This window comes from Phocoena phocoena, chromosome 2 (assembly GCF_963924675.1).
Source record: "Phocoena phocoena chromosome 2, mPhoPho1.1, whole genome shotgun sequence".
Lineage (NCBI taxonomy): Eukaryota > Metazoa > Chordata > Mammalia > Artiodactyla > Phocoenidae > Phocoena > Phocoena phocoena.
Genome location: NC_089220.1, coordinates 119667603 through 119784074, shown reverse-complemented (window position 1 = coordinate 119784074; position 116472 = coordinate 119667603). Strand labels below are relative to the sequence as shown.

At 47.4% G+C, this 116472-nt stretch overlaps 2 protein-coding genes and 1 pseudogene across 3 annotated transcripts; 2 read left to right on the top strand and 1 right to left on the bottom strand.

The window, feature by feature from the left end:
• The first annotated feature begins 13658 nt into the window (after window positions 1–13658).
• Window positions 13659–32165, top strand: IDH3A (isocitrate dehydrogenase (NAD(+)) 3 catalytic subunit alpha). 2 transcript variants are annotated; one of them, XM_065872689.1, is made up of 12 exons: window positions 13659–13720; window positions 18725–18787; window positions 19866–19942; window positions 21129–21212; window positions 22894–23008; window positions 25541–25728; window positions 26221–26354; window positions 27218–27320; window positions 27423–27487; window positions 28481–28565; window positions 28993–29145; window positions 31412–31926. In XM_065872689.1, exons 4-12 carry the CDS (start codon window positions 21189–21191, stop codon window positions 31493–31495), a joined length of 951 nt encoding a protein of 316 aa, XP_065728761.1. In that variant the 5' UTR covers window positions 13659–13720; window positions 18725–18787; window positions 19866–19942; window positions 21129–21188; the 3' UTR covers window positions 31496–31926. The 2 variants fall into 2 exon arrangements, with proteins under 2 accessions (XP_065728761.1, XP_065728760.1); XM_065872688.1 differs by lacking the exon at window positions 19866–19942 and having other exon boundaries at window positions 13663–13720; window positions 31412–32165.
• LOC136119035 (tropomyosin beta chain pseudogene) lies at window positions 24317–25126 on the top strand (annotated as a pseudogene).
• Window positions 32166–34148: 1983 nt separating the features above from the next.
• ACSBG1 (acyl-CoA synthetase bubblegum family member 1) lies at window positions 34149–82764 on the bottom strand. Its single transcript, XM_065872687.1, has 14 exons — window positions 82628–82764; window positions 59664–59764; window positions 46980–47200; window positions 46432–46520; window positions 46010–46130; window positions 40986–41066; window positions 40745–40894; window positions 40216–40392; window positions 39249–39430; window positions 38046–38276; window positions 37135–37352; window positions 36293–36432; window positions 35465–35711; window positions 34149–34234 (listed from the first exon to the last, which is right to left on the bottom strand). Exons 1-14 carry the CDS (start codon window positions 82705–82707, stop codon window positions 34149–34151), a joined length of 2124 nt encoding a protein of 707 aa, XP_065728759.1. The 5' UTR covers window positions 82708–82764.
• Between the last annotated feature and the right edge of the window lie 33708 nt (window positions 82765–116472).

The following is a 116472-nucleotide window of genomic DNA, read 5'->3' as shown; positions in this document are numbered from 1 at the left end:
CTGGGCGGGAATATCTACAGTAAATCTTCCCTCTAGCAGCCCCATGTGCCCAGTGAGTCACTCTCTTGTCCTACACTCAAATCTTTTGCTAACCTACCTCTAACTTTATATCAGCTTCACGCCACCTCCTAGTAGGACCTGCTAGCTATCTTGGCTCATCTGAGTCTTCTCTATCTTAGGGGCAATTTAAACCTCATTCCTCCTGAAGTCTTATCTTTGCTTAGAGAGCACTTATCTTGGCCGCTCCCCTGATATAGCTGCTGTTTATGTTCTGTGAGCTGTTCCTTGGTCAACCTCATCGCATACACACAAGACACCTCACAACCCCTTTTTTAAATCTGGCCTATATTCTAGCGCTGAACAGCTTGTCTTGTAACTTTCCTGTATCTCCAGCACTTTACATATAGTAGAGTCTTCATGAATATTTGGTGGATGAATGAATACATAGCCTGGGGCTATCTTTTTTGAAGGAGGGAAATTATTTCCTCTTGAATACTAAGATTCAGGAGGGCTGGCACCACGTTTTAATTGGTTCTATCCCCAGGCTCTAGGACAAGGTCTTAGTAAATATTGAATCAACATTCTTTAAAAGAATACATTTTCTGGACCTGTTTACACATTGATTCAAGTAGCTCCCCAAATGTTCTGACTTGGAATAGATTTTCCTCCTGGAGGACTGAGTGACCAAGCCCTTTCTTTTTTTTTTTTTTTTTTGTGGCCGCATTGCACGGCATGCAGGATCTTAGTTCCTGGACCAGGGATTGAACCTGTTACCCCCTTCAGTGGAAGCACAGAGTCCTAACCACTGGACCACCAGGGAATTTCTGACCAAGCCCTTTCATACAGAGCAAACAGAATGAACCCACCTTCTCCCTTCATGAACCACCTCTTTTGACCTGTTCTAGACCTTTCCCCAGAAGCTACTCTGGATGTGGGAAGTTCCCAGATGGCCTAGAATGAGACCCCAACCTGATGGTGACTGTCCTGTTGAGGGGGGGAGGGGTCAGTCTCCCCCACAAACCTGTTTCTCCTGCAGGCTGCCCCATCCATCCTTTCAAGTGCCTTTAAAATCCTTGGAGGCATCCTCGATTCCTCTCTTTTCCTCACACTCCACACTTGGTTCATTAGCACAGCCTGTTATGTCTAGAATCCAACCACTCTGTAGCACTCTATCACTATCTTGTGGTCCAAGTCCCCCTCACCTCTCTCCTGGATTACTGTGGTAGATTACATCATGACACGACTAAGCCAGTTCATCGCAACTGGGTTCAGTGTTGCCGTAGATCTCAGTAATCTCCAGTCATGAGTGGTAGATGAGCGTACCTTGCTACTAGCAGGGGGCGCTGAGGCAATGCAAGCCAGTTTTAGCCTGAATTCTGTGCCACGGACCATCACTGATTAGCAAGCAGGTCCTCGAGTTATATGACCTCCTCTGTGAGCTCAATGAAGACCCAGATATATGTCCTGGGTGTTCCAAAAAGCTTCCTTCTTGAAAAGATTAAGTCCAAGGCAGAAGCAACAATATTTGAGGAACAAGCTTCAATTCAGGGTCAGGCGATGGCATCTTCACTCAGCAGCTTGAACCCCAGACCAGACGGATTCCTAAGACCTAGAGCCCATTGGAGCTCACTAGATTCTTATGCCTTGCGGTGCAAGAGCAGAGGCACATGGACAGCACATCGCACATCTGGAACACTGCCTGTTTGACTGATGGACAATTATTTTGGCCATCAGGTTGCTAATGAACAGACCCTCTGCTGAAATGGCATTAAGACAATTGAAGCACTTGCAGAAGTGCCTCTGGAGTGTGGCTTCCGGGTAAAGTCCCTGCTGCCTCCACGGGAACAGCTCTCAAAGTGTGGTCCCTGGGACCTTTTCAGAGGGTCTGTGAGATCAGCACTATTATTATTTCCATAATAATACTAGGACATTATTTTCGTTTTTCACTCTCATTTTCTCCCAAGCACAGAGGGGAGTTTTCCAGAAGTTACATGTGTAGTATTGCCACAGGTTGAAGGAAGAATCAGATATGAGAATGCAGCTGTCTTCTATTAAGCCAGACTTTTTAAAAAAATACTTACAAGTAACTTTTCTTTTTTTTAAAATTAATTAATTTATTTTTTGGCTGCATTGGGTCTTCGTTGCTGCGCACGGGCTCTCTCCAGTTGCAGGGAGCGGGGGATACTCTTCGTTGCGGTGCGCAGGCTTCTCATTGAGGCAGCTTCTCTTGTTGCGGAGCACAGGCTCTAGGCGCGTGGGCTTCAGTAGTTGTGGCACATGGGCTCAGTAGTTGTGACTCACGGGCTCTAGAGCACAGGCTCAGTAGTTGTGGCGCATAGGCTTAGTTGCTCTGTGGCATGTGGGATCTTCCCGGAGCGGGGCTCAAACCCATGTGCCCTGCATTGGCAGGCGGATTCTTAACCACTGCACCACCAGGGAAGTCCAAGCCAGACTTTAAAGATATTTACAAACATGTACAGTGGTTTCTCAGGATTGTGGAAGATTGCTTCCAGGACCTGCCCTCATACCAAAATCTGAGTCCCATAGTCGGCCCTCCATATCCACGGGTTCCGCAGAGGAGGGCTGACTGTAAAACAATGCCACTCTTCTCACTAAATATTTTTTGTTTTCAAATATATCATTTTTCAGGACTTGTCCCTGTTGCATCTACTCACCTCTGCTGTGAAAGCATCCATACACACAAATGAGCCTGGAAGTGTTCCAGTAAAACTTTACTTATGGACACTGAAATTTGAATTTCATATGATTTTCATGTCTCACAAAGTATTATTCTTCTGATTTTAAAAAAATGTAAAAGCAATTCTTAGTTCACAGGCTGTCCAAAAATAGATGGTGGGCCAGATTTGACCCCCGGGTTGCAATTTGCCAACCCCTCCCTGTTCTAGGGGGTTCAAACCAATAACACACACATATACATCATGTTAGTTCAACTGAAATGTTCAGACAATATAACGGCTTTCTCGTTGTTTCTGCAAATGATCCCTGAAGGCTATTCTCAACACAGCAGCCACACTGATCCCTCTTTGCTCTAAAGCCACCAGTGACTTATCTTATTCAGCAGAGAAGCCAAAGTCCTTCCCATGGCTTGGAAGACCCTACATGATCTGCTGCCCCATCCCTCTGACTCAACTCCTTCTTCTCTCCCTCTCATTCTGCTCTAGCCCGTTCCTTGAAAAAGCCTGCTCTTTCCTCAGGGCCTTTGCACTTGCTGTTTCCTCTGCCTGGAATGTCCTTCCCGCAAATAGCCAATTAATTCACTCAAATGTCTGCTCAAATATCACTTCTCAGTGAAGTCTTTGTTTTCTTTTTTTTAATAACAGTTTTATTAATATAATTCATATGCCATGCGATTCACCCATTACAATTCAGTGTACAATTCAGTGTACAATTCAGTGGGTTTTAGCGTATTTACAGAGTTGTGCAACCTTCACCATGATCAGTTACAGAACATTTTTCATCACTCCAAGCAGAAACCCCAGACCTATTAGCAGGCACTCCCCATTTCTCCCCAGTTTGCTCAACCCTCCCACCAATCTACTTTCTGTCTCCGTGTATTTGCTTATTATGGACATTTCAAGGAATTAGAATTCCATTAAATGGAATCAGACATATGCTCTATTGTGATTGAATTCCTTCACTAAGCTTAATGTTTTCAAGATTCATCCATGTCGTAGCATGTTTCTGTACCTCATTCCTTTTTAGGGTTGAATAATATTCCATGGTATGGAGATACTACAATTTATTTATCCACTCATCAATTAGTGGACACTTGGGCTGTTTCACTTTTTGGTTATTAGGAATAATGCTCCTATGAACATGCATGTACAAGTTTTTGTGTGGACATATGTTTTCATTTCTCTTGGGTAGATACCTAGGAGGGAATTGCTGGGTCATATGGTAACTCTGTTGAACCTTCTGAGAAAATGCCAGACTGTTTTCCAAAGTGGCTGCACCATTTTACATTCCCACCAGCAGTGTTATCGGGATTCCAATTTCCCACATCTTCTCCAACCCTTGTTGTTACCTGTCTTTGTGATTACAGACATCCTAGAGGGGGGTGATGAAGTGGTATCTCATGGTTTTGATTTGCATTTTCCTGAAGGCTAATGTAAATAAAGGCTTTCTTGATCATCTTATTTTAAATGTCAAGCCCTCCTCCCTTCTCTACCCCCTCCCCCACTTCCCTGCTTTATTTTTCTATAGCACTTATTTCACTTATTTATTTGTTGTCTCTCTCCTCCCTCAGGGGATAAACTCCAGGAGGGCATGATTTTTGTCTGTTCTGTGCTCTGCTATATCCTCAATGCCTGTAGAAGCTCTGTCCAATGGAAATAGAGTGCGATCCATGTACGTAATGTTAAACTTTCTAGTAGCCAAAAAAGGTGAAAAAAGAAGGAGGAAACAGATGAAGTTCATTTTAATAATATTTTTATTTAACCAGATATATCTAAGACATTGTTATTTCAACAAGTAATCAATATAACAAATTACTAAGGAGATACTTTACATTCTTTTGTTCAGTCTAAGCCTTTGGAATCAGGTGTGCATTTCACACCCTTCTCAGTTTGAACTTGCCACATTTCAAGTGCTTAATAGCCACACATGGTCAGTGGCTTCAGCACTGAACGTGGGACTAGAACATTCATTTTGTGAGTGTATGAACAACTCCCTCTTAGAGACGGTTTGACTAGTCACTGCCCTGGGGAGGAGGACTTTCATAAACATATTTACGTGAGGTCTTGCATGTAAGTGGTAAGCCTGGGCTTGGGTTTCCAATCCCTGCTTGCTCACTGTGACCTTGGGCAAGTCATTGTCCCTCTCCGAGCATCAATTTCTTCAGCTGTGAAATAAACTTATGGTCCCTTCCAAGCTTTCAGCATCAGAGAGGGAGGCGAGGGTGTTGCCTGTGGGGTAAAAATGATGCTCAAATGCCTTAGATTCCATACTTTTTGAAGTCAGGTGGCTTTCACCGTCACTGGGAAGAGTGCTAAATCACACAGAAAGATGGTTCTGGAAGACCTCTTGGAGAGCCCTGGTGAGCTGGGGGGTTTTGTGACCCGTAAAGAGGCCCTGGGATCATGATTTACACAAAAAGAACAAAGGAATCTGTCTGGGAACAGCTCACCCCCCGCCAAGCCCCATCACCCTAACACAAACTGTCTCCTAGAACTATCTGTATAGCTCCCCAGCTGCGTGTGCATTCCTCAAAGGCAGGCCCTGAATTATTGAATATTCATTTCTGTGTTTGGAGGATTATTTTGAAGTCTGTGTAGGGAGGATTCTGATTTAGTTCATTTCCCTGCATCTTTTTGATTAATCCAGAAAAATGGGGGATTCAACAGGTGTTTTGCCAATATGTTAGCTTCTGCTTCCTCCAGCATTTTTTAAGATGTTATAAGGTGTCATATTAATCATAAAATCTTCAGAACCCTCTGTGGGGTGAGACTGGGGACCAGGTTTGCCTGGGGATCGTTCCTTTCAGCTCCTCTGTCCACCGTGGGGACTGTGGGAATTGGCTTTCAAAAGCCCATGCCATTAACCATGCAGCCCACAGGCTGGATTTCTCTAGGGGAAGGGCTGTGCTGGGAGTCATGATCTGCTTTCAGGGAAGGCTTGTCACTGTTTATGTAGCTTCTCTGAACTTAACCTATAGACTTGGGCAGATCGAGCAAAGCCAGGCCCCACCGTGTAAGCAAATAGGAATAGATCAGGTCAATTTGATTCAATCAACATCCCTGGTTTGCATTTCCAGGTTTTACTTCTGGAGAAGTAAGATACTACTCCCAAAACAGGCCTCAGGGGACAAATCTTTTGAGCAGAGTCCCTTAAAAAAATAATGCACTTACGAGTAAATGCATCGTATGTGAGATGGCTCCCCATTACCTCCCAGGACAGAGTCCATGCTGCTTCCTGTGATAGGCGTGGGAGGGTCTCCAGCCTCTCACCACCTGGCCCTTTGGGCTCTAACCCTTGCCTTTCCTACATACCTCATGGATTGTCATTCATCTCCAGGCCTTGGCTTATGGTGTCCCTTCTGCCTGGCACCCCTTTGCCTTCCCTTCTTTCTGTCTGCAAAATTGGCCTCCCTTAGGTCTTGTCTGCTTATAGTGATCTGTCCACTTTGAACCCCCAGTTCCTGAGATACCCCAGGTTTGGAGCACCCACAGACTCTGGAATCTGTATTGCCGCACATGTTACACTGGGTTGGGATCAACAGTTTGAATATTGACCCTCTAGACCAATGTTCTTCATGGAAGGGATAATGCTTCCCAAGGAATGCTTTGAACTGTATGGGATATTTCAGTGGATGCAGTGACAGGAGGGTGCTATTTCCATGTGGCGGACAGGGGGCTGGGGATGCGGGCTGTCCTGCAATGTAGCGACAGTCCTGCCCAGCGGAGAATGTTTCTTGTCCCACGGGACTTTAAGAAGTCCAACCAAATGCTCCTGTAGGTAACACACCCTGTAATTAAGCGAGCTTGGAAACTAGTAATTTTACAAATAAACTCAATTTTTTTTTTGGCATGGTTTTAACATATGCTGACTTTTCCAGGAACGCAACTACTGTGTAAATCAAGGGAAGACCAAGTTTTGCTTTGCTCAAGAGCTTTAGCAAGGACTTATCACCATTTTGGAAAATCACACCTGTGATGGCAACATGACTCATGATAGAGAAAGAAGAAATTCACCCAGATACCTGCTGGCAAATCTAATTGTTTGAGGATTTTGCTTGACCACGGGATGAGTCCCCATACGACACACCTGGATCCATCTGCATTTGCTGATGTTGCGGTCGCCATGTTTCATGGTAGATAAAACTCTACTTTTTTTTTTTTTTTTTTTTTTTTCGGTACGCGGGCCTCTCACTGCTGTGGCCTCTCCCGTTGCGGAGCACAGGCTCCGGACGCGCAGGCTCAGCGGCCATGGCTCACGGGCCTAGCCGCTTCCCGGACCGGGGCACGAACCCGTGTCCGCTGCATCGGCAAGCGGACTCTCAACCACTGCGCCACCAGGGAAGCCCAAAACTCTACTTTTGAAGCTCTTACTTTCAAATGCCAAAAATAAAGTATTGCCTGAATATCGTCTTACATCTCTTAAATCCAGATTTCTTTGTCCTAAGTAGGTGCGAGCACGTGACTGCTTTATTACGTCTCTGGTGTATTAGGCCTAAGCATTTACAGATTGAAACACATTTTATTCTAATGCTCCTTTTATTTCCCTTTTATAGTCATTATATTATATTGATTTTGTCTTTTCATTACATGTATAAGTAGGTTATAATATCCATGAATTTAAAGCGGAGGATATTCAAAATATTTATTAAAGGGCGCGGGGGGATCCTAGCTGACAGTGTTGAGAACCACGCTGAAGCCTTAGAGGGCAGGGACTTCACCTCCCCTGTGTCACCGCTTCCTCCCTTGTGCCTAGCACAGGCCTGGAATACAGTAGCTGCACAGACAATCTTTTCCGAATGATGAAGGGGTTGAGGGTGACCCCTTGGCTGAGATGGGGAACAGAGGAGGGAGGGAAGTTTAATGGGGAGAGTGATGAGTTCAGTTTTCAATGTACAAGCTTGGCAAGCCCTGGAACTTCGAGGGGCAGTGGCTGTGCAGAATTGCTCTCCAAATGCCACTGAAGAGTGGGAAGTACAGTCAGCGTGTCAGTCAGTTCATCTGTTTGGTCAGTAAGCATTGTGAGTGGCTCTGTGTGGGATGGACAGATCAGCAGGGGCTGAGAGGCTCACAGTACAGGTGTGTGTCTCCTCTTGTGGAGGAGACACACACCTGTACTTTCTATTTCCTAGATGGGATTTCCTAGATGGGATGCTGCCTGATTCATGAGTCATTGAATAGAGTCAATTAGATTTTCAAATTTCCCCAGTTGAATTTTGTATTTTGGCACCATGATTAGAGATTGGAATTTTCAGCCCTGCTCCCCATTCTCTCGGGAAGAGAGAAGGGCTGGAAATGGAATTAATGATCCATCATGCCTATGTAAGGACGCCTCCATACAAATCCTGAAAGTGTGGGGTTCACAGAGTTTCCAGGTTGGTGAACACATCTGTGTACTGGGAGGATGATGCACCCCAAATCCACAGGGACAGAAGCTCCTGTGCTCGGGACCCTCCCAGACCTCACCCTATGTGTCTCTTCATCTGGCTGTTCATCTGTACCCTTTATCATATCCTTTAATAAACTAGTAGATGCATGTAAATATATTCCAGAGTTCTGTGAAGCCACTCCAGCAAATTAATCAAACCTGAGGAGAAGGTCATAGTAGCTTCACATTTAAAGCCCATGGGTCAGAAGCACAGGTGACAACCTGGACTTGCGACTGTCATCTGAAGTGGGGTGGGAGCAATCTTGTAGGACTGAGCCCTTAACTTGTGGGATCTGACACTGTCTCAAGGTATATAGTGTCAGAATTGAGTTAAATTGTAGGACACCCAGCTGGTGTCACAGAGAATTGCTTGGTGGGGAACACCCTCCCACACACATTTGGTGACTGGAAGTGTCAGAAGTGTTGTGAGTGTGGCAGTAGTGTAAGAGTTAGGAAAGACACAGGAGGAAAAGAACCAAGGTTTTTCCAATACACATGGATAAATCTTGAAAACATTATTTAATTTCTAAGTGAAAGAAGCCAATCACAAGAGAGCACAAATTGTATGATTCCATTTATATGAAATGCCCAGTGTAGGCAAAGACATAGAGACATAAAGTAGATTGGTGGTTGCCAGGGTCTGGGGTGGTAGGGGGATGAGGAGTAGCCAAGGGAGCAAGCCATGAGGAAGAGCATTCCAGGCACTGGGAACAGCAAGTGCAAAGGCCCTGAGCTGGGACAAAGTGTGGTCTGATCAAAGAACAGCAAGGAGGCACGTATCTAAAAGAGAGTGATGAAGGGGAAAGTGGTGGGAGATGAGAAAAGAGAGGGGGCAGTGAAACTGAGCAGGACCCTGTGGGGCTCCTGGGCACGGAAGACTTTCTGCGTCCCCCGTTGCTTGTCTGTAGGGAACAGACTCCAGCCTCCATGACCTTCCCTGAGTTCCAAAGGGCAGATTCAGACAGTTGCTAATCAGGGAAGGAAGGGGATGCAGTGACAAGGGAGGAGGAGCCAAGAAACAATAGTGCAGCCTTGGGGCAGGTCCTGGTTCTGCCTCAAGGGATATACATAACAACATGTTTGAGCTCTTCATAGAACTAAAACACAACAAATGGAAGATGTCAGCATTCTTCATACCGGAGAAGACCACCTGAGTCCAGAGTAAAGGAACCAGAGAAACTCATCAAAAGATTACCTGAGGGACTTCTCTGGTGGTCCAGTGGTTAAGACTCCAGGTTTCTACTGCAGGGGGCGTGGGGTTGATCCCTGGTTGGGGAACTAAGATCCTGCATGCTGCATGGCCAAGAAAAAAAAAATTACCTGAGACCAGATTAAAGGAATGCAGGCCTTGCACACACCCTAATCTTATCAGCAACCCCACCCTTGAACCATTGCTTATAAAACTCCTCACCAAATCTTCCCAGGTTGGGACACAGTTTTCAAGGGCAGGAACATGCTGTGTTGCCCTTTGCCTGGCAAACCAATAAAGATATTCTTTTCTACTTCACCCAAAACTCTGTCTCTGAGATTCGACTTGGCACCAGTGAACAGAGGCTGAGTTGTTGGCATCAGTAGTAAGACCAGACTGTGTAGGGCCTTGTGGGCCACTGTCAGAGTGTCGGCTTTTACTTGGATGGAGACGAGATAACACTGGCTATTTTGAGCCAGTGGAGGATGTATTTGTCTTATGTTTTAACAGAATCCCTAAGGCAGGAGATGGACTGTAAGAAGGCAAGGGTGGAAGCAGGGAGATGGGTTTGGAGGCTACTGCGTTGATTCAGGCAAGAGATGATTTTGGCTTGGACCAGGATGGGAGCAGTGGAGGTGGGAAGAAGTGTCCAATTCTGGATCTATCTGGAAAATAGAGCTCACCTTCAAGTCTTGTGGTCTGAGCAACTGGGAGATTGCAGCTGGATTTTATCGAGCGAGGGAAGACTGTGGGAGGAAGTAGTTTCCCTGCTAGTCTCTGCTCACGTATAGCAAGAAGTTATAGCAGAGCAAACATTTTAAATTTGATATTTTTTTTCCTGAACACTAAACCATAGACACCGAGACCCTAAAGAGTGTTCATAATGATCACTTTTGAGGGCTGTGTGGTGTTCCATTCAATTCATTTACCCTAAATTACATAACCATTTCCTTGTAATTACCTAGACTGTTTCTGATTTAATTTTAAAAATTATAGATAATCCTATAATGAATATCTTTGTGCTGATGGCTTTGTCTTTGTGGATCTTTCTTAGGAGATTTCTCAAGGGATTGATTCTCAGGAATGGATTTACTAAGTGAAAGAGTAAAAACACTTAATAGCTCTTGAGGCACATTGCTAAACTGTTTTCCACAGAGACTGTGGCAGTTTATAAGGCCAGCCAAAACTTAGAGTGTGGAAGTTTCACCATAAATTAGACAGTAGAGGACATTAGCATTTTATTTACACTTTCTAATAAAAGGGGTAAAAGCTTCAAATTTAAAATATTTTTGCATGTACTTGATTATGGTTAAGGTTGGACATTTAAAAAGTTTATTTGTGTTTCTTTGACTGTGAACTGATTATTCAGGTCTTTTGCCCATTTATTTACTAAAGTCTTAATAGTTAGGAAAATAAACGAGGGAAATTCTGTGTAAATAAATTTGTGTTCCTTTTGTAAAAAATTTTTTAAAAGCCTTTGGTATGTGAATAATTATATTCCTATTTTGCTGACTGATTGATTTAAAAATTGCACGTTGATTACAAAAACATTTCTTAGAGTGAAGCACACCTGGATTGTGTAGTGCTGTAGTCACAAATAAGGGCACACCTTCTAGATCCTTCTCTTGAGTGGCAAAGTTTTCCCACCGTCTAGTTCAAACATACCTCGCTGATGGGATCTCTGGCACTACAAAGTGCAAGGGACAGGACAAAGGGGCTTGTCCAGAGGAGAGTGACCTGCATGTTGGAGGAACTCTGGAACATGTATGAGGAGTAGCGGCTGGCAGTTCTGGACTCAGGGAACAGGTCCCAGCTGAGGGGGAGGTAGCTTCTGTCTTCCCGGCGTCCCTCCAGCTGCTCCAGAGTCAGGAAGCTTGTTATGGGAGTTAGACTGGGAAACCTCTGAGGTCCTTTCAGTCCTGAGAACCCGAGCTTCTGAGAATTTGACACTTTTCTGCCTCAAAGTCTTTGCTGGCCTCGGTCCCTCCTTATCACCCCGTCTTAGGCTGCTGACCACTTTGACTTGTTCAAGGACTGATTCAAATGCCTTCTCCATAGTAGAATCTTCCCTAATCAACACCCCTCTCCTGCCCAGCCCTCCCACCCCCAAACCGTTAGAGCACCTGTCACTGGCTGAATTTCTTCTGTGTTTCTCCCTCACTAGAATCCGAGGGCAGGGCTGGGGCTTATTCATTTCCTTGTCCTCACAGTGCACCTGAGAGGGACTCCGCTTAGGAAGCCCTTGTTGAGTTGAATGACCCCCCTCCCCAGGGGAAGCTTAGCAGTTAGGAGAACTGCCTTAGTAATTAGGAGGCATCCTAGTACAATGTCGACATCATCACTTACTAGCTGTACCTCAGTTTCCCCATGGAGCTGTTGTGAATTAAATGGACCTCTTGGAGAAAGTCATTTCACATTTGTTTTGTAATCACTGACATAACAGATGGTCTCTGGGCTTGAGGAGGATCTCAGTGGTACACAGCAGGGTAGAATGTGATAAGGTTCCTGGGAGAGGTGGGAACCAAGTGCTAGGGGGCTCTGAGTAGGGAGAAGGAACACGTGGGCGAGTCTGGGGGGGCTTCCCAAAGGAACCAATATCTGAGCTGAGTCTTGACAAGTGGCTGGAATTTCAACAGGTGGAAATGGTGCAAAAGGGCATTCTGGCAGAGGGAATGGCATGAGCATAGGGTGGGTAAAATATGGGAAGCATTTGGGGGCTGGCCAGGAGCCCTCCTTGGCTGGCACTCCGGGACTTTGGGGCTGGAAGGAGTGACAGGAAATATGGCTGAAAAAGACAGTGGTGAGAGATGAATGCAAGAGAGAGCCAGGAGGTTTTAGGGCCCGGATGGGCCCTGGTCAGAGCTGTGAGTGAAGAAGAGGATTGTGTGGAGAAAGGACTGGGTTGTCTGGGCATCAGATGGTCAGTCCTGCAGGAAGGCAGGGGTGGCAGTGGGGATGGAGTGGAGGGGGACTGGGGAGAACACCCCTGGGTGGGACTGCCAGGGCCTGATGAGAGGAAAGGCCAAGGAGAAGAGATTGATGAGATCCCTGTATCCTGATGAGGCCACAGACTTAGCTGTACTTTATTATCTTATGAAAGTCACTGGCATCACTTCTGCACCTAATTCACCACCTTTCTGGGTAGATGGGTAGCTCTTCTCTGGAAACAACCTCTTCCAGGGTGGGGTGGGGGGAGACTTAGTCTAAATCACCCCGGCACCCAACTAGGGGACCCGTGATCAGTAGAGCTTCAGGACTCTGGTTGCTGAGGAGAGGATGAGGAGCAAGGGGAGTATGGGTGTTATTTCCTCAGAAAGGCCTTCTCTGGCCTCTCTGTTAGATTTGAATCAGGTCCCCTGATTTTACCTTCTCATGCTCCTTGCACTTTCCCTTCCTGACACTTATCACAGTTTTAATTTACATATTTGTGTGATACTTGATTGGTGCCTGTCTTTTCTACTGGATTGTAAAACCCAGCACTTAGAACAGTGTCTGGTATCTAGTTGGCACTCAGAAATATTTGTAGAGCTTTAAAGACAGAAAGCAGATCAGTAGCTGCTGGGACCTGGGATTGGAGCTGGGATTGACTGCAAATGGGCACAAGGAGTATTTCCGTAGATTCGAAAACTGGATTGTGGTGATGGCTGTGCGAACTGTTTATATTTAATGAAAATCATCGCGAAATTACAGTGAGTGAATTTTTTTTTTTTTGCGCTACGCGGGCCTCTCACTGTTGTGGCCTCTCCTGTTGCGGAGCACAGGCTCCGGACGCGCAGGCTCAGCGGCCATGGCTCACGGGCCTAGCCGCTCCGCGGTATGTGGGATCTTCGCGGACTGGGGCACGAACCCGTGTCCCCTGCATCGGCAGGCGGACTCTCAACCACTGCGCCACCAGGGAAGCGCCACAGTGAGTGAATTTTAAGGTATATAAGTTACACCTCAATAAAGCTGTTAAAAAATAAAAATTTGTGTAACGAGTAAATGATCTTTCTCCCTCTCTGAGGCTGTAAACTCCGTAAGAGAAACTAAATCCCCCAAATCTAGAAGGGTGACTGGCATCTAGCAGGCGCGGAACAAACATCCCATCTGAACAGTGAATCTATGAATGAATGAGGAGAGGAAGGACTCTTACCGGAGATCACTGACTGCAGCTTCCGGGTCGCTGCTCCGCACGTCGCCGCGAGACTAGCCCGGCGATTGGCCAGCGGAGCCGGGTTGTCCAGGACCGGGACCAGGAGCGTGCTCGGAGAATCTCCTAGGCGGGTCCGTGGGGGCGGGGCTTCCAGGGAGCGGGGCTTCCAGGGGCGGGCTCCCGGCGCGGGCTGCCGGGCTGCGCGGCTGCGCAGTATTGCCGCCGCTGTCGCCGTGGTGAGAGTGGAAACGATGGCCGGGCCCGCGTGGATATCCAAGGTGAGCGCCTGGCAGACCGGCTTGTGACTGGCGGGCGGGCCGCGTGCTGGGCGGGGGCAGGCGCGCGGACCCCGATGGGGAGGCGGCGGCGCGCGGCCGGCTGGGGACAGTTAGGAAGCCTGTCCTGGCCGCCTGTGCGCCTCGCTCCGTGGCCCGCGTGCGATGTGTAGGCAGCCTCGCTCTCGGAAGGTAGCGTCTGGGGCGGGGACGGTATCAAGGTCAAGGCAGGGGGCGCAGTTCCTGCCCCGGACAGCATCCCGGTTCCACCTCCGGCATCTGCCCCGTCCGGAGCCCAGGCCGCGCGCGGAGCCCGGGAAGGTCACCGGAGCCGCCGCCCCGGCTCCGCCATTCCGGCGGTTTCCGAGGCTGCGGCCTTGCAGCCTGCTGATCGCGCGGAGAGTCCACTCCAGCACGGCCCAGGCCTCCCCCAGGTGTCTGCTCCGGCCTGGGCCGGGTAACCTCCCAGGTGAGGGAATCCCGAAGTCATTTTCCTGCCAGACTTTTTCTCCCTTAGAGCTCTTACCAATCTGATCGTATAGCTATTTCCCCTTCAAAGGACACAGGGTACCTTGCACCTTGGAATTGCTATCTGAACACTGGGAGACTGAGAGAGGGAGACCAGCAACACCTTTCTTTCACCTTTTATTTGTGAATATCCTGCGTTCTCACCTTGACAGCTCAGATGCCTGCCTCAGCTGGATAGGGTTTCCGACCATCTCTGCAATTCTTTGGTTCCTCAGTGGAACTAACTGTGCCTGAAAACGTAATTGCTCAAGATCACACAGAAAGTCCGTGTCAGAACTGGAAGAGGAACCCAGATGTCTCGGGATTCCCAGTTCTAAGTCCCATTCTGCCTACTCTGTGGCCAAGGTCACACAACGAATTATAGGCAGAGGGAAAAATGGGCCCTCAGGTCTCCTGTTGCTCTTAAGAATGATCCCCTAGAAACCTACCATAAGCAATTTAATTTTTTTCTAAAAAATTTGATACTGCATTTCTCCTTTGTTTTAAGTTTAAAGCGAGGTCTGCATGCACTGTTATTTAGTGAAAAAAAGTCTACACTGGAGTTTAGGAATCTTAGGTTTGAGTATTGTTAGTACCATTGATTGGCTGCGTGACCCTGAGCAAATTACTTAACATCTCTGAGCCTTAATAAGCCATCTGTAAAATATTTGTACTTGCTTCACAGAGTTGTTTGAGGACTGAAAAAAATAATGTGAGAGCACCTGATACATGCAGAAGGAACACAAAAACCTGAAGCTTTCCTAGCTGTCAATATACTTATCTTACAGTCTTCAAGCAGACAATTGGGCATCAGTAGCTAGGTTTTATTTAGTAACTGGGTTCTGCTTTCTTACCCTCTTCAGACCTGGATTTGTGTATGATGGTAATTTATTTCACATTGGCTCCTGAAGGTAAAGCAACTTCTGTGTCATTGTCTAAACAGAAGTCAATCGTTTAATCACTGAGCTTACATTTAATATCCAATCATCTTTGGTAGGTACATTAAGCTTCAGAATGAGGGACTAAATAAAAGAGCTAGTAAATTTGTTTTGCCCTTAGCGTGGTCTGCAAGAAAAAAGCCACATAGTAGGAATTCAGAAAGTGTCAGAGGATGAGGTTCTCCTCTGACATGGAATGGACTCCCCTTGTGACCTTTGGCAGTCATTTGACCTCTGTGGGCCAGTTTCTTCCTTTAGGGACTGGAATATACAGTGTCTCGGAAGCTGATGTCCCAGAATTATGAGAAAGCTGAGCTGGATGTGAGTTTCAATCAGAACAAGTCCTCTATTAGCGTTCCATTTAAGGTTTTATTTGAAAAAAAGAGATCTGCAGCTTAAATTATTTTTTTCTAAAAAAGCTTTATTTAGAAAAAATAGTGAGTTTCTAAAGACCTTTCTGGCTCTAAAATACTATAATTATAATGAGGCAGTTCCCCCATCAGGAAGCTTTTATTGAGTGAGTACCTGCCATACATTCTACACTGTATTTATATGTTTTTAAGTTGGAGGATGAAGGTAAAAAAGGAAATGAGGTGCTATGGATGAAGATGGCCCAGGAAGTCAGAAGTTCAGTCCATATTCTGTGAGCCTGGTCTTAGTCTCCTTATCGGAAAAGGGCTACTAATACAATCTCTCCAGGTTTTATTAAAATAAAATGATGTAGTATATGTACAAGTATACTATAAAGTAGAAGTCAGCCTGTGCTTTAAAAAATCTTGTCTTAAAAGTTCCGGGTCATTCTAATGATTTAGATGCAATACTACCTTATTCTAAGATCACGAAGGAGAGATGACAAAGGTGAAGAAGACTGGTTGTTAGAGAAAATCATTGCAAGTATTAAAGCTATTTGCTGGAGTGGGAACTCATCAAATAGAGAGATGCTTAAGGCTGGACTCAGTTTTTCCAAAAGTATTCTGAGTACCTACTGTGAGCTAGGCACTGTTCTAGGTACTAGAGATAGAACAGTGAACACAACATGAAAATCTTTGCCTAGTGGATTTACATTTTAAATCAGTTATTTGGGTTGGGTCTTTTATCACAAAGACATGGGCCGTTTTTTTTTTTTTTAATTTTTATTGGAATGTAGTTGATTTACAGTGTTGTGTTAGTTTCAGGTGTACAGCAAAGTGAATCAGTTATACATATACATATAACCCCCCCTTTTTGTTGTAGATTCTTTTCCCATGTAGGCCATTACAGAGTATTGAGTAGGGTTCCCTGTGCTATACAGCAGGTTCTTATTAGTTATCTGTTTTATATATAGTAGTGTATATATGTCAGTCCCAATCTCGACATGGGCCTGTTTTTTTTTTTTAATTAATTAATTTATTTTGGCTGCACCAGGTCTTAGTTGCAGCACACGGGATCTTCGTTGGGGCACGCGGACTTCTTAGTTGTGGCATGCAGACTCTTAGTTGTGGCATGCATGCATTATCTAGTTCCTGACCAGGGATCGAACCCAGGCCCCTTGCGTTGGGAGCGCAGAGTCTTACTGGACCACCAGGGAAGTCCTGACATGGGCCTGTTTTTTTTTTTTTTTTTTTTTTTTTTTTTGCGATACGTGGGCCTCTCGCTGTTGTGGCCTCTCCCGTTGCGGAGCACAGGCTCCGGAGGCGCAGGCCCAGTGGCCATAGCTCATGGGCCCAGCCGCTCCGCAGCATGTGGGATCTTCCTGGACCAGGGCACAAACCCGTGTCCCCTGCAGCGGCAGGCGGACTCTCAATCACTGTGCCACCAGGGAAGCCCATGGGCCTGTTTTGAGTGAATGTTTTTTCTCTCTTTCTGGGGGGTGGGGAGAAGGACTCATGCAAATTTTATAACGTAGCCTTTAAATGGTCTCCCAATAGCCCATTTGCTGGTGGATGAATCATGTCCTAGGATTAAGTTTTTGGCCAGTGGTTTTGGCATAGCATATTCTTTTGGGTCTCACCCTGTCTTTTATTGTGAGTCCGGAGAGATAACTGTAGATGCCAGGTTAGAGGATACAATTCGTTCACAGCTCCTTGGCTCTTGGTTGGTGTCTCTTTAGTGGATGCTGTTATTACAGCAAAGGTTCCGGACTTACAAGAACTGTCCCCCAAAAGGAAGACTAAGGATATAACAGATGTATCTTTGCTCATGTATCTAGCATGAATAAAAGTTAACATTTAAAATTTTTAATGAATTATTATTTATTAAATAATTTTATTTATTTTTGGTTGTGTTGGGTCTTCATTGCTGCGTGTGGGCTTTCTCTAGTTGTGGCGAGTGGGGGCTACTCTTACTTGCAGTGCGTGGGCTTCTCATTACGGTGGGCTTCTTGTTGAGGAGCATGGGCTCTAGGCGTGCGGGCTTCAGTAGTTGTGGCACGCAGGCTCTAGAGCGCAGGCTCAGTAGTTGTGGTGCATGGGCTTAGTTGCTCTGCAGCATGTGGGATCTTTCCGGACCAGGGATCGAACCTGTGCCCCTGCATTGGCAGGTGGATTCTTATCCACTGCACCACCAGGGAAGTCACTAAAACTTTTAATGAATTTTAATACCTTTGGTTTTTGTACCCAATTTCTTTGATTATATTCTGTTTATTATAATGTAATATGACTTTGTACCAGTTTTCAAGGACTGAATTATTAAAGTTCAAAATAACCTTTCAAAATTTATATTTCTGGTGTGTCATAGTGTTAAGTGGAAAAAAAATGTACCGGTGGTAACATCTTGGGGTAGTGGGATTAGTAGGTCACATTTCTTTTCTTTTTTTGTATCTTTCCCCTCTCCCAGCAATTAACAATAAATGACCATGTCACTTATATTACCAGAAGAAGTAGATAATTTATTTAAAATATTCACTCTGTATGACACAGTTATCAAAATAGTATTAGATAAACTTTGTTAGATTTTTATTATACAGTGTAATTTCTTAATATTCATGGGAGAAGAATAGGCATAATGTATAATTGGAGGAGCCCTGAACTAAGAGTCAGGAGACCCAGATTGTGGTCTCTTTGTGGTCACTCTGTGACCTTAGGCAAATCCCTACTCTTTGGACCCACTGTCTCCACTGTATAATGAGTGAGTTGGGCTCTGGGATTTATAAGAACCCTGCTGGCTCTTAAAATTAGTGATAGTTTTCTTAGAGTGTGTGTTACCCCCAGATTGACCCAGTGGTCAAGAATGTTGACATTAAACCATCCAGATCATCTGAGAAAAATCCAGTGTTTGAGCAAAGAAAGTAGAGTTTCATTCTAGCTTCAATGTCTTTTGACAACTTTTCATAAAATTGACTTTAAAAGTACATATATCGTACTTACATTCTCAAAGCAAAGGTAAACTGAATATTTCAGTTTTCAAATCCAAAAGAGCTTGCTACATTGAGCTAATACGTGAGAAAAATAATCCTCGGAAATTCCTGAATATATCTGTGCAAAGTTGCAGCATTATCAGCTGTCAGAGATGGTTCCATCTCTACCTTTTAACTATATGTGGTTTAATTCTGTATGTAACATTTCTTTGTTGATATTAAATGTAGGTCTATCGGCTGCTGGGGGCATTCCACAACCAAAAACAGGTGACCAGAGGTTTTGCTGGTGGTGTGAGTATAATTACGTCTTTTATTTTTTCCTTTTAGAAGTTTCTCAAGAAAGATGCTTAGACACGTTATGTAGCATTTAATCTTCACTTATTTAAAATTAGGGAAAATTGGCCATACTCATACTGTATATTTAAATTATTGGTGAACATGCATAAATCTATTAGGTCACTTGCACATTAAAAAAAATAGTATTGGGCTTCCCTGGTGGCGCAGTGGTTGAGAGTCCGCCTGCCGATGCAGGGGATGCGGGTTCGTGCCCCGGTCCGGGAGGATCCCACGTGCCGCGGAGCGGCTGGGCCCGTGAGCCATGGCCGCTGAGCCTGCGCGTCTGGAGCCTGTGTTCCGCAACGGGAGAGGCCGCAGCAGTGAGAGGCCTGCATACCGCAAAAAAAAAAAAAAAAAAAATAGTATTATAGCTGGTGCTGTAAGCCTATCACATTAATATCTTGAAGGAGGCTTGTTTAAAATAGTTATAAAATAGATTATAAAATAACAGATATTATCTAAAGATAGCAACTACCCTTGAGCCTGTTACTTTATTTCACAATCTCATTTGGATAAGACAGTTTTTTTCCAAACTAGTACCGGTTGAGACAAAATTGTTGAGAAGCTTCAAAACCTGCTTTGCATTTTTATTTTGTGAGCTTCCCTGAAAACAGTAGCTTGATTGCCAATCAGGAATACCTCAAACATCTATAAGCCCTGTAGGCTTATATGTATCAATACTTTGCTTACGTAGTCTTCATCGGCTCTTGTGTTAGCGGATCATCTATTTCTCATTAAACCTGCTGCTTTTGGAATTCCCAGCGTTAGAGTTCTGTGCTTTAAAAGCTGATACCACATTTTTAGAGCATTCTAGGACTGTGGGTCAGTGACTTCCGGTATGTTTTTATTTTGCCTCCTTCTTACAGAATCTGATTTGGATTTCATAATTCCTATACTCCCGTATAACATCTTACCCTGTGAGGGATTTATAAGACCATAGTATATCTTTTTTCGTTTACTTTCTGAACTGTGGAAGTAAAGTAGTTTTTTCTGGTGGCCTGATGACGTTTGTTATTACATGTTGGGAGAACAGGAAGAAGAAGCCAAAGGGGTTCTTTCGGCTCTGCTTTTGCTGCAAAAGATGCAGAATGAGGCTTGCGCTTTAGCTAAGCTAGCATTTAGCTAGCTAGCATTTCAAACGCATTCTGAAAGCTGATGAGATGATCATTGCTCTCTGCTATTATTTAATTTCCAGGCTGTCCATTAAAAAATATATATTGGCCTGGTGGGGAGGGGGTTATATTTGAAAGAAATAAAAGAAACTAATTTTTAAAAAAGATTTCTTCAGTTGTACAGAAAAATTCAGAAATAATTAGTCCACCTGCTTTGGGAGCATCACTGAAAGGTAAAAGACCAGGGAAATGTAAATCAGTGATTTTTAAAAAATGTAGCACAGGCAGCTGGCACTGAAAAAGGCCAGGGACCGTTGTCTGAACCAAACTTCTAGGTAGGGGAAATACCCAAATAATGACATATATAGTTTCCAAATGGTAATCCTCGTTTAAATCCTCTCATCACTTCCCTTTACACATTTTTTTCCTGTGTTTGAAATGCTGGCTGTATTTTTTTGAAGCCTTTGAACTAAATCGTTGCTGTTACATTACAAATACACTTGGCATTCTAAGTGTAATTCAGACATTGCAGGTATGATCACGTACCCTATTGTTGGTTCCAAGTAAACTTTGCTGAGCTCATTTGGATTACTTTTGTCATTAGGAGCCAACTTTATAAAGGAAATCAGGAAAATGGAGACCCTCTCTTGATGTGAAGTCTGATTTTCCGAGTGCCAAAACAGGCCTCAGTGGTACTCTGGAAGTGTCTGAGAGTGTTTTGTAAGACTGAACAAGTTGCATGAGAAACCGAACTTTCTAGGCTCCCGGTGGAGAGGAAAGCCCTTGCCTTCCTGGGAAGCCCTCTAAATTTTACTGAGAGAACATTGTTGAAATGTCTTGCTCTCCTTGGTTTTACAGACTTGAATTAATTGGTCTCTTTGTAGTTTGTCTGAAACGAAACATCAATTGGGAAGTTTACCAGGTAATTTATTTTTGTTTTATCTGGAGAGCATCACTTTAGTTCTTTTTAAAACCTCTGGGCTCAGCTATAGGGAGTAGAGTTGTGGAGTCTCTTGATTCTTGACTCCACTTTGATAAGCCGTTGGAAGGTAGGTCTGTTTTCTTAAAGGCATTTCTTATGAGTTAAGAAAACCCATAAACTGGATTTATTTGTCAATGATGTTCCTTTTTAAACCTTCAAAAATCAATTCTGACTGTCTTCTTTGATGATTTCTTATATTCAGGTTAAGACGGTAACTTTAATTCCAGGAGATGGAATTGGCCCAGAAATTTCAGCCGCAGTTATGAAGATTTTTGATGCTGCCAAAGTAAGTGGTCTTAAAAAATACTTTTGATAATAATTTGTAGAAAAGTTTTCTTAGCCAGTTGGAGACCGTGAACTCTTAGGATGAATTGTTCACGTGTGTATGAAGTTGGTGAGGTCTGTTAAATTTCACAGATTCTGACTTTAAGAGTGTTGTTTGCTGCCGTCATTGTCAATAGTTTAAGCTATTGCGTTGGCATCAGTTATATATAAAGTAATCCAGGTAGTACTGTAATTTTTGTGGACTTCTGAACACTGCCTGTGTCTAAAGTCTCTAAGCCCCTCCAAGTCACCTGTCTACCTCATTTTTCCTTCCTGCCAAAAAAAAGAGAATAGAATTGATATTTCAGAAAACTATATAGGGCATTTTGAAAGATTCTTTTTTTTTTTTTCCTGGTGTGGAAATATCAAGTATGAGGTATTATTATCCAACAGCCTAGCCTTCAATGCAGGTAGATATTTAAAAATCTAGAGAACTTAGGAAACTTGGACTTTGTTTGACCTGATGCTTTATTCTTGCTATTTATAGCTGCTAGGCGAAATAATGTGTAAGATTAAATCAGGGTTGTTATGATACCAACAGCTATACGTCAAGGAATTCAATTTATTTATACTAAACATACATTGTTTTTCTATATGAGTTTTTAATTAAAACTCCTACAGAGGAAATGATGCTTATACAATAGCATTCCCCAAGGGAACTGAAATAGGATGGCTCTCAGCTGTAAGCTCCATGTGAACAAGGAGCACAAGTCTTGCTCTGTGTTCCTATTCCTAGTGCGTGCCCACTTGGCTGTCAGATGTGTGTGTACACATTGAAGGGTGTGGGTGAAGAGAAAGGATAATGCTGGTTTATTCCTTAAAACTTCTTTCATAGGTTATATAATATGTCTTTTTTTTTTTTTTCTTAACAGCTTTTTTGAGATTTAATCCATATATTGTTCAATTCATCATGTAAAGTATACAGTTCATTCATGGGGTTGTGCAACCATCGCCGTAGTCTAATTTTAGAACATTTTCGTCACCCAGAAAGAAACCCCATACTCATCAGCAGTCACTCCCCATCAGCCTTATCTCTCCCACCCTGCCCCCTCCCATCACCAGCCCTAGGCGACCACTAATCTACTTTCTCTCTCTGTAGATTTGCCTATTCTGGACATTTCATATAAGTAGAGTCTTAAAATTACATGGTTTTTGTGTGATGAATTGGGAGATTGGGATTGACATATATATACTAATATGTATAAAATAGATAACTAATAAGAACCTGCTATATAAAAAATAAATAAAATTCAGAACTTCAAAAAAAATTACATGGTTTTTGTGATTGGCTCTTAGCATAATATTTTCAAGATTCATCTATGTATCAGTACTATGTGATATTTCTGTGAATCATGTTTCTCTGCTCCTTACGATAATTATAGCCACGTTAACAGTGATTGTGAAAAAAAGAGGTAGGCAAGTGGCAGCTAGGAGTGATGACTGGACAAGGGTAATGTGGAGAATCCATCTGGACATGCTAGAGAATGACATCTCTTCTTGCATGCCAGGAACTTTCCGGGCCTTTATTGTATGTGTTTTCACCAGTTGCATCCAAAGTGAGGAAGTTTGTTTATAAATGTAGTGTGAATGTCAGTCACATGTAGGTCTTTCCAGTTCACTGTGCTCTGTGGTGTGGCATCTAGGCACCTATTCAGTGGGAGGAGCGGAATGTCACCGCCATTCAAGGACCAGGAGGAAAGTGGATGATCCCTCCAGAAGCCAAAGAGTCCATGGATAAGAACAAGATGGGCTTGAAAGGTAGCACTGAAGTGAATATGATGCTTATTATTGATTTCTGCTACAGGTGTTATATTTATCTTTACCTAGATTTATCTTTTGTATAATTTTTACATTTTTATTTTAATTCATACATGCTTAAGGTCATGATTCAAAATATTAGCATGTGACAGATTGGAATTCAGCATAGGCTTTAAATCCAGACAGATCCACTATGAATCTCATCCCTGCTGCTTACTGGCTGGGAGGCTTGGGCAAATTTCTTACTCTTTTTTTCCTCTTTACCTTTAAATGACAGCAATAGGGAATTCCCTGGCAGTCCAGTGGTTAGGACTCAGCGCTTTCACTGCCTAGGGCCCGGACTCGATCCCTGATCAGGGAACTAAGATCCCGAAGACCAGCACAGTGCAGTCAAAAAAAAAAAAAAAAATGACAGCAATAGAGTTGATACCTCATAGGGAGGTGGTGTCATAGGATTAGCTAATGTCCAGGACCTGATACCGTGCTTGGTCCTCAGTCAGTAGATGCTCAGTGCAGTTGATATTCCAGAAAGCTTCATTGAGGAAATTTCTTCCTTCATCTGAATCTGAGGGAGAGGGTAAAGTTAGAGGCAGAACATATTTTACAAGGTAGCCCAGGTGGGTCTGTAGATGACACAGGGAGTAGGCACTGAATGTTGCCTGAGAGTGACCAGCCATGGATGGACTCATTTACGATGAAGAGAACATCAGACTCAGAAACAGAGCACCTGTCTGCCCTTTTAAATGATGCTTGTAGAGGCTTCCCTGGTGGCGCAGTGGTTGGGGGTACGCCTGCCAATGCGGGGGACGCGGGTTCGTGCCCCGGTCCGGGAGGATCCCGTGTGCCGCGGAGCGGCTGGGCCCATGAGCTGTGGCCGCTGGGCCTACGCGTCCAGAGCCTGTGCTCTGCAACGGGAGAGGCCACGGCAGTGAGAGGCCTGCGTACCGCAAAAAAAAAAAAAAATGACGCTTACTTTGTTGCAAAAGTGTCCCTTGATTCATGAAGCGTGCATGTTAGATGTGTCACAAAGCTACTTCATGTCCAAAGAAAGGATCCTAAATACATCTCTGATGGAATACTGGAAAAAATAAAAATTGGAATTTCAAATACAGTTGGCCCTCCATATCTACATGTGCATCCGTGGATTTGCAATCATGTATGGAAAATATTAAAAAAAAAAATTCTGGGCTGGGACATCCCAGTCCCGGTTGGTCCTCCTTGCCCACCACCGGTGCCACCAGTCCATGTAGCCAGCCCAGTTAGCCCGGTCTGCACTGCCCACCGGCCAGCTGGTCTCCCACCACAACCATGGATGCCATCAAGAAGTTGCAGATGCTAAAGCTGGACAAGGAGAATGCCACCGACTGCACTGAGCTGAGGACCGCAGCAAGCAGCTGGAGGAGGTGCAGCAGGCCCTCCAGAAGAAGCTAAAAGGGACGGAGGACGAGGTGGAAAAGTATTCTGAATCAGTGAAGGATGCCCAGGAGAAACTGGAGCAGGCTGAGAAGAGAGCCACCAATGCCAGGGCAGATGTGGCCTCTCTGAACCGCTGCATTCAGCTGGTAGAGGAGGAGGTGGACCAGGCGCAGGAGCGCCTGGCTACAGCCCTGCAAGAGCCGGAGGAGGCTGACGAGGCAGCTGATGAGAGTGAGAGAGAAATGAAGGTCATGGAAAGCCGAGCTATGAAGGATGAGGAAAAGATGGAGATGCAGCTGAAGGAGGCCAAGCACAGTGCTGAGGATTCAGACCGCAGATATGAGGAGGTGGCCAGGAAGCTAGTGATCCTGGAAGGAGAGCTGGAGCACTCAGAAGAGACAGCTGAGGTGGCTGAGAGCCGGGAGGAGGATCTTCGGACTGGGGACCAGGCCCTCAGGTCCCTGATGGCCTCAGAGGAGGAGTATTCCACCAAAGAAGATAAATATATATGAAGAGGAGATCAAACTGCTAGAGGAGAAGCTAAAGGAGGCTGAGACCCGAGCAGAGTTTGCCAAAAGGTCGGTGGCAAAGTTGGAGAAAACCATTGATGACCTGGAAGAGACCTTGGCCAGCGCCAAGGAGGAGAACATGGAGATTCACTAGGCCCTCAACCAGACCCTGCTGGAGCTCAACCACCTGTGAGGGCTGGCCCTGCCCCCAGCCAGGCTATAGTTGACACCCCAACGAATAAAACTGGTGTTACCAGCAAAAAAAAAAAAAAATCCACAAAGTTCCAAAAAGCAAAACTTGAATTTTTTCACTGGCAACTATTTACATCGTGTTTATATTATATTAGGTATCATAAGTAGTCTAGAGATGATTTAGTTTACAGGAGGATGTGTGTAGGTTATATGCAAATACTATGTCATTTTATAATAAGGGGCTTGAACATCCATGGATTTTGGTATCTGCTGGGTTGCTGGGTCCTGGATCAATCCCTCCCCCCAAACCCCCATGCCGAGGGACAAGTGTCAACACTATGTACTTGTGTTTATAAAGGAAAAGAAAAGACCAGACTGTATCCTCTTGTCATCTGGGTATTCTTCTTTATTACAGGCCCTTTAAAAACCCCCATAGCCGCGGGTCACCCATCCATGAATTTATTGCTGCGTAAAACATTTGACCTTTATGCAAATGTCCGACCATGTGTCTCAATCGAAGGCTATAAGACCCCTTACAGTGATGTAAATATTGTCACCATTCGAGAGAACACGGAAGGAGAATACAGTGGAATTGAGCATGTGGTATGTTCATTTGGATACTTTTTCATTCTTAGTTGGGTTGCTTTCTGTGCACTTGGGACCTTTGTTCAAATTCCCCGTTGAAAATATTTCCCAAAGACAGTTCTCTTGCATTCTGTGAGGAGTTGTGGGTGTTTGTCTTGTCCTGGGTCTCTGGCTGAGAGTACTCAAATGGATGCCTGGGCGAGGGGTTGTGGTGCTTCAGGGTATGGGCTTGGGAACTTGTCCTCTGTTTGAAGTTTGAATCCTCAACTTCATACGTAACCATCTCTGCACCTTGGTTTTCCTCATCTGTGCCGTGAGGCTTATAATACCTGGCTCCTAGGACTGGAGTGAACATGATTAACCTCACTGACATACCATATGCATGATGCTTGCCTTGGCAGCTGGTGCCATGCAAGCCTGCCACAGATGGTGTTGTCTGCACACTGCCAGCAGTCCAGGACTGGGTTGTTGCCATGCCCTTTCAGTGAGGCAGGACTTCCTCTGTTTCAGATTGTGGATGGAGTTGTGCAGAGTATAAAGCTCATTACTGAGGGGGCGAGCAAGCGCATCGCGGAGTTTGCCTTTGAGTATGCGCGGAACAATCTCCGGAGCAACGTCACGGCCGTGCACAAAGCCAACATCATGTGAGTCCCTGTGGGCGGCGCTCCGTCTGGCTTTGTGGGCGAGGAGCAGTGACAGGGCTTTCCTTTCCTCTCTCCAGCTTGCTCATTGACTCCTGACAGCTCTGGAAAATGGCCTTGTAGCCAGTCAGAGGGTCAGGCATTTCTCTTGTGTCAGAGTATCCTATTTAATGTGCTTCTTTGGGTGGATGACTGGAGCAGGTTTGGAGGGAGCAAGGATTCAGGTCCCGGGAGTTTAAGGAGGGCCTGAGAACCATCGGGGAAGGAAGCCGGAGAGTCTGGATCCCCAGGTGCAGTGGGCAGTTAGCTAAAGCCACGTCTGCAAAAGGGCAATCGTTTCTGTGTTAGGAGGGAATAGCAGGAATGTTTCTGAGATGGCCCCCCGCTCAGGGGCTTAAAATATTTCTCGTAGTGCTAATACTATCTGATGTATTATTCTAGCAGTTTGAATTCTTCTCAGCCCTAGTGTATTAAAGCCCAACTCAGTGTATTAGGAAGCAGGTTTCCTAACCTAAGGAAAGTGTTGAGTATGTAAAATAGGAAAACCATTTAAATAATTGAATAAGGTAACCTTTTAAGGCAATTTTAATGTTTTCTTACTAATAGATATTGCTGGATAACACTATAAAAATATAGTCTTCTTTATTATGATCAAACTATATTATATTTTTTACCCTTTTGTGCTTCCAGAAGTATCCTAAAATATTGAAATTTGCATTTTACTGATTGCCAAAAAAAATAATTTTACTGTAATTGAAATCAGATATCTGCAACTTAAATTTCTTGAACTTACTTTACTTCTCTGATTTGATCTTTTTCTCTCTGCAAGTCTTTGCTTTCAACAATTTTTATTTGATTAAATACAGGCGAATGTCAGATGGGCTTTTTCTGAAAAAATGCAGGGAAGTTGCAGAAAACTGTAAAGATATTAAATTTAATGAGATGTACCTTGATACAGTATGTTTGAATGTAAGTATATATTCACACTTACCTGCCACTTTTTGTGGTGTATAGTGTGTCCATGTGGTGCACAGTTTTTGATTGCTAAACGCACCAATGCATTTTTTGTAGATGGTCCAGGATCCGTCCCAGTTTGATGTCCTTGTTATGCCAAATTTGTATGGAGACATCCTTAGGTGAGTCTGGCTGTACCTTTTAGCCTACAGTTTATTTATAAATGTCATAAAATAAATTGTGGCTTACAAATTTTAATCAAATATTATAAAATACAGCATTTGTTACAAGCTGCGAGTTGAATTCTGACAATTCAGGTGGTGATATCAATGGTGATATGCTGGATGGGTTATTCATTCATTTGCCAAATCAGCTCTGGGCTCTTGCTCCCTGACCATTAGTTCCCGCTTCCCATTTTACAGATATTTTATTGGTTGGTTGATTGATTGATTTCAGTGTTTTATCATGTATAGCTAGGTAGGTGGGTGTTCATTTTTATAAAGGTTTTGTATCTTTTGGCATCATTTCAGACTTACAGAGAAGTTGCAAGAATGGTACAAAGAATTCCTGTGTACTCAGCACCCACATTCACCAAATGTTAACATTTTACCAGACTTACTTTATTACTCCCTCTCTCTCTCTCTCTCTTCTCTCCTTTTCCCTCCCTTCATCCTCCTCCTCCTTCTTCTTTGTTCTCTCTTTGTCTCTACACACATAAACGTGATGGTGGTCAAATGGTGCTTTTGTAAGTCCATCATTCCTTCTACACGTATCAGTTGGCATTCTACTGTAAGGATAAGCTTTTCCTTCTCTCTTATTTATTTGTTTACTTATTTACCTATATCAATTTGGACTCCTGGTTTCTATTTTATTTAGTGGTTATATCCATCACTATCATCTTTTATATTGATGCATATGTTGTGCAGACTTGGCCAGTGGGAATCCCTTTGAACTGTCTCTGTGTCCTTTTGACACAGCCCATCATTTGCTTTCTGGCACAATAAGGTGCTTCAGGGTCATCCTATATTTTCCTAACTGTAGTTCTGGAATCAGTCATTTCTCTAAGTAGCCCAGGTTCCTTTTAGTGGAGAATGGTATTTAAAGCTGAAAGTCTGGGTGCTAGGTGAGACATTTTATTTTTCAAAATATCCTTTGAAATGCTTTTCTGCCCCCAGTGACCTGTGTGCAGGACTGATTGGAGGTCTTGGTGTGACACCAAGTGGCAACATTGGAGCCAATGGAGTTGCAATCTTCGAGTCGGTAAGGACCCTGGTGACACCTGAAGCAGAATTCAAGTCAGAATGACATGAGAACCCAGGAGGGCTTATCTGCATAAATATATTTTAACTCTTGAGTTTTTCCAATTGTCAGAAGAAAATGAAGCTTGGTTTCTTCATTCGTTTTCCTCTTATTTCTTTTTCATCCTTAGTATTTATTATGTATCCTTCCTCAGTTAAAATATTTTACTGAAAGTTGGACTGGATAAGATTGTTAGTCCATATTTTTGCACTTAAAAATGAATTTCTTTAGCTCTTTATTTTTCTGAGGTTTTATTTCTAAGACATATGTCTGAGCAGCTATTTTTCATCGGTGAGGAGAGCTGATTAAGAGCCCAGCTTCCCTGGAAGAGGGCTGTTTGCTCCTGTCTCCCTCCTGACTGCACTCTTTTCCCCCGCTACCCGGGCAGGTTCACGGGACCGCCCCAGACATCGCAGGCAAGGACATGGCCAACCCCACGGCCCTCCTGCTCAGTGCCGTGATGATGCTGCGCCACATGGGGCTTTTTGACCACGCTGCAAAGATTGAGACAGCATGTTTTGCTACAATTAAGGATGGGAAGGTATTGGTAATCTTGCCACACTTCTGCTGGGTAAAATGCATTTCCTCTTTGGGTTTTTTTGTTTGTTTGTTTTTTTTGTGGTATGCAGGCCTCTCACTGTTGTGGCCTCTCCCATCGCGGAGCACAGGCTCCGGACACGCAGGCTCAGCGGCCATGGCTCACGGGCCTAGCCGCTCCACAGCATGTGAGATCTTCCCGGACCGGGGCACGAACCCGTGTCCCCTGCATTGGCAGGCGGACTCCCAACCACTGCGCCACCAGGGAAACCCCCTCCTTGGGTTTTATGTGCGTGAAGGACCGATGATGGTTCTTCTCAAGAGGGCCAAAGGATTGGATGTCGAACAGGCATTCTTAATGTGGGCTCCCTGAGTGAACTCGGGCAGTCTGCACACTTGTGTGCATTTTCTGAAGAGAGGATTAACGTATTTCATCAGGGAAGGGCTGAGAAGCACTGTGGTAGGGGCACCAGGGTGCAATGGAAAGAGCAGTGGTGTGGGCGTCAGAGCAGTGCAGGCCCAGTTACCCGGTTGTCCCCTGTGGGATCTTGGCCAAGTCCATTAATTTTTCTTGGCAGCTTTTTCCTCTTCCCAGCAAACATCTATGCGTACATGATAAGGTATGGAGAATATAATAAAATGAGGAATAAGGTATGGTCTCAGGCCTCAAGGAGCTTGGAATCTAGCAGTAGTACAGATGCAGATGTGTCTGTAATACAGTGGAGCTATATGTTATACTATGTGCATCTGTGATATAAAAGTAATGTAGAAGTTTTATAGAAGTAATAATGGCTGATATTAATTGAATACTTTCGTGATTTTATATTCATTATATATATCTCAGCAAATCTCTACTCCTATGTGACATAGATACTGTAATTAAGCCCATTTTTTGGATGAGGAAACCGAGCCACAGAGAGATTAAGTTTGTCCAAGGTCTCACAGCTCCTAACTGGCAAAGTTGGGGTTCACACCCAGTCTGGCTCTTACCCAACAAGCTTCACTGTTTCCATAACCAGTTGTGACTCATAGGAGGGTTGTGATCAATTATTCTGAAAGTGGGAGGAGAACAGAGGAGGTCATGGCTTTACAAGGCTGGGCCTGAAAGGCTGATCCCTAGTCTGAGGTCTCTTCCTTTTTTTAAAAAACTAACATTTTAAAAAAGGATAAAATATACATAGTATAAAATCGACCATTTTAATAATTTTTGAGGCACACAGTCTATTGGTATTAAATATTAATACTTTTCATATTGTGCGACCTTCACCACCATCCATCTCCAGACTTCTTCATTTTCCTAAACTGAAACTGTCCCAATTAAACAGTAATTTACCTAGTTTCTGCCATTCCCCCAGCCCCTGGCAACCACCATCTACTTTCTGTCTCTGTGAATTTGACTACTCTAGGTGCCTCATGTAAGTGGAATCATACACTGTTTGTAACATTGTGACCGGCTTATTTCACTTAGCATAATATCTTCAAGGTTTGCTTCTTCTTTTTAAAAAATTCTATAATTTGAAATTCTTACGGCCAAAATATAAGAAACCCAAGCTTGTTTTTAACAGCCTGATATAGTCATATTGAAGGGCATGTGATTATATATATTTTTTATTCTGACGCTGTATTTGAGAAGCTATTCATAGAGCCCAGCAGAGAGATGCCTAAGTTACACAGTAGGCCCTTTAAATTGTTTAGGATGCGATGGGACAAGAGAATTAAATGTATTGAGTTCCGTCTGGGAGTAAAGAGAGTATAAGCTGGTAGAAAACAGAGAATATGGGAGGATTTCTTTCTTAAAGAGGGGAATTTAAGAGTTAAGTGATTTAAATATTTCCTTAGTATTTGTTTCTTAGCCTCCAAAAATAGGTCAAAATGTGTCTTTAAAAAAAAAATTTTTTAAATCCTCAAGGAATTTATGCAACCTCTTGTTTTAGATTTGCTGTCATTTAAGTGTCCGTAATCAAATGCTTCCTTAGGGTCTATCGTATGGACAAAGGGAAAATTTTTGGAAAGCCTCCCTGCTTCCCTTTGTAGTGAGAGCATCTTGTTCTTCCAGAGTGTTTCTGTGTGCACTATCGAATTAGCTTTTCTAAGTCCTGGGGTAGGTGGATGGCGGTGGAGTGGGTCTCACTTTGAAATGAGGAACTAAATGAAAGAGTAGTCAGGTAACTCACTCATCTGGTATCTCACTGAGAGCTTTAAATAAAAACATCCTTGCTTTGGTTTAATGTGTGGATACATTTTTTATCTTTGCTTTTTCCTTTTCTCAGAGCTTAACAAAAGATTTGGGAGGCAATGCAAAATGCTCAGACTTCACAGAAGAAATCTGTCGCCGAGTAAAGGATTTAGATTAAGGCTTCTACAAATGCTTTTGCCTCAGTCACTCCTAACGGACTCCATGTCAGCCTATATTAGAATACCTCCCATTATGTATGCATTTGTTGCTTGTTTCTTGACAGAGTACATTTTTAGACCTGGCCTTTTCTTAACAAAGTCTGTACAGAGGATGCAGGTGATGTCCCTGGGCCTGCTTTCAAAGGACTTTATCCAAGTGCTTGTTTTATTTATTAAATGTCTATCTGGTACACATTTTTTGAAAACTCTAAGTGGACTGTACTGTATCATTTGCCATTGTTAACCATTTTACGCTTCAGTTACAACAGTTTTTCTTTAACTGTAAATATCGTGATACAGAATTAATACGAGAAAACATATAACTTTTTCAAGAAAAACAATGATTTCCTTGGTTTATGAAAAATATAATGAAAATAAAATAGAATGTTGACTAGCACAAGATGATATTCTTATAAAACTAAATGGGCACAAGAGAAATTTCCTGGGAAAGTTTACATCAAAAACAGTGAATATGGTATATTTCTTAGTGATATGGAAAGTAAAGACTGATTTGTGCTTTACATGAATTACTGAGTATGAATAAAGACTTCAGATCCGAGAAATATGTAATGAGAGATGTAGATTTTGTTAATAAGATATGGGTAATATATCGGGTACAAAGACACAAAAGCACTGTGTGTTCAGTTATTTTTATCTTGAGATGATTGACTATTCCTGGCGAGAGCTTTTAATGAAGGAGTGATCCTTCCTTTTCATTGGACATACATCAAGCATCGTGTGTAACGCAACCCTTGATCCCCCCTGCAGACCCTGAGTCAGACATGGGAGCCGACCATTGTGTGCGGTCACTCTTCCCCAGCATGTCTGTCTCTGTCTGGAAGTGGACCACACTCCCACTGATACTGCTAAAAGGCCCGACCATATAAAATTTGACTGCAGTGGAGGACCCTGGGGTGCTGGCTACTAACTTTATATTTCAGTGGCTACCCCTTCCCCCAAACACCAAATTACCACCCTGTGCTTCAGCACCACCACTTGCAGACTCAGCCTGAGATGAGTCACAAAATCGTGCCACCCTGGGGCTGGCCCTAGCTTTCGACCTTCAGGCACTTCCCCATCCCTCCTCCATTCCCCATCCTTAGCATGATTTTTCTTTAATCTTCAGACACTCACTATTTTCATGAACCCTTTGGTCCCACACCAAAGGCAACTCATGTCCTTCTTGGCCCTTGCGTAACATTGCAAACCTGTGGCTTTGCATTGTGTACCCTGGTCACAAGGGGATTTCTTTTTGTTTTTTTTTTTTTTTTTTTTTTGCCATACGCGGGCCTCTCACTGTTGTGGCCTCTCCCGTGGCGGAGCACAGGCTCCGGACGCACAGGCTCAGCGGCCATGGCTCACGGGCCTAGCCGCTCCACAGCATGTGAGATCTTCCCGGACCGGGGCACGAACCCGTGTCCCCTGCATTGGCAGGCGGACTCTCAACCACTGCGCCACCAGGGGAACCCACAAGGGGATTTCTTAACAACAACAAATAACCCTGTCTGGGTCCTTTTTTAGGCTGGTAACCAGACTTACAACCTTATATGTATTTTACTTTGTTTAAACTGCTGCTTCTGTTTTATTGAATTGTGCTAATTATCAGTGATCCTTGGGTTTACACTAATAAAGAATTCCCAAACGAATTGAGGTGTATGCTTTCTCTACCGATTCCCCATTTAGATGCCTTAGGTCATTTTGGCTCAGTTTGCTACTAAGAATGGCTGCTTCAAGTATTCAGAGTAGGCAGGGTGAGGGGACACGGTTCGATCTCTGGTTGGGGAACTAAGATTCCACAAGCTGTATGGCTCAGCCAAAACAAACAAACAACAGAGTGGGCAGGGTGGCAGGGTGGTGACAGACTAGCCCCTAATTGACTGCTTTCACTAGAATGCTCCACTTGACCTCCTCCCACACCTTTGCTTATTCCAGGGCACTAGAGGTCATTGGTATACCTATTGCACAGTGTCCTATGGGTTAAATAACCACTACTCTGGACTGGTCTGCTGCTCTATTGACAAAAAAATCAGGTACTTGTTGACAGTTCTGTTAAAAAGTTTAATTTCAAATTACACATTAAATACAACCAAATAGGCAGCAGCAGTTTTATTAAGCATCAAAGTCAGTGGGTGTGTGTATGGTGGAGTGCCGGGTAATGGGATGATGGAGTCGGCAATGTCCAACAAGATTCCAGAGTAAGTCAGGTGTTAGGTGAGTTACAACTGAGCACTTTCCCTGCGGCACACTGGTTAGCCGAGCCATCTTCCCCCTCCATCCTCCCGCAACACCCAGCCTCCTGGTAAGTGAGCTAGCAGCCTGTTAAATCTACCTGGAACTAAGGCCAAAAATTCAGCCCTTTAGTTCTGGAAAGAGAGTTGATTTCACTTGTCACCCAAACAAAAAGCAATACTTTTAAAACTATGCACACATGAAGCCTCTCGGCATAAGACCTGGCAAATGTAGATGCCAGGACCGTAACTGACCCAGAGAACCTAACAGACTTGCCAGAAGTCCATGTGCCCAGACTGAAGAGGACCTGGGGTCGGGGGGTGGGGGTCAGGAAAATACTCAGCCTGCCACCTTCAGGAGAAACCCGGGAAGGACGACCCCTGATTACTTTTTTTGCTCTTGGTAAAAGGAATCAATGATATCTTTGTACTTCTCTAGGACTGTGAGCCGTTTCAGCTTCATTGTGGGACCTAAAAGAGAAATTGGAAGAAATGAGTGCAGGCTGGGCTCTGAGATGTCTGAGAAGGTGTGTGGTAAACATCTAGACTCAGTGAGTCTCAGAACTCTGGAATTAAGCCAGACCAACAAGTAGCCATCCTCCAAGGTGGCCAATGGTGATCCCTGCTCTGTGGTCACACTGTTGTGTGGCTCCTTCCCACACTGTACCAGGGTTGGTCTAAGTGGCCGGTAGCATACAGAGGAAGTGGGGTAATTTACATGACAATAACTGATAGGCAAATCATCTCTGCATTTCAGTGAAAGTTCATACGATGTTGGATGTAATGCTTTGATTGCTTGTGATGGGGTAGGGGAAAGCCCTGGCCAGGGAGGGCCTCTGGCATGGTCTTTATGAGATGTCTTCCTCATATCACTTTTCTTGGCCTTGGTTCTCTCCTCTAATGCAAGGTCAAAAGGGCTCTGATTTGGGTAGCTTCAACTCCATTTTGTGCTAACTCATACTTGGCTGTGTAACTGGAGACTTCAAAATCAAAGCCATTTATATAAACTGCTTAGAGAGGACACCTATCTGGTTGACCTTGCATTCAATTTGCTGGCACAAGACAACCAGATAAGCTCAGGGTCTCTGATAGCAGCTCAGCATGACTGTGGATAGTTGCATCTGGGTTCAGCCTTGATGGGTCAGAGGGAATCTCATTGAAGGGGCCATTTGCATACCTACCCCGCCATGCCACAAACACCCCAAGATGCTATAACCAAGAGCGACTTCATCATCCAACTGAGGCCACACCAGAGGCCTTTTCTGGTTCTGTGGACCATGGCCCAGAAGGGCTGCCACCCTTTACCTGTTGCATGAGCTGACTTTACAAAAGACTATGGTGGTCTCACTCCCTAGAGCCAGATGACTCCAGCCCAAACACTAACAGGAGCTTGGTGTCTGCTTGGTGGTCCCATTGCGATTTCAGGGGAAAATGGTTCCTTAGTCAAAACAAAGTTAAATGTTATAGGTTCACATCAGTGAATTCCAGCACATATCTTATATACTGAACAGGCCCTACCTAACCACAAGCCCAGGCACTGAGCAATCAATGTCCTCCCACAGGAAGGAGGTGGGTGTCATCCAAAGTGCCGTCAGGGACCTTCTGTTTGCCACGGCTGCTTCCTAGTGGGCACCTCCCAGGCTCTGCCATGGCCTCTGCCCTCCTGCACAGCCCCTGCAATAGTGTAAGGAAAACACCTACCCAACTCTCCACCCGAAATGGAGAAGTCCCTCTCAAGAACGGCCCACTTCTGGATGTGGTAGGGTCGGGCAGCTGCATTCATGTTGACTCTCTGGATCCCCTCTTCAATAGCCTGATACACGGCCTCATCCTTCTTCCCCACGACCTCCGATACCGTGGCGGCTTTGCTGCCCACCCTCTGGCAGAACTCCACAGCTTGCTCGGTCAGATTATCAGTTGGGTCAGAGGTATCAGGATCCAGAGTGCACTGAAAAGCCAGAGATAGATCAAAACCAAGCCTCACTCCACAAGACGTGTGCCCTGGTCTTGGAGGAGGTCGCACTGCTGATCGTCAAGGACGTGGATCACCGTGAGCTCTGTTTCGAAGAGACGGTTCTAGAATGAGTAGCATGCCACTCGGACTGCGTTGAGCCCCGTGGTGGGGTGGAAGGAAGGGAGGCCTGAGATTGAGATGACCTCAGCCAGTGAGACCATCTTTTAAAACAGGGACCATAATTCTGGCCCCATCCGGTACCCTGGTATCAGATACCAGATTGGTTATCTGCTGAGGGGACTGAGGGCAGCAGCGCTGTGTAAACTGGGCTGTACTGGAACACAGAAGATCATCGGGGCAGCATGCTATTAAGTCTATTACCAGGGGCAGAAGGGATTTCCATGTGCTACGGCTGCCCCTTAGGGCAGGCAGCACTGACTAGTTATTCCAGAATACAGTCATGAGATCCAGACGTGTCCTGGCTGAACATGGCTTCTCTGCTGGGGCCAGACCCATAGACCACCCACTGGCTGCTCCTCCAGAGCCAGACCCCAACCCCCCCACCCCCGACACACCTTCAAGGTGAGCAGCATGGACAGGAACTTCCTCTGGTCCCCGATCAGCACGGCATTGCTGATGATGGGTAGCTCTGTCTTCACGGCCTCCTCAATGGGCACAGGGGGCACATTCTCCCCGCCAGCTGTGATGATCAATTCTGGAGAGGCAAGGCCAGGCCCCCGGCACAGGCTTTAGTGCAGGTGCTCAGACCAAGCACACCCAGACTCTGCCTGGAGAGCCGACCCTCTAAGAAGGACCCAGGCTCGATCACACATCCGCCTGCGTGATTTCCAGAAAGGTGTTTACCCATTCACTGAGCTTCAGTTTCCCCTGGGAAATTGGGGCACGGGATTCCCACAGGGATGCTGAGGGCACTGTATCCACTTGGGCAAAGTAAGCAAAGCACCTCTTCCACGGAGGTGTCCCCAACTTACTTCCCTGGGAGAGCCAAGCTGTTCATGGGAAATTTCTTTGAAATCTCATGCTCTATTTTAAATTTTATGTCCAATTTGTGTTCTACTCTGCCTCATATCCATGTTTGCATATAAAAATACATATTTATGTCCTCAAATTTTCTGGAAAGACTTGCCTTGTTTATCTAGGGACTTTGAATCTCAGCTCTGTCATTTACTAGCTGGGTGACCTTGGGCAAGTTACTTAACCTCTCTGGTTGTCCTCATTAATAAGTCGAGGTAATGATAGCATCTTTCCCATGAGAGACAATAGTAAGTAAAATGATGTCATTCAAGGTGTGTGGCACTTAATAAGGGCTCAACACTTGTAGTGGGTACAAATTGTGGTGGCAGTATAATTCCTCCGACGTCCCAGCACAGCCTCGAACCCAGCCAGAGGCGCTCACCTTTGAGACGCCCAGTGATGTAGAGGAAGCCGTCGGCGTCCAGGTGGCCTGAGTCGCCTGTGTGCAGCCAGCCGTCGGCATCAATGGCCTCACACGTCTTGTCCTCCATGTTCAGGTAGCCCATGAAGATCGTGCGGCCCCACAGGCAGATCTCTCCGATGCCCTCTGCATCCTCATTCACCAGCTTCACCCGGCAGCCCGGCACCACCTTGCCGGAGCTGGGGGGATGGAGGGGCCGGGAGGCATGGTCAGAGGGAGCAGTTTCCTCCAAGCCCTGGGTCAGCCCCTAGTCTGATCCATCTAGTCTTCACCGATGGCTAGAATGTCCTTTCCCAGGATTTTTGTAATTTAATAGGGTCCTCAGAGCTGAGACGTAGGGCCAGTTAAAGGTTTTTAGGTGAGTGAATGAATCAGTGGGGGAAATCCTAATGGGACAACTTTAAGCACTGTGATGGGCAAGCAGGGAGGGGAGGTATTTAAGCACAACAGAGAATCCTTCAACTCACTCCCTAGAGCTGATTGCCCCCTACCCCACACCAGAGGACCGGCCCAGTCCCCCCAGCTCCCATCCCAGATGAAACCAGGGCTACCAGCAATGCTGGGACACCCTCTAACACACCCCACCCTACTGGAGGGAGAGGCCAAAGGGAAATTCCTCCATCAGAGCCCTGCTCAGGGAGCCCCTGGGCTGCAAGGCTGTTTGCAACCACAGACCCAAGTGACACTGTCACAGAGACCATCCCCGCGAGACTCGGGCCTGGCCAAGGGACTTGGCCCAAGATAGAGCTGTTGGCACTCAGGGACCCATAGTCCAGTGGCCTGGGCTCAGGGACCTAATCAGCAGGGGGCGGCACTGAAGGGTGCCAGCCAGGACGTGCAGGCTGGCATATGTGCTGAAACCTGGGCCACACCTGTAGAGCCGGTAGTTGTAGGGGCTGGACATGAAGTGAGGGCCTGAGGTCTCGCTGAGACCATAGCCCGCATACAAGCGGATGTTGAGGCCCAGGAAGAAGTGCTGTGTCTCCGCGGTCATGGGGGCTCCTCCGTAGAAGTTTTTCTGACACTTGGCAAAGCCCAGTGCCTGGCGGACTTTGGCTAGCACCAGGTAATCTGCCAGTCGGGTTGTGAAGGGCTTCAGATCGCTGGTGGGAGAGGGAGAATGGCTCACAGAAGACAACACACACACACACACACTTGCATTAAAAGGGTGGGTGTTCAGTGGGTACCCGGAATGGCCGTTCCAATGATCTATTCTGATTGGTTAGTGGCGACGCTGAATCCACCGCTAAATATTTGTAATATTGGCCCTGCCTGTGAACATGCATGCGCGCCTAGGTGTGTACATGTAGTTATGTGCAAACACGTCTTGAGCTGGGAAGTTAGAAAACCAGATTCAGCTGTGTATGCTTGCACAGACAACACAGATGCACGCAAGTTCGCACACACAGTAATACACACTTGCAGAGACTTGAAGTATATATGCACAGACACAAACGTGTCTGATCCCGTTTGAAGCTCTTGAATGGGTCATTCATGCATATTCACTGTTCATGTCTGTGCAAATGAAGCCCTAAGTGCACAGACACGTGTACATGTCTCTTGAGACATGAGACCGTTTCACAGACACACTAGTAATGGAAAATATTTCTAAATTGGAACAGGCCAGATTTATGCCATTGATCCTCCCACAGCACTGGTTGGGAATTTTAAAGCAATCGAAAGGCTGTGGGCGAGAGATGAGTGGTCACTTTGGATTATGGGAAGGCTGGAAAACCCCCATCACTGTGGCCCCTTCTCTATAGCCACCTACGGAAGTCAGGAGGAGACCCCTCAGGAGGCTGCCAGGAGCTGCTCCCAGGGAGGTAAGTGCCACCCCAGAGGGAGCAAGTCAGTCCTTGCAGTCAGACCCAAAGATGGGGTGATGGTCTCCTGTGGGATCTGGCAAGAGAACAGGGCTCAAGCCCAGCCACTGATGGGGCCTCTGTGCAGGGGTCTGGACAAGCCTGGCCAATGGGGCGTGGACAAACCTGGCCTATCAGATCCTAGGTTGTGTCCTGGGGTTATGACCCAGCCCTGCTGCCTCCCCAGGCCTCCTGCCCCCTGGCCCTCTCTACCTGCTTGGGCAGGTGAGGTTCTGCTCCAAGGTCACCGACATGGCCCACAGCAGCATCTTGCGCCGGATGAAGCCAGACTGAGCCGCCACCTCCTGGATCCGCTCCATGATCTTCTCCCACACCCGCGGCACCCCCATGTGGGACGTGGGCTCCACTTCCCTCAGCGTGTTCACCAGGCTCCCCTGTTCGCAGCCAGCGAGAGACAGGGCTGTGGTTCAGAGCCGGCCGGGAGCCAGGAGGCCCGTGTCACCAGAGTCAGCGTGCACACACGCAGGCATCCTGTATACAGTAGCTCACACAGGTGTACACACACACCGCATGCAACTCATGTCACATGCTGTCGGCTACCACTCAACAGCCATCTACTCGCTGCCCTTCTTTGCTAAAAGAACCTTGATGTAGCTCAGGTACCAGGGTGGCCAGATGCTTCAGAAGTACCTCAGTCCCCTCCCAGTCCTGGGGGCAGTGACTTTTTATTAATCTAACTCCAACATGGTAATCCCATTCCCTTAAGCAGTGACTGGTTGATGAATGGACATGGGACAACATGTGGGCCAATGTAGGGGAGGGGGAAGTTTGCTAGGGGGCTCTGGGGACGTTCTCCTCATGGTTACAAGAAGGATCCCAAGCACAGGTGTAGTTTATGAGGCTGGGATGCAGGGCAGGGCCGTGGCCATCTGTGACCATCCTGTGATCTTACTCTGAGGGTGGCCCGTCCTAGATGGCGCTGTGGACCCACACACCACTCTGACTCAACTTTCCTTTATGTAATATCATCAGTTTCCCTTCTCGTTTGATCATCTGAGTCAGGCTGTGCTAACTGCAGTTGAAAGAATTCTGACTGATAAACACATGGGGAACCGGCATGCTTATGATGCACACACAGGGCCCACAGACACAAGCACACACTCGGGCAGGCCCTTGCACACACACTTGGACACCCACTTAGGCAGAGAGGCAGACTGACCTTCAGGGCATCAGTCTCAGCAAAGCAGACCTGGGCCCCCCACTGGATGCCTGTCCACAGGTCATAGATCTGGGCAGCAATGTGGCTGAGGGGCAGGTAGCTGACCACCACCTCCTGTTGGACTTCTGCGGGTTGGATGTCACCGGCCTGGCTGCCGTAATGTGCTGTCCATGTGATCTGGCGGACAGGCAGATGGGTCCTGGCAGTGTCTACAAAGCCAGCCCTGGAAGTGTTCACATCTGTGGCCACCCTGTGGGCTTGGGCTATTTCTTTGGAGTGTTCTTTGAACACCCTAGAGGTTGTTCACCCTCCTGGGCATCTCTGCAGGAAACACCCTGGGACAGGCCTCCCCCTCCCAATCCCCACCATTTTGCTGGGCTCAGTCTGTACCACAGACTTAAGGGTTGTCCTACTTATCCCAGCTCCCTGAGCTGAGGGACTGAAGGAAACTCCCTGGGAGTTGTTAGGGCAGGGCCACTGCCCAGATCCACCCATAGCCCACCCCCACCCATCTGGGCATCTGTCCTACATTGTCTTGACTCAGCATCACGCCCTTGGGGTTCCCAGTGGTGCCTGACGTGTAGACCAACACGCAGCACTGGTTAGGCTGCTGGGCATTGATGATGGTGTCCAGGGCCTCCTCAGTCACCTCATTCCCCAGATCCATGAACTCCTCCATCTGCGGCCAGGTGGGAGAGTGCAGACAGGCCAGGTGAGCTGGGCAGGCTCACACAGACCCCACCTGCCCCACACGAGCCCTTTACCCATACCGTGTACACATTGGCCATCTTTGTCGGAGGAGATTCTTGAAATATCACTACTGCCTTCAGGTGTGGCAGGTTTTTCCAGATCTGTATTGACAGGAAAAATAAATGGGGTTTCATTTTAAAAAGTCACCTCTTGAGAAGAGCCCCATCTCCAGGTGTTAGTCAGCCTGGCAGGCACCTTGTGGCAAAGGTTGTTGGTCCCAACTCTGACCTTTCACTCAGCAGGACACTTGCCACCCTTCATGCATGGTTCCCCATCATGAGAACTTTGGAGCAGCAAAGGTGGGATGAGCAGGGGGCAAGGAATGACTTCTATTAAAGGAAAACCAGACAACCTGGGGCCTGGCTGAGTGCCACAGGGGACTGCGTGACTGCAGAAGAGAGAAGAGAGGAAAGGGTAGAGGGAAACCAGAACTCAGTTATCTCACTGAGTTGAGGTGTCAGAGGTCAGAGTTCAGGAAAGCCGGGGTGCCTAGAATTTGTGGGACAGAATACCAGACAGGAGAGAACTATGCAGAGAAAGAGTTCTAGAAATTTCTTTAGGGGTCATCTTGATTCTTTGGCGGATTATCAACCTGCACAGGCATAGGTGAAACTCCATGAAACTAGATGAAGAATAAATGCTGGAGGAAGATCAAGGACTAGGGCTAGAAGACAAACAAAAGCATGTACGGGGCCAGAACTGTTTGTGTCTCCATCAGCCAGAGTGGAGGGACCTCTGGAAATAGAGACCCCAGAAGGGTCAGGTCATAGGTCTGGGGCTAAATTAGCCTTAGAGGAAAGGCTATCTAAACCTGCTCTGAAAGGCTTAATTAAACACAAGTCTCAAAATGAAATTGAAAGAGAGAAAAAAATAATGGAAAAAATTAACCTGCAGGAGAAAACTAAAAAGCCTAACATATGTGTAACTGGAGTCCCAGGAAATATTTTTTTTAATTGAAAAAAGTCTGAGAAATTTCCAAATTTGATTAAAACTATAAATCCATCAATTCAAGACTCCCGGTGAACCCCAAGCAGGATAATCACAAAGAAAAACCACACCAAGACACAACATAATCCAACTGTTGTAAACCAGTGACAAGGGAAAAAATCTTAAAAGCGGCCAGAAAAGCAAGATACACCATGTGGAAAGGAACAAAAATAAGAAATTATAGACTTCTTATCAGAAGCTATGCAAAGTAGAAAACACTGGGATGAAGTCTTTAAAGAGCTGAAAGAAAAAAAAAGGAAACCCTGTCAACCTAGGACTATAAACTAAATGAAAATATCTTTCAGAAAATGAAAGCAAAAATGAACAAGTTTTCAGGCAAAGAGAAGCTGACAGAATGCATTGTCTTCAGACTTGTATTGCAAGAAATGTTGAAGATGAACATATATATGCTAATGTGTAGAAAATAGATAACTAATAAGAACATGCTATATAGCACAGGGAACTCCACTTCACTGTACAGTAGAAACTAACATAACATTGTAAAACAACTATACTCCAATAAAAAAAGTAAAATTTAAAAAAAAGAAAGAAAATTCTTAAGGAGGAAGGAAGATGAACCAGATGAAAACTTGGGTTCGACATAAAGGGATGAAGAGTGCCAGAAATGGCAAATACGTGGGTAAATAAAAAGACATTTTTTCCTTCCTTTAAAATTTCTTTGAATGATACTTGACGGTTTAAAATACTGCATTGCAGGAGTTATAACTCACACAGAATTTAAGTATAAATGACAATAGCACAAAGTATGGGAGAGAGAAGGAAGTACACTGCTGTAAGATTCCTACATTATATGTAAAGTAGTACAATATTATATTATAATATTATTTGAAAGTAGACTGTGATGAGTTAAAGTTGCGTAGTGTAAGCCCTAGAGCAAACACTAGAGGGAGAGCTAGTAAACCAATGGATAGAATGGAATACTCAAAAACAAACCAAAATAAAAACAGAAAACTCCATCCAAAAGAAGTCATGAAAGGGGAGAAAAGGATCAGAGAATGGATCGGACAAATGCAAAACAGCCAACTGGTAGTTTTATAGACAATTTTGTCAGACTGGATTAAAAGGCATGACCCAGCTATACGCTATCTGTAAGAGTCTTGCTTTAAATATAAGGACACAGGTAGGTTAAAAGTGAAACAATGCAAACATATATACCATGCAAACATCGATCATAAGAAATCTGGAGTGGCTATATTAATTTAAGACAAAGTAACTTTGGAGGAACAGTTGCCAGAGATGAAGAGGGACATTTCTTAATGATAAGGGGATTAATTCGTCCAGAGGGCATAACAACCTAAATATGTGTATACATAACAGAGCTTCAAAATACACGAAGCAAAGACAGAACCAAAAGGATAAATAGATAATCCTCAACAATAACTGGAGACTTCAATGTTCCCTTTCTCAGTATTTGTTAGCCCAAGTAGACAGAAGATCAACAGGGATATAGATGACTTAAACAACGTTAGAACACTATCAATCAAGTTGACATTATTAACATTTATAGAACATTCTACCCAACAACTGCAGAATGCGCATTCTTTAAAATATGCGTGGAACAGTCACCAACATAGATCATTATTCTGTCTACCACACCTGCTGTGTACAAATGGGGTGCTTCAGGTAGCAAAGAGTCCCGGGTGATGAGAGAAAGTTCTTCCTTTGGAGAAGAATCCCAGCTGATCAATTAGAAAACAAATATTTTCCCATGGCTCATGAAATAATTAATTCAGGCAAAGATCATCGGTGGAGAAAGGCTGATGGGGAATGTCACAGTGGATGAGCAGGTAGCCACCACAGGAATCCAGGGATGAAACTCAGAGTTCACTACGAGGTACCACCTGACATCACGTGCCTCTTGAGGCTGTGCCATGGGAAGTACACAGCGCCACCTATGGGTTGTTCCTGCCAATCAGTGTCTAATCTGAAATGCATCAACACTTGCCATCTAACAAGAAGTGCAGAGGTTAGAGGGACAAGCTGAACAACAGCTCAGGACGGCTAACCTAGTTTCTGCAGCATGTCAATGACAGAGGTTCTCACACTTGAGCCTGTGTCAGAATCACCAGGAGGCGTGGGCCCCATACCCCGAGTTTTGGAATCAGTAGGTCTTGGGGGGAGGTTCTGAAACTAAGCTCCCGGGGGATGCTGTTGGTCCTGGACCACACTGGTGTATGGTACGGGAAACAAAAGGTGGGGCCTTTGTTTTGAATTAAAAGACTCTTAAGAGACACCACCAAATGCAACACAGGGGCCTGGTTTAGATCTTGATTCAAATGAACCAACTGTAAAAAGACATTGCTGGTATTAGATGCTATGAAAGAATTCTTTGACTTGTGTAAATAAAGGTGATAAAGTTACTTGTGATTAAGAAAAATGTCATATATGTTAGAGGTATTGAAATATTCGGGGGGTGAAATGCTGTGATGTCAGAGATTTGCCTTCAAATACTTCAGCAAAATAGGTAAACTGATGAAATGAGTGTGACAAAAAAACAGTGATGATGATTAAATCTGGATGAGCACTCTATGTGGGTCCACTACACTCTTCTCTCTATTTTTGTTTATCTGGAAAGTTTCATAATACGAATTTTAATTAATTACCTAGGGTGGACATTTCTGATTCAGTAGGTCTGGGCCTCGGTTTCTTCAGTGGTAAAATGGGGCAGGGGGAGGGCATTGGGATCAGATCAACCATCTATGCAGAGCGGTTGTCTCCCTGAGGGATGGGGCAAAACTATTGGGGGGCTTTTTAAAGCTCCACTGCCCTCCCCACTCTGGGGTTCTGACATGAGCGCCCACGCTGAGGAGTGTGTGACTCCCTCGGGTAAGGCTGAGGATGAGAGCTAACACCATTGCTACTTGGTAGCTGAGGCCCTCAAGGAATCTTAAACCGGTGGGCTTCAAGCAAAGCTGGCCTGGGGGCACCTGGGTCAGAGGGCTCTGGCATCTATGAAGGCTCCAAACCTGAGGAAATCAGGGCCCCGATGAGTCCTAGGGGGCCTGGGACACCCCTGCTGTGCCCTCTTCTCTAAATATTTGTCCCCTTTCTATGAAGTGAAGGGCCCAAGTGCTTGGGGAGGGGGAGGGCGAAAGGGGGTGCTGAGGACAGCTCGGGTTCACCTCAGTCTCTCAGAGCTGTTCACTTTGGGCCACTTTATCTGCACCCACATCTCCTCCCCCAGTCTCAAGCATTTATCCAAATCAGACAGAATGGAGGCCCTCAGAATGAGGGAACCCTGACGACAGGGTTCAAAAGGAGTGGAGACAGAAAAGGACTTCACGCAAGCTGAGGGAAGGCCCGTCCTGCGATCCAGATCCCACAGTCCTAGGAGGTTGGAGACCACTTCTCCTGCCCTCAGGTACAGGTGGGGAGCTGAGGTCCAGGTGAACTAGGGCCAAGCCAACAAGTCAACCCGGGAGCCTCCTTTGAGATGCAGGGAGCCTTGGAGGATCTTGCAGGCTACTGGGTGTAGCTGGGGCACAGAGGTGCCCTCAGGCCACTGCATGCCAGCGTGGTGCCCATGGGGACACAGCCAATGAGGGAGGGACCTTAAATGAATCAGGAGGCATCAATGCTCCAGAAAAGACCCAGCTGCCCCAAGAGGCACTGTTGAGCCCCTCCAGTGCCCTGCTGTCTTCAGAAGACCCTGCGGCACTTGCTGTGGCTTAGCCCAAGCCCCACCCTGTGGCAGCCCACACCCCCACTCCCCATTGAGACTCAGATTTGGGTGCTCACGTGTCAGAGCCCTGAGCCACCCTCAGGGCACACAACCCTTCCCTGAAGGGAAAGCCATGGGGAACAGCAGGCTGGCTGGGGAATGTGGGGTATGTCCCTTGGACATTCTGGGCCTCAATTTTCAGACCTGGCAAATGGGTCGGCGGCCATTGCCCTGCCTGTGTCCGTGTGGTGGGGAGGGTTGCTGTTGAGAATGATGGAGGATTCTGGCAGGGAGGGTGGAAAAGCCCTTTGTAAGCTGGAGGTCTGTGAGGACGCCCAGTCTGACCCCCATGGCCCTGGTCCCTTTCCCCCAAACCTTCAGGATCTTTTCCAGCTGCTTCTGCGTGTCGACCACAATGATGTTGGCACGGCAGTCATGGGCGATATACCGGCAGGCTTCAGGGGAGCTGGTTGTGTAGATGCCAGTGACGATGCCACTGCAGGAGACCCAGGAGGATGCGTGTCTGGGCAGGTGCAGTGGGCCACCCCCTTGGCCCAGCCCCCTGCCCGACACACCCACAGCCCCCAGGCCCAGAGAGCTCCCGTGGCCCAGACAGGCAGCTCAGCACAGTCGCCCTAGGCAGAGCAGGGACAAAGGTGGTGCTGGGGAGGGCCCCGGGGAAGAGATGGGATGTTGGGGACGGGGTTGGGGGCCCCTAAAAAGAGATAACGACCCTCTCTCTGCTCTCTGCCCACCTCCAACCCACTGGAGACCCAGCCCCTCCCTCAGCCACTCACCCTGCGAATACTGTGCCCACTGCCGAGAAGAACCACTCCGGGGAGTTGAAGCCGAGGATGGCCACGCTGTGGGCCCGCTCCAGGCCGAGCTCCAGGCCAAAGGCAGACAGGCCGGGTCAGCCTCTCATTCTCACCAAGCCCCCCTTCCAAACTGCAGGGACCCTGCCGCCCACCTGAGGGACCACCCTCCCAGGCTCCCTCATTAGAGAGTGCCCTGGGGGATGCGTCACTCAACAGCCCTTGCTGCCCCTCCCAGGGCCTTCCCGGGGAGCCCAGACCTCAACCCAGTGCACCAGGCTTCTCAGGCCCCTTGAATGGGACAAAAAACGAGAAGCTCGTGTCACGTCCTGGCACATGGCAAGGGCCCAGTGAACGTAAACCCTCAGCACCAGGCCAGAGCGGACAATTAGCTCAATAAATGGGCTGGTTTTTACTGTTATCCTTTCTAAGGGCTTGCCCAGTGGGGCGTCGGAAAGAGGCCTGTGAGGGCCAGAGCTGGAAGGCAGGGCTGGGGAGGGGAGAGGCTGTGCCTTGAGGGGCTCCCTCACCTTTAGGAAGCCCTTGGCGGCTTTGCGGGCCAGCAGGTAGTATTGGTTGTAGGAGATGTGCTCCCACATGCCCTGTCGCTTGAAGCCCAGAGCGCTGAGGTCCCCGTACTTGTCCAGAGCCTCGCAGAACATCCGATGCACAGTGTAGGGAGTCTGTGGGCAGCTGGGGTCTATGCGCAGGTGGACGCGCCCATCGGCCCGAGTTGTCCACAGCGCCTCCTCTGCAGGGTCCAGGAGACCACAGCTTGGATCGTGCCAGCCCAGGGTTGTCCCCAGGGGACCCTTGGTCCTACCTTAAGCAGAACTCCCAGGCCTCTGGTCCCAACAATGCCTTGGGCACTGGGCCAAGGGGGCTGGCAGACACACCAGGAGGCTCCCTGTTGGGGGAGGTCTGACAGCCTTGAAGGATGGGCAAGCCTCTAGGGATGCAGCAAGGAAGAGGAGAGAGAATAGCTGGAGGGGAGGAGGAGGCCTTGGGGACCCTAGAGACATTTTCCTGCCAGCTGGGATTTGCCCCCTGAGGGTGGGCAGTCTGCAGTGGATTTGTGGCTGCCCCAGAAGAGTGGGACTGTCAGATCCTTTGGGGTTTCTACCCTTCCTCTGCCTCCTGAGAATGGGTTGGGGACAGACCCAATTGACAGAAGGTCAAAGCATCAAAAATAGCCCCTTCCAAGGGGTTAGAGGAGACTGAAAGCCAGCAGGCTCTGATCACTAGCCTGGAAAATTTCCCAGTCCCAGGAAATAATCTACCCATCTCTGCTCATTCTTGCCTAGTGCCAGGCCCCATGCGAATCCCTCACATGGGGATCTCATCTAGTCTGCACAACATGGGTCTGGTAGCCCCATTTTACAGATGGGGCAGCTGCAGCTCAGAGAGGTTCAGTCATTTCCCCAAGGTCACACAGTGGGAAAGGTATGCCTGAGGCCAATGCTCACACTTGGGACAGTGTCCCAGGCACAACCTAGCCTTTTTTACTGTGTGCGGTAGGTGGGAACAGAGCTTTAACATTTAGTATGTGAGATGTGAGGTGAGCCGTTGAACCTCTGAGTCTGTTTTCTCAGGGGAAAGGTAAGGGTTTAGTTCTCATGGATGATATGAGGGTCAAAAAATGAAAAAGCCTTGGCATATAGTTGGGGCTCAATAAATGCACACTTTTGTTCTTCCTCCTTTTTCTAAGTTCTCCAGATCATTTGCAAAGGAGGCTTGGATGGGTGGTCTAGATCCTTTTGTCCACGAGGCCACTTTTTGGGGCCATGGCGGTCATTCTAAAAAGGTGACCCAAGGGTGGGGGAGTGAGGGCTGACTAGGACCACAGGGGCTACCCTGCCACCTGCTAGCCAGACCCATGCTGAGATGGAGAGGTCCCACCTCCTTGGATGTCCATTTTGAGGTGGGACCAACAGGGTCCTGTGACCAGCCCTTCCCCGAGGCAGCAGATGGACTGATGACCTTGTCTCTCCTGTTCAACACTCTAAGGTTTCATGTGGACCCTGAAGTTGGCAGAAAGAGGTAAATGTCCTGGGGCTGGGACAGGAGAGCCCATCCTTCCTCCCATGGAGGCCAAGGATGGGGGACAAGGGGACATATTCCGGCCCAAGCAGAAGAAGGGAATGTCTGAGGCAGGGGAATGTCAGCCTGGGAATGTGGGCTGGGGCAGAGAGAAGGTCACCCAGTGCCAGGCCTTGTGTACTGACAGAAGTCAGAACCATGCTGGCTGGCATCCACCACCTCCCCAGACTGAGACCCACATCCCCAGGTGGAGGCGTGAGCCAGGGCCGCTGAGGACCCCTCTCCAATCACCTCTCAGACATCTCTAAGCCCCTTTCCCATATCCTGGGACCCCAGCCTGGCAGGTCCCAGTGATCAACCTCTTTAGGGTCTCCAGCCCCTGCACAAGGTGAAAGTCCATTCACATGAGCAGACCAGGGCAAAGACACAGGCTGTGGAGTCAGGTCGACCTGGATTCCAATTCCGTTCTGCCACTCCCTGCTGTGTGACCTAGGAAAGTCTTTCTCCTCCTAGCTCCATTTTAATCATTGTCAAGCGCAAAGGGTTGGAGAGGTTATGGAGAGACTGTAGCCCTCATACAGGTGGCGGGAATGTAAAATGGTGCAGTCATATTGGAAGCCAGTTTAGCAGTTTCTTAAAAAAATTGAACATAAATCTACTATACAACCCAGCAATTCCACTCTTAGGTACCTACCCAAGAGAAACGAAAACACACATCCCCACAAAGACTTGTACATGAATGTTCATAGCAGCATTATTTATAGTAGTCAAAAAGCGGGAACAACCAAATGTCCATCAACTGGTAAGTGAAAACTAAATGTGGTCTCTCCACACAGCGGAATACTATTTAGCACTAAAAAGGAACAAAGTACTGATACAGGCAACACCATGGATGAAACTCAAAAACATGTTCGGTGAAAGAAGCCAAAAGCAAAGGACCATGTATCGTCTGATTCCATTTACATGGAATGTCCAGAAAAGGTAGAAATGATAGAAAGCAGATGAGTGGTTGCCTGAGGCTTGGGGTGGGAATGGGGAGTGACTACAAGTGGACACCAAGGATCTTTTTGGGGTGATGGAAAAGTTCTAAAGTTGGATTGCTGTGATGTTTGTACAACTGAAAATTTGCTAAAAATCGTAGAAAAAGTGACTTTTTTCAATGAAAAAGTGACAAATCGTTACACTTAAAATGGGCAAATTCGATGGCATATAAAGTACACTTCAATAAAACTGCTTTTAGAAATGGGAGGAAGGGGAATTCCCTGGTGGTGCAGTGGTTAGGACTCTGCACTTTCACTGTTGAGGGCCTGGGTTCGGTCCCTGTTTGGGGAATTAAGATCCCACAAGGTGCGTGGCACAGCCAAAAAAAGAAAAAAGGGAGGAAGGATGGAACGCTGACACACAACCTCCTCACCCAAATTGGGACAAGAGTTCCGTGAGGTAGCCCAGCCTGCGTGCCCAGAGCCTGGCAGAGTCACTTCCCAGTAGCTGGTAGCTCTCTTCCTTTCCCTGGTACAGATTCCTCTTCGTGCTTAGACCATAAAAAGCAAATTTCTCCTGTGGGCACTGCTAGACGCTCATGCTGCACTCCATCCACCTGTTCCCCCAGGCTTGCCAAGATCATCACAGGTAAGGCTTACGATCTGCTGTGAAAGCTTCCCTCAGCCAAAAGTTTTAACTTTAACTTATCATCTTTTAAGTTATAACCTTTTTAAAAAAAATCACAAAACAATACATATGTGTTCTAAGAAATAGAAAACACATATGTGTTCTAAGAAATAGAAAACAATTTAGAAGTACATGATATAAAATGGGATAGGGCTTTCTTAATGTTGCCTAAGTAACCACTGTTCACATTTGGTGTATGTCATGCTTATACAGATATACATACAAGGAATTCTTTTTAATTCTGTTGCTGTTGTTTTTTTATCCAAAGGGAAAAAAAAAAGAATCATGTTACTCTTATATTAATCAAGGGTAGCAAACCCAAAATGCCCATAGGGGATAGGTAGGTAATGTACCAGCTTCATAATAAATAATATATAAGAGTAAACAATAAATGAATGAAGTGCCCCAGAATTTGCATGTGAAACACAGAGGCACAGTCTTCATTTTCACAAAGAAATAGCCTCCCTCTCATTTTCCTTGAGACACGTGGCCCTTGTAGTCCACCTTTTGTTTCTCTGTTTTTTTGATAAAGACAGAGAATAGTGCAACGTTTTACTAAGGAAAGCTGCAACACAAGGGTAGTGATCACTGTCCCGACCCCAGCCTCAGTGTCAGGGAGGCAACATGGAGTGGTGGGGACTGTGGGGTGGGGGGAGCACACGCTTCATCTAAAGGGGTGGCTGCTCCTTGGCTCTAGGATTTGGTACCCAGGAGGAAAGGAAACCGAGGGCTACCTGAAATCTGGGTGTTTATGTGTGATCATCTGATTTTTAAATGTTGGCTCCTACATTCAGACAGCCATTAGCCAAATCATCCATTTTTAACTTCCGTGACATTAATGTATCTCTCTCATTGTGTGTGTGTGTGTGTGTGTGTGTGTGTGTGTGTGTGGCTGTGTTGATACAGCTCCATTGGCCACATCATAATTTCATATCATAATGTACATATCACAACCACTTCCCCATTGAAAGACACTCAGATGATTTCCAGGTTTTAGCCCTTAGGCTTTCCAAAGGATAGATTTCTAGAAGTGGGTTTACTGCATCTGAAGAAAAAAACACGTAAAATTTTGATGGACGTTTTGGACAGAGTTCCTTCTCCTGATTTCTTCCCTCCCACTAACTACACGGTTCTGCCTTTCCCCTGTGTTAGTTTTTTATCTGATGGTGTCTCCGCTATGGGGTTAAGTCATCTCACATCCTTCTCAGAAGGAGGAAAGAAGGAATGGACAAGGGAAGGAAAGGCAGTTGGTCTGTGAGATCAGTCTCTTCTTAGCCCAGCTGCTTTGTGACGGGGATGAGAGGCCTGGCCCCTGGTGGACCCACGCCCTTCGGGAAGGGTGACCAGGCAGTGCAGCTCCGGCCCAGCCCTTTCTCTCTACATTTACCGCACAGGCTCAGCTGTCTGAACCCCAGACTAGCCAGAAGGGAAGACTTTGGTGGGAAGGGGCCTGCCCCTGCCCTTGGCCTCCCAGAGGCCCAGTCATTCTCCTTCACTTGAAGGAATTAGAATGGGCACAGCTCCCATTTACTGAGCACCCTACTTGTGCCAGGAGGGCTGCGTGCCACCTTGTTCTATGACCCCGTGTTTAACAACCTTCCATCCTGTGAGACTCACAGAGGCTAAGTCACCGCTGGCAGAGCTGGGATCCCAACCCACAGTCTGACTCCCAAATCCACACAGTTCCAGTTGGCCATGCTGGGGTCACGGTGGGGTTCTAGGCCGACCCCGGAACCCACATCTCCCCTGGGAAAGGACTGTCATGCCTCCTGCCCAAGTCCTGCACTGGGGCTCTGGCTCGGTGACCTTGGGCAGCCAGGACCTCCAGCCACTGCCTCTTCCTACATTCCAGAGGCTCCCAGAGCGACATTTCTGAACCCATATCTGACCTGTTCGAAAGCCACCCACATCTCCCCTTGACCACAGGGTGATGCCCTCACTGTGGCCTCTCAGGAAGGCCCTCCCCAAAGGGGCTCGCCAGTCTCTGCCCACCTCAGCACAGCCAATCTGAGCTGCTCCCGGTTCCCTTAATTCCCACCCACCCCCGGGCCTTTGCCCATGCTGTGACTCTGCCTAAAACACCCTTCCCCCATCACATCCACCTCTCCCACCTTTCATGCCCCAAGTGCCACCCCCTCACTGGGGACTTTAGTTCCTGAGCCTCACTGCGGGCCAAGTCCTGGTTGGGTCTGCCTCTCCCACCAGGCTGGAGGCTCTAAAAGGCAGGTCTGATTCCTCCCTGTGTCCTGAGCACAGAAGCCTGGACCCGAGAAGAGGGCAGGGGGCCTTAGCAGAAGCACAAATCAGTCTCTGTCCCATCCCAGTCCCAGAGGCTGGACTGAATGACTGTGTGTCCAGGGGACCTGGGCCTTTCCCTCTCTCCCCTCCTCCCTTCCCCCCAGGATGGATGAGGGTGGTGCAGGACACATTGCTGCCCAAGTACAGAGAGAGGTGGGCCCGCAGAGCAGATGCCTGCCCAAGTGGGCCACGGCAGGCTGAACCTCCGTCCTGCACGCTTGAGAGCCCCCAGGTAGGACCTGGCAAGACCCAGCCCCACTCAGTGCCCTCCTGACCTGAGTCCACCACAGCTCAGTGGCCTCAGGCTTAGGAACTGATGTAAGCGAAGATAGATGAGCCTCCCTGGCTGCAGTGTCTCATCCTCTCCCGCTTCTCATGTCCATGTATCCCCACCTCTGGGCCTTTGCTCACACCATTCTCTCTCCCAATCTCATCTTTGTCAGAAGAGAAATCTCTGGACAGCGAGGTAGAAGACCAAGTTTTAGCTATCAGCAAGGTGGGCAGAGCAGTCAGAAGGGGTCCTTTGCCCACAAAGCACTGGATATTGGTCCTGCTCCCCTGGCCACAGCAATGGGCCCAGAACCCCATGCCTTGCACAGGGGTCATGAGGTCATCGTGCTGGGCCTTGCCCCGAGGGAGCGCTCCTTGTGGGCGGTGACTGATCCACTCAGAGCCTCTCTCTTGCAGAGTTGGACAGTGACTTGCAGAGATCATGACAGATCCACTGAGATCAGGGGGTGGTAGGAGTCCTAGCACAGCGTGGGGAGCAGAGAGAAGCAGGCAGTGGCAGTACAGCAGAGAGGGGCTGGGTTGTCACCACAGTGGGGAACCACGGAGGTCTCTTTCTTCCCGCCCCCACTGGACACTTTCTAAGCGTCCTTTCTTCCCTGCCTGTCCTCATGATAACCTCCATCAACTAAAGCCATCTGAACTCACCTATCTACCTATGTACCTACCAACTTACCTACCTTCCTACCTACATACCTACCTGGGTTTCTCCTAAAATCAAAGAACATGAAGTAGCAAAGATGGAATTAGACAACACCCACTGTTGGCAAGGGTGCTGTGCCATTTGGAAGTGTGAATTAGTATGACTTTCCCGGGAGCAATTTAGCAATAAATATCAAAGGGATTAAAAAAGAAGTAACTTCTGACGCGGCAATCACACTTCTAGAAAGTACCCATGGGAAACAATCAGAGACACATAGAGCGAGAACAGGGAGATGGATATCTTAGCAGTTCTGTTTCTATTAACAAAATCATTGGAAAAAACCCAGTGTCCAATAGGGGCACATGATAATTTCATTAGGGTACAGCCATATCATGGATTCACAGGCAGTCATCAAAATAGTATTTAAAAAATATTTAATAACACAAGGAGATGTCCAGAGTATACCCTCAACAGAAAAAAAAGGAACAAACAAAAGTGCATATAAAAATGCAGAGAGAAAACTAAAAAGATCTGCATCAAAGTAATATTGTTGAAAAGCTTAGCACACGGTGGGTGCTCAAGAAATCTGTCTCCGTCCTTTCTGACTAGACTCTGAACTTCTGATGCAAGCACTGGACTTGCAATAAATGTTTGCCAAAAGAATAAGTAAAACTGAACATGTGATGCCCATCAGGGATATAGACTGAGACCTCAGTGGTGGGGGAGCGGTGGGGGGTAGGGCATCCTTGAGCAGTGGAGGCAGGGCATTCCTACACATAGTACCATCAGAGGGAGAAGAAACTGAGTCTCAGAGGGGGAAGGAATGGCCAAGGTCACAGCAAGTTAGGGGCAGAGCTGGGACTGACTAGGACAAGACCTCTGACTGGCAGCTGCCTTGCATCCAGTGGCTAGGGGGCTGGTCAGTGAATGAGGTTTAGGCTCGGGGGTCCATGGTCTATTCCTTTGGGGATGGTGTTGGCGGAAGAGGAGAGTGGTACCTGAGTCCCCTGACCCTCTGCCACAAAGTAGGCTGCTCAGAACTGAGCAGGAGGGAGGCATCACGAGTGGGTCCAGGGCTGCTCTGGTACGTCTCAGCCTGCCTACCTGCAGGTGATTCCTTGGAGGATAGCAGAAATGGAAGAAATCGGGATGGGTTGCCAGACCCTTAAATTTGTCCCCATCCCCTCACCTCGAAACTCAACAGGGGCGTAGGTCTATCCCATGCCCAGCCACCTCACTGCTGCAAAACATGCCCAGGACCCAATCAAGGTCCCTATCACCCAGCAAGGCACCCCACATCCAAACCAGACCTGATTCCAAACGGCATCCAAGGGTTAGATCTATGGGTAGATCTACAGAGAACCCAGCTAGCAGGCAGCCTGCAGCCAACAGCCCCAAGCACACACCCGGAGAATGTCCGCTGAGCGCTGGGGGCGGGCTGTCCCAAGGTCCCGCTTGCACTTTGTCCTGCCTCTGTCTCCTCTCCTGCTCTCTCTCTCTCTCATGTTGCCCCACCTCGTCTTGGCCTGACCCCGGCCTGTGTCTTACAATCACCCATTGTGCTGGGAGTGGTGAGGCAGGCAGAGAGCTGTGTTCTCTGGGGCTCTGGAATAAAGGCTCCTGAACAGCAGAGGAAGTCACTCTCAATTAGCTGGAAAAGGGAGAAACACGAGAGCAGAGAGGAGAAGCCTGGGGTGTTTTCTGCAGTCTGTGGGAACGGCCTCGGAATGAAGCTGATTAAGAAGAAGGAGGGAGACACTGATCCTGGGTAAATGTGGTTCTAGGGCCAGGACAGATGTCTATCTTCAGGCCACGGCATCCTGCAGCCCCTGCTGCAAAGGCTCGTCTGGGACGAGCACCAGGGGGTCCCTCTTCATACAGGGACCCTTTGCTAAGGGTCTTTGGAACCTGCTTAGCCCTATGCCAGGTACTCTGGGGATATATGAGGCGAAGAGCCCACGGTGGCTTCAGGACATGATGAGAGATTAGGGTCAGGGCCTGCCTGGGCCAGAACAGTTTGTCCAGCCCTTGGCACACCTGTGGCTTGACAGAACTGGACATTTTGATTAGGGAAGAGTTTTTACAAGGATCCCCAGAGGCTCTGCTTTTTTCAGCTGGCGTGGCTGAGATTACCACCTGTTCCCATTTCCTCTGACCTCTGGGAAGTCGTTCTACCTTCCCCTACCCCCACTCCCACCAGAAGCTGAAATGACAGCGATCCCCTGCCTCACACTGTGCCCAGGGCCCCTCCTTGCCCCCCAGCTGCAGGCTCTGAGCTCCCTGAGGACAAGGGTAGTACCGGTCTCCTTCCAGATGAAACACCACACATGCCCTTGAAACATTTGGGAAAGGGTAGGAGCGTGGGACAGAGGGAGGCCTGGTGAACAAGCTGGGCTGAGCTCCCAGCCTCCTGACCTCCAGCTCAAAACGCCCCAGTGGGTGTGAGAGTTTCCTAGGGAGAGTGAGTGCACGGAACAGGTCTGGCCAGCACCTCCACCAGCCCCATCCCCAGCAGCTGCTTGCCTTAGATCCCCTCCTCTTCCCCGTGGTCTTGACATTGCCTTGATCCAGCTGGGGTTCACTCTTAACCCAGAAAGGGCTAGAAAAAAATGTATGCCTAGGCCCAGCACAAGGCTGCCTTTGTGTGGAGGTCAGATCCCAGCTGCTCTGTGGCCCAACTCAGTGGAGCTGTCCCCGGGAGAACAGCCATCTGGGCAGCTCAGAGCCCAGCCTGGGGACCAGAGCTTGAGGACCCTCCAGCTTCTTGGGAACTCAAGGAGACCCAGGTGAACTCTGATTCCTGCAGGCAAGCCTCTAAGAGCTCTCCAGAGGGACTGCAGCTTGGCAGTTAGGAGGCAGGGGCTGGTCAGGGCATGCAGGAGGGGAGAGGACCACACCTAAACGGTCCCAAAGAGGCAGTGTGCCAGTTAAGACTTCTACATCTTACTAGCTGTGTCATTCTGAGAACTCACTGAACTTGTCTGAGCTCAGTTTGCCCTACCACATGAGAACGATAAAAGTGCCTACCCCGCTGCTGCCATGAAGAGAAGATGAAAGATGAACGTTTATCCCTGAGCACAGAGCTTACTTAGCATACGGTAAATGTTCAGTAAAAGTTGCTCTTATTAAGGGGGCAGATGTGTGGGGAAGAACGATTTAACCCCTCTTGTAATCCGCTGAAGCCCCTCTCCCCAAACAGTCTTTGGTACAGATAGTTGCCTTTCCTCAATTTTATGGAAATGGCAGCTTCGAGGCCCCTTCCCACATGTGGCTGCTCCAATGTCCTCTCCCATACAGAGTCTGGAGCCAGGACTCTTGGAGCTGCTGGGGAATCGTGCAGATAAGCCCCAGGGCCAGGCCAGCACACAGTGGGCACTCAAGCCATGGTGAATCTGGATCTTACTGCAGCTGCATTCCAGAGCCCCCCCCCTTCAAAACCCTGGAGGCTACACGAGTTGGGGTTCAGAGGAGTGTGACCCACAGGGCAGGCTTGTGGGAGCCAATGAGGTCTGCCTGGCACTGCCCTGGGCAGTGCCTGGGGTCCTTTGGGCAATGGTGCTGAGAAGCCTCCTCAGCCCCTCCCAGACTGTCCCCTTCTTCTTATCACCAGCCCTAGATGCTAAACTCCCAAGGGCAGACCACTCAGCTCAGGCCCAGGCCCAGAGGGAGCTTAAACGTCTGAGGCCAGCTAGAGGTCCTCCTCATCCAGGAAGCACCCTGATCACCCAGTTCCCAGGTAACAGGCCTTCCTTCCTCAGCCTCTGTGTGCCCTTCACCCAGAGCCTGTCTGCCCTCAGACTAGGAGTTCTCTGAGGGTAGGATACTGTCCATCTCAGTATCCCCAGAAGCCTAGCCCTGCGCAGAGGATGGAGAGTCCAGGTTCGCCCCCAGCCTGGCTGTCCCTACCAGGTTCCCGAAGTCCTGATAAACCAGAATGGCTCTGCTGCCTCCCCTACAGTTGACTACTCCTTCCCCACCCCTCCTTTAAAATTGATGCCCCACTCCCCACCCTCGGCCTTTGCCTGGTCCCTGGCTGCCAGCCCTCTCTGATGGGTCCCTCTCTGGGATTCCCTGCCCGCTTGTTTGAAACCTGTCTATTCTCTGTGCCCCACTGCTGCAGTGCTGTCAGATGCTAACTAAGATTAAGCAACTGAGGCCCAAGGGGCTCGGATTACTTGTTCCTCCTTGGAAACACTCCCGACACGGAATGCTCCACGGGACGCTGAACTTGCACCACATTAGCTCCCTTCCTGCCCCTTGAGTTGCAAAACACCAATGCCATCACTCACAGTCAGGACTTCTGAGCTCCAGGGCTTTGCTGTGCACAGTGCCCGGGTGCTGACAGCTGCTCTATAAGCGCTGCAGAGAAGGAATTATCCAGTCCAAGGAAAGAAAGCCTGAGCAAGCTGATGGGACCTGCCAGAGGTGACGCAGCAAGCTGCCCTGGCTCTCGGGAAGACAGCGTGGCAGTTGCCTGGGCCCAGCTGGCCCCTCTCCTGGGCTCTCTCGGTGCCTTTCAAACCCTTCCCCTCAGAAATCGATCAATGCTTTCCTTGGTCCAGGTCCCTCTTCATCTCTAAGGAAGAGCAGAGAGGCAGAGTCCACTCCAGGAAAGTGCACACCTCAGGCCAGATCCCTGCCGAGGCCACCCCAAGACACCCAGCCTGGGAGAGGGGCAGCTTGTCTGATGGCAGCAGCGAGCCCCGCCGCGGTGAGGGGATTGGCGTTTGATCTCCAAGGGACCAGGCAGCCTGGGGAGCAAGGTATCTGAAGCCCTGGTCTGGTGTCTCCCCTTGTTACACCATTTACGTCTCAGCTTCCTCACAGACCATGGGAATGGTGACCTTGGCCCAGCTTTCTGCCCTCCAGCCCACGACAGAGCTTGTGACAGAGCAGAGAGGTCCCAACTCTGTTCCTGCCCTCACATCAGACCTGTCCTCTGACCGGGAAAGCCAAGTCAGAAGAAACTCTGAGGGAAGAGTCTTCAGAACAAAGGCTCCAGTCCTCTCCGCCTTCACTGGCCTCTTTATTGCCCCATCTGGGGACCCTTGGAACTGGCCTCCCCAGCTATTCCCACTTCAAATACTACCACTCACTCCCCTAAACCCACAATCCCTGTTTAGCCACGAGGAAGACCCCGGATGTACCCACATCGAAGAACATTCTACGAAATACACAAGCAGGGCTTCCCTGGTGGCGCAGTGGTTGAGAGTCCGCCTGCCAATGCAGGGGACACGGGTTCGTGCCCCGGTCCGGGAAGATCCCACATGCCGCGGAGCGGCTGGGCCCGTGAGCCGTGGCCGCTGAGCCTGCGCGTCCGGAGCCTGTGCTCCGCAACGGGAGAGGCCACAACAGTGAGAGGCCCGCGTACCGCAAAAAGAACAAAAAAAATACACAAGCAGTTCAACAGTCAGCTTGTCATCTCCCCCGACCAGCTCCCACCCAAACGAACGCCCAAGGGGGCTGGAGTGGCCTCGCGATCACCACCTGGCTTCTCTGAGGAGCCTGAAGCTGGGCAAATCACAACTGAGCAAACCAGCACCTCAGAGGAAGCTCTTCAGCCCTGAGAGGTGACACAGACCAGCAACAAGATACCAACAATGTACCATCCCAAGGACAGCACTGAACCCGGGAGGCAGTGACCCTCTGTGCCACGCACCGATTCCTTGCATTTTTTTTTAAACGTCTGTTGTTGCTACAATATTGTTGTGCAGCCAATAAAAATGAACAAAAGCTGTGTTATTATCATTTTGCTGACTCGTCAGGGTAAATGATAACTCTGTTTCTCACAAGGTGCAATTATCTGGAAGTGAACGTCCTTGAAAGAGCGTGTGGCCTCCCAAGCTTCCAGAAGCAACTCTGCCAGCTCGGGCCGGCCAGCCTGCCCCTGGGCCCAGTCAACCAGCTTGGACTCTCCAAGGCCTTGCTTATCTGGGCCTCCTCCCGTCCTTCAGCAACGGCTTGCTCTGGATGAGGCCCCAGCTGTCTTTCTACCTCTGACCTCTCTCCTTCCCAAACTTCTTGAAGAAAAAACTTCCTCCCGCTTCCTTCCATCAGGCTTGGCCCTGATGGCGCCAAAGAGGGTAGGGGCGTGGTGCGGTCCCTGTGGGCATGGAGGTCAGGATTTCCGCCTTCCCAGTCCCCCAAAATTCTGTCCTGCGTGGGTCCCCTGGCTTGCTTCGTTAGTGTCCCGTCAACCCCCTCCAGTACACCCAGTACAGCTCCATCCCTGCCCTGGACCACCCGGCTCTGCCCAGCAGCCTCCCACCTGGCTCACCTGGAGAATTCAACTGGGGATCTTTCACCTTCGCTGGGGACGAGAGCTTGAGAGCATGGCTTAGGGGCTCTTTGGAGAGTGTGTGCCCGTCAGTCAGAGAGCTGGCAGGGGAGAGGGAAAACAATTGTTAGAAGATGGCAGACTGGCCTGGACTCCTGCTGCTGGCCCAGAACACGTCTCAGCAGCCCCGGGGGTGACGATGGCATCTCTGCCTCCCGGGTGAGTCAGGGGACAAGACCTTAGTAGTTGCAGGAGTTAACCTCACCCCCATGCCACCCTCCCCCTTCAGGTTCTAAGGACTCAGTAGAAAGAAAAATCAAGTCCTGCTCTGCTTTAATTTGCTGTGAGACTCTGGGCAAATGCATGCCTCTCTCTGGGCTCAAGTGTCCCCATCTGAACAAAGAAAGGCTTGGGGTCTGGCACTGGAGGATTCTGAGCACCACTCCAGTGGCATGAAAACTTTGAGGGTTGGGAGGTGCCCCCACCCCCTTTCTCTCCACACCCACCAGCCCTCAGGCTTTGGGAATAGCCACGCTTAGAAACTCAGAGTGGAGCTGAGGACACTCCTACAGCTCTCACGAGTCCTAAGCAGGCCCCCAAGTGAGGCCCTCTCCCCTGCAACGGTGTCTGTGAGTGTGCCCTATGTCCATGCCCTGATGGACAGAACAGGCATGGGACCAGGGAAATCTGGGGCTCTTGCCATCTGTCTTCACTCCTGGCCCAGATCCCCCTTGCCTCCCAGGCTTGGCGGCTCTGGACAATGAATCTCCTCTTCTGGTCAACACAGCCCGTGGGGTTACTGGGCCTCCATTATCAACCCGGCCTCACTGCTCCTTGACAGAATTCCTCCTCAGGGTTCAACTGGCCAGATCTCAGACTCCTGGGTGGATGAGCAGATGGGGTTCAGTATATACCTCAGGGTCAAGCAGGATTACTCAACTCCAGGGACACCTTTCACAGTCATCGGGTATGTAAACAGATCCTACTGGAGTTGTGCAGTGTGCAACCTGTGCAGCTGGTCTTGGTAGCCCTGAGGGCAGGACCTTGGCTCCAGGGAATCCCACCTGTCTGTCAGGGTGGGGCTGGTCCCATCCCTACCTAGTCCCCAGGCAGCTTGCTCAGTTACCTGCTTCTCACATTCGTCCTTACTCCTTGCTGGTACCGCAGGTTTAAATTAAGTTTGCAAACACATTCAGGCCCACCTGGTGCCAGTCTGTTTAAGAACCTGAGATAGGTTTTAAAGCAAAAGATATCATGAGGTTATGAAGGGAGGGCAGTGAGGAGGAGGGGGATGAGTGGGGTGCCAAGCTGGTCCCCTTCTTGGGAACTTTGTGAACAAGGCTGGGCCACGGGGCTGAAGCAGCCCTTCTGTTGCTATGGTGACCTGCTCCAGGGAGGCTGCCGGAAGGACTGAAAAGATGACAAAGCATGCTTCTGGGGTGAGGCCTGCTGTGCCAGGCAGAGGGAAACAGAGGGTTCTGAACACCGTGGGACTTGTCCTGCTGACTTTGGTTCATCGGTTACTGCCATTACTCTCTTGGGTTGTTGAGTGAAAGCTGCCTCCACCTTGGGACAAAGAAGACTATAATGTTATCAAATGACTCCTGCACTCTGGGCTCAGACAATTACAGGGCAAATGGGGGGACACGCACATAACTAGGCGGAGGGTCCCACACTGAGAGTCCGGGGGAGGATTGTGAACTTGGTGTAACATCCATGCTCTGTCTCGGCCCCTGTCCTCAAAAGATAGGGCTGGGCTTCCCTGGTGGCGCAGTGGTTGAGAGTCTGCCTGCTAATGCAGGGGACACGGGTTAGAGCCCTGGTCTGGGAGGATCCCACACGCTGCGGAGCAACTAGGTCTGTGAGCCACAACTACTGAGCCTGCGCGTCTGGAGCCTGTGCTCCGCAACAAGAGAGGCCACGATAGTGAGAGGCCCGTGCATCGCGATGAAGAGTGGCCCCCGCTTGCCACAACTAGAGAAAGCCCTCGCACAGAAATGAAGACCCAACACAGCAAAAATAAATAAATTAATTAATAAACTCCTACCCCCAACATCTTTTAAAAAAAAAAAAAAAGATAGGGCTGCCCACAGGGTAAACCCAATGTTTAAAGCCAATCAGCTTTTGAAATCACCAGCTGTGGGCAGCCACCCCCAAATTAGCCAAGGCGATCACTGGCTGTAATCTCCCACCTTCTTAACTGCTTCCTCACAAACAAGCCTGTTTTTAAACCCTCACCATCAAAAGGTACAGGCAGCATTTCTGCCACCTAATAAAATTTGCATAAACTGGTTCTGGTTTTAAAATAGCTAAACAGGTTTCCCTGGTGGCACAGTGGTTAAGAATCTGCCTGCCAATGCAGGGGACATGGGTTCGAGCCCTGATCCGGGAAGATCCCACATGCTGCGGAGCATCTAAGCCCGTGCACCACAACTACTGAGCCTGTGCTCTAGAGCCGCGAGCCACAACTACTGTGCCCACGTGCCACAACTACTGAAGCCCGCACGCCTAGAGACCATGCTCCGCAGCAAGAGAAGCCACCGCCATGAGAAGCCCGCGCACCGCAACAAAGAGCAGCCAATCACCGCAACTAGAGAAAGCCCGCACAGAAACAAAGACCCAACGCAGCCAAAAATAAAATAAGTTAATTTAAAAAAAAACACCTAATTATCCAAATGAGTAAAGTATGCTCTTCCTCTTGGTTTGAACCTTCAAGATTTAGTCCCCTTAGGGGGAGGGTATCCTTGTCCATCATCTGAAACAGAATTTGCTGGACCCCCCTATAACTTTTTCCTGCTCACTTCACTCAAGGTCATACTAGTAACAAACTCTACAGGTCTGGCTTGTAACACAAAAATGAGCGAAACTGCGTCGCGTCGAGGGCCATCTGCCCCTTCCCAAGGTGGCTGCTGCCTCACACGTCTTTGTTGGCCACGGTCATCTTTCGTTTTTAATTCTCACCTGCATTACTAGTGGTCACTTCTTGCCACTGTCACTGTGCTGGCCTCTAGCAGCTCACCTCCCTCCTACTTTACAGGGTTTTTTGGTAGCAGACTAGGAAATAAAATATCCAAGCTTGTTAGAATTGTCAGTTAACTCAGAGGAGATGGCTTCCAAAGTGAAATTTATAATGTTTTCCTCAAAGAAAAGAGATTTGGGGAGCAATCCCTTCAGTTTTGACTCCTCAAAAGCATTTTGGGTCCCTTCTAATTCTTGCTGCCGTCCCAGAAGGTACAAGTGGCTGGTAAATGACCCCAGCAAGTGAGGTACGACTATTATAGTCAACACGATGAGCCTGGCAAAGGTGATTGACACGGTACCCCCGTCATTCTGGAATCTTAGACTCCTCCTGGAATACAGCGCCCCAGAACTTGGCTCAGTCCCAGAGGCGGAAGTTCCTAAGCAGCAGTATGACAGTAATGGTGGGAGAATGGCCCAAGGAGGCTGACTTGCCTCTGCTTTACTCATTCCTGGGAGGAAGAAGATCCAAAAAGTATGCCTGGTGAGGACGGGAATTGCTCTCAACCCCAGCTCACACTCCACACACACACACACTATGAGCATCTTGCCTTTACTCACTTTCACAGAAGCAAAAACTTCAGCACCTGCCCAGTAGCACGGGGAGCAAGGAAACACTTGAAGGGCATGTGTGAGCAGACATACTGTGAGGTGTGTGGGGCAGGCAGAGGAGCCTGGGAGAGCCCGCACTCTCCTCTCTCTGAACTGGCTCTCCTTTCTCCTCCAATCTTGGCAGAAGAGCTGATGGGGACCATTTAAAGACACAGCCTGCCAAAAGCTTCCTTCAGCTCCTCCAGGAAGTCCTCCCGGATTATCCCCAACACCTCTCACCCTTGTAGCCCTCAAACACTCAGGTTTGGGCTTTGAAGGCCACACGTGGCTTGGGAAGCTCCTTGAGAGTACGGGTCATGTCTGATTCAACCCTGACCTCTGTCCCTAAGTACTCTCTGGCATGCAGTTGGAGCTCAGTAAATGTTCGTTGGATCTAATTGTTCCCAAGTTGTCACTATGTGTGTGACATGTAAGTCGAGGGGAGCCTTCGTTTTCTGTGTGAACCCCTCATGGATGGGGATCCATCTCCTCTTTATTTCTGTGGCTCTTTCTTCCCAATCAACCCTCTGCTCTGTGTGCAGTAGGTGTACAATAAATGATTTCTTGAAACAATAGAGCGTTGAGATTTACCAGAGTCGGCCTGTTCAAGTCACTTTACTTGCCGTGCAACCTTGGGCAAGTCACTGTACCTCTCTGAGCCTAGGTTTTCTGCCTAAATCCTATGGCTGTTGTGAGGATAAGAGGATACATGTAAAGTGCTTAGTAGATCAACAGCTCTCACCCTTACTGGTGAACTCTCATGGATCTTTTGCGGAATAAGTAGGAAGAAATTCTTTGGTGAGATTAGGATGGTGACTAAGTAGGGTGAAAAGACCCAATCCAAGTCTGGGGGTCCAGACACCCTGCCAAGCCTGGGTACTCCCTCGGGGAGGCAGCATGGGGGCCGGGAGGTGGGAAGAGGGTGGGATCCTTGTTCCTTACATGGTCCTCAGGGTGGAGCTGGCAGACCTGAGCAGGAGTGCCTCTGGCATGGTCCCTGAGGGGTGGCCACACCCTGCGAGCTCACCGGGGAGAGAGTGAGAACCTCAGAGAGCTTGTCCCAGCATTCCCCGGGAAAGCCGCATCAGCCCCAGAGAGTTCCAGCACCACAAAACCATCCTGCAATAGAGACACAGCGTGAGTCACCTTGCGGCCTGGCTGGGCTAAGGGGGCACCTGCCCTCCTTCCTGGACACGACTCACTGGCTCCCGGCCTCGGTACCGGACTGCAATTTACCGCCTCCTAAGCCCACATGCTCTAATCGCATCAGTAACAACGCAGCATTGCAGGAGGTGGCTGCCTTCGGGCTCCGGGCTCTCTAGTCCCCAGGACCAATCGGTCACCAGGATGAGCAAATACATCAAATTCTTGGGCCTCCTGCTTTGTAAAGACTCTTGCCCACTATTGGCAACCGTCCGGCCCCACACCCCCGTTTCTTGTTCTGGTTCTCACCTCTCTCTGCTCTGGGGGCAAAGGGAGAACCCTACTCCTATACGTCACAGGATGTTTTCAGTGGAGGGCGATACCCAAATACTTCCCAAATCCTAAAAACCCCAAGTAGGGAGAGGAGCAGTGCCTCCTCCAAATCCCATGGTCCTGGCCACACAGGCTGGTCCCTCTGCACAGGCTGGAGCTCTCAACAGTGACCTAGTCTGCAGCGCTGCTTCCCACTGGTTTCCCCATTCCCCTGCACGGTGGACCCCACGTCCCCCACTGCTCTTTAGTCTGCATGACCTGCCTGTCTCACCTTAAAGATCAGTGCCCCTGAAATCTCTCTTGTGATTCCTGACTCCCAACCGGAAGACCCCCCACCGAGGACTTAGAGAGGACTGCATGCCGCGAGGGTCTGGCTGCTGCAGGGCACTCACCTTCCTCCTTGGGGCTGGCAGGCACAGAGCTCAACATCCCCTGTGCTCCTTCAGCTAAAGCATCATGGGTGTCAGAGCCAGTGCTGCCGGGTCCCCTGGTTCCAGGTGATGATGCAGTGGGGCTGGGCGTCAGTGGGGACCCGCCCCATCCTGCCTTGGGCCTGCGGGTGAGGTGTGGCCCCAGATACCTTTAACCCATCTGGCTCAGGTCCTAGCTGCTCACCTGTGAGGCTTACCTAAAGAGGGCAGGAGGCAGGGGAGGGGTCTAGACGCCAGTGCAGGTGGGTATGTTGGCTGTCATCCTTGGTAGAGCCACACAAGGACACTGTTCCTGCCACTGGGCCCCCCACCTGGAGCCAGCCCTGGGCCCCAGGGGCTGGGCAGGAGGTTTGACCTTTTTTTTTTTTTTTTTAACTTTTCTTTACTAAATGCACGTATTGTGCCAAGTGCTTTATGTGCGTTAGCTCTTTGCATTTTCCCAACAACCTAATATGGAATGTAGTAATAGTCTCATTTTGCAGGTGAGGTGACAGAGGCCCAGAGAGTTTTAGACTTGTTCAGTGTCACACACCCAGCAAGAGGCAGAGATGGCATTTGAAATCCGGGTCTCCATAACTGGCCCTGAAACCAGGACACCACATAAGCTAGATGTAACTATTATTTGCATCATAAAATTCAGCCAGGACTTCCCTGGTGGCACAGTGGTTGAGAGTCTGCCTGCCGATGCAGAGGACACGGGTTCGTGCCCCAGTCCGGGAAGATCCCACATGCCGCAGAGCGGCTGGGCCCGTGAGCCATGGCCACTGAGCCTGCGCGTCCGGAGCCTGTGCTCCACAGCGGGAGAGGCCACAACAGTGAGAGGCTTGCGTACCGGAAAAAAAAAAATTCAGCCAACAGCTCCATCTCATTGCCTCTGGCAAGCCCCTCTTCCATGGTAACAATATCTCTGCACGTTGCCCTCTTGTCCTCAAACGCCCCCTCCACTTGCACCTCATTCCAGAGACTCTCAGGTTTGTGGCATTAAACCTGCATCTTCTAAAACCTGGGCCATGCTCTCTAGAAACCCCCCTCCCAACCACTGTGCTGTTTCGCCTCCCACTCCCATCACCCCAGAGTTACCTCCCCACCTTAGTTTTCACCCGCCAACTGCCTTGGGGTGAGTGGGGATTGGATGAAGTAAAAAAATGGAGGCAGTCCCACTGGGTGTTAGGGGGAACTTAAGTCCTAATTCGAAGGCTAAGAGTCAGGGCATAGCAGCAGGATGGGGCAGGAGTTATTCCCAGGCCCTCCACCCAGTCAGACGGTAGATGATTTCCAGATTGCTACACTAAGCTGGCATCTCACTACCAGCACACCAACCTCAAGAGAATTCTGCCCTTTCAAATTCCAGTTTGTTTTTTGGCCGCACTGCGTGGCACGTGAGGTCTTAGTTCCGCAACCAGGGATTGAACCTGTGACCCTGCATTGGAAACGCGGAGTCTTAACCACTGGACCACCAGGGAAGTCCCAAATTCCAGTTTCTTAATGGCCTTTTCCCCCAGTGATCCTTGTCCACTGCCACCTCAGGGCACCTTGACAATTTGGGTTCAGGGTGTTGGTCCTGAGCCTCCCATGAGTTATGAGCCCTTTGAGAAACTGCTGGAAGCCCTCCCCTGGCCCCACCATCAATGTTTGCAGATGCTCTCTTGCAGTTTCAGGGCACCCAGGGGGCTTGGGAAGCCCATGCTATATTAACAACCAACCCAGTGAACCCCAGAAGGGAATGCAGACTCTTCCTCTGTCCTGAAGAGAATACAGGCTGCCCCTCTTCTCCTCCTCCCGCTTTCCTAGTGAGGACAGAGCATTGTTGTTGATGATAGGAGTTGGCACTGGTGGTCGATGTGGGTGGGCATGGTGGAAGAAGTGTCTTCACTTCGGGGGGCTAGCAGGAACATGTGTCCAGATCCCTCAGCCCCTCCCGGGCAGCTCGACAGCCACTCTGGATGTAGAGTTCCCAAACTGACGAGGAGTGGGGGCAAATGGGCTTATTCTAGGCAGGAAGGCTTGGGAAATGTGTCATCTTCCCTTTCTAACCCCTAGCACAGGGAGATCAGCTCGTGCTTTGTGACCACCTAGAGGGGTGGGATAAGGAGAGTGGGAGGGAGGGAGATGCAAGAGGGAAGAGATGTGGGGACATACGTATATGTATAACTGATTCACTTTGTTATAAAGCAGAAACTAACACACCATTGTAAAGCAATTACACTCCAATAAAGATGTAAAAACAAAACAAAACAAAACAGAAAAGCCACAAGGTTGCCTCCCCCTGGCAGAAGCTTCCAACTGTTCTTCAGACTCTTCCTCCTCCCAGAAGCCCTCTGGGAGGGACCCCCAGCTCTCATGTTTCTTCCTGGAGCTGCCCTGGCTGAGCCCATCCCAGAGCACTTAACATTGAGAGTCTGGGTGTTACTTTTTAAAACATAATTGTCTACCATGAGATAAAAACCTTAAGCCCATATTCTCAGAGCTGGAAATGATCTCTCCCCGCCCCATGACGGACGGCTCTGCGACTCTCCTCCTTCCTACTATGATTATTGACTGAGTGCCTCCTCTGCAGACATTGCAGGGGCCCTGGGGGCAGAGGTGAGCCCAGTGAGCCTGGTCCCTGCCTGGAAGGCTTGGAGATGATGGGACAGTCAAAAAACAAAGATGCATTCAAGGTCACTGTGGGGTCACCAGACCCAGGCTGGGGTAGGGGGTACAGCAAAATTAAAGGGAGAAAGTTGGATAGGGGTGAAGGTTTATTTTATGAGAGGCAGAGGGTAAGCGTCCCAGGCAATGGTGCAGCAGGGGACGCTGGTGCAGACAGAAGAGGATACAGGGCCCTGGTCATAGACTCAGGCTGTGGACCGTCCCCGGCCTTGGTCCTCCAGCTCACAGGGGGACCTTGGCCGATGCAGAGATCTTTTGGGGATCCATGGTCTCTTGGAAAGGGTGAGGACGGGGCAAGGGTGGTCTAAGACATATCCCCCCAGATCCACCAGAAGGAACATATTTGGGGCAGGCACTCAGGGGCCCTTGACTGTGACTGAGCCCCCAGTCTAAGGGCCCAACAGCAGAGTGTTTGCTGAGAGGCCAAAGGCTAGTCCCAGCTTCACCTTGGCTCCCACCATCCATGGTGGTGGGGCCGTCCCGCCAGCCAGCTGACTTCTAACCCAATTGGCAGTGGCTCAGTGTTTAACCCTGTCTAGCTAATCACACAGTCTGCACGGTCACACTGAACTCCCCTGCAAAGCCTGGAAGGAGTCTGGTCATGCCCAAGACAGGTCCCTGGGCACTGGGACATCTGGATTCTAGCCCAGGTTCTGCCTTAGTTGGGTAAACTTGGGCAAGTTCCTGGTCCTCTCTGGGACTCAGTTTCCTCAGGTAAGTCACAGACAGAGGGCCTTCCAGTTTTCTGTCTATGACTGGCGATTTGGGGGCCTGAGCTGGAATTCTGCTGTACCAGGCAGAGACAAGGCTACCAGGTTGGATGTTACTAGGCTCCCAGGCCTGAGGAGCCGGGGGAAAACAAGGCAAGAATAACGATAGTAATGGCCAATAGCTAACAGGTATGCAGCACTAACTGTGCGCCAGGCAACTAACTGTGCACCTTACACATATATTAATGCATTTAATCCTCACAACAGCCCCGTAAGGTAATTCCTATCACTATCCCCACTTTACAGATGAGGAAACTGAAGTACAAGGAGATTATGTAACTTGCTCAAGGTCTTTCAGTTAGCAGAGTAGAATGCAAATTTGCGCAAGTGGGCTTCAGTGTTTATGCTCTTAACCAACAGGCTATACCTCAATAGTCTCAGGTCTACTGGGTGATTCGAGTGGGTGGGACAGGGGCAAAAGGGCGGGAAGTGTAGAAAGGTGGGCATCCCATGGTCCTCTAAACTCCTGCTTCCAATCATTCATCATTAGACCCTTCTTTACACCCTTCCTCCAAAATTTTGAAAAATTTTGTATATAGCCAAGGTTTAAACTGTCAAACCATTTTCTTATGTTGCATTGATGACAGACACAGATAACTGTCAATTGGTGTTTTGAATCATCGTTGGGAGAGCGGTGTGAAGCTTGGAGTTGACATAATTCCAACACAAAGCAAAGACTCCTAGAAAATTGCCATCTCCCATCACTTGCCATTTTTACGTGAAGTACCATGAGTTTGACTTTGGGCACACTTCTGTTAGGACTTCAGCTACTCCATCTATAAAATGAAGGGGTGGAAGGGATAGTCTCTAAGTCCCAGCTCTGATGATAGGTGGTTTTCCATGTTTCCACTAAGGAGATGAGAGGAAGGAAGAATACTGCCCACTCCTCGGCCAGAGGAAATTCATGGTGCCAGGTTGGGGGCAAAGCTGGGAGTTAGACTTCTACCAACAGGGGTGTCGTGTCCCTGCAGCACATGAATGTTGGCTCCCAGACTTGGTCCCTGCCCTAGAGGAGCCCACAGTCTAAAGAGGAGGGTGAAGGAGAGAGGCACGTACATGGCCTGTATACAGGAGAGGTATCTGTGAGCATGGTAGGCAAGGGGGTCACGAGGTAGAGGCACAGCGCTGTGGGAGCCTGATCTTTTAGGGGAACATGGTTTCATTTTTTAAAAGTGAGAACTAACATTTACTGAGCAATTAGTATGTGCCAGGTGCTGTTCCAATTGCGTTACATGTGTTAACTTATTTACTTATCTCAACGATCTTATAAAGTAGGTACTAAATTAGAATCCCCCATCTAATTGGAAATGGAAGGACAAAGAGATGAAGTAACTTGCTGAAGGTTATACAGCTTGTAATTGGAATAGTTGGGATTCAAATCCAGGCAATCTGATTCCAGATTTTATGTTCGGAACCACCACATGCTCTGCCTAAAATTGGGTGAGGCTCTCTGAAGCTCCTTATGCCTCTCCACACACTTCAGCAACATGGGTTTTCTTAGGAGCAACTGGCTCAGAAAGGCAGAGCATTGTGGCTGAGACACTAGTTTAATGCACATGTATTTGAAATTCTGCAAATCAGCATACTCCTGACATATCACAGTATCCACCATATAACAAAGAAATGATCAGACATCTGAAAAAGCAGGGAATGTGAGCCAAAATCAAGGGGAAGAAAACAGCCAATAGAAACAACTCAGGTATGATGCAGATGTTAGAATAAATATGCAAAGGCTTTAAAACAGCTACTAACACATGTTTGATAATTTAAAGAAAAAATGATAACTGATGAACAGATGGAGAATTGCAACATAAAAATAGAAAGTATAAGAAAAGTACAATCTCTGAAATGAAAAATTCACCAGATGAGCTTAACAGCAGATTGGAAACTACCCCCCCCCCACAAAAAAGTTCATGCACATGAAGGCAGAATAATAGAAATTATTTAATCCAAATACTAGAGAGAAAAAAGATTTTTTAATTGAACAGAATGAAACATCGTTGAAAGAAATTAACAAAGAGCTAAGCAAATGCAAAGGCATCTCAAGATCAAAACACTTAATATTGTTAAGTTGGCAATAATAATATTGTTAAGATAGCCTAATTGGGTATTCCCTGGTGGTGCAGTCGTTGGGTATCTGCCTGCCAATGCAGGGGACGCGGGTTTGAGCTCTGGTCCGGGAGGATCCCACATGCCGTAAAGCAGCTAAGCCCGTGCACCACAACTACTAAGCCTGCGCTCTAGAGCCCGCAAACCACAACTACTGAGCCCATGCGCCACAACTACTGAAGCCCACGCGTCTAGAGACAGTGCTCTGCAACAAGAGAAGACACCGCAATGAGAGGCTCATGCACTGCAATGAAGAGTAGCCCCCGCTCACCGCAACTGGAGAAGGCCCACGCGCAGCAACGAAGACCCAATGCAGCCAGGGATAAATAAATAAAATTAATTAATTAAAAAAAACTTAAAAAAAAAAAGATAGCCAAATTGATCTATCGGTCAACATAATCTCTATCAAAATCCTAGCTGGCATTTTGGCAGAAATTAACAAACTGGTCTAAAATTACTATGAAACTTCCAAAGACCCAGGATAGACGAAACAATCTTGAAAAAGACCGAAGTTGGAGGACCACACTTCTTGATTTCAAAACATACTATAAACCTACACTACAGTAATCAGGACAAAGTGATACTGGCATAGGATAGACATATAGATGAATGGAATAGAATATAGGATTCAGAAATCCACCTTCACATTTATAGTCAACTGATTTTCAACAAGGGTGCCATGTCAATTCAATGCAGGAAGTATACTTTTCAACAAATGGTACAAATCAACAAATGGTGCTGGGACAACTCAATATCCACATGCAAAAGAATAAAGTTGGACCCTTTCCTCATACCATACACAAAAAGTTAACTCAAAATGTATCAAAGACCAAAATGTAAGAGCTTAAACTGTAAAAATATTAGAAGAAAATCTATGTGGACTTAAGTTGTTATTTTTTTGTATTTTTGGGTTTTTTTGGCCACGCCACATGGCTTGTGGGATCTTAGTTGCCTGACCAGGGGTGGAACCCACACCCTAGGCAGTGAAAGCACAGAGGTGGACTTCAGTTAGGTAAAGCCTTCTTAGCTATGACACCAGAAGTACAAGCAACAAAACAAAAACAGGTAAATTGGACTATATCAAGATTAAACCTCTTAGTGCTTCAAAGGACACCATCAAGAAGGTAAAAAGATAACCCACAGAATGGAAGGAAATATCTGTAAATCATTTATCTGATAAGAGAATTGTATAGAATATATGAAGACTCTAACAATTCAGCAACAACAAGAAAGGAAAGAAAAAAGAAAAATAACCCAATTAAAACTGGGCAATGATTTGAATAGACATTTCCCCAAAGAAGACATACAAATGGACAACAAGCACATTAAAGGATGTTCAACATCATCAGCTATCAGGAAATGCAAATCAAAACCAGAATGAGAAAACACTTCATACCCACTGGAACGGCTGTTTATAAAATACAGATACTGGGCTTCCCTGGTGGTGCAGTGGTTGAGAGTCCGCCTGCCGATGCAGGGGACACGGGTTTGTGCCCCGGTCCAGGATGATCCCACCTGCTGCAGAGCGGCTGGGCCCGTGAGCCATGGCCGCTAAGCCTGCGCGTCCGGAGCCTGTACTCCGCAACGGGAGAGGCCACAACAGTGAGAGGCCCGCATACCGCAAAAAAATATATAATAAAATAAATAAAATAAATAAAATACAGATACTAACAGTGTTGGTGAGGATGTGGAGAAATTGGAACTCTTGCACACTGCTGGTGGTAATGCAGCTGCTTTGGAAAACAGTCTGCTAGTTCCTCAAAAGGTTATACATAGAGTTATAATATGACCAAACAATTCCACTTCTAGCTTTATACCCAAAAGAAATTAAAACGTATGTCCATACAAAAACTTGTACATAAATGTTCATTGGAGCATTATTCATAATAGCCAGAAAATGAAAACTCAAATGTCCATCAACTGATGACTGGGTAAACAAAATGTGGCATGTCCATACACTGGAACATTATTTGGTCATAAAAGGAATGAAGTACTGATACATGATACGACACAGATGAATCATGAAAATATCATGCTAAGTGAAAGAAGCCATTCACAATAGATGATATATTATATCAGTTCATTTAAGTGAGAGGTCTAGAATAAGCAGATCTATAGAGACAAAAAGCAGATTTGTGGTTGCCTAGGGCTGGAGGCTTGAGGGGAAATGGAGAGTGACTGCTAATGGGTCTAGGGTTTCTTCTGGGGTAATGAAAATATTTTTAAATGGACTGTGGGGAATTCCCTGGAGGTCCAGTGATTAAGACTCCATGCTTCCACTGCAAGGGACAAGGGTTCATTCCTGGTCAGGGAACTAAGATCCCACATGCCTCACAGCACAGCCACAAAAAAATAATAATAAAATAAAATGGACTGTGGTGATGTTTGCACAACTCTGAGAATATACTAAAACCCACTGGATTTTATACTTTAAATGGGTAAATTTTATGGCATGTAGTTTATATCTCAATAAAGTTGTTATATTAAAAAAAAATGAACAGAGCCTCAGTTACCTGTGAGATAACATCAAATATCTTTCAAAAAACATCTTTCAAAATGAAAGCAAATATAAAATGGATAACCAACAAGGACCTACTGTATAGCGCAGGGAATTATACTCAATATCTTACAATAACCTCTAATGGAAAAGAATCTAAAACTGAATCATTTTGCTAGACACCTGAACCTAACACAACATTGTAAATCAACTATATTTCAATTAAAAACAAAGTGAAATAATGACATTTCATTTAAATGCAGGATGGGAGAATTTTTCACCAGCGCACTTCTGTGATGGTTTGAAATCATGTCTGCAAATTCTTTACACTATTCCCATCCATAGGCTGAGTTTTTTTCTCTTCTCCTTGAATATGGGATAGCCTTAATGACCAGCTTCTAAGAAATACAATGTAGTAGAAGTGACACTATGTAATTTCCAAAGCTAGATCATAAAAGGTGATACGGTTTTCACCTGACTCTCTCAGGATACACGCTTTTTGGATCCCTGACCCACCATGTCAGAAATCTGGCTACCTTGAAGCCACCATGAAGGAGACCTTGTGAAGAAGCTACATAGAAATAGAGATACTGAGGCTCCCCAGCTGTTCCCAATCCCAGCTTATTGAGTCTTACCACCTCAGGCATCAGACATATGAGTAAAGAAAACTTTGAGATGGCCCTGGGCCCAGCCACCAGCTGTCATGTCAAGAAGACACTTAAGCAGCCTATAGAGAGGTCCACTGGCAAAACTAGTCTCTGGGCAACACCAATGTAGTAAGTTGAAAAATGCCCCACCCCCCCGCAAATATTCATCTCCTAATCTCTGGAAACTGAATATTATCTTACATGTCTTTACATGCCTCTCCTCCCCACCCCCTAAAAAAGAATTTTGCAGATGTGATTAAATTAAGGATCTTGAGACAGGGACATTATCCTGGATTATCCAGGTAGGCATTAAATGCACTCACTTGTATCCTTACATGAGGGAGGCAGAAGGAGATTTGACACACACACAGAAGAGAAGGCAATGTGACCACAGAGGCAGAGATTGGAGTGGTGCGACCACAAGTCAAGGGTGGATGCGGGTAGCCTCCAGGAGATGGAAGGGGCCAAGAACGGATTCCCTCCTAGAGCCTCTGGAGGGAGCACAGCCCTGCTGACACCTTGATTTAAGCCTTGTGAAACTGATTTCAGACTTCTGGCTTCCAGAACTATGAAAGAATAAAGTTCTGTCTTAAACCACCAAGCTTGTGGTAATTTGTTAAAGTGGCAACAGGAAACTAACACAGCCAGTGAGGAACAGAGGTCTACCAACGACCTTATAAGTGAGCTTGAAAGAGGGTCTTCCAATTCCAGATGAGTATTACCCTGGCTGACATCTTGGCTGTAACCTCATGAGAGACCCTGAGCCAGAACCACTTAACTAAGTTGCTCCTGAATTACTGACCCATATAAACCATGAGAGATAATAAATGATTGTTGTTGGTTTGAGGCACCACAGTTTTTTTTTTTTTTTTTTTTTTTTTTTTTTTTGCGGTACGCGGGCCTCTCACTGCTGTGGCCTCTCCCGTTGCGGAGCACAGGCTCTGGACGCGCAGGCTCAGAGGCCATGGCTCACGAGACCAGCAGCTCCACGGCATGTGGGATCTTCCTGGACTGGGGCACGAACCCGTGTCCCCTGCATTGGCAGGCGGACTCTCAATCACTGCGCCACCAGGGAAGCCCGGCACCACAGTTTTGAGTGATTTGTTAAGCAGCAAGAGATTAACTAGGACACCTTCACTACAAGAAATGCTATAGGGATTTATTCGGGCTGATAGGAATTACACCAGATGAAAACATGGATTTACAAGAAGGAATGAAGATCAGTGGAAATAAATATATTAGAAACAAGACAAGGATGCCCACTCTTACTACCTCTATTCAGCATTATATTGGAGGTCCTAGCCTGTGCTATAAGGCAAAAAAAAAAAAAAAAAAAAAAATTAAAAGGCAAAATGATTGGAAGTAAAACTATCTTTTAAAATAGATAACAAAATTGTATATATAAAAAAATCCTAGGGGATCTATAAAAAGAAACACTAGGGCTTCCCTGGTGGCGGCGCAGTTGTTGAGAGTCTGCCTGCCATTGCAGGGGACAAGGGTTCGTGCCCCAGTTTGGGAAGATCCCACATACCGCAGAGCGGCTAGGTCCGTGAGCCATGGCCGCTGAGCCTGCACGTCTGAAGCCTGTGCTCTGCAATGGGAGAGGCCACAACAGTGAGAGGTCTGCATACCGCAAAAAAAAAAAAAAAAAAAGAAACACTAGAACTAATAAATTAATTTAGTAATATCACAGGATACAAGGTCAATTTTTTTTAAATCGATTGTATTTTTATATAAATAACAAATTATTAGAAAATTAACTTTAAAATACAATTTACATAGTATCAAAACCCATACAATTCTTAGGAACAAATATAGGAAAAAAGGTGTAAGACATCTACAACTGAAAACTACAAATCATAGTTGAGAGAAATCAAAGACCTAAGTAAATGGAAATACATACCATGTTCATTGATCAGGATATTCTCCCCAACTTGAAATATAGATTCAGTTCATTCTCAGTCAAAATTCCAGCAGTCTTTTTTGTTGCGACTGACAAGATAACTCTAAATTTTGCATGGAAATACAAAGGAGCTATTGTGTTAGTAACCTATTATTCCATAACAAGTATCCCAAAACGTGGTGACTTAAAAAACAAGCATTTATTATCTTACAGTTTCTGTGGGTTAGACATCTAGGTGTGGCTTAACTGAGTGCCTCTGGCTCAAAATCTCTTGTGATGTTGTCATCAAACTGTCAGCCAGGGCTGTGTTCTCATCTGAAGGTTCAACTGGGAGAGGATCTGCTTCGAAGCTCACTCATGGGGTTGTTGGCAGAATTAAGTTCCTTGCAGGTTGTTGGGCTGAGGGTCTCAAATCCTTAGTGGTTGTTGACCAGAGGGTTCCCTCAGGCCCTTGCCACCTGGGCCTCTCCCTCAGAGCAAGCAAGTAAGAAAATGAGGGAGAGCAGTAAAAATGAAATCATGGTCTTTTTGTAACCAAATCTCTGAAATGAAATTCCATCACTTTTGCCATATTCTACTTCTTAGAAATGAGTTACTAGGTTGGCCCACATTCAAGGGTAGGGGATTACACAAGAATACAGAAGGTAAGACTCATTGAGGAGCATCTTAGAGGCGTCTACTGCTCCCAGGATAACCAAAACAATCTTGAAAAAAAAAAAGAACAAAGTTGGAGGACCAACACTATCTGATTCAAGACTTAATATAAAGCTATAGTAATGAAGACAGTGTGTGTTGACATAAATATAGAAAAATAGTTCAATGGAAGGAAATCCAGAAATAGGTCCCTACATATGGACAGTTGACTTTTTTTTTTAAAAAAAAAAAAAAACAAAGGAGCCACAGCAATTTAATACTGAAAAAAAAATCATTTTCAACAAATGGCACTTGAATAACTGGATAAAAATGTGGGAAAAAAGAAAATATTAATTTGAGATGGGTCATAGGCCTAAATGTAAAGGCTAAAGCTTTTAGTAGAACACATAGAAAAAAGTATCTTTGTGACCTTAGTACAGGCCAAGATTTCTTAGAGAGGATGCAAAAGCACTAACCATAAAAGAAATACTTAGATAAATTAGATTTATCAAATAAAAAGATGTTTGCTCATCAAAAGACAGCATTAAGGAAATGAAGATAAGCCACAAACTGGGAGATAATATTTTCCATACAAGTATCTAGTTAGGGACTGATATCCAGAATATACAGAGAAATCTCTGCAAATCAGTAATAAAAGGATTAAGAACACAATTATAAAATGGTCTAAAGATCTGGATAGACACTTCACAAAAGAAGATATAGAAATGGCCAATAAGCACATGAAAACAAGCTCAACATCTTTATCAGGGAAATTAAAACCACAATGAGATACCACTATTCGACCACCAGAATAGGTAAAATTAAAAAGACTAACAATATTTAGTGTTGACAAAGATTTGGAGCAACAGAAACTGCTCTTGGTGATGGCATGACCACTTTGGAAAACTTCTGGTGGCTTCTTTAAACATATACCTATCTTCTGATACAACAGTTGTATTTCTAGGGTCTTCTCCAAGGAAATGAATATATATGTCCACATAAAACCTTATACAAGAAAGTTCACAGCAGCTTTACTAATAAAATCCCCAAACTGGAAACAACTCAAATGCCCTCAACAGGAAAATGGACAAACAAATCGTGGTCTAGCCACTCGGCGGCATTCTACTCAATGGTACAAAAGAATGAACTACTGAAACACTTCACACATGGAGGAATCGTGCAAACGTCATGATGAGTGAAAGGAGCCAGACATAGAAAAGTACATACTGTGTGATTCCATTTATACGATGTTCAAGAACCGCCAGGAAACAGTGGCTGTTCAAAACTGGTTTGCTTAAGGACAAATGGGGGTGAGAGCAGACTAGAACGGAGCAGAGAGGACATTCTGGGCCGATGAAAACGTCCCATATTTCTACTGAGTTGTTGATTACAGGGGTGTATACTTTTTGTCAAAAGTCATCAAATTATACTCACATCTGTACATTTCACTCTATGAAAAGTTTGCTTACACATAACCTATTATATTTTGCAGATGTAAATTCTTATTTTACAGCTGCTTGGGGCTAGAGTCCAAGCTAGGTCCTAGATGTCCTTCACGTGGTGCAACCTTTGCAGTTTCCAAAGCACCTTCCCAGCCCTGACTTTAAATGTTCCTCACAGGCTCCTTTGCAAGGAGCCAGGGCTGCCTGGGGAGGAGGGCTAGAGCCAGGACCCAGGGGGCACTCATAGAACCCAGGGTGATATAGGACTTTCTCCCACTATCACTGCCCATGTCTTTTGCAGGACAAAGAGATAAGTAGTGAGTTCCACATCCCTGGAGGTATTCAAGTCAGGGTAGGTTGACAGTATGTGAATGTTGTGACAGAGTGGGTTAGACTCAGTGACCTAAAAAACCCCCACTGGCCTGAGAGCCTACCATTCAGGGACTTGCCTAGGGACAGAGTGAGTCAGCTTCTGGCCCAGCATTCTGACTCCAGGCCAGCTTGGGCTCTACTGACCCCAGCCAGTGACTCTACAGCCCCTGCAGGAACTCAGTGCTGGCCTAGGCTCATCTGCATCCTGAAAGCATCCAGACTTGTATTCAGGTGTTTAGGACCGGGACTTCACTGGTGGTCCAGTGGTTAAGAATCCACCTGCCAATGCAGGGGATGCGGGTTCTATTCCTGGTTGGGGAACTAAGTTCCCACATGCCACGGGGCAACTAAGCCCAGGTGCCGCAACTACTGAGCCCATGTGCTCTGGAGCCCATGTGCCACAACTAGAGAGAAGCCTGCCCACGCACTCCGGAGCCAGCCCGCCACAGCTAGAGAGCACGCGCACCACAACTACTGAGCTCGTGCACTCAGCACCACAACTAGAGAGAAGCCCGCGCACCGCAATGAGGAGTCGCTACAAAAGATTCCGCGTGCCACAGAGAAGATCCCACATGCAGCCGCTAAGACCCAATGTAGCCAAATAAATAAAATAAATAAATAATCGTTAAAAAAAAAAAAAAAAAGAGGTCTATGCCCAGGGTTACTTTGCCCCAGGGATTCTGACTTCTGGGATGTGCCCTGCCCTTTATCCTGGGACTCTTGACCTTGCCTTCCTGTGGTACTTATAATATACTCCCACATCCTCTGTCCTGTGCCGACTGGTCTTTTGGTTTCTCAAACACTGCAAGCTCCTCAGGGCCTTTGCACGTGCTATGCCCTTTTCTTAGAAACATCTTTCCCTACCAACTCCTACTCCTCTTTCAGGTCTCAGCTTAAATGTTACTTTTCCCAAGGAAGACTTCACCAACCTCTGAGTCAGATATTAAGAAATTAAACATTTTCCATTTTAATAATTTTTAAGTATGGAATTCAGTAGCAATGGCCACATTCCCTCTTTTTTCCCCTTAATTCTTTCATGGCACCTTTTGCACTTATAGTTTAATAAGTAATTGTATAATTATTGGGACTTCCCTGGTGGTGCAGTGGTTAAGAATCCGTCTGCCAATGCAGAGGACACGGGTACAAGCCCTGGTCTGGGAAGATCCCACATGCCGCGGAGCAACTAAGCCCATGAGCCACAACTAGTGAGCCTGCGCTCTAGAGCCTGCAAGCCACAACTACTGAGCCTGCGTGCCACAACTACTGAAGCCTGCACGCCTAGAGCCCATGCTCCACAACAAGAGAAGCCACCGCAATGAGAAGCCCGTGTACCACAATGAAGAGTAGCTCTCGCTCGATGCAACTAGAGAAAGCCCGTACTCAGCAATGAAGAATCAAAGCAGCCAAAAATTTACAAAAAAAAAAAAAGATAATTATATAATTATTTGTTCTTGTCTGTCTTTGCTGCAAGTATGTTAATTCCTTAAGTTGGGGCTTGTTTTGTTTTCTATGATATTCTCTTAGCATAGGACCTGACATATTCAACAATAAATAATTTTGAATAGATGAATGTATACTTATGAAAACAGATAGATAATAAAGATACCAAAATAAGAGGGAAAAGGCAACTCTACGATAGCCATTTCTCATATTATGGGGAAGTGAGGGGGAGGAAGTTGGGAAAACTAGAAGGCCCTGGACATTCCATATTCTTAAGGACGCCTGTATCATTTCCATAGCATTTGCATTAGGTTTGTTCCTCCCAGGCTTGCACACCCCAGAGATGGGGAGCTCACTCTCTATCATCCTTGGAAAGCTTTATCAGTGAGAACAGCCTTCTTCACTGGGCTTGCAGCAGCCTCCTGTGCCTGTCCCACACTCCTGGCTCTGAGGGAACTCCTCTCGGCACCCAGTCTTTGAGCAGGCAGGGCTGGAAGAGGCAGCTGGGAGCCCAGGGGGAATATGGTCAGTTGAGAGTTCATCATCCTTCCCTGGGCCAGACTCGACTCTGCAGGCTCCCTTCTCCTGGCGTCTGCCTCCCAACTCCAGCCTGTATTCACTGCTGCCAGAGTCACCTCCCAAAACTAGGCTCTGCTTCTGCTTCTACTGCTTCCACGCCTGCCAGGGCTCCTCTCTGCCTCTTCCTCTGGCTCTGGCAGCCCTCATGCCTGGCTGCCCCTAGTCTGGCCACACCAGCCTATCCAGACCTAGGAGTTAGCTTAGGAGTTAACCTGACTGGTCTGACGGCCACCTGTAACTCCTCCACAACCACAGCTTCAGTCCACAGGATGCCCCTGTCTACCACCAGGGCATCTACCACCCTTCAAACCCAGGATGAACTGTCTCCTTCTCTGGTTCTTCTGAAGCCCTTCCTCCAACCTGGGCTTCTTCAGGCTCAGGGAGGCTGGTGTCCCTCCTGCACCGAGAGTTTTACAGGGCTACGCCGATGGGTACTCCTGATGGATGGCATGGTCTACAGCCGCAGCCTCAAAGGACACAGAGCGCAAGCTGCCAGATCAGATCCTGACCCGTCTTGGCTCCAGCCCAGCAGACCCAGCCTCTCTTGGCCCTGGCCCGGCTCCCTCCCTCCAACCCTGCAAGTGGTATGGCACAAAAGGGAATTCGTGTGGGTCAGCCTGGTGTGCAAACCCTCCTCTTCCCAGTCTCCACCTCCCTGATCTCCGGCCTCCCCTCTGCAACCCTGGGAAGGGGAAGCGGGTAAGATAAGGCCCCTCTCAGGCTATTGGAGGAATGTAGGCCCACCCTCCCCCAGGAGCAGCAGCCAGCCCATGGCCACAAGGCCAGGACAGATAGGCGAGCCTGAGATAGAGCCCTTTGCTGCTGGGGCTGGCCTGGAGGGGCATCACAGCAGCTGTAACAGCCTCTGACTTGAGAACAATGTTAAACAAGGGTTCAAAGTTCTTTCCTCATGACTACTCTGCAAGGCCAACAGAGCAGGCATTCTCATCCCCATTTGATAGATGGAGAAACTGAGGCTCAGAGAAGCTCAACAACTTACCCGAAGTCGCTAAGCAAGAAAGCAGGGGGACTGACCTTCTGAGTTTTCAGCCCTCCCTTCCCCCACAGGGCTCCTCACCTACCTACCCTTAGCAGCCCTGCCCCAGCCTGGGGCTCTCTGCTGCTTCTGTTTTATGGAGTCTGCAAAGCAGGTCCAGGCCTCTGTGAGCCCATTCCCCAGGGTGAGGGAATTCCAGCCAGCCCACACTGAGGGCCCCACTGACCCTCCCAGGGAGGGGGCTGGACCTCATGCTCTTGGAGGTCTTGAAGGTAAGGAGCCCCTGCTTCTGGCAGGACAGGAGTCCATTCTCCATCGGCAGACCCGGGGCAGGGCCCAGGCCTCCAGCCCTGGGAGGGGCCTCTGCCCGTGAGGCACTTTCACATTTATTCCATTTGCTCCATCTTTCCTCCCATGTAACCCCTCATTGAGAACAATGGCCATTCACTCTGTAGCTCAAACCCTGGCAACTTCTCCCCATAGGGCTCAGCCCCTGGCACTTCTCCCTTGTCCTTCTCCCCTTCCGCACTCCAGCCACCCAGGCCTCTCCCTTCCCTGAGTTCCCCATGTTCCTTCGCATATTCTCACCCTGGGAATGCTGGTCCCTTCTCCCGCATGGCCCTTCCTCTCTGACTGTTAGTGCCCTCCTGACCATCCAAGGCCTGTCTCAAGAGTCTCCCGGTGGAAGCTTCCCTCCTCCTCTTGGCCTGTGATCCTCCTGGGCACAGACCACAGGCATCTGGACCCTGGGGTTCCATGTGTCTGCCGTCTCCCTGCCTCCTGGTTGAGGGCTTCTTGGGCCAGGACTGGGTCTCAACTTCTCAGGATCTTACCACTCCTTGGAGGGACAGGGCCTGGGCCAGAGTGGGCACTAGTGAATGGCTGACAAATTGAATCCGCTTCCTCTGAATCACAGATCAGCAGAACACATAGCGGGAGGGCTTTGGGGAAAATTCAACCACTGCATTCATGTACAGACAGGGAAGCTGCAGCCCAGAGAGGCGCAGGGACCCACCAAGGTCACACAGCAAGCTGGAGCCGGATCCTCTGGCTCTCCCCTGTCCTTGTCTGTCATTGACCCCCACATGCCAAAGACCCCCTTGAGGAGTCAGGGGAATATTCCTATTGACTGAAAACTTCTTCCTCCATCCACCTGCAGCCCCCTACTCATGCCCTCATTCCTCGGTTGAGCCCCTCTTGGCCACACAGGGGAGTAGACAGTTTCAAGTGACACATGCCCCGGTCCAGGACTTATTCCATTTAGAGATCATCCAGACCCTTCCCTTCATTTCCCAGATGAAGAGACTGAGGCTCAGAGAGTGAAGCAGCTTGCCCAGGTTCACACAGCAGAGTCAAGTCCAGAGCTCGGCCAGAGGCTCCATGGACAGAGGCCCACCTCCAACTTACCTGGTTCCCAAGTGTTCTTGGGTGGTTCCCAGGCTCGCATCCAGCCGGCTCTCCTGTGGGGTCAGTCTGCTGTCCGGCATGCTGGGGTCCTGTGGGGGACAGCTGCGTCCGGCTCCAGAAGTGCACGGCACCCGCCGCGGGCATCTGCTGGAGAGAGAGCTGTCTCCCACTGCATGAGAGGTTGGCCTTGACTAGGTGGTGGGGGTTGGCTGGGGAGGCAGTGACTAGAGTGGACCAAAGAGACCCATTTCCTCTCTATTTTTAGAAGCTCAAAACACCCCTCAGCGGTGAAGTTGCTCAGGATTAAAACTTTCCTTTTCTTTGTGATTTTGTTTCACTCAAGACGAGGAGAATTTCAATGAAGCCAGTGTTCTTTTTCATGCAAATCCACTCTGGTTCTCCCAGGAAGTCTGGCCAATGGGCTCAGGGCTTCTGGGCCCCCAGAAAACCTCCTCACTGACTTTAAAAGGCCACGTAGCCCAAGGGGTTCTCAGCACCAATCTGGATTCAGATCCTGCAGTGGCTGCTAACCTCGACTGCCCACATCCTGCAACCTTGCCTCACCGTCGGCTGGACGCAGCCCCAGGAAGGGGTTTCACCCGCACAGCCCACCTCCCCCAGGCCCTGCACTGGAGGCTGGGGAACCGAGGAGGACCTGTGGCTCCTGCCTTCAAGGAACCCCAGTCCAGGGGAAGGAAAGAGACATTTCCAACACTGAGGACTATGATATAGTTGACAGAAGCATTTGCACTGAAGCAGACGTGATAGAGGACCTAGGAACGTGACCACCCAGGGGCACCAAAATAGAAGTGTGGATCTGTTCCATCAGCTAAAGGAAAGAAGAGTACTGATGGTGGGTCTGCAGCATCTGTAAACAGATGTGGAAAATTCACGTAGGGCACGGTGGGTGGCGGGGGGCTTTCTCTGAGTACCAGAAATCTCCCCCTTAGTCTGTACTAGTTCCCTGCAGGAACAAAGTACCACGAGCTGGGTGGCTTAAAACAGAAATGTATTCTCTCACAGTTCTAGACGCCAGAAGTCTGAAATCAAGGGTTCATTAGGGCCATGCTCTCTCTAAAAGCTCTAGGGAAGAATCTTTCTTTGCCTCTTCTAGCTTCTGGTGGTTCCCAGAAATCCTTATGTTCCTTGGCTGGTAGATGTGTCTCTCCAATCTCTGCCTCTGTCTCCACATGACTGTCTGCCCTCTGTGTCTAGGTCCCTATTTTCTCTTAAGGACAACAGTCATTGGACTAGGGCCTACCCTAATCCAGTATGATATCATCTTCACTAATTATATCTGTAAAGAGCCTATTTTCAAATAAGGTCACACTCCAAGGCTCTGGGTGTGCATGACTTTTGGGGCACATGATCCGACTGAGTACAGCCTGAATACAGGAGGCGTTGATGGAGATTCTACGAGATGTCCCCAAAAGGGGTCAGCGGGTTCAGCGGGGTCACAGGTCTTAACTGGTAGAGGCAGGTGGCTGAGAAAGAGCTTGCCTGAATCCATGAAAATTCAGAGCATGGACCCTAGGACTGCCTCCCAATACATTGAAGGCACATTAGACAGGAGGCCTGGAGGCTGGCTTTGACTCCCGAATCTTCCACTGACCCCTTCTCCCCATGACCTTGGGCAGGTCTCTGCCCCTCTCTGGGCCTTAATTTAACTGTTTGGATCATGAGGATGGTGGCTGCCAGCTCCAACTGGACATGAGAAGGTGATGGGGAGAGCCGTGCTCATGGGCTGATTGAATGTGCCCAGTGGGACATCATTGTGAGTGATAAGTGGTGAGGCCCCACCCAACTGAATCAGAGAAAAAAATGACATCAAGTTCTTAACTTTTAAGTTCAAAAGCTTTGGTTAAGATGAAAACCTGGAAAGGTTTGGAAAAATGTATAATGAGGCAGAACAAGTTTCCCCTCCCCCAACCCCATCCCTCAGATTCTTAGGGATCCTGAGAGCTGGAAAAGGAAGAGAGCTCAAAAAGGAGGCCAGGACCTGGCAGGGGGGTGGTGGGTGGCTTGGAGAGGGGCTCCTGAGCCCTAAGGAGGGAAGGGGGTAGTGGGGTCTGAGGCTTCCCAAGAAAGTGACAAGGCCCTACAGTATGCAGTGCAGGCCACAGAGGAGATGGTTCCAAGGCACCAGGGCTGAGAGGGCCTGGGCAGTCCCGCTCCTCAATGCAGGCAGTGGGCCAAGGGTCCACATGAGGAGAGGGTAGGGTTGGCAGGCTGGCAACAGAGGCTGATGGGAGCATGGGTACTCAGTGGTCCTGGCGTGGAGGGTTGACCCCACCTGAGGACCAGGACCCCAAGTACATCTCACACGTAGGGTTGATGCTGGGACATAGTGCTGAGGGGAAGGACAGGGAACCGCTGAGTCTGATTTAGCTGAGCTTTAAAAATAGTTAACGGGGCTTCCCTGGTGGCGCAGTGGTTGAGAGTCTGCCTGCCGATACAGGGGACGCGGGTTCGTGCCCCGGTCCGGGAAGATCCCACATGCCGCGGAGCGGCTGGGCCCGTGAGCCATGACCGCTGAGCCTGCGCGTCCAGAGCCTGTGCTCCGCAACGGGAGAGGCCACAACAGTGAGAGGTCCGCGTACCGCAAAGAAAAAAAAAAAAGTTAACGAACTTGATTTGGAAAAGTGTCTATAACCATGTGCAGGTTATTCTGCCTTTGCCCCCCAGATTCCCTCTCCACTGGCTTGGTCCCCCAAAGCTCACCTGTGTGGGTATCACCAGGGCCCCTGGCCTCTGGCTGAGTTAGGCCAATACAGATGGCAGCTGGAGAACAGAGGACAGGCAGAAAGAGGTTGTGAGTTTGATTCCTCTCACTCCCTCCCTGATGGCTGCCCTTTGGGCAGCAGCTTCATCCCTGTCCTGACAGCTGAAGGTCCTACCCGACATCCCGCCCAGATGGCTTGGGGCCGCAGGAGTGTCCAGCTCCCTGCTGTTGCTTCGCCATCCTTCGTGGCTCCCTTAACCCTGCCCTCCCCTCTCTAACTGCCCCTCTGAGTGGGCCATTTCTTTCTTGTCGGGACCCTTGCTGATATAGCAGGAACGTGTGAAATGTATGGAGGGGTATGATTGTTTAAGGGGTACAGGGTTTCCTTTTTGGGGTGATGGAATGTTTTGGAAGTAGGTAGAGTTGGTGGATGCACAACATTGCGGGTGTACTAAATGCCACTGAATTGTGCACTTTGCAATTGTAATGTTGTGTGAATTTCACCTCAATAAAATTTTTTTCTTAAAAACTGCACAGAGAACTTCAGTGAAAAGTAAATTTTTCTCCCCCTCTTCTCTCTCCTTCCCTCACCCATTTCTTCTCCCAGAGCCAGCACTGTTAAAAGTTGCTTTTGCATCATTCTAGAAATATTCTGGATATATACAAATGGTAACACGGTATACACGATTTTATACCCGTATCTCATACTTGACAGTGTTGGCTGGAGAGCTTTTCCTATTGTTGTGTTGAGAGCTTCCTAGCCCTCTTCGGGATGTACGGCATTCCACGGAAGGGCTGGCCAGGATGCACTTAACCCGTCCTGTACAACGAACATCAAGGTTGTTTTCAGTTTTTTGCTGAAACAAACAGCCTTATTCCTGCACCATAGGCACTCAAGTTGGTCTAGCTCTAGGATAAGTTCCTAGAAGTGGAACTGCTGGGACTTAATTTAAACTTGAAAATGATAATTAATGTGCCCATTTCACAAAAACTATTTTGCCATAGGAGGAAGGGAGGAGAGATTTTAAAAATTCATGGAGTTACAGAAAAATAAAGTCGCAGTTTTGCCCACGTGAGTTTGTTGACTGGGAAGATCTGTTCTGCAGAGTGTGTGAGGCCACGTGTTTTCTGCACCAGCAGGAGGGCTCTCCTGTTGCTCCAGCTGCAGTGGGTAGAGTGGGGAGGGGTTACTGGCTGGGAAAAGGCCTCTCTAGGATGCTCGGGGGCATAGTGCATTGCGGCAAGGACGGCCCTGCCACGCAGGGCCCTCTAGAGAGACAGCCACAGATGGTATAGGTCTGCGGTCCCCAATATTTTTGGTACCAAGGACCAGTTTCGTGGAAGACGATATTTCCACAGACGGGGGTGGGGGATGGGGGTGCATTTCAGGCGGGAATGCAAGCGCTGGGGGAGCGGCAGATGAAGCTTCATTTGCTCGCCCCCTGCTCACTTCCTGCTGCGTGGCCCGGTTCTTAACAGGCCGCGGACTGGCTAGTATAGGTGTTCTTACCTGGAGTCGGGGAACCCCCTGAAGTCACAGGCAACGTTGTGTGTGTGTGTGTGTGTGTGTGTGTCCATTTGTTTGCATTTTTCTAGGAGAGGGCTCCTAGCTCTTTGTAGATCCTTGAGCTCTGTATCTAACAGTGAGGAGCCACAGGAAGTGGGAAACCCCAAGCTTTGGATCGACACGGACCTGGGTTCAAATCCTGCTTCTTCTGCTTGTGAGCTGAGTGACCTTGGGCAAGGGGCCCCATCCCTCTGAGTCTGAGCTTTGTCATAGTGAGGGGGGCTAGTAATCACTGCTTCTTGGAGTTGTAGGCTATGGAATGAACTAGAAGACTGGGGAGAGGGGGCCAGTCGGGGCTTCCTTGTGGCACTGCTGTATCTCTGGTAATAACCTGGTTTTCTGTGTACCTCTCTGCCTCCTTCTCTCTGCCCTGTGGGGACCACGTTCTCTCCACTGGTCCATACTAAGGCAGAAACAAAGGTTCCCAGAAACATCTGACCTAGAACGTGATGATGTGAACGTGGTGATGCAAACACGCGCCCAGAGCCAATTTTTCCTCCCCCTGAGATTAGATAAAACGGGGCTTGGAAAGGAGAGAGAGGTGAAGTGAGAGTTGAAAGGGACAGTGAAGGGCACGTGGGGAGGGGGGGAGTGAAGACTTGGGAAGGGAGGAGGCTGGAGGGACTCAGGACAGCATGTGCTGAGGCGGGAGCCCCCGTCCCCATCGGATGTGGATGACTGGCCTTCCCGGTCCTGGGCCCCAGTGAGCCACATCGGCCTCTGTGCTCTCCCTCCTGCCCCACAGCCTCTGTATGGTTGTTCCCTCTGCCTGGGACACTCTGTCCCCATACATCCACCGACCCTCTCTTCACTCCCTCCATCTTTACTCAGACATCACCTTCTCAGTAAGGCCTTCCCCAACCACTGCAGCTAAAACCACACACCCACCCAGCACTCCCCACCCTCTTTCTGTTTATTGTCTCCATGCTCTCACCATCATCTAATTCCAGGATACTCTGTGTTATCATCTATCTGTCCTTTAAGATGCAGGCTCCCGGAAGGCAGGGATTCTGTTTCTTTAGTTCCTTCCTCAAAAACAGTGCCTGGCATTACTGTATATAAGATAGATAACTAATAAGAACCTACTGTATAGTACAGGGAACTCTACTCAATACTCTGTAATTATTTATATGGGAATAGAGGCTAAAAAAGAGTGGATATATGTATAAATGATTCGCTTTGCTGTACAGCAGAAACACAACATTGTAAATCAACTATACTCCAATAAAAAAATAATACAACAGCTTAAAAGTGAGTTCCTAAAAAGAAGTCCTATGGGGTCATTTTGGAAAACAAAATGTAACCCTTGGCATTAAAAAAAAAAACAACAGTGCCTGGAAGAGAGTAGGTTCTCAATAAATACTGATCAAATGAACGAATTCTGACCTGTGAGTGTAGATGTGGAATAGCTGTGGACCCCAATCACCGCAGCAGCATCAACAGTTCCTGGGTGTCTCCAGGCAAAAAGGGGCCCTCCATGCAACAGGTGGGATGACTGAGATGACGATTCAACCTGAAGATATGCTGTTTGGTTAATGAGGGAAAAAAAAAAAAGATGACTAGGAATACCAAGATAAACAACTTGCAAAAACAAATCGTAGGACAAGGATGAACGTGGAACGATTGTAAACAATTAATTGGGAGAAGACAGAGTCTACATGTGGGTTGGGCTGCAAGCCTGGTAGTTGTCCAGCCTTGAGACCGAAGAAAGAGCCCGAAGACAGCAACAGAGACAGCGATGATCTATTGGACAAGGGATCTTACATGTCTGAAACAAAGGGTCCTGGGCGACACCCCTCCGTGCATGGCAGCTGGCAAGACATGGCAGCTGGCAAGCAGGACGTGGCAACCATCTTCACTACTCAGGGGAGAAACAGACTACCATTTATAGGGGAGATTTGACTCAGGTGAGCTCATCAGTTACCAGGGACTAATTAACCCCTATAATTAAGAGGATTGGATAGTCATGTGAATGAAGCAGGGACTGGTCTAGAAGGGGATGTACGGGCAACAGAACAGCCATCTTGAATGGCCTGACCGTACAATGTCCTCAATGCTGGCACGTTGCTTCCTGTGTAGCTCAGGCTCTGGGGCACCGGCCTACGGAAGGAAACATCTCAGCTTGCTGCCAGGCTCAGCAGTGGAGGATAAGTGCTCTCATAGCAAAGCAATTGCTGTGCTTGCTGGTTTTCGACTTTGAGAATCAAAACCAGTTTTCCAATCAATCTCTTAGCTCCCGTCATGATTTTTTCCATATCTGCATGCCTCGGGTATTGGAAAGCATTTCATATTTTTCTTCACCTTGACTCAGTTTTAACTTTTAGGAATTCACTCTAGCTTCATCCTAAGCAATTAGATTTGTGAAATCACACATTGAAGGACTCATTATATACATGCATACCTATATTTCCCAATGCATATTAAAATAATTATAAAACTATTTTGTAAAATGCTTGTCCATGTACCACCTATAATATTTGATCATAGGACATTTTTGGAATCTGCTATAGAAAAAGCTGGGAAGTTTCAAGTTTGTTTCATTAAAGAATGTAAATGTTGTTTATCTGAACAACACCAGAGTTAAGTGCCGGCTGACAGAAGACGCAGGGTAAACAGGAGTAGGGGTCCCTCAGACCCTCATCTTACACTGAGGGCTTTGAGGCACTGTGAGAAGTGGCTGGAACAAGAAGTAGAGGGATAAGATGCTGTTTAAAGGTACAGAAACAAATAGTAGAACCAAAACTTGGAGTAAATGTTCAAGCATTGGAAGAAGGCGGGGAGGGGAGCTAAGTGGTGTCGTTTGTGGTGATAAATCAAGATCTCGAGATATAAGCACATGCTTTAAACCTGTGGAGCCCTCTCAAGAGACAGGTTATAGATAAACACAGAAATGGTTATAGATAAACAACAAGGATTTACTGTATAGCACAGGGAACTATATTTAATATCTTGTATTAAAAAGAATCTGAAAAAGAATCCATATATGTATAACTGAATCATTATGCTGTATGTCTGAAACTAACACAACATTGTAAATCAACTGTAATTCAATTTTTTAAAAAGCAAAATAAAGAATAGAAACAGTTAAAAAAAAAACCCAGGTGGTTTGTACCTGTTAATCCCATGCCCCTAATTTGTCCCTCTCCACCCGCCCCTCTCCCCTTTGGTAACCATAACTTTGTTTTCTATGTTTGTGAGTCTGTTTCTATTTTGTGTATACATTCATTTGTATTGTTTTTTCGATTCCACATATGAGTGATATCATATAGTACTAACACGATGTGATAAATCAACTTCAATATAAATAAGTAAATACAATACAAAACAAACACCCCTGCCCTGCCCCTACCCTGTGCCTCTGGGGCTTGGGCAGGGGGAGCATTGCTGTATATTTTCAGTATCAGCTCCTCTGGGCTACTTTTTTGTTACCATGTGTATGTATTACTAGGATGTAATTTTTTTTTTTTTTTTTTTTTCTGAAATGCTGCATCCTGGGGCTCTGGCTTGAGGCTTCATGGGCCCAGGCCTCAGAAGAGCAGGAGAACTTTGGGCCTCCACTGGCCCCTGCTGGCCACACCGCCTCCCACCTTCTCCTTTCTCAAGAACCATGGATCTTGCCATCACCACCGCTACGCACCGAAAATGCCTTTCTCCATCCCCCACAGGATGCCTGCGTCAGCCACCACAGCGTGCCCTGCACATTGGGTCCCAAGGCTCAGCTGCAAGACCCCTGTGCACCTGAGGGTGCCGTGGCCCTGGGCTGCAGCCGTGTCCTCTCGGGTCCCTTTCTATGATGAATGGGGGGAGTTCAGGTCCCAGCATCAGAGCTGAGTTTCCTCCAGCTGTAGACAGAAGCCAGGGATTTCTGAGGCTCAACCTCTTCTCCAGGGACTCAGATTCTGAGACTCAGGCCACCAGGGTAGAACTTTCCTGAGAGCAGGGATAGAGGAATGTGGGTGCATAGAGGATTCTAACAAGTGGGGGAGGTCTGGAAGGGGACAAAGGTGCCACCTAGGACCAAGTCGTTTGGTGGTGCAAGTTAGGGCAGAGGAGAAGGAAGGGAGCAAACCCAGATACCTGCCCCATGTCTGCAGAGGAGACACCTTCTTCCTTCACCGGGATCTTCCCTCACCTGGAGAGGCCTGGATAGAAGGCCGTGTGACCTGCATGCCCAGGCTCTGCATGGGACAGGCCGAGGTTGAGCACACCGGTTTTTGGATTAGCTGTGTGACCCCGGCCAAGTCATCTTACCTCTCTAAGACTCAGTTCTCTCATCTGTAAAACAGGGACTCTTGGTTGCAAGGAGCAGAAACCCTGAGACCAGCTTAGGCAAAAAGGACAACAAAAATGACTCATACAATCCAAGACGAGGTTTGTGGGAAGCAGTCAGCCATGAGAGCAGGCTGCGGATGTGGCAGGCATGCCGCCGCTGCTCGAATGGACTGTTCCTACTTGTTCCCCTCCTTGTTCCATTCCATGGGAGATAAATCACCAGGGCCCAGAGATCAGAAAGAATGTAAAATGAGATAAGCAAAGCTGTGTCCCCCCTGCAGGTGAAGGTTACTTTTGATGATTCTGGGTTTATGGGTTTTCTCCCAGGGAAGTTAACCTTGAGCCGAGACAGTCTTTACATAATGTAAACCACCGTCTGGCAACTTTCCATTTTTCTAGTCTGTATAATCTGCAACTGTAGCACAATAAAATTTGCCTTGCAACCATCAGTTGTCGTGGTCCTTCTGACCCTATTCGTCGGTGCTGTTTCAGTTCCTTACCCCTTCCCTTCTGGCTCTGGTCGGTCTGGTCTTCTTAGTCCAGCCAGTCCATGGCAGAGGTTAACAACTAAACGTGGGAGGGTGAGGGTGGCGGGCTGGGACCTGGATCTGGTCTGCCGCCAGGGCGGTTCTCACCTCTCTGGTCCTCTCTTCTTCCTGCTCACCACACTCCTCACTCTGCACGGGCTCCCTCTTGTGGACGCAACAGGAGAGGGGATGCAGTAAGTTCCTTCCCTTCCTCCCCTCCCTCCCCTCAATGAAATGGTCCAAAGTGCAGGGCACAGGGCCTGTCCAGATGTCCTCCATGATGTAGCGAAGAGCTATGTTTTCCTGTGGGATGCTGGCCAGCTCAGAAATGCTTGCACTACCTTGTACTTGCTTTCCTCCCTTTTCTGCCTTCCTTCCTCCCCACCCCCTCACTTTTGTGCCCTAGGATGCACTCCCAGCAAAGCCTTAGAGCATAAGCTCTTGGTAACCTGGGATGAGATAGTTGCTTACAAGCTGTGTGACCTTGGGCACATTGCTTAACCTCTCTGTGCTTCAAAGTTCTCATCTGTAAAATGGAGTCATAATAATTTACTAACTCATAGGATTATAGTGAGTTAATACACAGAAAGCACTTAGAGCAGAGTGGAAGCTTTCAATAAGAGCCAGTGTTTATTATTTTTGTCACCCTGAAGCTGGCTGCCCCTGAAGTTGGGGGAGTGGGCTGGGGTGGGGAAGGGGCACTGGACTGAGAGCTAGCCTGACCTGGTTTCAGCCTTCATGACCTTGACGCGGCCTTCACGTCTCAGAGCCTCCATTTCCTCACCCAAAAGTGACATTGACATACACACCTGTCTCTGAGGGCCCTCACCTGGGCAGGGGCCAAGGGTGCTCCAAAAATTTAATTATTCAAAAACCCAGTGAGCGCTCCCTCAGGTGAGGTCTGTGAATCTCAGACCTGAAAGGCCTGGAGCCCACGTCCTTCAGCCCTCTGCCTCCATTGTACAGATGAGGAAACTGAGGCCCAGAGAGAGGAAATAAGCTGGTTGATGCGAGAGAGACGGCCTATGGCATTGAACAGGGACAGATGGGTGCCCTGGGGGGAGGGGCACACAAGTCCCCCTCTCTGAGCCTAGGGGCTGGCCTGGGAATACCTTCCTCTGGTACAGACCCCAACATCAGGGAGTGGGGGGTGGGGTCTCTTCTGAGTCTGGGGACCTCTCCAGCATCTGCCTGGGCTGCTTGACCTCCCCAGGGGATGGCCAGGAATGGGGAGCAGAGACAATCAACCAAGGCCTCAGTGTCCTGGCGAGTGGCCCAGGCAGCCGGAGCCGGAGCCAGGCCCAGGCAGGCTGGGGCAGGTCGGCGCTGCTCCCCAGGGGGGCTGAACACCCAAGCGTGGAGAATCTGCTCTCCGCTCAGACCCAGTGTCCAGCTTAATGACAAACCTCCAAGGCCATGTAGTGGGGGGTAAAGAGGGAACATCTTTAGCTGGGTCAGGCTGGGGCCCTCTCAGGTTCAAGCTGACCCTTTTCTCTCCCAGACCCTGCTCCTCGACATCCAGAGGGCATGAGTTGTGCCCAGAGATGTTCATACTCAGTTGTGAGTGGTGGCTTCCTAATGGTGCTGGGAGCCTGGCCTTCCAAAACAAGGGTGGGAGGGAGGTTACGCTGGTGCCACGGTGCCCAGAGCGATGCCAGGCAGCCATATCCAAGGGTCGTGTGTGCTTCATGACAGCCCTGCCAGGAGGCATTATTATAACCTCCGTCCTACAGGTAGGGACGCTCTGAGGGGTGGGACATGCCGAGGTCCCAAAGCTAGCCATCACGGACGTGGGGCCAGTACCCAGATAGTCTGACCTCTGACCCAGGGCTCGGTCTCCAGCACCAAGGGCCGGCCAGGCTGTGGGGTGGGAGCTCAGATGAGGCCTTTGCGGCCACAGGATGACGAGGGGGTGCAGTGACCCGGGGAATGGGGTCTTCCCTGCTTGTTCTGCAGACGCCCAGTGGAACTCACAGTGCAGGGCACGGTTACAGCTGAATAAGCTGGAACTCTTTCCTGTAATCTTGCCCAAGTGTCTAAAGAATGATTTTTTTCTTTTCCCAAATAGGGATCTGATCACCCCAATAGACCACTCTTGACCGGTAGGACTTTAGGAGTTCTGTTCTTTTTCTTTTTTTTTTGGCCGTGCAGTGCAGCTTGCAGGATCCTAGTTCCCTGACCAGGGATTGAACCCACGCCCTCGGTAGTAAGAGCACGGAGTCCTAACCACTGGGCAGCCAGGGAATTCCTGGAGCGCCATTCATTAAGGAGGTGTTCCTAAGGCAGGACCGAGACAGACCTTGACCCACCCACCCCCAAGAAGCCCTGCGGGAAAGAGCCCCTCACCCTGGCTGAGTGGGGACAGGTGAGTCGACCTTGATCAGCCCTTTTGTGGAGCCCTGGTCACAGAAGAGCCATCTCAACCCCAGGAACCTTCTCAGCACCTACAACTGACTTCTCTTGGGTTTTGCCACCGTTTGAAAGGACATTCACGCTGCAGGGCCTGGGAGGCTGAAGAAGGTGATGTAAAGAGGCAGAGGAGTGGGGGTGGGCCCAGGTAGAGGGGCCAGCCGTCCCCATGCCTCTCCTTACTCCAGGCTTCCCACACTCACCTTCCCTGGGAAGTCTCCTAGATACCCCTACCTTCTCCAACTTTCTTTGGTGTGTTCCATGGAGACGTCCCCCCACCACTGACAGCTAACTGCCACTTCTGCTCGGCCTAGAGCCGTGGGAGCCTGCTTTTCCTGCTGGCTCCAAGGGTCTGATAACTCGCTCAGCTAGATGATTGCAAATAAATGTGGCCATGCGTCCGTCCCTCCATCCCTTCGATGCAGATCAACAAGCATCTGTGATTGTGCCACGTGGACCCCTTGGGGGCACAGGGTTGAGTAACAGGGATTTACTTATGAGTTATAGCCCAGCTAGGAAGGGAGCCTTGCACATCAGTAACAATGGAAACAGGACCATTTTTTAAATCAAGCTTTTATTGCATACCAGGCTCTGTGCTGAAAACATTTTATGTACGTTGTCTCATTTAATCCTCATACAATCTTATAAAACCACCATTATTATTCTAAAAACTTTAAAAAAATTATTATTTTATAGATGTGGACACTAAGACACACAGACGTTAACTTTCCTAAGGTAACACTGGCAGTGAATGACAGAGCCAGGCTTTGAGGCCGTGCAGTGCCACCTGTCAGGTGTGTCTTCATGTGTGTGAGTCAGGAGAGGAGGCCACGCTCATCCGGGGGTCAGGAATGGCTTCCTGTGAAGCTGACTTTTCAGTGGGGCGTTGAAGGAGAGACTGGATTAGAGGTACTGGGTTTTGGGCTGTGAACATTCTAGGAACAAAGGTGACAGATGTGTAGGGTGACCGAGGAGGAGCACGTGGGCCAGGAGAGGGGGGTGTGGGTGTGGACGGACCGGAAGGAAACGCAAGTTCATAGGTTTGAGGCCCTGACTGCCAGGTTAAGGGTTTGGGGCTTGTGGCTGGAAGCAAGATGGCCCCTGAAGACGTGCATGTCCTAACACCAAAAACCTACAAATATATTACATGTCAAAAGGCACTTTGCAGATGTGATTAAGTGAAGGGTTTTGAGATAGGAAGATTATTCTGGATTATGTAGGTAAGCCCACTGTAATCATAAGCGTCCTCAAAGAGGGAGGCAGGAGGGTCAGAGTGAGAGGAGGAGATGTGACGATGGACGAAAAATCAGAGAGAGAGATTTGAAGTTGCTGTGCTGCTGGCTTTGAAGATGGAGGGAGGGGCCCGGAGCCAAGGAATGTAGGCAGCTTCTAGAAACTGGAAAAGACGAAGAAATGCATCCTTTCCCTAGAGCCTCTAGGAGGATGCAGCCCTGCCCATACTGTAATTTATCCCAGTGAAACCCAGTTTGGATTTCTGACCTCCAAAACTGGAAAAGAAGAAACATGTATTGTTTTAAGCCACTCAGTTTGTGACAATTTGTTACAGCCGCAGTAGGAAATGAATACAGGGCTGTAGGCTGAGCACTGCGTGGGGTACCAGGGCTTTCATCAACATTGTCTCACTGCCATTTTAGAAAGCTGGATTCAACCCCACAAATATTAATGGAGAACCTCCCACGTAGAGGCACTGCGCTTAGCCATGGGGAGATAATGGCAAAAGGATCTGGGCAGCCCCTGCCCTGGGTGGAGCTACAGTTTCATCTGAAGTTGCTCTAGCCCCCACATCAGGGTAGAGGCTGGTGCAAGATGAGCAGATTATCACTAACTTGCAGGCTGAACCAGTTCCCAACTGGCAGTTGCAGGGCCTATGTTTGAAGGGAGTCATCTGAAGAGCTCTAAGGAGAAGCTCTTCTCAGCAGATGTGCCAGAGCCAGCCAGGGCGGCCACCTGGTACAGCAAGCTTGTGCCCACTGCTGCCCACCACCCTGTCTCCACAGTGCAGCCAGAGAGTCTCATGGAAAATGTGGGGGGTGTGTGTGGGAGGTTCCCACAGGGGATTTCTCAAAGCACCAAGTAGGAGTCTCTATGGTAGGGGAAGTGTGCTAGGGGAAGGCAAGAGGGGCCAGCCACCCCCAGCTCACCAGCAATTTCACTCCTAGGGGTGTACCCAACACAAGTGTGAACATACATGCACCAAAACACATACACCAGAATGCTCATGGCAGCGCTGCAATGGCCCCTGGCAACAACCTAAATGTCCGTCAGTAGTAGAATGGATGGCTAAAGTGGGCTTTAGTCACACACTGGAACACTACACAGCAATGAGAATGAATGAACTATTGTTAAACCCGGCAACACTGATAATTCCCACCAACTTAATATTGAGCGAAAGAAGCCGGACACAAAAGAATACCTATTACGTGACTCCGTTAATAAAATGTTCACAGAGAGGCAAAAGTGGATCTCTTTTAGAAGTCAGATCAGGGGTTCCCCTGGGGTTGTGGGGAGGGTGGGAGCCCACAGTGACTGGGAGGCGGCACAGGGGGCTTCTGGAGTGCTGGCGATGTTCTAATTCTGGACAGGGGTAAAACAGGAGTGTTCACTTTGTGATAATGCATTGGACTGTACACTTGTGACTTTTGTATTGTCTTTGGGAGTATTAGATTGCAATGAGAAGTTTATTTTCAAAATTATCGATGAGCATAGTACAGAGATTGGTGTATTTTGGTGGCTGTGTGATGAGGAGGACATTGGTTGGGAGTTACAAGGCCCAGGTTCTAGACTTTACCTGCCTGGACGAAGATGCCATGTGACCCTATGGCCCCGTTTTGGGTCTCAGTTTCCTCATGCAAAAATTAGAAGGGTGCGTGTGTGAATTATATGATTTTTTCAGAAACTCGGCATAATGCTTAACCTGTGGTTAACCTGACTCCTTATTTAAAAAAAAGAAAAAAGAACCTAAGACTTGGTCAGAGCTGGAACTATTTTCCTGTTTCCTTGTTAAAGTGGTCATGTGAAGATTTGGCTCCATTGCTAATGGCCCAGCTATCTGACCTTGGCCACAGAAGCAGGTGTGAGGTGGACTGGAAAGAACATGGTGGGCTTTGGGATCATTCAGTCTGGGTTACAGTTCTGGCAGGGTCCCTGTCTTAGTTGTGTGTGAACTTGGGCAAGCTACTTAACCTCTGAATCTCAGTTTCCTCACTGGTAAAATGAGGGTGAGTGTGCCCTCTCTGCTGGGCAGGTGTGAAGGTTAAGTAAAAAGTACCCAGGGAGGGCTTCCCTGGTGGCGCAGTGGTTGAGCGTCCGCCTGCCGATGCAGGGGACACGGGTTCGTGCCCCGGTTCGGGAAGATCCCACATGCCGCGGAGCGGCTAGGCCCGTGAGCCATGGCCTCTGAGCCTGTGCGTCCGGAGCCTGTGCTCCGCAACGGGAGAGGCCACAACAGTGAGAGGTCTGCGTACCGAAAAAAAAAAAAAAAAAAAAAAAAAGTACCCAGGGACTTCCCTGGTGGTCAGTGGTTAGGACCCCACACTTGCACTGCAGGGGGCACAGGTTTGATCTCTGGTGGGGGAACTAAGATCCTGCATTGCCTCGCAGTGCAGCCAAAAAAAAAAGTGCCCAGCCCTTGGTAGGTGTAGCTGCTTTCCCTATATTCCATGAGGTCCCAAAGTTACGTAGGTGTCCTGCTGGGACCAGGCCAAAGAAGACATCTATCTGACCGTTCTGACACTTTGCTGATCCAATCTAAACAAAGCAAGTAGAGATGGCTGGGGAGCCCTTGGGGAGCAGGGCCCTCCTTTACACGTGGTACAGAGACTGTGTCATGGAGGCCCCCCTACCCAGGCACCTGCCCGTGAGGCCTTGGGAAGCTGGGGCTTGGAGAGGGATCAGAGTAGAGGGAGGGGTACAGGCTAGTGTTCTGGGGCCTGTCTTCACTCCTTGTGTGGCCTTTCCAGTGCCTTGTGGATGTGCTAACAGCAGGTGCTCGGAAGTCCAACCTTTCATAATGTGCTCAACTCTGGGCCCCTCTGTGAGGGGCTGTTGACAAACAGGACTCCAACGAAGAGTCCTGGGGAATGGGGAAGGATCTTGACACACGAGGGACAGCTGGAGAAACTGCTGGGGTGGGGGCAGTGTAGCTCAGGGAAGACTCTAGAGGGTCTAAGGTCATCGCTTTTGCTAATCTAATGGGCTCTCTGAATTTCCTGGCCTCCTGTGTGGAGGCTAGTATTTTCCCAGCCCCAACTCTCTCATAGAATCCAAATCTCTGAGAGAGTTTTATTTTTTAATGACTTATTTTTTAATTATACACACACACATAAACACACACACAATATATGTTCAGGCAAAAAAAGAAAAATGGAAACACATAGGAAAGCAAGATAAGAAAATAAATATCACCCATAATTTCATCATCAGAGATAGCTGATTTCTGTGTATATCCTTCAGATTTAGATAATAATAACCAGATATATTTTATCAGTCAGAGTTTTTGGTGCCAGGCAACAGAAACTGGCTCTGGTGATTGCTATTAGATAAGGTATAATTAGCTGCTGTATTAGGAAAACTCCTCAAATTACAATAGCTTTACACAGCATAGATTTACTTCTTGCTCACATAAAGCCCCAAATAGTTATTCCTGAGGGGTGTGGGCATGTGGGGGGGAAGCTCTGCTTCACACAGATGTACGGATACCCAGGCTGAAGCTGGCTCCATCACTCAATACATGGCTTCCAAGGTCAGCAGCCAATATGCAGCCAGCGGACAGAGGAAGACAGAGTGGAGGATTATGCAGGAGGATTTTGTGGGTCTGAAGTGGTGTCCATACTTTCCCTTTACATTCCATTAGCCAGGATTCAATCATGTGGCCCCACCTAATGGGAAGGCTGTAGGAGGACTTGTGGAATTGACAGGATGCTGGGCCCCCCACCTTGAGACTGAGAGGTATTTCAAGATGCTCCAGGGAGCAAAGAAGCAGGAAGCAATAGACATGGCGACCACCTCATAACCAGGCGGGCTGGCCACTGCTTCCTCTACCAGGGCTGCCAAGAATTGCCTCCAATTCTTCCTCAACTCCTGGGGTGAGCCCATAAAAGCAAAAGGGATAGGAAAGAAAAAGCCTACAAATGTAAATTTTACCTCCCACTCCCCAATTTGGAGGTGTTTTGTCCTCAGGGGATCTCACTCCGTGATTTCCTGGGTCCTTGACCTACCCCAATAAGTTTTGAAACAGTAAGTACATAAAAAGATGCTCAGCATTGTTGGTTCTCAGCGAAATGCAAATTAAAACCATGAGGTATGACTACTCATTCACCAGAAAGGATTAAAATAAAAACCACTGACAAAACCTAGAGCTGACAAAGATATAGGGCAACTGGAACTCATACACATTGCTGGTGTATACAATGGGAGTAACTGGAGAAAATTGTTTAGCAGTTAAACATACACCTATTCTATGACTGAGTAAGCCCACACCTGGGTATTTACTGATGAGAAATGAAGCCACATGTTTACACAAAGATTCGTACAGCAGCTTTATTCATGATAGACTAGAATAGGAAACAATGTAAAAGTCCATCATTGGGGGGGTGGAGTCAAGATGGCAGAGTAGGAGGATGTAGAGGCCTGCTGATGTCCCAGGCCTGTCCCTCCTCACAACCAGGGCACCTACCAGGCACTGGTGGGCAACCTTGGACACCTAAGAGGTGGGAGGAATCCCCGTGCAGCCAGGTAGGAAGTGGTGGGGAAGGAGTGGGGGAGGAAAAGTGGAGGTGGGATGGGACCGGTGCCCCTGTGGGGTGGCTGGAGGAGAAGAGGGGTTCCCACACTCAGAGGGGCCCATTCATGGTGAGGGGATTAGCAGGGACAGTCAGAGACCTTCGGGGGATCAGGGGATTGGAGGGGAATGTGGCCAGCATCTCCCCTGCCCGCTTGGGCCCCAGCAAGCCTGCTGGTGTCCCAGGCCTGAACCTTCACCCTCCAGGGCCCCCTCCAGCCATACAGGTCCTGAGCCTAAGCCCCCCGCTCTGCCCTCTGCCACCTGGGCCTTTTTTTTTTTGCTGCTGTGGGTCTGCTTTGCTTTGCTATTTCATTTTTATTTTTATATTTTTCTAATTTTATTTTATATTCTTTGTTATTGTTCTGCTCCTTTTTGTTTGTTGCCTTTTTTTTTTTGCCATGCCATGAGACTTGTGGGGTCTTGGTTCCCAGGCCAGGGGGCAGGCCTGAGCTCCTGTGGTGGAAGTGCTGAGTCCAAACCACTGGACTAACAGAGAACCTCAGACCCCAGGGAATATTAATCAGTGTGAGCTCTCCTGGAGGTCCTCATCTCGGCACCAAGAGCCCACTCCACCCAACTGCCTGCAAACCCCAGTGCTGGATACCTCAGGCCAAACAACCAGCAAGTCAGGAACACAGCCCCACCCATCAAAATAATGAGATGACAAAAAAATATGTTACAGATGAAGGAGCAAGGTAAAAACCTACAAGATCAAATAAATGAAGAGGAAATAGGCAACCTACCTGTAAAAGAATTCAGAGTAATGATAGTAAAGATGATCCAAAATCTTGGAAATAGAATGGAGGCAACAGATTGAGAAAATACAAGAAATGTTTAACAAGGACCTAGAAGAACTAAAGAACAAACAAACAGTGATGAACAACACAATAACTGAAATGAAAAAATAAACTAGAAGGAATCAATAGCAAAATAACTGAAGCAAAGAACAAATAAGTAAGCTGGAAGATAGAATGGTGGAAATAACTGCTGAGGAGCAGAATAAGAAAAAAGAATGAAAAGAAATGAGGACAGTCTCAGCGACCTCTGGGACAAGATTAAACACACAACATTTGAATTATAAGGGTCCCAGAAGAAGAAGAGAAAGAGAAACGGTCTGAAAAAATATTTGAAGAGATTATAGTTGAAAAGTTCCCTAACATGGGAAAGGAAATAGCCACCTAAGTCCAGAAAGCACAGAGAGTCCCATACAGGACAAACCCAAGGAGAAACATGCCAAGGCACATATTAATCAAATGAACAAAAATTAAATTCAAAGAAAAATATTAAAAGCATCAAGGGAAAAGCAACAAATAACATACAAGGGAATCCCCATAAGGTTATCCGCTGATTTTTCAGCAGAAACTCTGCAGGCCCGAAGGGAGTGGCAGGATATATTTAAAGTGATGAAAGGGAAAAACCTACAACCAAGATTACTCTACCCAGCAAGGATCTCATTCATATTTGATGGAGAAATCAAAAGCTTTATAGACGAGCAAAAGCTAAGAGAATTCAGCACCACCAAACCAGCTTTACAACAAATGCTAAAGGAACTTCTCTAGGCATGAAAAACACCTACAAAACAGTTAAGAAAATGGTAATAGGAACATACATATTGATAGTTACATCGAATGTAGATGGATTAAATGCTCCAACGAAAAGACACAGACTGGCTGAATGGATACAAAAACAAGACCCATATATATGCTGCCTGCAAGAGGCCCACTTCAGACCTAGGGACACATACAGACTGAAAGTGAGGGGATGGAAGAAGGTATTCCATGCAAATGGAAATCAAAATAAAGTTGGAGTAGCAATACTCATATCAGATAGAATAGACTTTAAAATAAAGACAATTACAAGAGACAAGGAAGGACACTGCATAATGATTAAGGGATCAATCCAAGAAGATATAACAATTATAAATATTTATGCACCCAACATAGGAGAACCTCAATACATAAGGCAAATACTAACAACCATAAAAGGGAAAATCAACATAATAATAGTGGGGGACTTTAACACCCCACTTACACCAATGGACAGATCATCCAGACAATATAAATAAGGAAACAAAAACTTTAAATGACACAGTAGACTAGATAGACTTAATTCATATTTATAAGACATTCCACCTGAAAGCGGCAGAATACACTTTCTTCTCAAGTGCGCACAGAACATTCTGCAGGATAGATCACATCTTGGGTCACAAATTAAATTAAATTTAAGAAAATTGAAATCGTATCAAGCATCTTTTCTGACCACAACACTGTGAGCTTGGAACTCAATTACAGGAAAATAAAACTGTAAAAAACACAAACACATGGAGGTTAAACAATTCACTACTAAATAACCAAGAGATCACTGAGGAAATCAAAGGGGAAATCAAAAAATACATAGAAACATATGACACTGAAAACACGATGACACAAAACCTATGGGATGCATTAAAAGCAGTTCTAAGAGGGAAGTTTATAGCAATTCAATCTCACCTCAAGAAATGAGTAAAATCTCAAATAAACAATCTAACCTTGCACCTAAAGGAACTAGAGGAAGAAGAACAAACAAAACCCAAAGTTAGTAGAAGGAAAGAAATCATAAAGATCAGAGCAGATATAAATGAAATAGAAACAAAGAAAACAATAGAAAGGATCAATAAAACTAAAAGTTCGTTCTTTGAGAAGATTAAAAAAATTTGATAAAGCTTTAGCCAGTCTCATCAAGAAAAAAAGGGAAAGGATTTAAATCAATAAAATTAGAAGTGGAAAGGAGAAATTACAACTGACACCACAGAAATACAAAGGATCATAAGAGACCACTATGAGCAACTATATGCCGGTAAAATGGACAACCTAGATGAAATGGACAAATTCTTAGAAAGGTATAACTTTCCAAGACTGAACCAGGAAGAAATAGAAAATATAAACAGACCAATCACAGTAATGATGTTAAATGTAATTAAAAATCTTCCAACAAACAAAAGTCCAGGACCAGATGGCTTCGCAGGCAAATTCTATCAAATATTTAGAGAAATGCTAACACCCATCCTTCTCAAACTCTTCCAAAATATAGCAGAGACAGGAAATCTCCCAAACTCGTTCAATGAGGCCACCATCACTCTGACACCAAAACCAGACAAAGATATCACAAAAAAAGAAAATTACAGAACAGTATCACTGATGAACATAGACACAGAAATCCTCAACAAAATACTAGCAAACGGAACCCAACAACACATTAAAAGGATCATAAACCATGATCAAGTAGGATTTATCCCAGGGATATAGGGATTCTTCAGTATATGCAAATCAATCAATGTGATACACCATATTAACAAGTTAAAGAATAAAAACCATATGATCATCTTAATAGATGCAGAAAAAGCTTTTGACAAAATTCAACACCCATTTATCATAAAAACTCTCCAGAGAGTGGGCATAGAGGGAAACTACCTCAACATAATAAAGGCCATATATGACAAAACCACAGCAAACATCATTCTCAATGGTGAAAAACTGAAAGCATTTCCTCTAAAATCAGGAACAGGATAAGGATGTCCACTCTCACTACTATTATTCAACATAGTTTTGGATGTCCTAGCCACAGCAATCAGAGAAGAAAAAGAAATAAAAGGAATACAAATTGGAAAAGAAGAAGTAACACTGTCACCGTTTGCAGATGACATGATACTATACATAGAAAATCCTAAAGATGCCACCAGAAAACTACTAGAGCTAATCAATGAATTTGGTAAAGTTTCAGGTTACAAAATTAATACACAGAAATCTCTTGCATTCCTATACACTAATGATGAAAAATCGGAAAGAGAAATTAAGGAAACACTCCCATTTTTCATTGCAACAAAAAGAATAAAATACCTAGGAATAAACCTACCTAGGGAGACAAAAGACCTGTATGCAGAAAACTGTAAGACACTGATGAAAGAAATTAAAGATGCTACCAACAGATGGAGAGATATACCATGTTCTTGGACTGGAAGGATCAATATTTTGAAAATGGGCTTCCCTGATGGCGCAGTGGTTGAGATTCTGCCTGCCGATGCAGGGGACACGGGTTCGTGCCCTGGTCCAGGAAGATCCCACATGCCATGGAGCGGCTAGGCCCATGAGCCATGGCAGCTGAGCCTGTGCATCCGGAGCCTGTGCTCTGCAACGGGAGAGGCCACAACAGTGAGAGACCCACGTACTGAAAAAAAAAAAATTTGAAAATGACTATACTACCCAAAGCAATCTACAGATTCAATGCAATCCCTATCAAATTACCAATGGCATTTTTCACAGAATTAGAAGTAAAAATTTTACAATTTGTATGGAAACACAAAAGACCCCAAATAGCCAAAGAAATCTTGAGAAAGAAAGATGGAGCTGGAGGAATCAGGCTCTCCAACTTCAGACTATACCACAAAGCTACACTAATCAAGACACTATGGGGCTTCCCTGGTGGCGCAGTGGTTGAGAATCTGCCTGCCAATGCAGGGAACACGGGTTCGAGCCCTGGTCTGGGAAGATCCCACATGCCACGGAGCGACTGGGCTCGTGAGCCACAACTACTGACCCTGTGTGTCTGGAGCCTGTGCTCCGCAACAAGAGAGGCCACGACAGTGAGAGGCCCGTGCACGGCGATGAAGAGTGGCCCCCGCTCGCCGCAACTAGAGAAAGCCCTCGCACAGAAACGAAGACCCTACACAGCCAAAAAATATATAAATAAATAAATGGATTAATTTAAAAAAAAAAAAAAAAAGACACTATGGTACTGGCACAAAAACAGAAATACAGATCAATGGTATAGGACAGAAAGCCCAGAGATAAACCCACACACCTATGGTCACCTAATCTATGACAAAGGAGGCAAGAATATACAATGGAGAAAAGACAGTCTCTTCAATGAGTGGTGCTGGGAAAACTGGACAGCTACATGTAAAAGAATGAAATTAGAACACTCCCTAACACGATACACAAAAATAAACTCAGAACTGATTAAAGACCTAAATGTAAGACCAAACACTATAAAGCTCTTAGAGGAAAACATAGGAAAAATGCCCTTTGACATAAATCACAGCAAGATCTTTTTTGACCCACCTCCTAGAGCAATGAAAATAAAAACAAAAATAAACAAATGGGACCTAATTAAACTTACAAGCTTTTGCACAGCAAAGGAAACCATAAACAAGATGAAAAGACAACCCTCAGAATGGGAGAAAATATTTGTAAATGAAGCAACTGACAAAGAACTAATCTCCAAAATCTACAAACAGCTCAGGCAGCTCAATATCAAAAAAACAACCCAATCAAAAAATGGACAGAAGACCTAAATAGACATTTCTCCAGAGAAAACATACAGATGGCCAAGAGGCACATGAAAAGATGCTCAACATCACTAATTAGAGAAATGCAAATCAAAACTACAATGAGGTATCACTTCACACCTGTCAGAATGGCCATCACCAAAAATGTACAAACAGTAAATGCTGGAGAGTGTGTAGAGAAAGGGGAACCCTCTTGCACTGCTGGTGGGAATGTAAATTGATACAGCCACTACGGAGAACAGTATGGAGGTTCCTTAAAAAACTAAAAATAGAACTACCATATGACCCAGCAATCCCACTGCTGGGCATATACTCTGAGAAAACCATAATTCAAAAAGACACATGTACCTCAATATCCATTGAAGCACTATTTACAACAGCCAGGACATGGAAACAACCTAAATGTCCATCGACAGATAAATGGATAAAGAACATGTGGTACATATATACACTGGAATATTACTCAGCCATAAAAAGGAACAAAACTGGGTCATTTGTAGAGTTGTGGATGGACCTAGAGTCTGTCATACAGAGTGAAGTCAGTCAGAAAGAGAAAAACAAATATTGTATATTAACACATACATCTGGAATCTATAAAAATGGTACACATGAACCTATTTGCAGGGCAGGAATACAGACACAGATGTAGAGAATGGAAGGATGGATACTGGGGTGGGGAAAGGGGAGGGTGGGATGGATTGAGAGATTAGGACTGACATATATACACTGCCATGTGTAAAATAGATAGCTAGCGGGAACATGCTGTATAGCACAGGGAGTTCAGCTTGGAAGGGGATATATGTATATATATAGCTGATTCACTTCGTTGTACAGCAGAAACTAACAGAACATTGTAAAGCAATTATACTCCAATAAAATAAAAAAAATAAGGAAAAGAAGTCCATCCATCATTTGGATAAACAAATTGTGGTCTATCCATACAACAGAATTCTTCTCATCAGTGCAAATGAACTACTGATACACATACAGCCATGGATAAATCTCAAAAAAATATATAATGAGCAAAAACAGGCAGACCAAAAAATATACATACCATATGGTCCCATGGATGTGGAGTTCAACAGCAGGCAGACTCAACCTGTGGTGACAGCTCAGGATCCCGTGGTCACCTCTTATCCACAGGGGATACGTTCCAAGACCCCCAGTGAATGTTTGAAACCACAGATAGTACTGAGCTCTATATAGACTATGTTTTTTCTTATGCATACATACCTATGATAATGTTTAATTTATAAACTAGGCACAGCAAGAGATTAATAACAATAACTAATAATAAAATAGAACAATTATACCAATATACTGTAATAAAAGTTATGTGCGTGTGGCCTCTGTCTCTCAAAATTTCTTATTGTACAAACGCCATGCCTTTTCCACCTTCACTAAGCACTTACCAGGTACTGTGGCCATAACTCTTAGTTTGAGGTGTGACAGCAAAACTTGCTCGAATTTCTTTTTCCTTCTTCACCATTTCACAGATAGAAGATTCGTTCTTACCAAAGATCTTAGCAACCTCAGCATACAATTTTTCTTTCCTTATTAAGTCAAGAACTTCCACCTTTTCACTTAAAGGAGGCACTTTACGGCTTCTCTTTGGCATATATGAATTCTCAGCATCACTACTCTTGCACTTTGGGGCAATTATTGAATAAAATAAGGGTTACCTGAACACAAGCACTGAGATAATGTGACAGTCGGTCTGATTATGGAGACGGCCACTAAGTGACTAGCAGGTGGGATATGCAGGATGGCGCGAGATTTCATCATGCTACTCAGAATGGCACGCAATTTAAAATTTATGAGTTATTTCGGGAATTTTCTGTTTAATATTCTTGGACTTTGGTTGACCACAGGTAACTGAAACCATGGAAATCGAAACCATGGATAAGGGGGACTACTGTAATGAGGAAACTTTCTGGGGTGATGGAAATACTCTCCATCTCTTGATCCGGGTGGTGGTCACATGGGTATACACCTGTGTAAAGTCACTGATCGGTCCACTGGAGTTCTGTGTATTTTACTATGTGTAATTTATACTTTAATAAAGTACTATGAAAACCTAAACATGATCAAGGTTGGCCTCTTTGGGGGTTACAATGGTCCCTCCCAGGTTCACGCTGGGATTTTCTGAATTCTGCCCCCCGCCTCTGGGTGTGTAGAGGGACGTGCTCTCTGTGGCTGCTGGGAGTGGGACTTGGACCCAAGTTTGGGACACTTGTCGTCTGGTCTCTGGGAGGCCTGAAGCAGGGGGACATGGTGCTCTCTCTCCCCACTATACAGCGACCAGAGGTTTCTGTAAAGACCTAGGCTCTCTTGGTCCTCACTGGCAAACAGTATATATACCTCGCTGCTGTTTTAATTTGCAGTCCTTTGATGAGCAGTGAGGTTGAACTTTTACAATATGGTTACTGGCAATTTTCAGTTTTTTTGTTCAGAGCCTGATGTTTTCCAGGGCCCTCTTCTGCAAACCACTCATCCACTAACCAGAAAGGAAAGATATATTTCTGACAAGCAAGCATTTCTAGTTCCAGTTCTTTTTTTTTTTTTTTGCGATACCTGGGCCTCTCACTGCTGTGGCCTCTCCCGTTGCGGAGCACAGGCTCCGGACGCGCAGGCTCAGCGGTCATGGCTCACGGGCCCAGCCGCTCCGTGGCATGTGGGATCTTCCCGGACCGGGGCACGAACCCGTGTCCCCTGCATCGGCAGGCGGACTCTCAACCACTGCGCCACCAGGGAAGCCCTAGCAAGCATTTCTAAAGGATCTCTGTTTTGCAGCAAAATTCTGTTCTTTCTTCTGTTTCTCCCAGGAGGGAGTATCTTTTTAGAGGGGTTTTTTTGGTAATGACAATAGTAATAATTATAAATGGAACCAGATGATCATTAAAGTAGGTAAAATCGGCTCAAATCCCCCAAACTCGACAGCCGGTAGCATTCCAGAACTCTCCCCACAACTTCGATGCCTTCCCAGAGTCTGAAGGTAATTGCGGCCTTCTCTGTATAATATGCTCAACCCCTCCTTCTAGATCTACTCTACCCTACAAACACACACGCACACACCCCGTCACACACATGCACGTGTGCATGTACACTCACTCACACCCACCCCCACCAAATGTGAGTTTAGCAGACTAAAGATGGGCTGGGATGGAGGTGAGGAGACAGAGGAGGAGCTGACAGCCCCCTTCATCCAAGATGCTCTTCATCTTGCCAGCTCTCCTCCCTCCTCTCTTCTCATTTGCCTCCACCTTCCTTCCCCAGGACATAAATTCCTCCTCTGTGTCATGCCAGGAAATTTGCCATCATCTTTTAAGGCCCTGCCCAGAGAATCTCAAACTCCTCTCTAATGTGTTTACTAACATTTTTTCCAAAGATGGTTTCTATTCTGAGAACTCAAAGTCATCTACTTAGATGTCCATGTTTCTTTAAATGTTACTTCCTGTCATCACAATAGAATTGCAGTGTCTCTGCTTCTGAACAGATTCCAGGCTTGTTCTCCTAAGTCCTGAGCTAGTGAACAGCACTGTGCTATTCTGACAGTGCAAATAAGGGTTCTGAGTGGGACTTGGAGCCAAGAAGGGTGAGCCGGGTTCAGACCATGGAGAAACTTCAATGCCAAGGGAAAGAATTTGGATTTGATTATTCCGTTCAGGGATCCATCAAAGGCTTTAGAGCTGGACTGTGACTGGAACAGAGCTGGGCTTCTGGAAATTTCACCATCTGGCTGCTGCACAAGTAGCTGGCATTGAAAGAGAGTGATTAGAGGGGGCTAGACAAGGAGGATGAGGGCTCGTCTTAAGGCAGAGGGCAGATCTGGTAGGCTTTTCTGAGGAGTAGCCAGAGCCTCCGGTGACGAGGAAGGAGAGAGAGAGGAATTGATGACAGCCTGAGTGTCTAAGGGGGACACCAACTCCTCCCTCCTGGGCTGAGATAGTCTGTAATTTGCTAAGAACCATACTTAATATGAGACAGGACCGGTCAAGGACATGGACAGATCTGAAGAAACTATTAAATAAGTATGGCATTAATTAGACACACAGGGCATCCTGTAACAGTGGCGTCATTAAGGTGAGTGTCTCAGGTCAGTTCTCCTGGAGAAGGGAGAGGGATTTCAGCCTTCCATCCCACTGGGCTTTTTGTATTTCCCAATGTGATACTTCTAGGCAAATGCATTTACAGAGCTCTTTGCATCAAATAACAGCAGCCAACGTTTACTGCATGCTGTGCCGAGCACTGTCCTAAGACCTTTTTACTGGGTAATTCATATATACGTGTGTGTGTATAATCATATATATAATCTTATACATGCCCCACAGCCCTATGAGGTAGGTACTCTTTCACAGATGACAAACTGAGGCAGCCAAGTTAAGTAACCCTTGGCCAAGGTCACACAGCTAGGGAGTGGGAGAGCCAGCATCACACCCAAGGGTGCTGATGGGTTTATTTCCCGGAAAGAACCAAATTAGGAGACAGCAGAATAGGCTTCTGGGTCCAGCTCAGCAGCTGACCAGGGCAAGGTGGGGCAGGTCATCTTTTAAATGCACACTCTGTCATGAGGGTGAGGAGTGATGGATGTTTGTGACCTTAAGGTGATAGTTTCATGGGTATATACATATATCAAACTGTATCAAATGGTACATTTCATTATGTGCAAGTCACTGTACGTCAATTATACCGCAAGAAAGCTGTTTTAAAGAACTGATAACAATTGTATGATGAACTTAAAATATCTGTAATATTTCTACAGGAACTCTTATCTTCTGTGACCCCATTGCAATGTTCGAGCATGATGCGTAAAATTCATGATTCACTTCTGAATCTAAGTGTTGCCTTGAGAATTTTGCTCTGCCTCAGAAGAGCAAAGTGTCTCCAGATTAAAACTAAGAGCCACGATGACTCAAGAAATGTTTTGTCATCTGGCATTACTGAAAACAGAACACAAAATATGCAACGAGGCTGTTTATAATAATATAGCGATTTTGCTGAAATAAAGGAAAACAATAAATATCATTGAATAAATATACAACAATTTCTTAAAGTGCACCACTTCAAGCCCTTTGGGGGCTTCAACTCTTGAATCCAACTCTGCCCAGTGGTCCACACCCCACTCCATCTCTGTTCCAGAAACACTGGTTCTTTGAAGAGGTCAAGGTCTTACACGTATCAGGGCCTTCACCTGTGCTGCTGCCTGGGCCTGGAACTCTACCGCAGGCCCTGCAGAGAAGCCTCCTTCTCAACCTGTAGGTCTCAACGTGAACATCACAACACACACACACACACACACACACACACACACACACACACACACACGACCTCCCTGACCACCCAGAACTCAAGAGAATGAATACTCTTCCTTCGTGGCTCTCATCAAAATGCGGAGTTAGAGGTTCATTTCCCCACTGGCCTGTGTAGGCTCTGTCGGTTCCCAGATGTGCTCCCAAGCCTTCCACAGTGCTGGGATGCAGAAGGTGCTTTCCTGACATGCTGAAAGGACGGATCCATGTCCTATCTCTGGACTCTGTGACCTCATGAGAAGGGTGCCCTGATGGGGACGTTGTCTGTAAAGTACAGATATGCAGCGGGATGACCACTCCCTCACTTTCTTAGTTCTTTCTCCCCCAATGAGCGGCACCTCCGACCTCTGGGGGCAGCCGCTCTGGATGAAGGCTGAGCTCCAGCGGGGGAAGCGGGCTCTCAGAGACCATGCCCTCACCCACAGAAACATCACAGAACCTTGGGTTTTGTCAAAGCAATGTGGCTGTGGATAACTATTTCAGTACAAGTTCTTGGAAAAACTCCAGGGGCTGGAGTGCTGGCAAAATGGGCCCATGCTGGGGGTTCCCCAGAGTGCCGAGATTCAGGTGCTCAAGCCTGGCCGGACTGTGAGCTCCTCCAGGGCAGACTTGGCCTGCACGCAGCACTGCACTGCCAGTGCCCAGCACAGAGCCAGCACTCAGCACGTGCACACCGACCCTCTGCGCTGGTGCAACCAAGAAATTCCATCTGAGAGCACTGGCTCTCTGCCAGGCACAGGTTAGTACTGTCCCCATTAATCTGTACGATAAGCCCACGAAGTCGGTGTTCTTATCCCCATTTTACAGATGTGGGAATTGAGGTTCAGGGAGAGGTAATTTGCCCAAAGTTGCACAGCCAGTGAGAGGCAGGGCCTCTCCAAGCAGAAGTCCTTAGGGATAGTCAAACAGTGGCCTGGAGTGACAACTGCTATTTTAAGGGCCAACAAATTAACATCCTCCCATTGGAGAAACCCTGTGACACCCCCTGCACCCCGCAAGCACCAGCTCCACCGTTCCCGGCCTGGGTGCTGCCTGGGCACTGGCCCTCAGCTCCTTTCACCACCCTAGCCTCTCATGGTTTGGGCTCCTCTCCACATTCCTGCTTCTCTTGCCTCTCTGATGGCTGTTCTTCCTCCTCCCACTTCCTAAAGGCAGGTGTTCCCCGTAGCTTCTCCTTGCTACCTTCTTCCTCTCTCTACACTCTCCCTCTAGGCCAGCCTGTCGACCCCTTGGCCCCTCTTTGGAGGGGGCTCTCACATCTGCACGCCCAGCTCAGACCTCTCCCAGCCCCTGGTTATTCCTCCCAGAAGGCTGCTCCAGCTCTGAGACCTTCAGTGGCTCCCAGGGGCCATCAGAGGAGGAACAAACTCCTCCCTGAGGCATTCCGGGCTCTGTTGTACCTATCTCCACTTCTCTCCCAATTCAGAGCCTTCACCCATGCCAGCACTGTGCTCTCTGCCTTTATTCCGCTGTCCCTTCAAGCAGGACCCCCCTCCCTCCCACCTCTGCCCCAGGTAGCTCTCACTGCCTGGTTTATGGCACATAGCCTCCCCCTGGAAGTCCTTCCAGACCCCTTCCCCAATCACAGGCGGCTCTCCCTCTTCAGTAGATTCCATGGAGAACCTGTCCCAGGCTGCCTTTGCAAGAGCTATTTCTGTGCTTGCTTTGACTCTCCTTCCACCCAGGGTCACACGGGGAGTTTGGTACTGGGAGTCAGGGAAAATGCCCAATCTATGACTATTAGTTTTGCCTCTTTGTGTAGAAGTCTCCTCAGCTGTAAAGTGAGGGGTGTGGAATTGGATCAGCATTTCCCTAATTCCCAAGTACCGTCATTTTTGCTTTATCCTTGTGTCACCTGTACTATCATATACTTATATTGCTTACCTTACATATTTATGTACTTATTTTTTTTAATTTATTTTATTTTATTTTTGGCTGCACTGGGTCTTCGTTGCTGCGCGCAGGCTTTCCCTAGTTGCGGCGAGCAGGGGCTACTCTTCCTTGTGGTGCGCGGGCTTCTCATTGCGGTGGCTTCTCTTGTTCCGGAGCATGGGCTCCAGGCGCACGTGGGCTCAGTTGTGGTGGTTCGTGGGCTCTACAGCTCAGGCTCAGTAGTTGCGGCACACGGGCTTAGCTGCTCCACGGCATGTGGAGTCTTCCCAGACCAGGGTTTGAACCTGCGTCCCCTGCATTGGCAGGCAGATTTTTTTTTTCCATCTTTAAAATATAACATTTATTGCTTAGACGATCTGATACAGAACAGCTTTTTTTCCTCATTTTGAACTTGGAGGTACTATACAACTGAACGCAAAGAGGAACGAAAAGTACCCAAACCGAACTTGTGATTCTGTGTTCATGTGGCATAAACCAGTTTTGTACATAACGTAGCAGAAGTTTTTAAGTTCCCTTTAGAAAAATATGAATTCTGCACGTTTATTATTGTTTCCTGCTTAACGCATGGGCTGAAATCACTAGGATCAACTTCCTTCTGGAGGAAAGAGAGGAACAGAGGGTGGAAAGAATGGTGAAACTTTCCGAAACTGGCATCCGACCATCACATAGCTTCCCCAGGGCTGGTGGAAAAAATAGCCCTTTGGGTTCTTTGTTTTGTTTTCACAGCTGGGAGTTTCATGTAGTGATTGAATCTCAGCATCGTGTCCAGAAATCAAGAGAAAAACAAAAGAGAGAAATGTGCACCTCAAAAAACTTCTCAGAAGATCCATATATATATATATATATATATATATATATATATATATATTTGTAAAAGCCCTGAGAGGAGAAAAAGAATCAAACAAATGTATAGAAACAAATTAGCTGGACATACAAACTAAGCTATGATTCACCCAGAGTTTAAACAAATCACAAATTTCAGTTTACTACTGGGGGAGGGGACAGAACAACAAACAAATGATACATCTCTCAACCTCACTAGTAAAATGTGGCAAAACCTTATCCACTAGGAGGGTGCAGATGAAGGCTAAATAAAGCTTTCAATCAATAGTGATTATTAAAAAAAAAAAAAATAGTGATTACTGCGAGCGGCAGCCCCGGCTGTGCTGCGGCCTGGTTGGCAGGAGGATTCTTAAGCACTGCGCCACCAGGGAAGTGCCTATACACATACCTTTTGTTCGTTTGCTTTTACTTTTTATACAGCAGGTTCTTATTAGTTATCTATTTTAAACATATTAGTGTATATATGTCAACCCCAATCTCCCAGTTCATCCCACCCCAACCCCCCAACTTTCCCCCCTTGGTGTCATATGTTTGTTCTCTACATCTGTGTCGCTATTTCTGCCTTGCAAACCGGTTCATCTGTACCATTTTTCTAGATTCCACACATATACATTAATAAACGGTATTTGTTTTTCTCTGACTTACTTCACTCTGTATGACAGTCTCTAGGTCCATCCATGTCTCTACAAATGACCCAACTTCGTTCCTTTTTATGGCTGAGTAATATTCCATTGTATATATGTATCACATCTTCTTTATCTATTCGTCTGTCGATGGGCATTTAGGTTGCTTCCATGACCTGGCTATTGTAAATAGTGCTGCAATGAACACTGGGATGCATGTGTCTTTTTTTTTTTTTTTTTTTGGCTGCGTTGGGTCTTCGTTGCTGCACATGGGCTTTCTCTAGTTGTGGCGAGTGGGGGCTACTCTTTATTGCGGTGCGCAGGCTTCTCATTGCTGTGGCTTGTCTTGTTGCAGAGCACGGGCTCTAGGCGCACAGGCTTCAGTAGTTGTGGCACACGGGCTCAGTAGTTGTGGCTCACGGGCTCTAGAGCGCAGGCTCGGTAGTTGTGGTGCACAGGCTTAGTTGCTCCGCGGCATGTGGGATCTTCCCAGACCAGGGCTCGAACCCGTGTCCCCCTGCATTCGCAGGCAGATTCTTAACCACTGCACAACCAGGGAAGCCCCGCATGTGTCTTTTTGAATTATGGTTTTCTCTGGGTATGTGCCCAGTAGTAGGATTGCTGGGTCATATGGTAATTCTATTTTTAGTTTTTTGCTTCTTTTTTAGTTTTGGTTTTTTGGCTGTGAGGCATGTGGATCTCAGCTCCCCGACCAGGGATCGAACCCGCACCCCCTGCCTTCCAATGAAGGTGAAGTCTTAACCACTGGATCCAGGGAAGTCCCCATCTACTTTTTTTAACCTAAATAAAAATGAAACTTTACCTTGCCTTCTGTGACTCGAAAACCAATGTCACTTGCAATAAAGGTTGCAATACAGAAAAAGTGAACCATGAAAACAAACACATAACTGATAAAGTAAGAAACGTCTGTGCACAGCCTCGAATCTTCCCATGCATAATTCGAGGAAACAATGTCCTAGAACATCAGAGGCTTTGTCAAACGTAAACAAATCTGGATGCTGGCTGAAGTGGTAAAGAGAGATTTTAATCAGTAGTAACTATTGCAATAGGGAAAAGAGACCAGCATGAACTGAACTCAACTTTAATTTGGACAGAAATAGCTGCGTATTTTAAAGTGAAAATGAAGAAGGGAGGGAGGCACCTGGGGGCTCAGTAGCGTCAGAGAAATGAAAACTTACCAAAGGTCAAGTGTAAATGCAACTAGGCCAGGGGTGTCTGCTAGCTGGTATTATTGAAGTTAGAATTCTACTTTCTCAAAGAGACTGGGAGACAGAGGCTCTGTCCTCAGGTGTCCTCAGGTGTTGGCTGGAACAAACAGTAAAAATTTTTGGCAGCCTTCTCTCAGGCAGGCACTTTAAGGGGGGGCGGTGTTACAGTCATCTTAGGGAGGCAGCCTTGAGCTATTAGAAACTATGCTAGTGGTTGTTCAAGTCTTTACAGGCCAAGGCTGAGGTCTAGTTGAGAAGAGGGCTCAGAGGAGCCTGGCTTGAATTTCATAAAGGAGAGAATCTCTGTCAGCTTCTTCAGCTTAGATAAAAGTGAAAAGAACGTAATGCATCGTCGTGTGATGCGACTATGAGCCAGGTGCTTCAGGAGTTTATGAGGTAGATACTCTTAATATTATCCCCATAAAAAGGTTGAGGAATCTAAGGCTCAGAAAGGTTAAATCACCTGCCCAAGGTCAGGCAGCCAGAGGTAGCAACTGGAACCTAGGTCTCACTGGTTCCAGAGTTCATAGGCCCATTCTATGCCTATAGGCTCTGACCACCCACAAATGCCCTTCCTGCCAGTGTCACTGGTCCAGACTATTGAGTCTGGATAAATGCGTGGTGCAGGGCAGTGGTTCTCAGCTCTGGCTGCTCAGTGGAATCACCTGGGGACCTTTAAAAGTACTGACGCTTGGGTTCCACCCCCAGAAGTGCTGGTGCAATTGGTCTGGGGTGCAGCCTGGACACTGGGATTTTTAGAAGCTCCCTGGTGATCCCTATGAACAGCCAGGTTTGAGATTTGGATAATCACTGTGTGCTAGAAGCCTTCACAGTGATCATCCCATGTGATCCTTGCAAGAGCCCTGTGAGGAAGGCAGGCAGGCAGGCAGGCGGCAATGACCGTGTCCTGCTGATGAGGAAACAAGCTCAGAGAGGCTAAGGCTCATATAGTTAATAACATCTGGGGATGGAATCAAGTTTGTTGACCTCCAGCTCTGAGTTCTCTGCCAAAGGTTACTGCTCTTCAGAGGTCTAATTGAGAGGGAAAAAGCAATGTCTCCAAGAACAGAAATGAGCAGCTTACTTTCTCTTGCAAGTTAAAAGTCATTTCTCACCCCCACTGTACACGTGGAGGAGGGGACAGTACTTGCCTCAGCCACAGTACCCAAAACGAGGCCAAGGGATCCCAGATAGGTGAGCAGTGGCCAACCCTCCCTGGCAGTGTACCATCGGCAGAAGTCAAGGCTGGGCCGGAGCAAGAAGGCCTGCAGTTCTCTGATACTGCTGCTTCCCACGCCCACGTTCCTGCAGTGGGTGGTGATCCT

What these genes read in the sequence shown, in the direction of transcription:
- IDH3A (XM_065872688.1), top strand. Translation starts at nt 13,694, where the DNA reads ATGGCCGGGCCCGCGTGGATATCCAAG. An exon ending in ACAGTGGAATTGAGCATGTG is followed by an intron (nt 25,729 to 26,220) that starts GTATGTTCATTT and finishes CCTCTGTTTCAG; the next exon opens with ATTGTGGATGGAGTTGTGCA. An exon ending in GTGCACAAAGCCAACATCAT is followed by an intron (nt 26,355 to 27,217) that starts GTGAGTCCCTGT and finishes GATTAAATACAG; the next exon opens with GCGAATGTCAGATGGGCTTT.
- ACSBG1 (XM_065872687.1), bottom strand. Translation starts at nt 82,707, where the DNA reads ATGCCGGACAGCAGACTGACCCCACAGGAGAGCCGGCTGGATGCGAGC. An exon ending in CTGAGACTGATGCCCTGAAG is followed by an intron (nt 39,431 to 40,215) that starts GTCAGTCTGCCT and finishes GGCTGCGAACAG; the next exon opens with GGGAGCCTGGTGAACACGCT. An exon ending in AACCTCACCTGCCCAAGCAG is followed by an intron (nt 38,277 to 39,248) that starts GTAGAGAGGGCC and finishes CTCTCCCACCAG; the next exon opens with CGATCTGAAGCCCTTCACAA.